Source organism: Hevea brasiliensis, chromosome 11 (genome assembly GCF_030052815.1).
Source record: "Hevea brasiliensis isolate MT/VB/25A 57/8 chromosome 11, ASM3005281v1, whole genome shotgun sequence".
Classification (NCBI taxonomy): Eukaryota; Viridiplantae; Streptophyta; class Magnoliopsida; order Malpighiales; family Euphorbiaceae; genus Hevea; species Hevea brasiliensis.
In genome coordinates, this window is record NC_079503.1 from 73,896,875 (window position 1) to 74,041,053 (window position 144,179).

Consider the following 144,179-nt stretch of genomic DNA (forward strand, 5'->3'; position numbering starts at 1 on the left):
CAAACATTATTTTATAGGTTTATGTATATCTATAGATTAAGATGCATAGAATTCTATTTTTTTCAGTATAAAAAAAATATATTGAATAAAACTATGCAAATACTTAATAAATCATGTTTTTGCATAGTTTTATTCAATATTCTATATATTGAAAAAAATAAAATTTTATCAATTCTTGCTGTTATTTCTTATATCTTTTAAGAATATGAAATTTTCTTCCATTCATCAAACAAATTAATATGAATTTTTTTTTATCATTATTATAATAAAAATGAAGAGAAAGATGATCTCATTGCACCTCTCATGGTTTATTTAGCCACCTTCCAACACAATTGAGATATTCTAATTTGGGTCAAGATTAAAATTTCCCACCTTCCCTACCTTCCCAACTTATTATTATTATTATTTAAAATCTCTAGAAAGAAGAAGTACTTGTAATTTTTTTTTCCTAAAGCCCTCAAACAAGGAAGTTATATTGTCACTTTCACACTAAAAATCATGGTTCTAACATCATCAACCTTGTATAAAAAATTTGATATATATTAATTAAACAAGGATAAATCCTTCCAAACTACCTAAAATTCAACCACTTCTAGTAAATAGTTGACCCAAATATTGTCTTTGTTGGGAGATTGGCACGTCTTCATCTAATTGTGCCACTTCTTCTTCCTTTAATTAAGGCAATTTTGCTGCATTACTCTTTTTTTTTTTTTAATAATTAGTCTCATATATATATATTTTAAATAAGGGGAATGGGAAGTATGAACTTAAACCTCAATCTATCAGATAAGTGATATCCTTTCAGTCACTAGATTAAATTAAAATAGACAGTTTTATATTTTATTAATATAATAATTAACAGTGAAAAAAAATAAAGAAATGAAAATCTAAAATGATGTAAAAGAAAATAATTTTTAAAAACTTTACAATTCTAATATATATATTTGAACCTTAAAAATAACTTTATAAAATAAGCCACTTATCATAAAAAAATTACTTAAAAAATACCAAATGGAATAGTATCTCTTTTATTTTTATTTTTTTTATTAAAATTAATTATCATATTAAATATTAATTTTTTATTTAAATATTTTCAAATTTTAATTACTAAGACTATATATTTGATAGATCCTAATACAATGTAATACAATCAATTTTTTTTTTACTGAATTTTAATATAAAATGTAATTACATTAGTAGTTGCTAGTTATTTTAGTAATTATCAATTATTTTACTTGTTGTTAAATATTAACTATTAGTGATTAATTATTTATATAATAATTTAAAATAAAAGTGCTTGAAAAAAAATAACTATTAAATTAACTGTGAAATATAAAAATAGTAATATCATCTTATTGACTCTGATCAAAATATTCTCTCAACATCTAAAATAATTTTTCATGAATTATTCCCTCAATTTTTAAATATTAATATAAATACTATGCCATCGAATAATATAAATAAAAAAAATAATATTTTAATTAGAGTGAAAATATTAAAAATAAATTACGTAGTTTGACCAATAAAAAAAAACTTTAATTTTGCTAGGAGAGAGTGGTTGATGATGCCACTTGATTATCTAATTCATCTTACTTATTCCAATGACTAAAAAGTATTAATTATGTAATATTATAAACTTTGTACTTTGGAACTCTTTATCATTGCTTTGATTTGGTTTCACTTTAATTTTATTTTTTTCTCACTATATTATCATAACTTTCTCCGTACACTTACAAATATTTTATTAGAAATAATAATTAAAATTAAAAAATTATAAAATATATAACCTATATTGTAATTAATTATATTACATATTTAATTATATTATTTAGTAATATAAAAAAATTTCATATAGTGAAATGATAATTACATAATATAATTTATTATATTTAAAAATATATACAAAAATTGATTTAATTATAATTATCATTGCTATACAAGTGACTACCACATCTATACCACAATTATCTCATCTTATTACCACCTTCACCTTTTTATCACTATCACTATCACTATCACCATTACCACTACTAAGCCATTACCATTACTACTAATTCACTCTTTATCACTACCTAACAATTACTATTGCCCTACCTTATATTGCCATTATCACTATCTAACCATCATTATATCCGCTGCCACCATCATCATTTAGTTATCACTATCACTATCACTATCACTACCACTACTACTCAATTATTAATTATTATAACTATTACTTATTATTAACATTATAAATAAATTAAATAATAAAAATAAAATTATTATTACGTTATATTGCTTATATTTTTATTTTATAATTAAATATAAAAAATAATAATAATTATTATATTACATATAATTTATATTATATTATATTATATTATATCACACTTTATCAAATATATTTTTAAATTACTGAAATATATATTTATTCACTCGCATAATCGGTGAAATCACTTTTCACAATTTTAAAATAAATTTCATTTATACGAGGGAATATAAAAAGTATTAAAATTTTCAGTGACAAACTATAATAATTGGGAATACAATTTAAAAAAAAAAAAATAAAGAAAAGCTAAGTTAGAAGATGATTTACAAGAGTATTCGATAAGGCGCCGGTGGCGCAAAGGGAACACAGCAGCGTAGACTCTGTATTTAGACAATGATATTATTGATACCGTAGTCCTACCACCACCACCAGCAACGAATGTGACCCTCAAAACCCAAAACCCACCTGCTTTTACGCTTCTCCTGTCACTACCTGTCTCCTTTTTCTTCTTCTTGTTAGCCTTCCCATTTCATCTTACCTTGTCTTCTTTCTAATCTAATCTTTAACACACAATGCTTTAAATCTTTGCCCAAGAAAGAACCCGTTCAATTTCTTGTCTCTAAAACCTCTCTTTCTATCTTCTCTCACTCACTCACACCACTAGATATATTTTTTATATATATATATTGAGAGAGAAAAGAGTTTTGCAAATGGGGGTTGATTTGAGGCAAGTTGTTGCTGGTATACTCACTCTCACAATGTTTGTGATGCTAGGGAACATGATCAAAAGAGACCGCTTTGATTCTGTTGTTGAAGTATGTTTTTTTCTTTTCATTTCAATGCCTATTGCTTGCTTTTTCATTTATGTTTCTAAATAGTTTTTTTACTATTTATGGCTTAGATCTTTAAATCCCTTTTGATTTTTACTAGAGTCTAAGATCTGCAGGTCCTTGTTTCATTTAATTGTGTCATTTAGCTGCTCATACTTCACTTTCTCTTTCTTTATCTCAGAATCCATTTTTTTGTTTAATTTACTTGTACATGGTTGTTTAAGATTATTTAAAATCAAGGTTCTATTAATCTCTATTTTTATCATATTAAGTCAATAATGTTTGTTGATTAGGTACTCTGCTGCTGTATTTGGTCTGTATAGCGCTGATTTGTTTCCTTTTTGTTACTTTTTCTGCAGTTGTCTAGGCTAAACTATGCTATGACTTTTGTCCTTCCTTGTTCAGAATATATATATAAATTTTTTTATTTTATCTTTATCCCCAGAACATAAAATAAGCTTAAGTTTTCTTGTTATTTATTGATGCTTTTGAATTGTAAAGGAAAAACTTCCGGGAGGAGCTGTGGATGCTGAATTTGATAGTGGGAAGGTTACAGAACAAGGCCTTGTAACATTTGCGAAGATGGGTAATGGCCCTTGGATGGAGGATGGCCAACAGCTAAAACCATGCTGGACGGAGTCAACTTTTGGTAGGTTAATGGATTGCCTGATAAATTACATAGAATCTTATTGCTTGATAAATTACATAAAATCTTATGTACTATTTATTTATATTAAAATACACACACAGAGAGAATCTTGTGTGTTATTTATTTATATTAAAACACACACGAGTTCATTGTGTGGTGTTTCCTTCCACTACTTATGGATTGTTATTTACTTGGCTAACAGATCAGATAGAGCAGTCCAAAGGGTTTGTCACTTTCTCCTTAACTAATGGACCAGAATATCATATCTTGCAGGTATCCTAAAATTTAGTTCCTTGTCTACATGCTAGTTAACTGAGGTTGTAGAAAAAGAATCCAAAATTTCTTCATGTGTGCTCTTTTGGCAATGGTAGCTTGAATTTATAAAGATGCATAACAGACAGGATTGTTATATTTCTATATCTTCATTGACTGCTGACCATAAAAAAGGGAAAATAAGTTATTGCAAAATCAATCATTCATTTTGATAAGTAGAATCTGAATCTTGGCGTGTCATAATTTAGTTTGTTGGGTGTATGTTATTTATGTATATGTAATGGAGAAACAATGAAACATTTGCATTTGCATTTGCATTATGGATGGAGTATATAATTCTAGGAGATGGTTTAGCTACATTTCTTTCAGTATGAAGATACACTTTTTCTTCCTGTTTCTTCATAACATATACATTTGATCAGCTATTTACTTTTCTTATATTTTCAGTTCTTTTCATGTGTTTTTCCCCATCAATATTCATTTCTCTTCTTTGGTTATTCATTTTCCAGATTGCTGATGCAGTGGTGGTAGCAAGATATGTAGGTGCAACTCTTGTAATCCCTGACATTAGAGGAAACAAGCCAGGTGATGAGAGGTTAGTGTTTTATGTGACTGCCATGATAAGATGCTTCTATCTCTGCTAGAATAATGTTTGGATGGTCACCTCACTTCACCTATTTTCTTATGGGGGAAAAATTTTATAAACACAGCAAATAAACTTTTCTGAGCTGTTATTTTCTGATGTACAAAAAAAAAAAAAAAAAAAAGAAAAAAAATCTGAGTTGCCTCTTGACACTTCATGCCAAAGATCTTCCAGGTTTATTTTCTAAGCTTGATACAGTATACGGTTCTTCTTTTCAAGGCAAGTCCATTTTGGTCTTGCTGACAATCCCTGAGTCCCATTTTTTTTACCACAATTTCTGACAAGTAACCTGGAATTGAGTAATGCACCAGAGAGTTACACTTTCAGTAGAAATTCGATTGTTATGGTTGGAGTATTAAATTAATACAAGATAATTTTTCTGAATACTAATAGAGTTCATAATTTCCAGGAAGTTTGAAGAAGTATATGATGTAGAGAAATTTGTGAAAAGCCTGGATGGGGTGATCAAAGTGGTCAAGGATCTACCTGATGATATATCAATTCGAGATTTTGCTGTTGTCAAGGTACCTAACCGTGTTACAGAAGATCACATTGCAGAATTAGTTGAACCAATCTTTAGAACAAAGGGCAACATAAGGCTGGCAACTTACTTCCCCTCGGTAAATATGAGAAAGACCACACAAAAAAGTAACACTGATTCAATTTCATGTTTAGCCATGTATGGAACTTTACAGTTGCATTCAGAGGTTAATGAAGCAGTCGACTCCATGATTGAGCGGTTAAGAACCTTGAGCCGCAAGTCTGATGGACGGTTTATAGCTGTGGACTTGAGAGTTGCGATATTGGAGAAGAAGAGTTGCCATGGAAGTGGTGCTGGTGGAGCAAAAACTTGTTATGATGCTAAAGAGATCGCCCTGTTTTTAAGAAAGATTGGATTTGACAAGGATACCACAATCTACTTAACTCAGTCAAGATGGGATGACAGCCTTGATGTTCTGAAGGACATATTTCCAAAAACTTATACAAAGGTGAAACATTTTATTCGTTATTATTATTTTAGTCTACCATTTGTGGCATTTGGTTGAGGGGACTGAAATACTTTTTAGGAATGAGAAAAATTTTCAGGTATATGTTGCTTGGGAATGTAAAATTCCTTCATTTGCTATAATGCTAAATTATCAGTTGTCAAATAAAATGACTTTAAATTCAAAATAATCATTCAAGACATAAACTATGACATGAATTATGACATATTCTTATAGGTATCATTTATTTTGCTGAGCTTTTTGATACACAGGAATATTACTTTGGATATCTGTTTTCTTTGCTCCCCAAATTAATTTGCTTCTTAAGCTTTTCCTCTAAGGTTGAGATACTGTTTAAGATTTTGGTTTATCTAAAATTGGCACACAATATTGCTTGGTATTTCTATAATTTCTATTTAAATTTAATTTTTAGTTATAGTAGATTATTGCATATCCTTCAAGTACTTTGATACACAGAGGAATGACTATTATTGTTCTGTCTCTCTGGAAACTATTGCAGGAAAGCATCATGCCTGAAGAAAAAAAAACAAAGTTCCTCGAATCTGAAGATTCAGAGTTTGAAAAGGTTATTGACTTCTACATATGTTCTCAAAGTGATGTCTTTGTACCAGCCATATCTGGCCTATTCTATGCCAATGTAGCTGGTAAGAGAATAGCTTCCGGTAAGACGCAAGTACTTGTTCCGGCCGATATTCCAGGTTCCTCTTCGTCTGTCACCAATCATTTCTCCCCCTATATTTCAAAGAAGAACCACTTGGCCTATTCATGCTTTTGCTAGTAATGTGTGTAAAAAAAGAGGGATTAAAAGCACAGGACACTTTTATTATTTGAAGTCTTCAATGATAGTCTTTACTTCACCTCAGTCAAGCTTTTCTAGTAATCAGATAGATGAGCACATTATGTTATCTTCAATTTGTGTTTCAAAAAACATGAGTTTCTATTTTTAAGCTGATTTTTGAAGGCCATTCTCTGGTAAAGGTAGCTTTGTGGGCTATATATGTATATATATATACACATGAAAGATTGTGTTTAATGTTTTGTAAGACCCAAGATGAGTTTGTTTTAATGGATTATTTCACATGTGAAATCCACTTCAATAAATGTTCGTTCTGATTCATAGGGTGTTCGATTCCCCCCTCGATTCTTCTTAAGAATCAGAATTGAATCCTTAGATTCTTTGATTTTTAGGAATCAGAATTAGAATCAAAGTTTAATTTCAGTTCAGTTTTAAGTAATTTTGGTATAATTTTGGATCTAGTTTCGGATTTACTTGGATTTCATTTTAGTTTCAATTTTAATTTAAGTCTTTATTCTTGCATTTAAAATTACAATATATTTTTTTTAATTTTAAAAGAATAAAAAAGAAATCCTAAATTTCTAACATAAAAACACCAATGAAAATAATAATATTAAAATAAAAATAATAATAGTATAAAAAAATATATTATATACAAAATATAATCACATATAAAGTCTTTATTAAGTATGTTATATTATTTTTTTTATTAATTATATAGCCTTAACTGAGAAGATACATATATAATTAAAAGTTAAAAATATTATATAATTAAAATGTGATTTATTCACGTAACTAAGGATTAAGGATTATAAGGTAGTTTAATGGGTTTGTTATTGAAATTATTAAAGAAATAGAAAAAAAAAGAAGATAAATGTTATATTGATATTATATAATATATGTAAAAATATATATAAAATCGAATTTTTGAATTGGTTTATTTTTGGTATAGTTCTTGATAAATAATCAAAATTAGATTAAGACAATAAATATAGTTTGATTTGGTACCATTAAATTCTTATAATAGTTTTTTAAAAAAAAGTATCTTGTGGTTTTTTTGTTTTAAAACTTATGATTCATTTTGTAATAAAGTGATATCATGATATTTCACACGATTAAATAATGATGATTTTTTTATCTTTTTGCATTAAAAAAATATTGATGTGGAATAGAAAACTATTAATGTGAAAAAGAAAGCCGCTGATATGGAATATAAAATAATGAGAAATTATAAAAAAGTATATGTGATTTCACTTATTTTTCATTTCAAGGTCTATAATTTACTTTGTAATAAAATAGTGTCATGTGATAATACTTTATTAGCAAACTGCTCCATTTTGTTCGACATCGTCAAATTTCACTGATTGGGGGATTAAAATAATATTTTAAATTATTTTTAATAATAAAAAATTACACATCGCCAAGAAGTTCATACAAGAAAGAGACTTTGTTTACTTTGAGCATGGTAATTCTAATTCTAAAAATGAAGGTATATGTGGAATTTTGAATGAAGACTATGACGTCTGAAATCATTATCAATAGGTTTATGAATCTAGAGTTTGCAACTTCACTTTTGGAATTATTAACGTGGTATAAACTTCCGGTTGAGTTATTGAGTTAGTATGAGTTATTAAGCTAGTATTACTGAGAATTTAAATAGAAATAACAGTACTGCCATTAGAGCAGTTAGATTTAATTGGTGCTTTTAACTAGTTAGTCACCTATTCCTTCCTTCTATGTGATGGTTGAAATCTTTTTTTTTTTTACTTTGAGCACAGCTTCCATCAGCATACTGTCTTGAGGAGTTTGTAGCTGAAACTATTCGCCGAGCTCCTTAGTATTGTTGGACACCATGTTATATTCTTATGACCTTGAGATTTGGACATTAGAAAATACTAGAACTGACAAATTGAGTTTTTCAAAGAGAACATTAATAAACTTTTCCATGGTATTTCAAAAGTGAATGATATTAGATTCTGACTGTTTACGAAGTTAAATAATTTACTTGATTTGCTAACGATATAAAATCTCAAGAAATCACTTATTACTAAATAAACTACAGAACTTGAAGTGAAATAAGTAGAACCGCAGAGTACTTATATAAATATATATTAAGTCAACGGATTTCTCTTTCATGTTAGTAGCATTTTGTTTCACATCAACACCTTTTGAAGGAGAGTGGATTGAAAATCATCGTTTGCTAATAGTGTAAAACCTTAAGATACCATTTTATCATAAAGTGCATCACAGACCCTATAATGAAAATGAGTGAAATTAAAGAATAATTTTTTTATAATTTTTTCTTTCTTTTATAATTTCAACACAATTCTATACAATTTTTTGATTTGGTTCAATAGTCTAATTCTAAAAGTCATATTGCTTCTCTAGAATTTTGTTTCCTTTGTTAGATGATATTTGTAGTTCTGTAATGATTTTTTTTAATTAAATGTTGTTGGTTAGTAACTGAAAACTAAAGTATCATAAGTTATAACTAAAAGTATTATAATTATATAATTGTCAAAAGTTACTAACTAAAAGTATTAATAGGTGACTTTTGAAAAGTTCTCTAATCAAACACTTTAAATCAAAAGTTAATTATTTTAAAGTCAAAAGTTTGCTATAATTATTTTTAAATCAGATTTTAGTGTCAAAAGCTACCTATAATCAACTCAAGACTTGATTTCAATCATTCATGAATCATTCAGAAAAGCACTTAGTTTGGTAGGATGTAATTAAACATAATCAAACAAAATTTTAATAGAAAAATAATTTAAAATTCTATATTTAGGGTTTGGTAAAATAAATTAAAAAAAATTAAATTGCTAATTAAAATTTGAACTTAGAAAGTGGTAATTTGAACCATTAATTTAAAACAATTCTCTATATAATTTTCATTCTAATAATCAATTTTAGAGTTTGAGGGTGAAATTGAAATTTAAATCAATTAATATAAGCCAAATTTATCTCACTAGCAAGAATTTAATTAATTGATTAATTGATAAAATTAGTTAATCAATATAGACACTTAGGTTAAAATATCACTTATGGTTCAATTAATCCATTGATGGTTGGTGCTATTATTGTAGTAAAATTTGCTAATTCCACTTCTACTTATCTCTAATCCTTCTGTTCCAAAACATACTCTTTAGGTGTATTCACATTAGTGTCACTTTCCTGCCAATCTAGATAATGTTTCATCTAATGATACAAGTTCACATAAGGTTTGTTTGGCATTGCTATCGAAACTGTTATTGAGAAAATTACTTTTTTAAATATACTAATTAAAGAGTATTAAAAAATAATTAAAATTTAAATTTGATCAGTTTAGTCATAAGAATACGAAAATAATAAAATCGCTTTTTCCAAACTGTTTTTTTCAACGGTATCTAAAATGATGTTCCAAGTGACTCATCTCTTGCTCCTCCTTCATCGCCTACACCAGTCATGCATTTAATAGAAATAGCAACTCCTCCCATTGCCCATCACAAAGATATTTGTTCATCTCAAAATTTTCATCCTATTTACAATTTTTTGAGTGATCACTGTTTTGTACCTTCTTTTATTTCTTTGTTTTCAGACCGTTGGAAAAGCATTGTCTCATGTAGGATGGCATGGTATTACAATTGAGGAAGTGGCTACCCTTCATGCTAATAGTAATCGGAAGTGATTGCAATTATCTCCGGTTAAATTTGTTGTTAGATGTCGTTAGATCTATATGGTCAAAAGTTGGTCCTTATGGACAAATTAATCACCTCACGGCTCAACTTGTTGCAAGAGGCTATACTTAAAACTTTTTGAGCTTGATTGTAGTAACACATTCCCTCCAGTGGCCAAGATTGCTTCTATTCGACTTTTGATCTCTCTAACAACAATCAATTATTGAACACTTCATCAACTTGATATTAAAAATGTTTTACATGGGTAATTAGCTAAAGAGGTGCATATGGAGTAACTTTCAAGGTCTGTTGTTCAGAAGAGTCTGGCTTAATTAGTTGACCATGTCAATCTCTGCATGGTTTAAAATAGTCTTTGGAAGCATGTTTTGAAAGATTGTCATTGCTGCCTACACCTGTCATACCTCCAACAAAAATATCAACTTCTATTGCCCATCATAGAGGTATTCATTCCTCTCACAATTCTTACCTTATTACAATTTTTGGAGTCATCACCGTTCATCACCTCTCTTTTATGCCTTTGTTTCCAAGCTTTCTAATGTTTCCATATCTAAGGCTGTTGGAGAAGCATTGTCTTATCTAGAATAATGTGATGCTATGATCGAGAACATATTTGCCCTTTATGCTAGAAGTAATTGGGAGTTGGTGCAATTACCACAGGGTAAATCTGTTGTTGAATGTTGTTGGATCTCCACGGTCAAAGTTGATCCTGATGGACAAATTAATAGCCTCAAGCGTTAATTTGTTGCAAAAGGCTACACTCAGATGAAAGTAATACATTTTATAGCGATTACTTTTGTAGGGGCAACAAAAGACTCGCTGTTAGATGGATTGCACCTACAGAAGTAATCGCCTATAGATACCAGAGTGCAGTGGCATGTAAAGCATCATAACAAGTCAAGGCTATAAAAGCAATGCATTTTATATGAAAGGAATATAAAGTAATGTTAATTTTGTTGAATTTTATACCACAAGCATCTACAAAAGTAATGCATTTTATATGAAAGGAATATAAAGGTTCTTGAATTTACAGACACTGTTATGATGCCTTACATGCCACTGGTATCTATAGAGTAAACAAGAAGGAAATAGATAACTATACAGCAGCAGATTTCCAACGACTACGCAGATCAATCATAATGACAGCTTTCGTAAATAGCCAAAGACTATTACTGTTGGATGGATTGATTCTCTCATCTTCAAAGTATGGACCAAGTGGCAGAGGGAAAATCCTGGTAGATTAAAGTAGAATCTACTTGTAAATCCATTCATTTGCACGGCCTCCAGACTCATCCATGTCTATAAAAATGCTCACTGCCTGCAACATTGGTTATAAGAAATGGGTTACCATAATACACCCACACAAAACCCATAACTAACTACTAAACTGTGCAATTTGTTTTTGCCATTTAACTCAATTCATATTATGCATTATTTATTATCATAGAAGAAAAATAAAACTGCAGATAGAAGAAAACAATATCAATATATAAGTGTTCTCCAAGCTGAAGGGTAAATTGCACCAACCGTCCCTCAACTATATGGTTATTTCATTTAAGTCACTTATTTTCAATTTGTTAAAATAAAATCCCTCAACTTTAGATTTGTTTCAGAAAACCCTGCAACATATCTTCAGCTGAAATGGAAAGAGGGTGAATCCTATTCCTATGATTTCTTAATTTCCATGGTGGATGAATGGGCCTCATATGGTGCAGAGGAAAAAAAAATATTTCAACATTTTGATTCTTTCTTTCAGGGTATTTATGCTGCCACAATATATGTTCGTTTTCTGGAGGCAATAGTTTTCCAGTCAAAATAACAAGGTAACTACTCATATATAGGCATGTGTTCATCTCCCAATTCAAGATTTTGGTCATTCCTTTCAGTGTTATAGTTGGAACTCTCCTTATTCATTCGTGAGGACAAGAATGATTTCAAGAAGTGGGGAATGTTATAAATATTAATAAGGGTTGTAATTGCATGGTGAAGTGAGTAGAATAAGTAGATGTAGTTGAGATGAGTTGATAGTTGTTATAGGAGTTGTGATAGTTGTTGAAATAGTTGTTATAGTTGGCAGGAATAGTTAGTTAATAGAAGAGATATTGTATAAATAATTGAAGAGTTGTAACAGAGGACTATCCAAGAATATCAATATTAAAATCAATTTTTCTCTCTATTTCTCTCCTCTCTAAGTTCTAATTCTCCCTATCTTTCTTCTTCTCCTATTTCCCTTCCCCTTTCTCCCTCTATCTCTCCCTAATTTCTGTTCTTCTGTGGAATTGAGAACACTGCTTTGTAACACATTGCTAAACTTGTAATGAATATACTTCATTTTAGTTTTACTTTTCACTTAACTTTATACCCTTTAGACTCCAAGGTTTTCCTCCATAACTCTTTAACTTCTTGTACCCCTACCTAGGTTTTGTCTATTTCCAATATGTCAGTGTCATCTACAAAAATCATTCACTAAGGCATGTCCCCTTTGATATACCTTATGCTTTATCAACTCAACCATGACCTAAGGAAAATGGGAAAAGGATAAGGGCTCAATGTTGATTCAAGATCCAATCCAGTTGTGATTTGTATCAACGTTAATCGTCTAAACGCTAGTTACTGCCTATGTAGCACGGAAACGGAAACGCGGACACGGGGAAATGCGGAAACGGACACTGGGAAACGGCATTTTAAAAAATATAGGAAACGAAAACGTGGAGGAAACGCGTAAATATAAAAAATATAGGGATATATTTATAAATAAATAATATATATATATATATATATATATATATATATATATATATATATTTGAAAGTTTTAGTTATAACAAATTTAAATATTAAAATAAAAAAATAATGAAATTAATTAATTAAATTATTTATATATTTATAATTATAAATAATTGAAATAATAAATATATAGAATAATAAAATTAATATTAAAATGCTGAAAATAAAAGGTTGAGAGTTTTAATACAGTGAAAATTGAAAAAAAAAAAGATTAAAAAAAAAATCAAACAGAAGATTCGGGCAAGGAGCACTGGAGCAGAGCCATGAAGAAGGAGCAGCGCCATCAGGGGCAAGGGAGGCTGATTGGCAGAGCAGCATTGGACGGGGAAGGAAGCAGAGACCAGTCACTCCCATCGCCGGCACGCTGCTGCACCACCAGGTACTCCTCCTCCTTCTCCTCTTCTTCTTCTTCTTCTTCTTCTTCTTCTTCTTCTTCTTCTTTTTTCTTTGCCTTCACCTTTCTTCCCGGAGATGTGACTTTTTTTGTTTTTTTTTTTAAAGAAACGCGTGTCCGGCGAAGGAAACGCGTTTTCGATTTCAAGGAATTACGGAAACGGCCCGAAGACGTTTCGTCGCCGTGTCCTAACGTTTCCGGCAAGGAAACGTTTCCGGAACGGGGAAACGCTCCTGCCTCCCGTTTCCATGCAACCTAGGTTACTGCTTCTTCATACATCTCTTTTAACACCTTTACAAATCAAATATTCCTTTTTGTTCCAAAAGCCATCATTGAAAATCTCTCTGGACTCTATCATATCTCTTACAATGAACTTTCAAGTTTGATTTCTAATAAAAATTTATCATTAAGATTTAAGCCAAGAACATTCCCCATGAAGCATTCACCCTTTAGGAAAACTCAGGAAATTAATGGCAAATGTTGTACTATTAGTTCACCTTCCCTATCCGAGGACGCTCTTTCAACTTTGCTAAGCTGTTTCGAATGTGTGAGACAGCTCCCCAACATTTCAATGTGTTTGCCACATCATCAAGCCTTAGTAGATACTCCTCCTCAGTTAGTGGAAAGGATCTCTAAAAAGAGGGGAAATATAAGTCAACAAGAGAAAGAAATTAAGATTGATTAGAGAAGTATAAAACAAACAGCTTCCAAAACTTTGGCAATTGTGTGATCGTAAGTATCCACAGTTTTTTTTTGGTAATGAAGCTCAATAAATGATATTCAATGTCTTATATGGCATTCATGTTGTTTATGAACATCAAAGAAGAGCCAGAATCTAATTGGTCTAAATACTAATTTATTGCAAAAAATAAAGCATCCCCATTCATTCATTTTCAATGAAATTCCCTCCTCTAATCTCAATCCTCTATGCTGAAAGATAAAGCATGAATCAAAGGATTTAAAATAGTCTCTCTCTTTTATCTTTTATTTGCTCTGATCCACAGATCGAGTTACACAATGGGGTAGTGATGTAGTCAAGGAAATCAAGCATTATTATTATTATTATTATTATTATTATTATTATTATTATTATTATTATTATTATTATTATTATTATTATTTAACTTTTCATCCTAAAATTAAGAATTTTTAGGTTTCTATTTGGAATTATAATTACTATTTGATTAGTATTTTCTTGTTTGAGATTCCAAATCCTAGTACTAGTAAGATTACCTATGTCTTCAAGGTATTTTGGTAGAGTTTATATGATTTTGAAAATTTATTTCTCTAGAGAATATGTTTCTCTATCCTTTGTGTTCTTCTTGCTCTACATCAACCACCTTCTACTTTTATGGATAATGGACAAAGACCTAATTGCTAAAAGAAAACAATGCTTTGACCAAATTTACAATTCTTGCTAATTCTTTTCTTTTCTTCATTAATTCAACATGTGAACTTTTAATATCGTATCATTTTTAGCCTGTGCCCAACTGCAGCCAAACTAAACCAGAAAGTGTCTAGCTAATTCCAGGTCTTAATAAATGTTAAAGCCTATAATTAAGTAAAACCAAATAAAGGTCCAGCTAAGATCCAAACCTAATACTTTTTTAGTTCATGATCTAAGACCTCTAGGTCAAATATCATTGTTAATCACTTTCTCACTTGCCTCTATTTCACTTCTATTCTCTTTAGATCATTGACGTCAAGCTCAAAAAATTGTTAGAAAATAATGATTACTACCTCATACTGCATTTTGAGATAGACATTGATAAATAGTACAGTTTCAGACTTGCTGGCAGATAATGCAGCATCTACCCAATTAATCTCTACTGAATTCTTTTCTTTTTTTTTGCGTATAATTGGCTCCGACTGGTACTAAAACTTGAGAAAGCTCTAGAGACGACTCTATTACCACTGACCTAAAGCTCATACTTGAGAAAACCCTAGAGACGACTCTAGTACCACTGACCTAAAGCTCATTGAATGATGCAATCCCATTTAGTTCTAATAGAACCCGAAGGTAAGCGTGGATATCGGATACTGATCCAACCCAACCTCATTTTCTTAGCTTCACCAGCTAAACCATCTCACTTTACCTCGAAATAAACCTTAACACCTAATGAATTGTGATCTGCCAACAAAGCAAAGAGCATTTAAAAACCTCGTATGTTTAACACTAGCAACAAGAGATAATGTTGTATCATTTGCAAGAAGATGTCACTTGGTGATGAAGACATGGAATTCAAGAAAATTAAAAGTCAAATACTCAAGAAGCTTAGGATTATAGTTCAGTTTTAATTTAGGGTTTATTGGGCAAATTATAGAGTATTTTAACAGTTTTGCTTATATGTCTATTGAAATAAATTAGCTTTCTGCCTGTTCATTATTCAAGTAAGGGGTAATTTTGTTGCTTTGCTGGGTCTTTATTTTTATTTTAGAGTCTTGGTTATTGGTTTAGGATGATAGCATTTCTTTTAGTTTTCTTTATAAGTCCAAATCCTTGTGAGCGCGAGGACTAGTTTTGGTGTCCAATGTCTTAAAGGTTTAAGATTAATTTGAGTTGCAAACACCTAGGTTTGCAGTGTTTATCATTAAGTCTTCAGTCAACAAAGTTTCTAACAATTATGTTTCTTCAAAATGTGAGATGCTCAATTCAACCCTAGGTATGCCTATAGGACCTTGAGTGTGAGGCCCAAGGAAGTTAAGGTGTCAACTGTGAAGTCTTAAACCTTAATTTACACTTCACAAATCTTCTCTTCATTTTCCAATCCCATCCTTTTACAAACCCTAACATTCCACTGAATTTCCAACTCATTCTATCATTCAAATAAATCCCAAATTTAGTGCCAACAACAGATATGCAAACTGTCCTATATCACTTGGACAAGCATTGGGTTCATGTCTATTGCAGAAATGGTTACACTAATTTATTCGTAATGCATCTGCTATATTGAAAGAACCATACCCACATACACATGTTTCTTTGAGTTTCTATAATGTGTCCAACACAAATGCATTGAGTTAAAGTGAAGACTCAGAGCAATAGAGGCAAGAAATAAATCTTAAATCAACAATTCCCTAGCCAAAGGCAACTCATTTTGAATTCAAAAGGAACCACCCCTCTTCACTCTTTCCACCCTATAATTCCATTCCCTTCACCTTCAATCCACATACAAAACACCTCTTCCCATTACATTTTGATGTAGAACTGCTACAAAAAGAACTTGATATTTTTAGAAAAGACAGTTTGGGTTTGTCGAACTCAAGAAAATTTGAAAGATGAGAGGCAGCTCTGATTTTCTTTCAGAAAACAAAGAAAAATTAAGCAAACAAGATAAACTACTAGCCACACATTAGCAGGATCTAGGACTCATTCTTATCAAGAAAGCATAACACTTTCCAAGGTTAGAATTGCATCGCACACGTACAACCCAAAAATAAAAGAATAATCTAATGGAATTTTGTAGATAGAAATAATAGGATTCAAGAGAAAAGAGAATAAAATCTAGAGAAACGAGAGAAATCCAGAGAATAATTAGAAAGAAAGGAAAGAAGCCATAGAAGAAGAAATCAGAGAGAAAAGCTATTCATTCCATATCAGAATCAAGATGAGATTACAATGAAAGAATTACAACTAATATAGCACAATAACCACTCTTGTAAACTAACAACCCAACTAACTCTCCCTAGATACCCGCCCCTACAACAGACTTCTAAACAGCTCCAACGGCAAGCTCACAACAGCTACCTCTTCTCATGCACTTCAAGACTGCAATGCACTGTTTCCACTTATTCACTTATTCTCTCCATATAACACGGCATTGTATCAACAAAATACTCCATTCTGAATGCTTTACAAGCATATGTACTTATATAAGCTCAAAATTAATCCGAAAACTAGGACTCGAGTTCCATGTGAAATTTGGAATTCCTGGAAAAAGACTACTCCTTTGTTTGACACTTTGACTTCTATTTTGACCAGGTTATTATTATAGTACTTAAAACAGATAAAATTACAGAATTCTACTGCTGAATATACACTGTTGAATCCTGCAAAGACTAATCCTCTCATAGTTTGCATCATTTTTAGTAGATTTCCAAACTAAAATAAAAATCCAAGCAAATAATTGATCCCGTGGAAGTACTGAACCAAATGGATTCCCATTAACCAAAGTAAACAATTTAACTTAATGCTCCATTAGTTCCATAGAAAACAATAATAAGTTAATAACAAACTTATCACAGTTCTATCTGTGAACCACAAGTATCTAGCGGACGAATCAGCTTACCTGCTCCATGTACCTCCACATGACATTCAAAGCAAGGAGATTTCTTCCCATGAACTCCTACGTTAAGCATTAAGAAGTAAGATCTAAATTACCTGAGAAATACTGAAAAAATAAAGGGGACCAATAGCATGCAACAACAAAGCAATCAAATGCAAGTAAATATTTAAAAGGCCAAATGACCAGAAAAATTTCCCATCTCCAAATATTTCCATGCATTTTCGATTTTAGCCTTATTTTGAGACATTGGTAACAATTTTAACTGGTTAAATGAAATTGAAAAAAATATATATTCTATTGTTGACTCAAATAACAAAGTCATTTTTCAGTTAATTCTCTTCTTCTTTAATATCAAAAAAATATAATCAAAAGTCATCTTTCAAAATGCATGCTTAAGCATAATTAATAAACATACGGAATGTTTCAAGGAAAAAACAAGTCAACAAAAGCTTATAATAGAATAAAATATATTTATAATTAAACAAATCAACAAGAGCTAATCTTCTATTTTTCTCATTTGACATAACCATAACACTACAAAATATTTTAGATCTGTCAGAAAGGTCACTGATACACAAGTAAACAAGTTAGGTGTGTTTATGTCTCTATCCTTAAAACTAAGCAACAGATATAGAGCAAATAGAAGCCAAGAAACATGGCAATTCATCAATTAATTTTAGTCTCAGGAAGAAAAAAAATTATCAATTATTATGTAGATAATTAGTAATAAATAATAATAATAATAATAATGAATTGAAGAAAACAAAAAGGAAGTGGGTGTTCTTTGAGATGGCAGTAGAAACAAATTGTGATGCTAAATCATAAGAATGAAATTGCCAGTGAGGAGGAAATATCCTGAAATAGGAGCAAAAAGCAATTAACAAGTAAAGTTAAATTAAACCTACATGACTAACTGTGCCGATAAAATGCCTATAAATGCTCATTATCATTATCTACTCTGTTAATCAAGAAATAAGCCTAAAAATGGATCTATGGACTATGTTTCTAATCCTAAGGTGAGAATATTGTAAGCCTTGACTTGTGACTTTTTCTATTTGTCAAAAACCAATGCTTCACATGAAAAATCAAAGAGAATAGAAACTAAATCATGCTTACTATATGAAATTTGCGATATGCAGAAATTACATACTCTGCACAAAGAAAGCATACCTTCTTTATTAATTGAACATCATAAGACCTCCCATACTTGTCCCTAATAAGAGTTGCAAGGTCTATTCCACTAAAAGCGGAATCATCAGTACCGACAATTCTTTCAAGATTTTTTCTTAGCATTTCACTATCAACCTGAAAAAAAAAATTGAAAGGTTAGGTTGGTAGCATTTTTCTGTGTGATTATTCAGCCTTTTAGATCTAAAATTTGAATTGTGTAGCTTCAGCAAAGAGAAAAGGAAAGAAAGAAGAAGAAGAAAGGCAAGCAGTAAAAAAAGAGGTCAAATAACTAACTCTGATAATTAATGGACAGTTAAAAAATCACATAGAAATATGATACCTATATACAGTTATATACACATATATTGCATACAAGTGTGCGTGCACGCTCATGCTTAGATAGAAAAATGTCAACAGGCTTTATGTTGATATCTAGTGAAAAATTCCATTACATAAAGGGCAAGAACAAGAACACCTGAAAAAATACATGATGTTAATTGTAATCAATAATCTACTTATTCACTAAAAGACTTCCTTTGAAATAAATCATATACAAGAAAAAAATTAAATTGAATTCCCACACAATCATAATTCCCTTTTTTTTTTTTTTTAAGTTTAAAGAACTGAATTCTTTCACTTATTATATTTCCAACCATGAGAATTGGCAAAAAAGAAATCAGTTGAATTGAATTCTTGCAAATTTCTAGTTTCCAAACAGGCTGTAAAGGAACTATGTGAGAAACTAATTTTATCACCCAAAAGGGCTCAAATTTCTATTACATATTAGGCAAGAACAACAACACCTGAAAATTCCCATATAAAGCTCTGAGAGGATTACTAAGAGAAACTAACAAAATGCAGAAAAAGTCATATTTCACAATCCTACAAGTGGTGGCAAAGCTTAAAACAAAGAAGGGCATTGAAAATATAATAAAAATGTTAAACACACCCCTCCAGCTTCATCTTTGGGTAAATCCTTGTCACTCTCTTCATTTTCAGACTCATCTGGATCATGGGTATCATCCACTGGAATAGAGAAGATAGGCCTACATTTCCTGGTAGTTAGGCGATAACTAGTGGCAACAGATTGAGAATCAGAGAAAACGAATCCTCCAGAACGAGGAACCTTATTAAATCTTGCTCTGAAGAGATGGCCCTGAACTCCAAGTGGTGGATTACAACGGTGACTTGATATAATACTCGTCATTTCTTGGATTATGCAAATAATTTTGGTTTCAGAATCAGTAGATAGAATTTGGAACAAAAAAATTTGCAGAGAAATTAGAATTCCGTTCCCTTTCCTTTCTTTGAAATGAAAGCAAAATATACCCAGAAAAGAAAACCAATTGGATTTGGATAATTCTTTGCAAAAGGATTTAAGAAGAAAAGAAGAAGAAGAAGAAACTGAGAACTGAGAAGCGTTGATGAGTGAAGTAGTTTTGGAATGTGGATAAAAGATACGTGATTGAATTTACTCTTAAAAATACGGACAAATGCATTATGTAAAAGGAAGAAATTCATAAATAAAATGACAAAATAAAGATTAAGACTTTTAAATTAAATTATTTATAGATCATATTTTTTAAATAAAGTTTTTTTTTCATCATTTTATTTAAAAAATAAAAATTAGTTTGGAGCTAATTTTAATATTTAAAATATGTTCAAAATATATTTTTTACTATTTAAAATATAAAAATATTTATTTATATTTATGAAACTATAGTTTTAATTGTGAGGAAAAAATGATTCTCATCTTATTTACAATATATATTTAGTTTTAAAAGAAAATTTACTTTAAACAAATAAATTGATATACATAAAATTTCATTTAAAAAGAAAAATACAGTTAACTTTTTTAATATTAAAATATATTAATTTTTAAATTTAATAAATAAAAAAAATGTCCAAGCTCGATTTAATCCGTAAGATAAATATTCTCTCATTAAGATGCTTATCGGCCACACCTGGGCCAAGCTTGGACAAGGATTAAGCATAACCTAGCTTGAATTATAATTTTTAAGAAAATATATATTTTTAAATTTAAAAATAATTTTAATTGTGTTAGGCAAACCGACTTAAGTTGGTCACCAAAAGTTTTTAAAACTTTCTTTATTATAGTTTGTATCGTGTAATTACTTTCAGAAATTAAAAGCAAATATGAAATACAAAAGTTATAATACAGTATTTTAAAAATTTTTTATTATAATAATTTACTCTGCACACTCCTTTGATTTTTTTTTCCCTATGTTTGATTTATAAATGATCCTCTATAATTAAAATTTCAATATGAATTTTCCTAATTATTGTGGGCTTTAATTATTAATATAATCATTATTAAATATATTTTAAATAATATTAATACAAATGGTTTTTTAATTGTTTATTTTTTTTAATTTTCACTTATAGCAATAATTATCTTTTATTTCAATTTATAATATTAAGGATCAAATTTTTTTAATAATTAGTCTGACTTGCAAGTTTAAGACTAACGGCGTGTTTGAGTTTGTGTTATTTGTTTGTTTCCTGTATCAATTGCTGCGTTTCAATGCCTGCTTTGTGTGAAGGTTTTGATCTTTTGTATATATTTATAGATGTGGGTATCTTCACGAGTCTTTATTAATTATAAAACCATTTATGGTTGACCTTTAATGCGTATCTCGATTTTGTCTCCATCACCCTTTGTTAGGCGTCTTCATCGACTTGCTGATTTATTAGCTTTGGCCTTCAACTTCTTGGTGGTCCGGTTCGACCAACTTCTCCATAGCCATGGTGTTGTACTATTGTTTTGGGTTCTTCCTTAGTCTTGAAGTGAACGCTTAAAGTTGATCTAGGGACGGAGAGAAAGGGGCCTAGATGTGCTTCGCCCCCAAGCCTCAACAATTTCTTTCTTATTTTATGTGTACTTTAACAAAATATAATTTATTTTAGTTGTTGGCCCTCAAGATATTTTTAAAAATTTTTTAATAGGTATATTAAAATTTATTTGTTAGTAATTGATCTCTCTAATTTTTTTTATTAATATATCTAAATATTAGAAAAAATCTTAAATAAATGTAATAAATTTTTATTTTTTTTATTATTTGGTCCTCTTAAATTTTTTATTGGGCCCTTAATAATTTATAACTTTAACTATATATATATATATATATATATATATATATATATATATATATATATATATTGTGATTTAAATTGAAATATTTAAATTACTTGATTTTCACTAAATAAATACAAAAATTTAATTTAAAAATTAATTACTCAAACTTTCAAATCTATAAATTAAAATTTGACCTGTAGTTATTATTTAAAAATTAAAATTTAAGCCAATCTAATAATTTCCTATCACATAATCTAAAATTATATATGATTTTTTAATTTTTTTTTATTTTTCTCTCACTCTCATTCTATAGATAAAATATAATTATTTTTTTAATCTTTCTTCTCATTTAGTTTCTTTAATTTATTTCATTCAAATTAAAAATTATTTTATTTATATTTATACAAGTTGATAAAATTAGTAGTCTCAACTCTTATGCAAATTTTTGATAAATCAATTTTAATATACATTTATTTTTAATTGATATATTTGCATAACTTTTTTATGAATCTCTATTTTTTTTATATCTATTTAATTTTAACAATTATTATTTTTTTAATCTTATACTATTATGCCATATAATCTATCTATTTGGCATTTATATTTATTTTTTTAACTTTTGAATTTATAAATTTTATGAAAGAATTTAATATAATATTTTAATATCGATTGATTTTTATTTTTATAAAAATATATAAGTTATATTGTAATAAATATTTATTGTAGAAATTTTATTATAATTGTTTTGAGTTGATAAAATTTTTTTATAATTTAATATTTTATATTATTTTTATTTTATCATATATTTTATATTTTATTATACATGTGTATTAAAAATAGTCCCTCAAAAAACATTTTCCGGCTCCACCCTTGGTAATCTTGTGGCTTTTTCTTTGTTTGGTGGTTGCAGCCATGTATGCCTGCCTACGATCTTAGTGGCTCTTATGTCTTCCCTGGGATTCGGTTTGACAAGTAGGCAGCAACAGTACGTGGATCCTTCTTCCTTTCGGGTCAATTTGGCGGCACCTAGGGATTCTATGTTGGGCTTGGTCTGTCTTTGTTTTGATGCAGGTTGATGGTTAGAAACCCTTCTTCCCAAGCCATGGTTGCTAGTGCTGGACTTTGGTTCTGTGGGCCTTGGCATTATTGTTTTAAGCTAGGTTGAGTTGTAGGCTATCATAGACTTCTTGCGTATCAAGTTTTTGTTTCATCGGTTAATGAAATCTCTGCTCGAAAAAGAAAATATTAACCAATAAAGCATGCACAAATAGAATTTTATACGGATTAGGATATTAATTATTAAAAAATTACTTTTTTAATAAATCATTATATATATATATATATATATTAAAAATTATAATAATTTTTGAAAATTACTTATAATCACTATATATATATATATATTTTTTTTTTTATATTATTATTTTTAAAAATTATTAAAATAATATATTTTTTTACCTAATTAAAAAATAATTTTAAAATAAATAGATAAATTATAAATAAAATATTTTTATTTGATTTTTAATTTATTTTAAATAAAAATTTTAATTTATAAATTAAATTGAATTATTTATAATTTTTTATTTATAAATATATTTAATCTACTTAAAAGTAAAGTGAAAGCCATAAATTTTAATATGTACATTGCTAAATTGGTAAAGAACTGTCAACCAACGACAAAGAAATTGTTTACTTGATGCGTCAAGAGACATGAGTCCTCGCCTTCCCAAATCCTATATTTCAACCAACAAAAGCTTTTTCTTTCTAAATTCTATATTCCGCCTCATTTCTCCTTTCTCTCCGGAGAGATAATTTCGAAACTTTTTTAATTCTTGTGTTCAATCTTTGTTTGGTCGGCATCTAATCTCCGATAAAGATCATATACTTAGTTTTTCAGAGATCAGGATGGCGAGGAGTAGATCTTCTTCATCGTCGAGCAAATGGAGGTATTGTAATCCTTCGTATTACCTGAAGAGACCGAAACGCTTGGCTTTGCTTTTCATCGCCTTTGTTTGTGCCACTTTGCTCGTGTGGGATCGCCAAACTCTCGTCAGAGAACACGAGGTAACCTTTTTTTTTTTTTGTAAATACTCGTGATCATGCAATGTATTTGTTTATGCCGTGTTTGTTCGGCGATAAATTGGTGGAAAAGGGAGGAAAAGTGAACTATTTGGTTCTAGATTGGCTGCAAACCCTGATGTGTGCCATTATTTTATTTTTATCCTTAGATACGCAAATGCACAAAGGTGTTTTTTTTTAATTAAATTTAAACGGTGATTTATGGAAGACGCAAAGGTTGTTGTTTCATGTTATTATCTTTAGAAAAGATATTAGGCTGTCAGCTTCTATTTAATTTTCTGTAACAGGGTGTGATGAAGGTCAGGTGCTCCGAAATTTAGCTAAAGGTAGCAAAGAAACTTGAAATTGGAACTAATTTTGGGACTTTTTACGTTTTGAGGAACCAATAATGCTAGTGTCTTCAATTTCAAATTTTCTTTTAAAATATATCTTGTGAGGAAAATATTAACTTTGCATTTGGATGCAGGTATTTGAATTCGATAATAATAAGTTCTCTTTGATAGAGTGGGTTCATGTACACGGATAAAATTTGAGTGTGAATTTGAAATACTTAAAAGAAAAAGGCCATTTCAAATCTGTTAAAAATAAGTTCTGAACCACATTTCAAATGCCAAATCATTGAAGTAATTTAAACCAAAATAGTATCCAAATCCCTTATTTCTAATCGTTCCATCTAAACATAGCAATGAAATTTTAGGCAACAAACATTCTTCTTACCTCAGAATTTCAGCCATTGAATTTACATATTTATCTCTTCAAGCTCATTATAATGTCCTGGTCACGTTACACTTTTAAAAGAAAACTCAACTCAACTAAGCCTTTATCCGAGTTGAAAAAAAGACAAAAACAAACCAGGGGTTTTATAATGAAAAAGGATTGCATGCTATGAGGCTTATTGAGCCTTGGCCTTAGCCAACATACAATCCTTGAACTTTTATGCTTTATCTAATTAGATCCTCATTGTCTTATTTCATGCAATTGAATCCCTATCTTTTAGTTACCATTGTGTTTCGCACAAAACTCATATTCTTTACAATCAATGAAAAGTACTATCTAATATGCTACTAGCTAAATGTCCATTAGAGGGAGAGAGATGGCTATGCCAAAAGTTACAAATATTGTGATGAAGAAGTTGATAGTGCACAATGAAATGTTGGTCTATTGTAATTTGTGGTTATGTGAAGTGGAGGTTGTGGTGGTTTTGGCTTTTGATAATATCAAGAATGATTTTTTCTTTGGTTGATTGATTTTGAGTGGGGTTGAAAATATCAAGGTTCTTTAGTTGGATTCAAATATGATGATGGGATTGTCCTTGACAAAAGGTAGTTATAGTTTGGTGAATAATTGTCAAATGCCACCAAGAGTGTAGGTAGGGGAGTTGCCAATGGTTGCCATTTAGTAATGGCTATTTACCAAAAATGATATAATTTTGGTATAGGAGAGAAGGAATGAAAGAAAATGAAAGGGAAGAAAGAAGAAAGAGGAGAGAGGGAACAAGGGAGGAGAAGAAAGAGACAAGAATATGGATGGACCTAGAGGAAAAAGAAGAAGAGGAGGAAAAAAAAGATGATTCAAGTAGTGTTAGTGGAAAATACCCATGAACACATGCACACACATTAGAAAATAGAGGGAGAGAAAAATAAATACAAGAATTTTACATGGTACGGCAAGTGTGCCTCTATTTATGGATAGCTGCATACTTTTTCCACTGCTGAAAGAAGAATATTATAGCCAGTGTTAGATTCAGACGAGTTATTTCTAGGGTCAACATATGAAATATAAATAATACAATACTATTAAAAACATAAAAATGAATATTAATATCTTACGTTTGGACTTGATGAGGTCTAATACGTTAAAAACTATTAAGATTTACATAATTGTTAATGCTATTAAATACATCTCTCTATATACGTTGAAAAATACTTTTATACTTTTGTTTAATTTTAACTTTTACTGAAACATAGGATTTAATAATTAAATTTATGAGGGGTCAATTTAGACAATATACACATGTAACAGTTTTTTTTTAATATTTTTTTATTTATAAAAAGAGGGGTCAATTTACCCTCCCATTTACAGAGCTACATCCACCATTGATCACAAGTTTACAACACTATTGTTAATGACCTAATCCTTGTGAACCGAAGATTCCTAATACAAATAGGATTTACATAATCTTCCATAATAATAAAAAAAGCCAAATACTATCAATGTAGTATTGTGCACTATATTCCTAATACAAATAGTATTTTGCCCTTTGTTGCAAAGCTCCTCCTCTTTGTTGGGGGCCTTTAGTGAATACTAAATTTCCTTCTAATAAATATGAGTTATAACTGAACAAATATGATTTTCTTTTTATACTAGGAATAGGAGAAATCCAAAATTACAATAATAGGCCCTATAGTAGAGATGTTTTAGGCCAAACATATTATACTGTACTCTTACTAGTCTAGTAATGGGCTAGACGATTCGTTGGAGGGTAATTTACACTTGCTAACTTTTAACCTATCACTAATGACCATTACTCTTCCAGCTTTTTTCACAACCAATAGCTTGACTTGGTATATTAGTCAAGTGTTGTTTCAAACGAGTTATTCCTCCAGTTATTTTTCTTCCACAGAAATTGCAACTCATTTCCCCTTTTTTTTCTGTAGGGGTGGCAAAATTCCATCCAATATTATCTCTTGATTTACCAGAAGAACCTCCTATTGTCATTTTCAAAGTCTAGGTAATAGCTGTTTCAAAAATGTTATAGTGTCAAACTCAAAATCCTTTCTATATGGCTATATATATAATAACTAAACTAAGCATTAAACAACTAAGCATTTATTTTAAAATTAGATTTTAAACTTACTATTTAATTTATGAAAATTAATTTCAAGAGATAATTTATTGATTAATTTATTTTTCTTAAATTTTATAACCTAACTACCTAAGTAAAAAATTAGAAAACATATTTATTTTATTTTTGTTAAACAATTACAGTTCAACTTGCTATTTGTTATATGAAATTAATTACAAAAGTTAATTAATTGATTGTTTATTTTTCATGAATTTTATAACCTAATTACCTAAGTAATAAATTACAAAACAAATTTATTTTAATTTTCTAAAAAATTACAGCATATTTTTTTTTGTATTAATGTATGTAATTATACATTAGCTAAAAATGATTTAGGTATTAATTTACGCATAATGAAAATTAATTTCAAAAGTTAACTTATTGAATATTTATTTTTCTTAATTTTTATAACCTAACTAGTAACTACCTAACCTAAGTAATAAATTACAAAACAAATTTATTTTATTTTATTTTATGCAATTATGCATTATCTGAAAATGATTTATGTATTAATTTACACATAAATATATCCATTAAATTTTTTGATATTTTTTCCTAATTATTTATGTATTCACCTAAAAATGATTAGCAATAGTGCTAAGAATTAAAGAAAATAAATAATAACTTACCTTTTAATGCTCTTGAATTCAAAACTTTATAGAGGATTGAAGGCCTTTACTTCAGCAGATTTGATTGTGGATGTGGAGAAAAGAATGAGAGAATGTTGAGTTTGAGAATTGGGAGAAAATATTTGAGACTTGAGAGAAAGTTGAGACTTTGAGAGTTTTTGATAATTTGATAGCAAATGGCTATTGGCTAGTGAAAATAAAGAAGAGAGAGGACAAGAGAGAATAGAATGTTTGCTTTAAATTGATAATTGAATAAGCCAAAGTTACCCATATGCAGATCAGTTTCATTTTTACGTGAAGAGAGGTGAAAGTGGGTGTGAAATAAAGCTGTAAATGCAGAGATGCTAAAGTAACGTTGTTATGTAATGGTCAGTAACGGTAACATAATGGCCGTGGCAGCTACATTTTTTAAAACCCATTATTTATTTGGCGTAATGGTAAAATCAGCTCAAAAATCCTATAAATAACGCCGTTACGTAATGAAATGTCCTTTTTGAATCCATGTCCATAGTAGTCATATTAACTTTATTAAACTATTCGGTAATTCCTTTTGGCTATCACCTTGTTTTAACTAATCTAAATATGTGTTTTAATTTTTTTTTTTTGGTATGGATTGCCATTTCAATTATTGCTCCCATTAGACTTCTTATGTTAGGATATGGATCAAATAATAAATATTCCATTTTGGGTATCGATAAGTTATGAAATACCATTAACTATTTGTATTTTATTTATTTCTCTACGTGTGATTTGTTGAAATATAAACTTTCCCTATTCCTTTCTTTTTATCTTTTTAGGAAGAGTGGGAATGAATTGAATAGATATCTTCATTTTTTATTCATCATTTGAGTTGTTGAGCTAAATTTGGGTTTAGAAGTCTAGTTGTGAGAGCAGAGTTAAATTTGGTAAAACTTGAAGGGAAAGAATAAGGCTCATGAGGAAATTGGTGGCCATTGGCTAGGGTTGTTGTGTCAATAATAATGGAAGCTAAGGCAGGCATGAAGTCCATGACTGATGGTAGACTTCTTGGAGAGAAGAAGATCTTAAAGGTTGATGATGAATGAAGAACTGTGTTAGATTTCTTTTATTCCTTTGGCCATTTGTTAGACCACTTTCTGTTTGCAAGTTAATTGAAATTTATTTTTTTCGAGGTTTGAAGATTATTGTTTATGGATTTTCTTATTTTTGGGTTATTTTTTCTTTTGTTTTTATTAGTTTCAATTTTAGATAATATTTTATTTATTTTTAGGTATACTTGTCAGATTTTGATGTTCATTTAATGGAAGTTTCCATATATGTTCAATTGATTGGAAATTTTACTTCAAATACCTAATTGGATTCAAGAAAAAAATATATGGTCTTAATTGAGCTTTGGCTTAAAATAACGGGCCCCAACAGTAACTTTTCCTAAAGTTCTTGAACTTCAATTTGGTTTTTGGTTTTTCCCAAACTCTCATACTCACAATTTCTTGTACATGTATTCAAAACTTGGAGGACCAAGAAGAAAATTCCCAATAAATCTCTTGTGATACATGTTTAACCACGCTAATTAAACAATAGAATAACTCTTGTAATACTAAAAGAAAAAATTCCTGGCTATTTCTTCAATCTTGACCATGAAAACGAATTTTGCCATATTTCCAATGGAATTCATACCACCAATCAATTGCATCATCTTTGAGTTTTAAAAAACCAAATTTAGCATTTTCCACCTAGTAATCTCTTTATGCTCAAAGTTACTTCTAAATTGACAACCACTTTATGGCATTCTTTTTGTATAAATTACCATCAAAATAGATAATCCATTTAAATTAGGAAATGTGTTATGAACAGACTAACTATGAGCAATATCTTTGGTAAAATTTCAATAATATTCATAGGATACAAAACTTGCCATTAAAAAATTCTTCCTTCATGATCTATGTTGTTGAAAAGGCTGTTTTGAACTTTGTAATATGTTATAAAAGTAGGCCAATCCCTCATCTGATACAATTTGGTGTAAGATGGATGTTCATTAACAAGATTAGTGCACATCTAATCCTTTAACATCCTTAATTTTCTAGGAATAACTTTATGTTCACAAGAGAGTGAACTCAATATTTATTAATTCATCATATACTAATAAAACACATAAACCCTTTCCGTCACTTCATCAATGAAGTGCCTCGTTAACGAGTGCTTATGGATAAATTTTAGACAATTGATGTCTCTCTTAATATGCAAATAGCTAAATATTTATTAAAAAATGATATCTATGTTTCAAAAATGTAATTTTCTTAGATGCTATTCATGTGAATGTTGTGTTTAATGTGCTTATCTATGACAAAATTTAGTCTTAATTTGCAGGTGGAGATTTCCAAGTTGAATGAAGAAGTGAATCAATTAAAAACAACGGTAAGAGATCCCTAATTGAGGACATAACTTTGGATTTTCTTTTGTTCCTTTTAGAATTTTAGTATTTCTTTACTTTTAGTTGTTATTTATAGCATCTGGGAGAATTGTCATTAGGTAATTGAACCATTTGGATGTCCAAATTTAGTAATATTTTGTTTATAGTATCATGGACTTGACTTATATTCAAGTTGAGGAAGTTATAGGTAACATGAACTTGCCTTGTGTTGCATGTTAAGGAAGTTAAAGAGCCAAAAAATCTTTTATATGTAGATGATTGCGACATATATTCTGAATTTGAGGTGTATTCTTGGTTTTGAGGCATGAGTATGTATAAACTCAAAGAAATCCTAAACCTTAAAGTCATTGGAGTCTTACACTCGCATGGAAAACTAAAAAGAATAATGCTTCCTAGATCAACAAGCAAAATAAAATACAAAAGTGAAAATAAAGACTAGAAATCCTTCTAGCGAACCTTTGAATTTGATTGTAAGATGCTAAACCAACAATAAATTTACTGAAATAAGCATATGCTTGTGAGACACATAAAGACCATAGTTATTAAAGGCGCGCCTCAGCACGCCTTAGGCTTAAGGCTCACCAGGCTCAAACCCTAGCGCTTTATGCGCCTAGGTGTGCACCTTTATTCCAGGCACAAGGTTTTAGAAGGGCATGCCTTCTTTATTTCCATCTTTAGCGAGCACTTTCATTGGCAAAAGGACGACTACCACTTAAACTCAAATCAACAAACCCAATTCAAGATATATGCCAAAGAAAAAAAAAAAAGCATCACATTTATTTGACTTTTATAGATTTTTAAAATTTTTTCCTTTTGCGCCTCACTTCGCTTAGGTGTGCGCTTGCACTTTGCACCTTGCGCCTATGCTCTAGGACTCATTGGCGCCTTAGTGCGCCTTGAGTCTTTAATAACTATGATAAAGACTAGAAACTAGACAATAATATTCCAAATCCACATACAATTTAGATAAGTCTTTAAACTTGATCTTTATTGAGCTCTTTACCATCTACACTAGAGGGGGATGGGCTTACTTCTTACCATTTATCTAGATCTAGCATTGGGTGCTAAATATAAATCGCAGAAAGGCATGACATCCTATATTTGAGAAACGGAAGAGACATTAGTTTTGAAGGGAGGATTAATTTCATTAAGTTCACATTTCCATATTTTTTTATTTATTTTACATCTATCTTCTCTATCCATCATATATGGGTGAGGAAAGTAAAAGCTTCAAAGGGAGCTTCTTAGTTTAAAGGAAAAAAAAAGTTTTATGGATTGCATATGTGAATCGAAAATAATGCTAACATGTGTATATTTTTTCTTTTCTCCTTCTCTCTCAGCTAGAAGAATTAAAGAATATTCATGGAGATTCAATTAAATTGATTACCAGTAAATCTAGCAAGCCTTCCCAAAAGGCTATTCCTGATGATCCTATTGTCATTCAGCGAAGGGAGAAAGTAAAAGAAGCTATGATTCATGCATGGAGTTCATATGAAAAGTATGCATGGGGCCATGACGAACTTCAAGTATGTATTTATCCTAAATGATTTAGAATATCATGGAGAATGTGGGTTTCATACGCTGATTCTTGCGTTGTACTTTGTTTGAACATGTAGTTGTAGCATTTGTAGCATTCTTTCAAAATATATGTGCATGAATGATAAATAATCTAATCCAATCCTAATGTAGATCATCTGTTTGGGGTTCATCTTTCTCCTTTTTTCATTGAGATTACTACCTAATTGAAGAAGAAATATAAAACATAAATTCACTCTCATAGAGTGTGAATCTTTAATTTTAGGTTGAAATAGCTTCCATTCCAAATATGGAATGTTTGAATTCTTCATATGTGGGTTATTGGTGAATGATGATTGTGAGGGGATATTACTATTACCTTGAAGTTTAAAATGATCCTTACCTTTTAATCTCATTAATCATAGTAGCATAGAATATCATGGGTGATGTGTTCTCCTAATTTCTATTGAATTTTTTTTTTTCTATCCAAAATATTATGTTAGAAGTAAAGGTGTGCCTGTATTTATCCGACAAGGTTCATGGATTGTTTGATGAAACAAGCTCATAACTTTGCACATTATTTATGATTTGATTGGTACTCGACTTTAGCATTGTATTGGTAGGGAGGATTCACTGATAGGTTCTATGACCAATGTAAGGAACTTATTAGAGACCTTTGTTTCCATTAAAAAAAAAATGTTCCCCTCATATGATGTTATCTCCCTCTCCATAAATCTCTACCTCTCTCTCTCTCTCTCTCTCTCTCTCTCTCCCTCCCTCCCCTCTCTCTCTCTCTCTCTCTCTCTCTCTCTCTTGATCTCAAATCCCAAATCTTTTTTTTTTTGCCCCTTTACTCTTTGTGATGAACATTGTTTAGTTGGTTTAAGACAAAGATAAAATATTTTTTTTTTTCAAAAAATTGTTTAGTAAATTTTATTTTAATCCATTATGGCTTGTCTTCACGTTAGAAAGGTAGTTTATTTTAATATTGTTGTTCTGTTTTGGAACTCATTTACCCTTACAAATAAAAAAGGTTTAGACAAATAGAAAATGCTAAAAGCTTTAAGCACTCTAAATGTCATTATGCTAATATGAAATATATTTTTTTTTATTATTTCTCATTTGTTATTGTGGTGGTTGTTTTAATGATAGTGGAGGTGAACAACTTTTGCATTGACCAAATGTTGATATGCATTCAACACTCCTTATGGGAGGATACTTGTATGCCTGTTCTCTAGATAATATTTGAACATAGCCTTCAATTTTCCTAATTTAGCGTCTAATAATTTGCTTGGGATTGTGAGTTTCTTGGGTTTGGAAATTATGGATATGAATAAAGGTGGACTGAGAATAGGCAATGTCTGAGAATTGAGCATTATCCTATAAAGGTATGCTACGCTAAGTAGTATCATTGAGTTCCTAAATTTAGTTCTGGTTTGAGTTATATTAATAGTCCTAATCAGTATAATAGTCAAATAAAGGAGGGGTTTAGGAATAATTGTAGTTTTGAGTCTATAAATGCACACGCTTTTAAGTCAAATTGTTTATTCCAATCAATATCATTTTATTAGTTGTTGTTTCTTGGTGTCTGTGATGCAATTCTAACCCTAAGTGTGTCTCTATGGAACCTTTGGATGATGCATACTGAATCCAAATGTGAAGCTTGGAGTCTTTATTTTTTCATCTTTACTTTCACTTCATTCAGATCTGAAAGCCTGCAATGATAGTAGATTTTAGCCAACCAAATCATGTCTTTTCCTTCATACATAACATTAAACTTGGAATTGTTTTATAATCTAACAAAAAGGATAGGTGTTTTTTCCTCAATGTTCCACATCAACATTTTGGCTCTCCATTGTCTGATGATGTTATTTTATGTTATGTTAGAAGCTACATAACCAGCATCTTAATTTTATTCATGCTTTTCTTATCAGCCACAGACGAAGAATGGTGTTGATAGCTTTGGTGGTCTTGGGGCAACTCTAATTGACTCTCTTGACACATTATTTATAATGGGTTTGGATGAGCAGTTTCGAAGAGCTAGAGAGTGAGTTTAATCTTCCATTATTTTTGTTGTTGATTTTCATATTTGGATTTTGTTTCCTTGTATCTTTTGACACTAATATTGCATATTTCAATCCTCTCGCGTTGCATGATAACAATTAATTATATGATTGAAAAATAACTTGTACAATTTTGAATCAATTGTTTTGACTTGGAACAAATTTTTTGTTTTGTATTCATAAATAGCAACTTATTGGTGACCAGTATTTTTCCAGTTACCATATATATTTGATAGAAGTGATTTGCTTTACTGCTTTAGTAGAGAGAGAGAGATAGAAATATAAGATTATAGTGTCTTTCAAGGCCTAATACGGTAATATATTGTGCACTCATGTACATAAAAGGGCATTACCCTGTCATGATCACACAGAAGTGTGGGTTCTAGGAAAGGGAACCAGAGACAATCTTATCCTTGATCAATTATGCATGAAATGGATATTCTCGGCCCTCGAGCTTACATACTTTTTATTACTTGCTCTGGATGTCTGCCTTTGTACTAGATAGTTGCTCTTGCACATGCATGCGCATGAAATACATAAGTTGCTAATGAAAGGCCATGCCTTTCTTTTGTTAATGTTTGCAGTGGGGAACCTTTTTGATGTAATTGCCATTCTTTGTAGGTGGGTTGCAAACTCATTGGATTTTAACAAGGATTATGATGCCAGCGTCTTTGAGACAACCATAAGGTTGTGTTAGGTTTAATATGTAGTTTATTTTATTTTATCTAGTAATGATAAACTGTGACATATTTAATGTTGCTTTAGATTAGCGTAGGATGAGCAACTTAAATTTTGCTTATATGGCCTGCCTTTTTAAATTGAAATACAGAGTTGTAGGTGGACTGCTTAGTGCTTACGATCTTTCAGGAGACACAGTTTTCCTGGAAAAGGCCAAAGATATTGCAGATAGATTGTTGCCTGCATGGAATACGAATACTGGGATCCCTTACAACATCATTAACTTGGCACATGGAAATGCACATAACCCTGGATGGACTGGTGTAAGTAGTTGATTTTCTCTTTGCACAAATTGTTGATTCTTCATCTAAGGTATAATGTGTTGTTGAGTTGACTTGGTATAATGTGTTGTTGAGTTGACTTGATACTATCTTCTTGCCAAGTCTTTTCAAATAATTATTTATTTTTGTTTTCAGTTTTTCTTATTTGTTTTTTTCCTCCATCTGCCATAGAGTTCATATAATGTTATTCACCTTTTGCAAATTGTAATCACTTCCCTAGGAATCTGATTGCTTGATGTGATGTTGCTTTTAATTTTTCATATATTGTGTTTGGTTGATAATGAAATATTTATGGAAATGACTTTGGTCCTTATTTGGAAGATAAAAAAATATTTAGGTAAGATTGCTATTGTAATAATTTTGCTTATAACATTTATTATTTGTTCATTGTTGCATATTTAATTTTAACTTATATAGAATTCAACTCAACTTAAAACTTAATCATAAATTAGTTGGGGTTGATTATATTTATCTTTGTCCTCCGATAATTAATTTCAATTTCACTAAAAAAACCTTTAACAATGTTAAGTTTTTAGCAACGATTCACTTTTTAATATCCATCATAATCATTATAAAGTATGCATGTGTGAGTGTGTGTACATAATCATTATAAAGATTAAAGAATGTATGTATGTATGTATGTGTGTGTGTGTGTGTGTGTGTGTGTTGTGTGTGTGTGTGTGTGTATATATATATATATATATATATATATATATATATATATATATATATTCATCATTATATTATTATTTTCTGGGGGTAACTTTAAAATACTGCCCTGTGGTTTCATGATTTGACTCTTAAGGGACAAATTTTTTTCCCCATCAAATCAGTACCTTGAGATTTGCTCTTTTAGTTGGTCACACAGTTCTGTTAAAAATTCAGTTAATTAGTATTAAAAAAATAGGGATAACTTCAAAAAACTATCGTGTGGTTTCACATTTTTACTCTTAAGGAACAATATATATATATATATATATATATATATATATATATATATATATATATATATATATATATTTAAAAAAACATAACTTTGTGATTTTTCTACTTAGTTTTTTCTTTTTCATAATTTTCTCAATCAGCCAATGAGAAAAAAATTCATATTTCTAAGTAGAGGCAAATTATTTTCTTCCAATACTTTTTCTTTGGCTTGTTGGATGTTAAATCAATTTGAAATTTTGACTTCTTGATTTGAGTCAAGATTGTGAAGTTAATTCAATTTGCATATTTTTTAAGGATTAATTGAAATTTTTATTTGTAAAACAAGCATTAACAGTTTAATATTAGAATAATTATTAATTTAATATTAATAATTTCACTTCAGCTTTGATGAAAAAGGAATTTTTGTCCCTTAAGTGCTAAAACACTAAACAACATGATAATTTATTGAAGTTATCCCTATTTAATATAGTGTTATTAAAGGCGTTGACTGAGGCGGGGCGAGGCGAGGTGAGGCGCGCCTCTTTCAAAGTGACGTTTATTTTTCTTTTATTTTTTAGGGTTTATTTTTTCTCTCCTCTTTCTCCTTTCTTCTCTTCTCTTCTCTTCGCTTCTCCTCCTTATCTCTTATTTCTCCTTAGACCCTAAACCCTAATAAAGTGGTGTTAATTAATCTTTCTTTACATTTCATTTCCTTTCTATAACCTTATTATTTTTTGCTTTCTATTTCTCTTATATTTCATATAGTGCAAATAATATATATAATTTTTCTTTTCAATATGCTTTTGTATTTATTAAACTAATTAAAAGTATGATATTTTTATTTTAAAAGTGTATATATATATATATATAGAGAGAGAGAGAGAGAGAGAGAGAGAGAGAGAGAGAGAGAGAGAGAGTATGGCACCTCACTTTAAAAAGACTCTCGCCTAAGGTCATAGGGTATCCTGTCGGCCCTCGCCTTGATAACGCTAATTTAAAATTGATAATGCCATGTGAACATTCTATTGACAGTAAGGGACTAATTAACAGAGCAAACCTCAAGGTACTAACTGACATTCCTTAGGTGTCAAAGAGCAGAATCATATGATTGTTTTATGCAGTTACCCCTATTTTCTAAATTGGTTATATAGCATATTGAAAGTTTAATTGCAAATTCAAAACAATTAATTGTTGAAAAAAAAATGAAAAGTTTTAGCAAAATTTTTATCCATTAGGAATATTTATACTAAGAAATTAATACATATAGAGTTTCTCTTCAACTTAGCTATTATTTTGTGATTACTAAGGTTAGGGCTTTTGTATAACCATTTACTTCACCGTCTTCCTTATTTGCTGTGGTTGACATCCTCTTTATTTCCACCATTTCCTTGTATAATGGACCTAAGTGTTGGTCTAGATGAATAAATGGGAAAGGAAAAGGGAGGGGGATCTATCCCTTGTTTAGAGGTTTAATGAGGTTGGAAAAGGAAGGATAAGGAGGTATTAGTTACCTCTTCAAACCTCACTTAACTTTCCCATCAAAATTGAGGGGATAAGAGTTGTCTCTCTTTTAGTGTCAAAAATATTTTTTAGTAATAATAGTTAAAATTCTTTCCTATTTTTTGAAACTTCCACACCTGAGAAATTATTTAACCTAACATCTATTTTCTTTCCTATTCCATGGATTAAAAACTACCATTCCCTTTCTTGTCCAACTAAAGCTTCCAAACATAGTGCATTTGAAATGTGTGTGTTGTGGAACCCCTATATTGTATAGTTTAACCCCGCTTTGCACGCTTTCCCTTCCATTGCTAAAGTTGCAATACTTTTATTTTATTTCAGTTCTACTTGAGTTGAATCTATTAGACGTAGGGGGATTCACAATATAGTTTTTTGTACATAAAAATTATATCATTGACACTTATTGAGCATAATTGCATTAAGGGATATCATCTTGGATGTGATTTGTCCATTCCTCCATGATCAAAGTGAAAAGATAAGAGTTTAAGGTTGATCTTTGGTGTATGCCACTTGTGGTGAGAAAATCTATTGTATTAAACCAAAAATTGAATTGTGGTAGTATTATATCTAAACCCAACTGCTTGAATACTATGGATTATCCCCTACACATCCTTTAATACTTTGTATATTTGATACATATTCCTTTCTGTTTCAGTTTCAGAACCCACCATAGAACCGCTCTACCTATACTATCTCTAGATTAAGAAACACCATAGGAGGATCTTTCTTTTCTCTTGATGCCTCTCCATCAGTCTTCTATGAGAAAAATTGCCTCCCAATCAACATCTTCTGGCCATAAAACCAGATTGGTTGATTTTGGTTGTCACATCTTAATATCTGTTCCATTGTTCTCTCCTAAGGCTTCACAGTATGACTCATGAGTTTGATATGTTGTCGTTTAAGAAAATTTGATACCTTATTCTTAAATAAAGGCACTACGGTGCCACTTCTCCAAGCCTTGATCATTTCATTTTATATTAGAATTTTATTAAACAATCTAATTAACTGCATTACTCCTACCTTGCGAAGGCACTTCCATACTCCAATATGGATTCAATCAGCCTCACAAGATGATGCAGTTATTCTTAAATTAAATTTAATTATTGATTGATGAATATTTTATTTGGTATTATTAATATGTTTTTAATTCTAAGGCTAGCTTCATATTGTAATGGTAGGGAAATAATGGTTTATACCCTTTGTCATCTTCCAAACTTTTGCGAATGTGAGATTGCCGTCCTTCAGATGGAAAATGACATTCCCCTAGATAGACACTGAAATTCCCTAGAATATAAGATTACTTGGAATCTGATATTTTGTGGAAACCAAACACCTACATTCCACAAAAACAAATGCCAGCTAAACCCTCCCATGAAATAAAACATGTTTATGGCTGGATTTCTGATTTCATATATTTATGTCACTTGAAAAGCATATGTTTGTAATTATATCAGGTTATTGTTTTGGTTGCTTGAGAAAATCAAATCTGGTTAGCTTTATGGTGTTGTTCTTTCTTCAGTTTTAAATGCACTTAATTACTATTATTGGTTTCTTGGGGAATAACTTTTTAAGCCCTGGTAGTTATTCTTTGTCATAATTGTGAAAAGCTATGCGGCATGGGTAATTCCACCAGGCAGAACACACCATATCAGATATATTCTTGGGTGTTCCATAATACCTATTTGATAACCCTAAATGCATCTGAAATTTTGAAATAAAATAATTGACACTTTAATTTTTAGGCATTTCCAATGCTTATCAGATAACATGCATTAGCTGCTCCTTCCAAATGTTATTATCACCTGGTAGGATCTTTGTTGTATGACTTGATTGATGTTTTAGGTCAGCTATCGAATATTAATTAGAAGTTAGCATGTTCATGGACATATTTAATTATTTTGGTTTGTGTCCTTGGTTCTAGGGTGACAGTATTCTTGCAGATTCTGGCACAGAGCAGCTTGAATTTATTGCTCTTTCTCAAAGGAGTGGAGATCCAAAATATCAGCTGAAGGTATCATCCTCTCTTGTGTATTCTTGCATCTGGTGCTTGTCATTATTTTCTTAGAATTGCTCATATGATGTGTGGCATTCTACAAATTTTTTTTTCTTTTTTTTTTTTAAGTGGAGTAAGTAGCTTCTTCAATGGAAACATTAGCGAGTGGTTTTACTCTCTGGAATAAAAGAAACATTTAAAATGGATAATTTCCTTGCAACTAATATTTGGCTTGAGAGTTGATGTTTCAGGCAGAGAAGGTTATAATGGAGCTTAATAAGACCTTTCCTGATGATGGTTTGCTTCCAATCTATATTAATCCTGATAGGGGAACTGGATACTCGACCATAACTTTTGGTGCAATGGGTGACAGGTATTGGCCATTTCAAGATATAGAAATAATTCACATCCTTTGAGTTAATTGTATATAATGGTACCCCCTTGATTAAATGAACTGCAGAAACTAATAAGATTGGTTGTGGTTAATTTGCTAATGCAATTGCAGCTTCTATGAATATTTGCTCAAAGTTTGGATTCAAGGGAACAAAACTTCAGCCGTCAGACATTATAGGTGAGAACATTCATTATTGTGCATACCTTTTTTGTTTTCCCTTATATGTGTGCACTGGTAAAAGTTGTAGGTATATAGGCTCATATTATAACTTCTTGAATGCAACCAAAAAAAAAAAGATCTTGTATTGATTTCTTTGACACATTAAATTGAGTATTTATGTAATATTAAGATTTTCTGGAGGGAAAAAAAAAAAAGTAGATTTCTAAATTTCTTATTTGGGATTTGGATTCAAATCTTATATCAGTTTTAACGTCTTTAAACTTTCACAAATTGCTATTGTTGAAGATGTCATTCTGTCCTTTAAAATTCATACTTACTTATCTCTTCATGAAACTTGTAAATAAGGTGCTCAGAAAGTCTCTCTGAGTAGAACAAGTTTCTGGGTTCAATTTATATTGCCAACAACGATTGCTATGTGAATTGAAGTTAAAAAGATTAAATCTTTGAACATAAAATTTCTTCTTTTTTTTGACCTTGTACTCAACAATTTTTACAGGCCATATATAATATATGGGTGACTAAAACTAGTTAGATTGAGATAAATTATAGGAAAGAAATTTAATGAGTTCAGTGGAGAGATTTTAAGAATTTGAAGTCAGGAGTTTGTGAAATCATCCTTAAAGGTCAAGGGGATGGTGTAATTACTAGTATTTGTTAATTTTTCCAGTTTTCAACTTTACCCACACCTAATATGCAAAATTTAGTAACTTTATTTTATAAAACAGTTAGAAAACACATTAGAAGCTCTTTTTTTATTTTTTTAATACTGATTGGAGTGGTATTTTGAAGTTCTTTCCAGTAATAGTGTTACATTTGGGAGGCAACCTTAAATGTGAGCATGATGTCTTAGGGTAGGTTTGAAGTTTATAGTCTTTTGCATATAAATATATGTCAATTTTAATTTTGTACATATTTGAAATTTGATTTTCTTTCCATCACATCCTAAATATTGAATTGAAAATCCAATCAACGTGTACATTAATTAACTTTAAATTCTCAAATATTTTCCATGAACACCACTCAAAGGTACCGCTTATAGTCATATCTGTAAGTAAAACATACCTAAACATAATTTTTGTTGATTATTTAATTTCCATACATACCCTTAACAAGCAGTAAACCCTAAAACACATTAATCATTATACATTTCACGTGATTTTGCTGTTGTTATATGCTTGAAAATTCTCCTCAAGTAACTGTCCTGGTGCTGTGTACATCATTTTTGGGGGGTTTATGTTGCACTGTGTAGCTGTCATGCACTATGCTGCCACAATTAATAGATAATTTTAGTTATTTACTGGTTTGAATGCTAAGAGGGGGGGGGGGGGGGGGGGGGTGTAAAATCTTCATGAATTTAAATTTTGTTTAAGCTGAATTCATTAATTATTTGTGACAAAAGGAAGAAAAAGGTTACTTTGTGAGCTTTGTGGAGAAGAGAAAAGATCTAGTTACTCTATCCCATGGAATTAGATTGGGATGGCTTAATTAATTTAATTGATCCATTATTTCCTTTCTTAATGACAAAAGTAAAATATGGCAAATGGAGATTTAATGTGCATGCTTACACACGCATGCACACAGAGGATAACATTTCTCTCATGGACTTTATGGAATGGAAATTAAATGCCGTACGCTCACAGAGGATAAGATTTCCCTTGTGGACTTATGGGGGTGCAGGGAAGGGAAGGGTGAGGAAGAGGATATTGCAAAGCAATAAATCATATTATCAGATATGTACTTCCATTTTAACTTGATGATGAAGGAGTGGAAGCGTGGATTAAAGGGCATTAGAACCTTGAATTTCAAAAAAAATTATTTCTAAGGTTACATGCACCATACCAAGTGTCTTATGATCCTAATCAATTTCCAATGCCTAATTGCATACCAAAACACATTTTAGCATGTATTAAAATTTCATTTGCCATTAAAGATTGTGAATTAACATTTAATTCAATTAAGTCCTAATTAAAAGAGGGATTTTTAGGTACTAACCTCTTGATGCACAATTGATGCAAATCCAGGATGTTCTTAGGACCCCAAATGTTATTCCTCTAGTTTGTCCACCACAAGCACACACCAAAGTTGCAATGGCAGCCCCTAGATTGGCTTCTCAAGCCTTGTCTACCAATTTTGAGATGAGTTTTATGCTTTGTGAAGGTTGTATGAATGTATTGAGAGTTAGAAACACTTTTTAATAATTTTAATTCAAGAGGAAATCAAAGTTTTTCCCTTGAATCAATTGAGAAATTGAAGAGGAGAGGAAGAGAGCATGTTGCCGTCCAACATAAAAGAAAAGAGAGGTGGCTGATTTTTCTTTATAATTTTTCTTTATGTACTGAGGTCAAACCCTAACTCCCTTGCCACATGTCATCACAAGATCTCATCTTATTATTATTTGATTTAATTCTATGAAGTCAAGTGTCAAGCTCCATTTAAATCATGATATGTGATCTTCCATCATAGAAAGACAAGTGGCAAGATCATATGGTGCCATGTGTCACTATGTGAAAAGACCAATTTGCCCTTACCTTTTAATTTGAGTTCTCAACCCAAAATTATAATTTCTCCTCTTTAAATCAATTTATATCAAATATAAATTAATTAATTAATTAATCTCTATTAATTAATTTCTCATAATTAAATTCATATTTAATCAAATTAAATATAAATTTAATTTATACTATACATCCAATAATCTAGATTTTGTTTCAAGTCATGCTAGGGACTTTGCAATCTTATTGCAAACCAAACCTCTTTAATTAATTAATTAAATTCTTTAATTAATCAATTAAATCACATTTTAAATGGTGATTAGTTTGTGTAGATGTGTGATTTACTAGGCTCGTTACTTATTTGCAATGAGAAATGATATTAACTCTTAATATCATTAGAACTCTTTTTTACCGTAAATGATTTCTCTAAATCATTTCAGGCATCTCATAAACCATGGTTGACACCTAGCATAGTATGCCATGGCCGCCCAATCCGTAATAAGGAATACCTTAAATGAACCTTTAATCATATGTTACCATGTACTAGAATCTCTCTGTTACAAAATCCCAATTCGAGCTGGAGTCATGGTTAATGTCAAACCCCATTTGCTGTAAACATTATGTTCTCTTTTAATTCCAGTTCTTAATTAATTAGATTTTCTTGTCAGAAACTCTTTTCTAACTAAATCTGTCTGTCTTGACCAGGAATTTGAAACATCAAGAACAATTAAATGAACATAGGATTTTATCCCTATTTACTTAGGGTAACAGATTCCATCTTGATCAACACCTATCTCTATATATAACTAGTAGGAGCCAACATATGCCCATATACCCATACACAGTACAAGTATGAAAGTAGTATCAAACTCAAACCACCTATATACAAGATAATTGTGTTATCTTAGGTCTAAAGATTATATGCACTGATATGATATATGACAATGCATTGACAAGAGTAAACTCCATGTGCTTGTCATAAGCGTCACTGGTTCTGCCTACTTATCATGTATAAGTGTCTATCATATTTGTTATGTGGCATGAGACTCCCCACTCTATCTTATTTATATCTCATATAAATACCTTGGAAATAAACATGATTACAATATTTCTGGATGAGTCATGTTCTTTGTGAAGAATCCTTGATTGTGAACCAATTGATGATACTTTGTGTTAGAAATACTGTCACTCATATTCTTAACAACTTAAGAATAGAATTTCTAACAAAACATCAATGGACCTTTTCTATTACACATAAATATATTATGTAAACGGAAAAGTGAAATTGCCTTTTATTAATAAGATATGTACAAGATACATACAAAATGATATGCTCTAGGGCATACCACTAATAGATGATGCTATATCTCTCCCTTTGTTACTATTATTGTTAAAAGTACTTGTCTTGTTTTAATTTAAATCTGAAGTTTTATATTAGCACTGTGGTTTTTTGGAATGCCTAACATCTAACTTATATGCGGAATATTGGAAGCAGAGAAATGTGGGAGAAATCAATGAAAGGCTTACTAAGCTTGGTTAGGAAAACAACGCCATCATCTTTCACATACATTTGTGAGAAGAGTGGAGATGCACTTGCGGACAAGGTAGCATTTTAGTGTATGGGTTTACCCTGTTATATTTTTCTGATCTCCCTTTTCAAAAAAAAAAAAAAAAAAAAAAGAACTGTGATGCTCTAGGTGATTCTTTCTTTATTTTTTTGCAGATGGATGAATTGGCATGCTTTGCTCCAGGAATGATAGCTTTAGGATCATCTGGTTATGATCCTGCTGACTCTAAAAAATTTCTTTCGCTTGCAGAGGAGGTATTATTATTGTCTCCAAAGCTGAATCTTAAAACTAAATTGTTTCATTTGGCTGTGAATTCGTCTTTATCTCAAGGTTTGTCATGCATAACAGATGTTTAAACTTGGAAAATTTTTTTAGTAATTATTTTTGGGCTTGGAGTAAGAGTTGACAATTTTTTTGACTTGCAAACATCTTGACATGTTCTTTTCAACAAAACCTGTATCTGTTAATTTAGGTCCTTAACTCCTTATTGATTTAGGGTAATAGTGTTTCTTTTAGTTTTTTGTTGGAAGTCCAAATCTTATGAGGATTTGAACTTGTTGTGAAGTCCTTTATCTTAACAATTTTGGATATACCTATGCTTGTAATGCTAATAATTCAGATTTCAATCAACAAAAAATCCTGCAATTTTGCCTTGAGTTGTGCAATACAGCTTTAACCTTGGCTGCAATCATTAAGGAGAAAGGAAGCATAGGTGTGAAGCCTAAACCACCCTTTGTTTTCATTTTTCAAAGTGCCTAACCAAGACTGCAAACAGCCACATAACATTAGTAGTTCTTGTTTAATTCTACTTCTTAAACCTATTCCACTACAAGCCTAATTGTCCGTCTATTCCTACTCATTCTAACCTCCTAATAAATCCTAAATCTAGCCTCAATATGCAGTCGTGCTCCTGCAAGCGTATATTTGTATATGAATTGCAGTGGTCTTATTGCATCATGTATTTTGTGTTGAAACTTTGTGTTATTCTTTTAATTATAAGAACCACAAATTTCTTGAGGAATTACATAAGCATCATTAGGTTGTTGGTTTATCATGCATTGTGACAAAGGAAGAATAATTTTTGAGCCACGCGTTGTGATAAAGGAAGCTTAAGAAGGAAATATTTCTTGCAGTTGTTGCAGTAGCAGCAGTACAGTCTACTGTCTTAGGCACACTTAGGCAACAAGGGCTACTGGTGCAAGGTGCTGGTGCCAAAAAATATACATATTTGTAGAAAGAGATGATTCTCCTTAATTTCAATTAATTTGTACATGGGTATATATATACAATTGATTCCCATAGCTGTATTCTACTAATTAGGAAGAAATTCTAAATAAGAAATCCTAAATAGTAATACAGAATACAGAATATACAGAGAAATAATATAGTGATTGACTTTCCATAACACTCTCCCTCAAGTTGGAGTATAGATGTTAATCATGCCCAACTTGTTATAAATGTAGTCAATCCTAGCTCCATTTAGAGCTTTTGTGAAAATATCTCCTAACGGCTCTCCAATTTTGATGTCTCCTGGTGAGATGATCTGTTGTTGAATCTTTTCACGACCAAAGTGACAATCAATCTCAATATGTTTGGTCCGCTCATGAAACACCGGATTAGAAGCAATATGGAGAGCAGTTTGATTATCACACTGCAATTTCGCAGGCAGAGAGGTCTTAAAACCTGTCTTATCTAGTAATTGAAGTGTCCACATTACCTCACATACTGATTGTGCCACGGCTCTATATTCCGATTCAGCTCTAGATCGAGAAACTATACTCTGCTTCTTGCTTCTCCAAGACACCAAATTTCCTTCAACAAAAACACAATATCCAGTAGTTGATCTCTTGTCAACCTTAGATTCAGCCAAGTCGGCATCTGAAAAATATTCAATATTTAAATGCCCATGATCACCATATAACAAATATCCTCCATTTAGATAACACAAGATTTGTCCCAAGGCTTCCCAATGAGCAACAGTTGGGGAAGACATAAACTGACTTACCACACTAACGGTATAAGCAATGTCAGGACGAGTGACTGTAAGGTAGTTCAATTTTCCTACCAACTCCTGTATCTCTCTGAATCTTCAAACAACTTACTATCCCTTGCTAACAGTTGTAAATTTGGAGTCATTGGTGCACTGCAAGGCTTAGCACCTAATTTTCCTATCTCTGTCAATAGTTCGAGGACATATTTTCTTTGAGACAAGAAAATACCCTTCTTACTTCTCATAACTTCAATACCCAAGAAATACTTTAACAATCCCAAGTTTTTGATCTGAAACTGGGTTTGAAGGAAGGTTTTAAGAGATGAAATACCTGCAGAGTCACTCCCAGTGATAACAATGTCATCCACATAGACTACCAGGATAATTAGACCAGCCTCAAATTGCACATAAAATACTGAGTGATCACACTTACTCTTTTGCATACCAAATTTCAGCACTGCTTCACTGAATCTTTCAAATCAGGCCCTAGGACTTTGTTTCAAGCCATAAAGAGACTTCCGAAGCCTACAAACTTTACTCAACTCTCCCTGAGCAACAAACTCAGGTGGTTGCTTCATATACACCTCCTCCTGAAGATCACCATGAAGAAAAGCATTCTTGATATCCAATTGGTGCAGGGGCCAATCATATGTAGCTGCTAAAGAGATAAATAAACAAATAGAAGTAAGTTTAGCTACAGGAGAAAATATGTCAGAGTAATCAACCTCATATGTCTGAGCATATCCTTTTGCCACAAGACGTGCTTTTAACCTAGCTACAGAACAATTAGGATTTACCTTTACTGTAAATACCCATTTGCAACCAATAGTTTTCTTACCGGTGGGCAAAGGCAACAGTTCCCATATACCATTAGCTAAAGTAACAGTAGGGGAAGTGAGATTAGACTAAAAAGCAAATAGAAGACTAGAATTACTTGTCATGTGATCTGTCGCATCAGAATCAATAACCCATTTGGATGAGGAAGACATAAGGCATGTAGTAGATTTACCCGACTCACTGATCGCAGTGATAGGGGAATGGTAGGCTTTAGAGATGCCTGATACTGGGAAAACTATGCAAAATCCTTTGCAGATATCAAAACAATTTTCTCAGAGGAAGATACTGTAGAATCCTCTACTGCCATATTTGCCATCTGTGATCGCTGATTTTTCCTTTGAAGTTGTGGATAATTATATTTTGTATGGCCAAGCTTGTGGTAATAACAACAAATGACTCCTCTTGAGTCCTGATTAGAACTAGTCTCCTCATTACGCTAATTACCTCTGTTGCCTGTAATTTTTCCTCTACTTCCTCTTCTATTACCCTATTGTCCATTTGGATTACGACTAATAAGAGCACTACTGGCAGGCTATGAAGATTGAGTACTCTCTATACGAAGGACCCGTGTGAACGTTTCATGCAAGAGAAAATCTCAGAACTGGAGAGAATCTGAGATTTAGCAATCTCATACTCTGAAGGAAGGCCTGCAAGAAAACTCATAATAGCCAGTTGCTCTCGTTGGGCTTGCTGAACTTTTACATCAGAACTAAAAGGCAACAATACATTAAGTTCCTCATATACCCATTTAAAATCCATAAAATAAGCCGTGAGAGACTTATCCTCTTTCTCAGCATGGTAGAATGCCTTACAAACATCATAAATACAGGAGATATTTCCTTTACCAGAATACAGAAAATCTAAGTAATCCATCAATTCCTTAACAAATTCACAGTGATTAATTAAACTAATTACCTCACTGTGAATCAAGTTTCGAAGCTGCAAAAACAACCGAGCATCTTCCCTTAGCCAAGTTTGCCGTGTATCATCAGTAGGTGGGTCTTTAGTTAAGTGATCATCCTTATCAATGCTACTCAAATAGACCCTAACAGTCTTACTCCACTCTAGGTAATTCGAACCATTAAGTTTGTGTTCCGTGATCTTAGTCATCACCGAAATCACATCAGAAATAACATTCTTATTGTCTGCCATTTGTTGAGACAAAGAAAACTAACCGAAACGCTAATCCAAAGTGCTTTCAGCCGCAAAATAACCCAAAATCACAAATCAAGCAAATACCGAAATAGGATCTGAGAGCCAAACTTCAGAAGTCCTTTAATAGTGTACTGGATCAGGCAACAGCACACAATGCTGGAATGAGGGGGTTGAGGCAACGCCGTTGATGCTGATCGGAGTCGAAACGGCCGGCGGATGCCTCTCCACGCGCTGGCAAGTGAAGAAACGGCGAGAACTTGAGTTGGGCGCGTAAGCCTCACACGCTTGGATTCCAGCGACCGGATCAAAGGGGACAGCCGGTCAGCGGCCAAGGTCTCTCCTGAGCTGGGTGGTGAGAACAAATAGTCACCCTGGATAGATGACCTGCTCTGATACTATGTAGAAAGAGATGATTCTCCTTAATTTCAATTAATCTGTATATGGGTAAATATATACAATTGATTTCTATAATTGTGTTCGACTAATCAAGAAGAAATCCTAAATAAGAAATCCTATATAAGAATACAGAATACAGAATATATAGAGAAATAATATAGTTATTGACTTTCCATAACAATATTTTTGAAATAAAGTACATAAAGGTTTGTAATACATAATATAGAGAAAGCTAGAAAAAGGCATAATGTGCTAGAAAAAGCAAAAACTTAGTGCATGTCAATTTTAGCTTGGTATTTCAGTCATCAATTATATCCTTAACTATGAGGTGTTATATCAATTGGAGTCATCTCTTGTATTGTCCTCATTTTTGCAACTACAAATTCTCATGAATGCAATGTGATATATGCTAATACTTCCAAAAACGCCCAAAATACACATTGCATTATAAATTATTAGAAAATTGAAAAAAAAAACCTTCGTGCCAAATACTACAAATATTAATAATTGTGATAAATGGTGACATGACATTTTTCTTCTTGTGAAAAATGCTTATGTGGAACATGTACTTTAGGATTGTAGAAAATGCCAATATGCTCATGTCATGTTCATTGAAGGCTAACAAATTAGCAAAGAAGACCAACAAAGGGAGTGGCTATAACTGGCATCAAGAACCCAAAAATTCGAATTTAATTAATTAAGTTGAAAGTGGGGGTGAAACTAACAAGAACACCAAAGTTTTGGATTTTTCAAGTTATTTGGACTTTAAAAAAAAAAAAGGCTTAAATTGGCAAGCTTTGTGTTGTTGCACTAAGTTGTAGGTCCAAAGATTGCTTAAGCTATTTGAATATCCAATGTCTCATATCTATTAAAATTTTCTATAACCGGAAAGTCATTGGATTACATACAAAATATACCTAATTAATTGGTGATGATATAATATGCTTTTGTTGCTCTTTAGTGTGTCATGGAATTTTTATTTATTTGTTTGTATATTTATCTATTTGTTTATTTATTTACAAGCTTTCAAGATTGCTCAATTATTATAATATTATTGGGGAAATAATTTGGTATATAGAAATAGTATACCATAAAACTTTTAGAATTTGCTTGTTAGGTATGCCTTTTGTGCTCAAAGCTCCAAGAATTGATGCTTTAGATGCACCTAGTTGAATGTGATTGGCTTGGGATCTTAGAAGTAGATCAACCTTGGACACAATTCTTACATTATTGACTTTTTCATCTCTTCCAAATACTTATTAGGGTTTATTCCTTAGAGACCTCTTAATAATTGGAATTTGATTTATTTATTTCCCTTTATGCAGCTTGCGTGGACTTGTTACAACTTTTACCAATCAACACCAACAAAATTGGCTGGAGAAAACTATTTTTTCCATCCTGGCCAGGTTAGTTACCTTTATCATCATAATGACTTTTTTTTTTTCATTTTGCGAATAAGAATTTGAAAAGTCAAATTATGAGTCAAGGTGAGGGCTTTTATTGGTTTTCAATTCTCGAGAATGCAAATAGAAATGATATGTTGCAAGAAAGGTCTATAAGTGTTTAACTTCTTTATATTGCAAGTATAGTGAGTCTTACCCTCACTTAGGTTTACAGTGTAAGGTTGTGTGGGTTGCTTGTAGTATGAAAGCAAAAAAGCACAAATCACAAGAAAAGTGCTCACTTGATTGAAGCAAGGCACAAATATTTTAAAATGCTTAGAAAAATAATATGCCATAAAAGATTAGTTCATAGGAATCATATATATAATATTTGAAAAACACTATTCGCTTATAACTATGTAAAAATTAGCTTAATCATTACTAGCTATTGTGAGAAAAGGGGTTTCATTAATTTCTAAAGAGGTTACACACACGCACACACACACGTATATATGTACACACACAGTCATCTCTTATGCTAATTTAGAGTTCTACATTGGATGGGAGTTCTACATTGGTTAGGAATCCTTTTCTAACAAGGATATCCTATAAGGATTGACTGCTATAACACTCCCCCTCAGGTTGGAGTATTGATATTAGTCATGCCCAACTTGTTACAAATGCAGTTAACTCGAGCTCTATGTAGAGCTTTTGTAAACATATCTCCTAATTTCTCTTCAGTTTTGATGTAATGTGTTGAGATGGCCCCTTGTTGAAGTTTTTCATGAACAAAATGGCAATCAATCTCAATATTCTTGTTCATGAAACACAGGGTTAGAAACAATATAGAGAGCAGCTTGATTATCACACCGCAATTGCATCGGCAGAGAGGTGTTAAGGCCAACCTCATCTATAATTGATGTATCCATATTATCTCACACATTGATTGTGCCATAGCTCTGTATTCTGATTTAGCACTTGATTAAGAGACTCGCTCTGCTTCTTACTTCTCTAAGATACCAAATTACTTCCAACAAGACAAAATATCTGGTAGATGACCTTCTATCAGCTTTAGATCCTACCTAGTCTATATCTGAAAAACACTGAACATTTAAATGCCTATGATTACTATATAATAAGCTTCACACTGGAGCTCCCTTCAAATAACACAAGATTTGTTCCAAAATTTTCCATTGAGCAACAGTTGGGGAAGACATAAAATGACTTACCATACTCACTGGATATGCAATATTAGGACGAGTTACTATAAGACAGTCCAATTTACCTGCCAACCTCCTGTACTTTTTTGGATCTTCAAATAAATTACGATCCTCTGCTACAAGTTGCAAATTTGGAGTCATAGGCGGATTGCAAGGCTTAGCACCAAATTTTCCCGTTTCTATCAGTAGATCAAGAACATACTTCTGCTGAGATAAGAAGATACTTTTCTTACTTTTCATAACTTCGATACCCAAAAAAATACTTAAGTAGGCCTAAGTCTTTTGTTTGAAACTGGGTTTGAAGGAAATGTTTAAGGCTATAAAGAGACTTTTAAAGTCTGCAAACTTTACTTAACTCTCCCTAAGCAAAAAATACTGTGGTTGCTCCATATACGTCTCCTCCTCAAGATCACTATGAAGAAAGACATTCTTGATATCTAATTGGTGCAAAGGCCAATTATATGTAGCTGCTAGAGAGATAAACAATCGAACTGAAGCTAGTTTAGCTACAAGAGAAAAAGTATCATAGTAATCAATCCCGTATGTCTGAGCATATCCTTTAGTTACAAGATATGCTTTTAATCTGGCTATAGAACCATCAGAATTCATTTTTACTGTAAAGACCCATTTGCAATCAATAGCTTTCTTACCGGTGGACAAAGACGCTAGTTTCCATGTGTCATTTGTATCTAAGGCCTTCATTTTCTCTTTCATAGCCGCACACTGGCCAGGATAAGAAAATGCCTCAACAATAATTAGGGATGTTGATAGAATTTAAAGAAGTAACAAAACATCGAGAAGGAGAAGACAAATGATCATAGAAACAAAAGAGGAAATAGGGTAGGATCTAGAGTAGGATCATGACCAGTGGTAGTAGCCAGATCTTCTGATGAAGAAGCTAGTGGAGGATTTGAGTCGGAGTACTCCAATCTCCTTGAATAAACATGAATAATAGGAGGTCTGATTGTGATTGGGACAGAAGGAGTAGGAGGAGGATTCTGTTTGACAGTGTATGCTAAAAGATCATCTTCCTCCCCTTGATTCTCATACATAGATGTTTGAGGAAATAATGGAGTAGACTAAAAAAAGTAACATCAATAAAAACAATATAACGATTAAGAGTTGGAGAGAAACATCTTTATCCTTTTTGGAGCCTAGAGTATCAAAGGAAAACACATTTAAGAGACTTTAGATCGAATTTAGAAATTTATGGATGAACATCACGCGCAAAACAAGTACAACAAATAATACGGGGTTCAGCAAAAAACAAAGATTTAGATGGAAACAAAACAACATAAGGAATGTCTCCATCAAGGTTAGAAGATGGCATACGATTAATCAGAAAACATGCTATGGAAACTGCATTAGCCCAAAAATATTTAGGAACCTTCATTTGGAAAAGGGCTCTAACTACTTCAAGAAGATACCAATTTTTCCTTTTGACAACACCATTTTGGGATGGTGCATCAACACAAGATAACTGGTGAAAAATACCATTTTGAGTCATATAGGTCAGAAAGTGCTTAGAAAAATATTCTTTAGTATTATCTCTTCTTAACATGCATACAAAAGTACTAAACTGAGTTTTAATTTCAACACAAAAGGCATTAAAGATAGAAAATAACTTAGAACGATTCTTCATTAAATATAACCGTGTAACATGAGAGTAATCATTCATAAAAGTAATAAAATATCTAAATTCAGGTTTAAAAGTAATAGAACAAGGACTCCAAACATCAGAATGAACTAACTTAAAAGGAGACGAAATCTGTTTATTGACTCTGGGCACAGAAGGTAAACGATGATGCTTAGCAAACTGACATGACTCACATTCTAGTATTGACAAAGACTGAAATTGAGGACATAAGTTCTTCAAAGTAGAGAAGGATGGCCCGATCTACAATGAACTTTAAGAGGAGTTAAGGTATTGGAGCAAGCAAGAGATTGCGGTTCACGTCTATCAAGGATGTAAAGACCACTCGACTCATGCCCTTTACTAATAATATTCTTTGTTGCAAGATCCTAAAACAAACAATGGTCAGAGAAAAAAGAAATAGAACAATTTAAGTTTCGAGTGAGTTTACTAACATAAAGTAAATTAAAGGAGAAGTTAGTAGACATAAGACAGATGACAAAGATATGAACGATGTTGGATTCGTAGTTCCAAAACTCATGACACAAGAAGTAGATCGATGAGTTAAAGTAACTGTGGAAGGGGGTAGTAAAAGACTGAAAATCAAATAAAAGATTAGAATTACTTATCATATGATCTGTAGCACCAGAATCAATGACCCATTTGGACGAGGAGGGCATAAAGCATGTAGTGGATTTACCTGACTCAGTGATAGCAATTGAGGAATTGGTTGGCTTTAGAGATGCTTGATATTGGGAGAACTGTGCAAATTCTTTTACTGACACCGAGACAGTTTTCTCAAAGGAGGAAGAAATTGTAGAATCTTCTGCTTCCGTATTTGCTATCTGAGATCGCTGATTTTTTGTTTGAAGTTTCAAACATTTACATTTTGTATGTCCAGGCTCATGGCAATAATAACAAATGACTCCTCTCGAGTCTTGATTAGAACGACTAACCTCCCCATTACAATGATTATTTTTGTTGGTCACCCTTCCTTTATATCCTCCTTTATTTCCCTGTTGTCTACTCACACTCCGACTAATAAGAGCACCAATAGTGGGTTGTGAAAATTGAGTACCCTTTATACAAAGGACACGTGTGGAGATATCATGCAGAGTGAAAATCTCAGAACTAGAGAGAATTGGAGATTTAACAGTCTCATATTCTGAGGGTAAACTAGCAAGAAAACTTATAACTATTTGCTCATGTTGAGCTTATTGCACCTTTACATCAGGATTAACAGGACATTATACTCATCATAAATACGTTTAAATTCCATAAAATATGCTGTAAGAGTCTTATTCTGTTTCTCAAGTCGAAAAATTCCTTACAAACATCATATATGCAAGAAATATTGCCTTTGCTAGAATATAAAAATTCTAAATATTCCATTAATTCTTTACATACAGTGATTAATAAGACTAATTACCTCACTGTGAACTGAATTCGGAGACTGTAAGAACAAACAGGCATTTTCCTTCAGCCAAGCGGGCTTGGTATCATCATCAGGTGAATCATTTGTGGGATGATCATCGTTATCAATGCTTTGCAATTGAATCCGAACTGTCTTGCTCCATTCCAAGTAATTCAAGCCATTGAGTTTGTGTTCGGTATTTTAGTCATCATTGAAACTACATCAGGAATCATAGACTTAGTCTCACCCTTAGCCATTGTCCTTTAAATATCCACAGTCCATAAGTAACCCTAAATATTCAAAAGATTGCCTCCATTTCTAGTGGCAGAATCCCGTTTAAATAGTAACTTGAAAAGCCAAGTTCTAACGCACCACTAAGAAAAAAGCCCCAAAACCTGACATAGTTGAGGCGACGTTGGAAGAAGAAGTCTGACCATTGGACGTTGTTGGAGAACACCACACATGCTAGTGCGTGGACCTAAGGCACAGAACAATGGACGGCACATGAGAGCCACACGTTGCACATCCAGTCACCGAAGTTTAACTGAAGGCCAATCGGTGGCCAAGATCTCCAACAAGAAGGGCAATGATGCAAACAAGGCACCCTGTATGGGTGACTTAGAGAATAGGGTTGTAAAGCAGATAAATAGGGTCATAAGGCAAAAAATTTAATTTCAAACTAATTGTTTCAATCTTTCATCTTGGCTCTGATACCATGTGAGAAAAGGTGTTTCATTAATTTCTAAAAGGGTTATATATACACACACGCACACACACACACACACACACACACACACACACACACACACACACACATATAGACACACAAACAGTTATCTTTTACACTAATTCGGAGTTCTACATTGGTTAGGAATTCTATATTGATTAGGAATCCTTTTCTAACAAAGATTTTCTTTTATAATAGCTATGTACCTAGACCTTTTTCTTTCAAAATCTAATGGCAATGAAATACCAAAAAGTCGATTAGCTATTTTTTACAAGGATAGTTAACCTATGATTTTGTCTTGCAAATTTTGGTCTCCAACAAGTGTTTCAGTTCATCAAACTATATAATTGGTTTGTTATAAAGAGTTTTGGGTTTAGAAAGTGCCTAGCAATATGGATTGATTGGTGAAGTTGGCATTCCCATCTATCATCAGTAATTGTGAAGATTTCTTTATACTTTTCATGCTCATTGGATATTTTCTTGGTTAGTTCTTGGCTCCATCCATGGCTACAAAAGTATATATGTTAGTTTCTTCATATTATCAGTAAGCCTATGAACTTGAGGAAGAATATTCATAACCATAATTACATAGTTAAGGCATCAATATAATTTCTTCAATTTGTTTGTCGAATGCTTTGTTGCCAATTGCTAGAAACCTAGTCCTTTAAGGTGAAATAGCTCTCAATGAATTTTTTGTTTTTTTGTTTTGGATGCATTTTATGATGAGATCATAAGGATAAATATGGTTTTTTTAGGCATATTGAGCTTTATTTGCTTTGTGAATGAACCCCCTTATCATGTGCAATAAAAATGACCAAGTTATGATAGCCCTTCAAAATTTTTGAAGGCTCAAGATATTTCCCAATATTTTTGGCTAATTCCACTCATGCTCACTCATCTTATTACCAAACTTCTGAATGGTCACTAAATTTCAGTTTTTGTCAACAAATTACTCAACTTTGATGTTGTATCAAGAAGTTCGTTATTGGTAATATTTTTTTGTTATTTTACTAACATTCTCTTGTGATGGGTGATGACTAAGCATGACAATTGAAGCAGCGTGTAGTGCAGATCCTTCGGCGCACGATAAAACTCTTGAAAATAAATAAGATCTAATTACAATACTTAATTCAAAGTTTAAGGATAAATAAAGGAAACTAGTTTTATGAAGAAGAAAACTTTATTAAATTATGAAAAGACTTGTACATAATGAAAATAGGAGTATTTATAATGCTTATAATCCTAAGTTGTTAGGAATAAATTTAAAAGTCCTAATCTAAATAGAAATAATATTTTTGTCCTAAATAAACTAGGAATATAAATTAAAACTAAATAGGAATTAAAGAAACCAAATTATAATAGAAATTCCAGTCTAAATAGGAAGATTTAGTTTGCCCATATAGGTTCCCGTTTTGACACACCCACCTTCCTCGAAAATTTTTTATTTTTAGTTTTTTACGCACTGCATCATTCACCCACCACTCTTTGCAAAAAATTTGATCTCGAATTTTAAAATTTTGAAGAATCAAAAGTACAATTGGAAGATGACACCATATAATCTTCTTCTTATGTAGTGCTAATGAGATTAAAGCGAGCAAGGGTGAATTGAAGAACTCAACATCTTCCTTTGCATCCTTGGAAATATCTGGACAAATAAAATCAATAAAAGCATTAGGAATTAAAGGGTTAGAAAAATCTGCAATTTCTATAAACTCAATGATTTGAGTTTATTCAATTTCTACTATTGTCTCTATGGATTGTTCCTCTTCAATTTCTATTGAAATCTCCATGGTTTGTTGTTTAACTTTCATCGACATCTCTAATTCTTCTTTTTTCTTATGAATTTCAACTTCCTCCTCTATATTCCAGTTCAAGCTCATTATCATCAGTCATAGCAAAAGGCACAATAAACTCTTCAAAGTCAAATTTCTTTGTTTCGAATTGTTCTCTTTGTTCTTACTCCAAATCTTCAACGCCCTTCGATATCTCAATAGGTTTTGCTTCCACTTCATATTCTTTGTTTTTATTGAAATACACAATTCCTTAATAACACTTCCTCTATTTATCATTAGTAACCAATGTCCTTCTAGAACTAAAAAGAAAAGAATCATAATTGACTCTACTGTAGTTAACTCCTCTGGCGTGATTCAAGCTATGGTTTCTCTTCTCAACACCATAAACTCTCAATACAATACTCAATTGCTCTTGAATCTCTTGCAGTTGACTCCTTATATTGTGAATAGATGCAGTTTGTTCTTTGATTGCTAAAAAAATAACGTGCAACCCCTGATCATCATCACGAGGTTGGGTGTCATCACCACCATCGGTATTGGCCATCTTAATAAGGGTAAAATCCTTGTTTTGATATCACCTAGCGCATCGTGTAGCTCCGAAAGGATCGACACATGATCATACTCTTGAAAATAAATATGATCTAATCAAAGACTTTAAAAAACACAATATTTAATTCAAAGTCTAAGGATGGATAAAGCAAACCAATTTTATGAAGAAGAAAATTTCATTAAATAATTCTAAAAGGACTTGTACATAATGAAAATAGGAGTATCTATAATGCTTATAATCTTAAACTAATTAGGAATAAATTTAAAAGCCCTAATCTAAATAGGAATAATATTTTAGAGTCCTAAATAAAGTAGGAATATAAATTAAAACTAAATAGGAATTAAAGACTCCAAATTATAATAGAAATCACAGTCTAAATCGGAAGATTTAGCCTGACCATATAGGTTCCCATTTCAACACTCCCACCTTCCTCGAATTTTTTTATTTTATTTTTACTCACTGTGTCAACAATCCTCTAAGCTATTGAACTATATTAGAAAAGAATGTTTTTGGTTATCATGTAAAAAATATGTTTGGTATTCTACCAAAATCTAGTAGTAATGACATCCTTTAAACATTAACTTGAGTGATTTTAACAAATTGAAGTTTGGTAATCATGTTGAAATCAATGATAAGTTCAATGACTATGAATGAAACAAAACCTTAATCCTCCAACATAAGATCACCACAATGTGTTGTACATGGGTTCAATACAAGTGAGACCTTTTTACTTCTAATAGCTTCCTTTGGCAACTTGAAACTAGATCCATTATCATTTATTACTTCCACAACATTGGCTTCTCCTAGCATACTCTACAAACTCATCAAGCAACTTAAATGTCCTCTCACCAATTTTTCTGATTGATACGCAATTAACTTCGTAGTAGTTAGCCTACTAGATGATGAACCAGGAAATTTATTAATTGCATTTTTGTTTGTCCACCTATTTGACATTGTGATGCCTCATCATTGCATTTGTGTGATTCTTCAAAAGATCATTTGTATAAGTTACTCCGTCAAAATTGGGACTATTTCTTCAGTGGTTGAGAGGCTACAAATTTGGGCCATGTTGCCTGTAGAAAAAGATGATTCTCCTTAATTTCAATTAATCTGTACATGGGTATATATATACAATTGATTCCTATAGTTGTTTTCTATTAATTAGGAAGAAATCCTAAATAAGAAATTCTAAATAGGAATACAGAATACAGAATATACAGAGAAATAATATAGTGATTGACTTTCCATAACACTCCCCCTCAAGTTGGAGCATAGATGTTAATCATGCCCAACTTGTTATAAATGTAGTCAATCCTAGCTCCATTCAGAGCTTTTGTGAAAATATTTCCTAACTGCTCTCCAGTTTTGATGTGTCCTGTTGAGATGATCTGTTATTGAATTTTTTCACGAACAAAGTGACAATCAATCTCAATATGTTTGGTCCGCTCATGAAACACCGGATTAGAAGCAATATGGAGAGCAGCTTGATTATCACACCACAATTTCGCAAGCAGGGAGGTCTTAAAACCTGTCTCATCTAGTAATTGAAGTATCCATATTACCTCACCTACTGATTGTGCCATGGCTCTGTATTCGGATTCAGCACTAGATTAAGAAACTACACTTTGCTTCTTGCTTCTCCAAGACACCAAATTTTCTCTAACAAAAGCGCAATATCCAATAGTTGACCTTCTGTCAACCTTAGATCCAGCCCAGTCGGCATTTGAAAAACATTCAACATTCAAATGCCCATGATTATCATATAACAAACCTCTTCCTGGAGCGCCCTTCAGATGACACAAGATTTGTCCCAAGGCTTCTCAATGAGCAACAGTTGAGGAAGACATAAACTGACTTACCACACTAACGGCATAAGCAATGTCAGGACGAGTGACTGTAAGGTAGTTCAATTTTCCTACCAATCTTCTGTATCTCTCTAGATCTTCAAACAACTCACTATCCCCTGCTAACAGTTTTAAATTTGAAGTCATTGGTGCACTATAAGGCTTAGCACCTAATTTTTCTGTCTCTGTCAATAAATAGAGGACATATTTTCTTTGAGATAAGAAAATATCCTTCTTACTTTTCATAACTTCAATACCCAAGAAATACTTTAACAATCCCAAGTCTTTGGTCTGAAATTGAGTTTGGAGGAAGGTTTTAAGAGATGAAATACCTCCAGAGTCACTTCCAGTGATGACAATGTCATCCACATAGACTACCAGGATAATTAGACCAGCCTCTGATTGCCTATAAAATACTGAGTGATCACACTTACTCTTTTGCATACCAAATTCCTGTACTGCTTCACTGAATCTCCCAAACCAAGCCCTAGGACTTTATTTCAAGCCGTAAAGAGACTTCCGAAGCTTACAAACTTTACCCAACTCCCCCTGAGCAACAAACTCAGGTGGTTGCTCCATATACACCTCCTCTTGAAGATCACCATGAAGGAAAGCATTTTTGATATCCAATTGGTGCAGGGGCCAATCATATGTAGCTGCTAAAGAGATAAACAAGCGAACAAAAGTATGTTTACCTATAGGATAAAGTGTCAGAATAATCAACCCCATATGTTTGAGCATATCCTTTTGCTACAAGGCGTACTTCTAACCTAGCCATAGAATCATCAAGATTTACCTTTACTGTAAATACCCATTTGCAACCAATAGCTTTCTTACCAGTGGGCAAAGGCAACAGTTCCCATGTATCATTAGCATCTAAAGCCTCTATTTCCTCTTTCATAGCAGCACACCATCCAGGATGAGACAGTGCCTCACCAACAGTATTAGGGATAGGAATAGAGTCTAAAGAAGTAACAAAACACCGAGAACAAGAAGACAATTGATTATAAGAAACAAAAGAAGAGATAGGGTAAGTACATGAACGCTTACCTTTATGAAGAGCAATGGATAAGTCTAGATCAGAATCATGATCAGTATGAGGTACATGATCTCCCAATGAAATAGCTGGTGGAGGTTCTGAGTCAGAAATCTCCAATTTCCTGGAATAAATATGAACAACAGAATGTCGAGTAGGTCTAGAGACAGAAGGAACAGGCTGTGGGAGAGGACTAGACATTGGTTGGACAGTATATATTAAGAGATCATCCTCCCCCCTGATTCTCATATACAGATGATTGAGAAAAAAATAGAGTGGACTCAAAAAATGTGACATCTGCAGAAACAAGATAACGAATAAGAGTATGAGAGAAACAGAGGTGCCTTTTTTGTAGCCGGGAGTACCCAAGGAAGACACATTTGAGAGATTTTGGATCCAATTTAGTAACCTGTGGACGAACATTACGCACAAAACAGGTAAAACAAAAAATACGGGGTTCAACAGGGAACAAATATTTTGTAGGAAACAAAGCAGTATAAGAAATATCTCCATTAAGGACAGAAGACGGCATACGATTGATAAAAAAACATGCCGTATAAACTGTATCCGCCCAAAAGTGTTTAGGAACTTTCATTTGAAAAAGAAGAGCACGAGTTATCTCAAGAAGATGCTGTTTTTTTTTTTCGGCCACGCCATTTTGGGATGGGGTATTCACACAGGAAGATTGATGAAGAATGCCATTTTGTGTCATATAAGACTGAAATTGAGCTGAAAAGTATTCTTTGGCATTTTCACTTCTTAATATGCACACAGAAATATTAAATTGAGTTTTGATTTCATTACAAAAGGCACAAAAGATAGAAAATAACTCAGAATGATTCTTCATTAAATATAACCAGGTAACACGAGAGTAATCATCAACAAAAGTAACAAAATAACGAAATCCAGTTTTAGAAGTAACAGAACAAGGACCCCAAACATCAGAATGAACTAACTCAAAAGGGGATGAAGCTCGTTTATTGACTCTAGACACAGAAAGCAAACGATGATGTTTTGCAAACTGACACGACTCACATTCTAGTACTGATAAAGACTGAAACTGAGGACACAGCTTCTTCATGGTAGACAAAGAAGGATGGCTCAATCTACAATGAGCTTCAAGAGGTGTTAAAGTGCTGGAGCAAACAAGCGACCGCGGTGCATGATTTTCCAGAATGTAGAGATCACCTGATTCACGTCCTCTACCAATAATCTGCTTCGTCGTAAGATCCTGAAACAAACACTGGTCAGGAAAAAAGGAAACAGAACAATTTAAAGTGCGATTAAGTTTACTAACAGAAAGTAGATTAAAAGAGAATTTTGATAGACACAAAACAGATGACAAAGAAATTGACGAAGTCGGGTTCGCAGTTCCAGAACCCATGACACAAGAAGTAGATTCATCAGCTAAAGTAATAGTAGAGGAAGTGAGATTAGACTGAAAAACAGATAGAAGACTAGAATTACTTGTCATGTGATCTGTCGCACCAGAATCAATAACCCATTTGGATGAGGAAGACACAAGGCATGTATTGGATTTACCTAACTCAGCGATCGCAGTGACAGAGGAACTGGTAGGCTTTAGAGATGCCTGATACTGGGGAAATTGTGCAAAATCCTCTGCAGATACAAAAATAGTTTTCTCAGAGGAAGATACTGTAGAATCCTCTGCTGCCATATTTGCCATCTATGATCGCTGATTTTTTCTCTGAAGCTGCGGACAATTATATTTTGTATGGCCAGGCTCATGGCAATAATAACAAATGACTCCTCTTGAGTCCTGATTAGAACTAGCCTTTCCATTATGCTGATTACTTCTATTGCCTGTAATTCCTCCTCTACTTCCTCTTCTATTACCTTTTTGTCCATTTGGATTACGGCTAATAAGAGCACTACTGGCAGGCTGTGAAGATTGGGTACTCTCTGTACGAAGGACCCGTGTGAACGTTTTATGCAAAGAGGAAATCTCATAACTGGAGAGAATCTGAGATTTAGCAGTCTCATACTCTGAAGGAAGGCCTGCAAGAAAACTCATAACGGCCAGTTGCTCCCGTTGGACCTGCTGAACTTTCACATCAGGACTAAAAGGCAACAATACATTAAGTTCCTCATATACCCGTTTAAAATCTATAAAATAAGCCGTGAGAGACTTATCCTCTTTCTCAGCACGGTAGAATGCCTTACAAACATCATAAATACGGGAGATATTCCATTTACTAAAATACAGAAAATCTGAGTAATCCATCAATTCCTTAACAAATTCACAGTGATTAATTAAACTAATTATCTCACTGTGAATCGAGTTCCGAAGCTGCAAAAACAACCGAGCATCCTCCCTTAGCCAAGTTTGTCGTGTATCATCCGTAGGTGGATCTTTAGTAAGGTGATCATCCTTATCAATGCTATGCAAATAGACCCTAACAGTCTTACTCCACTCCAGGTAATTTGAACCATTAAGTTTGTGTTCCGTGATTTTACTCATCACAGGAATCACATCATAAATAACATTCTTATTGTTTGTCATTTGTTGAGACAAAGAAAATTAACCGAAACGCTAATCCAAAGTACTTATAGCAGCAAAATAACCCAAAATCACAAATCAAGCAAATACCGAAATAGGATCTGAAAGCCAAACCTTGGAAGTCCTTTAATAGTGTACTGGATCAGGCAACAACACACAGTGGTGGAATGAGGGGGTTAAGGCGACGCCGGCGATGTTGATCGGAATAGAAATGGCCCGTCGGCGGCCAAGGTCTCTCCTGAGCTGGGTGGTGAGAACGAATAGTCACCCTAGATAGATGACTTGCTCTGATACTATGTAGAAAAAGATGATTCTCGTTAATTTTAAATAATCTGTACATGGGTATAAATATACAATTGATTCCTATAATTGTGTTCTACTAATTATGAAGAAATCCTAAATAAGAAATCCTAAATAGGAATACAGAATACAGAATATACAGAGAAATAATATAGTGATTGACTTTCCATAACATTGCCCAATAGTTTCAACCGTCCAATTAAAGCCATCTATGTGGGTGACACTGAATTTAATCCTAGCTTGATAGGAAAATCTGGACAAATTCCAAAAACACCCCAAACATTTGGCAAAATATACACTTGAATTATGTGTTTTTCAAAAAAGGAATTAAATAGTTGAACTTGTTAGTTTTCACTATGCTTTAGTTTTACTGTTAAAGTATCATAGACTTTAGTTTCAGATTTTTTACTTTGAACATCATTTTAGTCATTAGGTTTTCAAATGATACAACCTTCTAATCCCTAAAAGTTTAAAAGGTCAGGGATTTAAAGTTATTTTACTTAAAATTGAAGGGACTAAAGTGTAATGAGAAGACTAAATTGTATATTTCTGTAAACCAAGGACTACTTAATCACTTTTGAAGAAGTGACGATACAAGTGTATATTTACTCAGTGTGGGGGGATATTCTTAATTTTCTAAAAAATCTATCAATGAACTGACATGCCATGGCTCTCTTCTCCTTTTTCAAATGCAGAATTTATGTTGGCTTGTCTTTCTCTACATTATTTTCTAAGTTCAACTGCTACTACAGTTTTCTATGTTGCAGTTGAAGACCACTTCTCTCTCTCTCTCTCTCTCTCTCTCTCTCCTGTATCCTTTGCTAGTTTTGCCGTACATGGCACTCATTCCATTTAAATTGATTTCCACCTCCTCATCTTTGCCTTTATCATCAGCCATATTATCAAAATCAATCAATTTGTGATAATTTTCCTCGCTTTTTTCTTTTCATATATATATATATATATATATATATATATATATATATATATATATATATATATATAGTGGCATCTCATAAAACATACATGTAAAAAAAAATTGTATCATTGTTTTTCCTCAAGTAATTGTACTTCTGGCCATGTTATTCTGTACTACTACCAGTCCCCAGGGCGCCCGCCCGCCCGGTCCGAAAACCCCCTCTCAAAAAAAAAAAAAGAACTTTTTATTTCTCTTGAGGGTAAAAATAATAAAATAAAAAAAGGATACTTAATGGCAAAGCAAGGGAAGCAACATGCAGGAACAATATGATACAATAAGAGCTTTGATCATATATATACACACAGAGAGAGAGAGAGAGAGAGAGAGAATCAGTAACTGGACTTCAATTTTCAGAAAGAAACTTGAGAGGAGACAAGGGGAAAGTCGGATATAACTTTATAGCTTTTAACTAGAGAGAAGAGAGAACTTTAGTGTCTTTGACTTTAGAGAGAGAGAGAAACTGCAGAATGAAAGTGTAAAGTGTGAAAAAAAAATTGTGAGAAAGAGAACAGTGCTGAATGGATGGAGAAAGAAGTGGAAAGCAAAAAAGAGAGTGAAACAGTAAAGATTACAAAAGAATTAGGGTGAAAAAAATGTACAAGTAACTAGCTGATATCAGTGCTGGGACCATTAATGCAGAATCTGTGCCTTAACACTTCCAAACAAGTAGGGGCTTATATAGAGAAAGTGGTTTGCTAAATGTGCTTTGTCAAGCAAATTGTACTAATGGTCATTGAACCCTATATTAATTCACTGTAGTTGTGAAACTTCAACTAGACAATTTGGTCTTTGAGCTCAATTTGTTGCAATTAGGCTAATCTCTCATGATTTTGGTAAGAAACTTACTAGAAATCTGGTTTGGCAATTAATTTGGGACCCGTTTACTAAAGAAGGAATGCAAGTATTTTCAGGAGCCAGAGTTTGTCCTTTGATTTGTTGTGGGACAGCAGTTTTTTTGGCTTCTTTGTTGGCTTCTGTTTCTGGGGTGTTTAGAGGACTTTCATTAAGCATTATGCAATTAGATTGGAGGGCACTGCCTTTTTTGTCTTGCTGGTATGTGAATTTGTTAATGTAGGAGGATACCATATTTTCCATGTGATATTATCTTTCTTACTAAAATTTCCTCATGACTGACAACAATGAATTGTTTCCATTACTAAATACTTATGACCGTTCCACAAATCTCATTTTCAGGACATGAGTGTGGGTACATCATGGAATATACTGAGACCTGAAACAATTGAGTCGCTCTTTTACCTGTGGCGTTTAACTGGCAACAAGACATACCAAGAGTGGGGTTGGAATATATTCCAAGCATTTGAAAAGAACTCACGCATCGAGACTGGATATGTCGGGCTAAAGGATGTAAGCACTCCTCTAATCCATTGAATGATATTAAGTCTGGTTACATTTTTTGTACTTCAGGATAACATTTTCATCAGAGGGCATTCTTCTTTAGAGAATGAATACTTTACCGTTGTCTTTGATTGATCATATTTTGCTTGCTTCTTGTTCTATAATTCCTTTCATGGTGTTGCCGAAGTTATGGTGCTCTTGTGGCCTTTACGTCCTTTTATACTTATAATAGAGACTGACTTAAAAGTGGTTTCTTAGTGGATGAGCTTACAAAAGAATTACGTATGGAAGCAGTGGTAGAGGTAGCTGGTAGCAATTGCTATGGAAAGAGTCTGAGCAATAACCATTCGTTATGGGATCATTATAAGGGGTATTTTGGGTTTTTGTTAAATTGGACTGTTATACAAAATGCAGCAGAGGCAAGGGACTTAGTTTTGTATGTTCACTCAGTATTAGTTTGGGTAAAGTGATTTTCTTAATTATTTCCTATAGCAGCTATGAAGTTATGGTTTATAAAATATCTGGCAAAATGGAGGTGTCTTAATACTTTCAAATCATGTATATGGAGTTTTTGGTAGTTTTTAAGAGTGATAGTTTACTTTTAGCAGCATATATGCCCATAGTTTGTTTTGACGTTGGAGCCATTTGTGTTGAATTTGTTCATAAATAGAAAATATAAGAGCATAACCATGCAAGTAATTGCATTATCAAAGAATGAAATAAAAGTTCATAAAACATCTAAAATACACAAAGACAAAAAATAAAAAGAAAAATAAAAATAAAAACTATGAATAAGGGGAAATGCATAATATTGAAAAAAAAATGTATTTATAAAATTTTAATTCAGAATAGTGGCTAAAGAGCACATCTCAAAATGTACCCTGCATGCACAAATGATTTATTGTTTCACCATGATACAAAGTTAAACATATATGGCACATCAATTCCATAAGTATTCTATAATATAAGCACAAAAAATTGCAAACTTGAATTCACTTACATGATTCATGTGCCACTGAAACTACAAAACTTGGTTTGAAAAGCAAATATACAGCTTTTTGTTCCATGAAAGGATGGCACGCATTCTAAGTCTGAAATGCTGATCCACCTGTTAGAAACATCTTACTGCAACTAACGGGGAATATTCTGTTACATAATATAGTAAAAGGAGAAGGAATGTTAGGAAAGTAGTGTAACTGCTTTTGGAGGGAAATACCTAAAATAGTTCAGGTTTGATAGAGTTAGTTTTGGATGTCTGAATCTGTTAGAGAGCAGTTACTGCTGTGTGTATAAAGGGTCAGCTCATACCTGTATGGATTCATTCAAGATTCAATTCAATAATATACTCTCTTCTCTTCTTTAAACCTCTGTTCTCTTCTCTTCTCATCTCATCTCTTTTCTCTATTCTCTTCTCATCTAATTCTTTTCTCTTCTCATCTCATCTTTCTTCTCTGTTCTGAGTTCCAATCTCTGTTATCAGATCTGATCCATAACATATTCATGGGGCAATCTGCAAGTGTAAGAACAAAATTTACAAACATAATAACATAATGTTAATCATAAAACTGTAAAAGTGATACTTACACTTGATGAAGAGTTTGCAAATTAAAGTTGGAAACAACTGTGGGCAATGCATCAAAACAAAAGATCAAGTATGAAACTAACTTGGAAAAATTTTAGGAAAAGTTTGAGTAATACCACAACAAAAACACCAAATATCCCAAATGGGGATGGGGACAAGATGATAGCAGGAAAATGATTTAGATAATCCTCTGCTAACCTTTAGATGCAAAATGGTATGAAAATATTAATTGTGGGAATACCAAATGTGTCTTCCTTATTAGTTTGGTTCGGTTTTGATAGATTTTATACGCACAGATGTGTATGCTTCTCATAGACTAGGTGGAGATTTGTTGTAGGTTATGGATACGTGACTCCAAATTTGGTTTATGTTTGGAAGATTTGATATAATACCGCAAGGGAATTCTTGATTTGGTAGTAGGAGTCTATAAACTGTTAATATATAGTGGTGGTTTGGGAGTAATTAACTAATTATACAGTATAACTGTGATTTCATGTAAGCATCTTGCATGAATGGCAGTTCAATTAAAAGAAGACTCGTAGATAAATACTGTTACTAAATTTATTTAAAAAATAATTATTTTAAAAATGAAGAGAGAAAAGTGGGTAGCATGTCTTTATTTAATTAGATTCTAATTCAATATAGGCATATTTACATGGAATCACAATGATGTGACATAATTTCTCGTGGGTTGGACACTTGGACCGGTAGTTTATGAAGTGTATGATCAATGGAATTTGAAGTAGTATTAGACTTGAAGATAGAATTTGAGGGAAATAATTGGTAGTAAATTTTTGGGATAAATTTTAACGACTGTCCCTGAACTTATATAGTTGTAACAGTACAGTTCTTTAACTTTAAAATGTAACATAAAACCTCCTAAACTTTTAAATTTTGCATAGTAAAATCCCTCTGACTTTCAATTATTGATTTTTCAGTTAGAAACTGATATAAATAGCTCTAGCATGGCACTTAGTTAACATTTCTCTCTTCTTTTATGCAAATTGTAAAATTATCCTCTTTACGCATGAAAATTTATTCTGTCTATAGAGAGAAAAATGATTCAATTTACACATGGCTTGAGAGAAAAAAAAAATACTGACTAAACTCCATGCTGAAACTGTAGAGGTTAGCGTCTAACTGTAAAACTGGTAATTGGAGGTTAGAGGGATTTTGTTGTGTAAAATTTGAAAGTTGATGAGGTTTTATATTACATTTTTAAGTTGAGAGACTGTAATGTTATAACTAGATAAGTTCAGGGACAGTTGTCAAAATTTATCCTAAATTTTTGTGTAATAAACAATAACGGCCCTAAATTTTCGTTTTCTCCTATTTATTTTGTGGGTTTTGAGCAACAAATCGAATTAATTGAATGAGACAAATACAATGAACTCGCACCATATTAATTGCAGATCTATGTTGTTTTCATCTTACATCTCCCTTCATTTCTATTTTTGGCCTAAAGAGTGCCGTGCTCATAAAAAGTAAACTATTGTTGTTGGCATGTTGGCAAAGGTGGATCGTGCTAATTAACTTATTTGTGTTCTTCTCAGGTCAATACCGGTGTCAAAGACGATATGATGCAAAGCTTTTTCCTTGCAGAGACGCTGAAATATCTGTATCTTCTCTTCTCACCATCTTCAGTCATCTCATTGGACGAGTGGGTTTTTAACACAGAAGCCCATCCTCTCAGAATTGTGACCCGTCAAGACGGAGACACTTCTGGGAATTCGGAGAATAAACAAACTATTAGGACACACAGCAGGAAAGAAGGTCAGTTTACTGAGCATTAGGATTCATTTGCTAATTAATTTTGCGTCTTCGATAATTAGATGAGATTATAGTGAATTGTAAGCTAAATCAATATAAAAAAATAGGTTGAAGGCCTCATGGAATGTTATTTCCGTTAGGAAATAATGTGGTTGAACAAAATTTTCCATTCCAGGCTTGTAGAAATTGTTCTATCCTTGCTGAGAAAGGAATGGCAATGCAGATATTTGTAACATAGAATTTACTTTAATTGCCTACGCTTATTATCGTCTTACATATAGAGTGTTTTTTTTTTTAATTTTTTTTTAAGATTATTTAAACAGCATCTTGATAGTGAAGGAGCACGTGGTATCTAAAAAATAATGTGTGGGTTTTTCTTTATTATTTCCTTTTTTTTTAATAGGAAAAAGTTGAAAAAAATTATACTATTTTTTAACCTTTTAATAATGGCTTAAAACTTAATTGCACTTTTAACTTTTTGTTTAACTTAGCCAGGAAATTTTAAGTTAAACTAAATTTAATTCAAAAATTAAGAAAATTAAAAAAAAAATTAAATTTATTAATTTTTTAGCTTAAATAAAAAAATAATAAATTTAGTCTTAAAATTAAGAAATTAAATTTATTAATTTTTTATTTAAATTAATAAATCAGGATCTTTAACCCATAAATTTTAATTTAATTTAAATTTTTAAGGTAAATTGAAATTTTTTTTTAATTTAAAAGAAAAAATAAAAATAATTAAATTAAGCTGACAATTATTTTTCTTCTTTCTAAAGGTTTTATTTAGGGCTACTTTAAAAAACCATTACCTATAATCACTTCTTACACGGTGCCCATATAATATATGTTGTAAAATGATTTTTATTTTTGGATTAACTTGGCTTTGATTGGGGATCGTTCTTAACATCTTACACAATTTTGTAGGAGACTCCAGCATCGCTGAGAAGAAGCTGATTGATCGTTAATTGGAAAAATTGAAATTCAAATCAGCTGGATTTCTTTTTTTTTTTTTTTTTTTCAAATCAGTTCAGAATTTTATATTTGAATTCAAATAAATTCTGCCCTAATAAAAATTATATATTTTTTAATGATAAAATATGATATTCTATAATTTTTAAATATTCAAAATTATTTAATTAAAATAAAAATTAAATAATTTAAAAACTCAAGATCACAATCCATCTCTCTAAGAAATTCAAACTCAAAATACAATAAAAATTCAATTCAAAAACCCAGAATATGCAATAAAATATGCAAGTGTAGCAATAAACAAGATTGCTCGATCCACAAGAAAATTCATCAATGTCATATAGATCTGTTACCAAGTAAAAGCCACGGGCGAAATCACCAGCCAACACAGCTGTAAAAAGATAGTCCCTTTAAACTAGATTTCTACATAGTGAGTTCATATGAAATGAAGAATGGGAGGTGAGATTTCTACGCTGCGATGGGGATTCAAGTTACTGTGGGTGAGATGGGATTGCAATTGCTGAAGGAGGGTGGTGAGGGGAAGAAGAAGATCAAATTGGGCTTGTGATTTTGGGTAATTAATCTATGTTGGGTATTTTGGATATGAGAGATAAAAAAGATACACACCCTTTAACAAAATTAAAATAATTTAGTTAAAGCATGTTAAATTTTATATTGCACACACACAAATTATTTATAATCGATATGAGATTTTAAAAGACCAACTTAGTTATCCCAAAGCAAATAGACACCCATTGGTATTTTAGGTTATTAATTTTCTTTTTTACATTAATGAAATTAATAAATAATTTTTAACATTTAAAAATATAAAATTTATATTTTACTAATAAAAAATTCAAAATATTATTTTGCTAAAAAATATACTTATTTGAACTTAAATAAAAAATTTTAAATTTATTTAACAATAGGTGAAATTTGGCTTATTGGAACTTCCATGTAAAATTGCGGGACAAAGTCTTTTCCTCTTTTAATTTCAAAGACTAATAAAGAGAACATGAAGTCGCTGCTCCATATCTAATCCAATGTAAAAATTGCTTTAAATATGTGTTGTTTCCGTTTAATAAAAAATTGCTTAAGAAAAGATAATTGTATTATCATTAATAATAAATAAATGAAAAAATTTAGAGGGCATGTCGCTATTTACACTTCTTATTTTTTATCTTTTTTTCCTAATAAATTGTTTTTTAGTCTCTAAATTATGTCATAATTAATATATTTGTTCCTCAATTTTGATTTCGTCACACAAAATGTCTCTGTCCATTAAATCTATTATATCAATGATTTGACGTTGGTAAAAGAGAAAAATTTTAATCCTCAAAGTAAGTAGAACTCTGTTTCCGGTGTATTTTATAGTTACTTAGTTTAAAATAAAATAAAATAAAATTACTTTATTGTGAAAAATAAAGTGATTTAATGAAATTTTATAAAAATTTATTTCATTAAATTTTTATAAAATGATAATTTTTCACGTATGGTAATTAATTGCAAGAAATTTATTAACTTAATAGAAAAATTAAATTTCTTAACGTAAATGAACATATATAATATGTTTTAATAATATTAAAAAATTATTATAAATAAAATTAAATAGATATACTTATTTAGCATTTCACATTTAATATCTATTATTTTAATTAAAATTTAAGTTATTACGAAAAATGTGACAATCTAATATGTTGAAAAAATTTTAATTTTTTCATTAAGTTAATAAATTTTTTGTAATTGACTATTTTATGAAAAAAAAAAGTATCATTTTATGAGATAAATCATACAATTTCATCAAATCACCTTCTTTTCATAACAAAATAATTTTGCTTTCTTTTAAACCAACTATAGAATACACCTTGTTCCTTGCCATCTCAACAAAAGTAGAGAAACCCTAGGTTTATTTTTCGGCTAAGATTTAGGATCACCAACTATTTCGAAAATCCTACCTTTGCAGCATATCCCTATCAACATGCAACATTAATTCTCAGTTCCTTTGTACAGACTCTAACTTTGAATACCCATATCTGAATCTTTCCCATCATTCACTCCCCACTGTTTGATTGTACATCCACAACCATAATTCTGTAGCCGAGGTGGACCTTATTAAACCAGAGCATAACCAACTATAATTGCAACAACAAAAACAAGAATTAGAAGAGAAAACAAGAGAAGAGAAGAGAAGTGAAAAGAAAGCCACATCGGTCAGGTTCAACTCTAAAACGGACCAATTGGGTTCACATCTGTGCTCACTATATTTTTACTTACTTTCTTCACTCTCTTCTTGCTCTTCTTCTTTTTCTTCTTTTATTTGAGAAGAGAAGAAATCCCAAATCAAAGGAAAAGAGGAGAAGAGATCCCAAATTGATTCGATTATGCACTTTAAGATCCAAATCAAAGCCCATTCAATGGTTCATTGGTGAGTCAAAAGTAAAATCCAAAAGGAGATGAGAATTATATCTCTAATCCAATTAAATGCTCATGGATTACTCTCTGGATGCAATGTGCTTCTTTAAGTGAAAACATAACATAGTTATAAATGTTTGATTGTGATATGGTTATTGAAAATTCTTGTAAAATTTGCTAGTAATTTTCTGTTTGGTTACTCTCTCGGTGCAATATGCTGATCCTACATTTTTGGCAAAAGGTTTCTTAAAGAGAAGGGAAGGAAACATGGAGAAGAATAAGAGGGTATTTGGGTCTTTTTCCATTCAATTAATGGAGAATAAATGGAAGTATAGATGAAGGGATCTTAAATTGTGTGGAATAAAAACTCAAGAACAAAATCATTGAATTGTAAAAATAGAGGGGCAAATGTGTTAATTATAGCATAACTCAGGGACTAAAAAGTAATTTACACTTATTTTTAAAAAGATTTAAATGATAATTTTGACATTTACTTAAATTGCATGTTTCCTTGAATAACATGCTCTTTTACTATCTTTCTTTAAAATTTTTAATATATTAATAGTTAAAATCTTCTAAATCTCTTTATTATTTTTTTTTATTAAAAGTTGTTAGAATTAAAAAAAAAATAGACTTGAAAATGAAATTTTGAGAAATGAAAAAAAAATTATCATAAACTTTTATCAAGAAAAAGGGATATATCTTTTTAGTTGCGCTTTATAAACTTTGATGATAAAAAACCCAAACGTTTTCGATTTTTGTTAATTTTAGTTAATTCTATTCGATTTTTATCAATTTTAGCCAATTCTATTTGAAAGGGAGGAAAGACAAAAAGATGTGGGTGGATGGTGGGGGGAGAGAGGTCCTCTCTCTAAAAATAATATATTATTTTTTATTATACTAAGTAATATAAATGTTTCTTTGCTTATCAAAAAAAAAACTTCTCTCTCTCTCTCTGTCTTTCCCTCTTTCTCTCTCTCTCTCTTTAAAAAAATAATAAATTATTTTTTGAAAATATAATTTAAAAATAATAAATTACACTAATAAAATCTTTTTATTAAAGAAAGAAAAGTGTGGGTGGAATGTGAGGGAAAGAGGTCCTTTCTCTTAAAAATAATTCTCTTTTTCTTTATCTTTGTCTCTCTCTGTCTAATACCCCCTACCTGATCTATAATGAAACCAAGCAAAGGAATGTCAAATTCTGTGCACGGAACACCTAAACTTGTATTGGAAAAATTCTCTTTTTTAATGTTTACTTTTTAATTTTTAATCATAAATTTCAAATGGGAAAAACTACAAGAGTTTTCCCTAAACATTTAATATCCACCTGTTAATAATAATATTTATAATTTCCAAGTTCAACAATATTGACAATCAATTCTCATCATATTTGTATTCAACTCATTCCTTAATCATATGCGAATATTAATATATCATATATTCAGACATAAACTTGTAGATATAACAAAATATGTTTATACTTAAATTTACAGTCATCCAAAATAAATTTACATCCTGTGTTTTTAGTACATGGTAAATGGGCATACAAAAATGAGTGACAAAATATATCTAGTGCTGGTAGTGCATCTACCACAAAGTCCAAGTATGAGGTGACTTTGGACTTTCCTGCAGATCTACTATCTCCTCTCCTGTCTGACTATCTACTCCTTACCTTCTATACCTGCGCAAGGAAAAAAAACCTACGCGCTAAGCTTTACAGCTTAGTGGTGCACTCTTAATTAAAAAATAATAATGAAAGCAAAACTTGCATACATACCGTAAAAGATTTAAGAAAATAATATTCAAAAATAAAGAAAACCAAAACATCAAATCTATAACTATTTCCAAATACAAACATACTGAATCGATTAAATGATACATTGATTATATGAAATCTTTAAAGTTCAAGGTTTAATATAATTCTCATTATATTTGTGCACATTTTCTTAATTAAATCACATTTTAAGATTTGTTATGTGCCCACAGTGACCTATGACAGAACTGTATGGACTAGATATGGAACTCTCAGTACTGAACACTCGATGTCTTTGATCGGTTCAACAATGGGCACTCAGTGCCTCTATATAACTGTCAACATAGACTTCCGGTGTCTCTGACCATTCAATAATGGGTACTTAGTGCCTCTATATAACTGTCAACATAGACTCCCGGTACTGAACATTCGGTGTCTCTGACCGGTTCAACAATGGGCACTCGATACCTCTATATAACTGTCAACATAGACTCTCGGTATTGAACACTCGGTGTCTCTGATAAACATTCATTAATCCAGTAACATAATTAATGTAGTACTGCTAATGATGTCCCCTATTAGTATGTCAATCTATCCAAACCTATAATTCACTATTTAGGTTTACCAGGGCTTAATAAGGTAATTATTATTTTCATTTTCACATGATGTAATCAATAATACTTGTATGCACATAAACTTTTGCCATTACCTTATTTTCATATCGCATGCATTTACATTTTATACATTTATGTAAAATTTACACATATGATAACCATTGTCAAATTCCAACAAAAATCAGATTTTATTAATTACTTTGCTCAAGCATTTTAACCTAGTAATTGCAGGAATTAAATTCAATTTTCTTCGTGAGATTTTTAAATATATGTCTTAACTTTAATGTAGTTTTTGAATCACTTAATTTGGATTCAAAGATCAAAGGTTATGGTCAATTAATCAACAGCTATCTTTAAGCAAAAATTTAAATTTCACTAGTTACAGAGCAGGTAATGGATAAATTTTGGAGTCTAGATTTGAATAAGTTAAATTCATATTTTGCCAATTCATTCTTCATGAAAGTTGTTCCTTTATATTTAACTTTCCAACAAAACAAGAATCATCTCATTTGGAGTTTCCTAGGGTAAATTATACCCATTTTACTCCAGACAGTCTAGAATGCACTCCTACCAGATTTCAAATTCTGTGCCCTATCTTCTAGCCAATTTTAAGGTCACTTACACACAATTTTTGGGCAACATTCCTTCATGAAAGTTTTAGCCTTATGTCTTAGCTTTCATTTGCCATAAATTTCATGTCATTTGGAATTATAGAATGTAAATTATAGACCTATGAATCATTGCTGTCATAAATTTCCAGCATAATTCCAACTTAGATATTTTTTTTCATAATTGCAAGATCATATCCAACAATAGTTAGTTCACCAATTTGCATACCAAACAACATCATTTCATACAAAATTCTTATAAATTTTCTCAATTTATCAAAGGCCATACCATATTTAAAAAAAAAAAAAAAAAAAAAAAAGTGAGATTAAGAGTGCACTAACCTTGGTTGTGATCTAGCTGCTACTCCCCTTTCCTTTTAAATCTCCTCTAAATCCTTTAAGGAGTTAGGGTTCTTCAAGCTTGAAACACTAAGTTCTCTTACTCCCTCTTGCTTAGGCCTCTAAAATTGGTTGATTTAGGGCTTTAGGCTTGGTTTCTCTCCTTCAAATTTGAGAGAAAATGGCTATTAAAAGAAAGAAAAAGAAAAGAGAAGGGAGATGGATGAGTGGCCAGCTGGATGGGAGAGGAAGATAAGGTGGATATTTTGGTTTTTACCCATTGGTCCTTAGTGAGGTTTCAACTTCCTATTGGTTGATCATTTTATCATTTCTAATTTTTCCCTTCAATTTTATAATTGATTCAAGTTAGTCCTCCAATCTTTTATTTGCCCCTTAACTTATTGATTAATTCACTTTAGTCCTCTAACTCTTAGTGGCCAACTTCCTAGGTATGAAACGAAGCAAGTGCACCCCCACTTAGTTTGTCATTTATGTGAATATTTTTACTTCTTTTCATTTTTTTGACTTATTAATTCATAATTATATCTTAATTAAGTCTTAATTAAGAGTTTTACAAGGTCCTATAGGAATTGAAATAGTAAACAAACCTTAAATACTGATTTTAGCTACTTTCCAGGGGAGTTACTCATCGCCGGGACTTGTACACATTTAACTGATTTCTAATTATTTCTTTTATTTTCCTTCAACCTTACTTGATCTTTATTAAATTAAATTATGACTCCTTACTTTAATTTAAGAGTGGTTCCAGACATTTCAGCCGTCCGAACAGACGTTAATCACCGAAACAGTAGAATGTACGGAACTACCTAAAGTGAGGGTGTTACACTCTGTCTTTGTGTATTTTTTAAAGAGATGACCTCTCTCCCCCACATTCCACCCACCTCTCTCTCTTTTTCTCTAATAAAATAGTTTGTTAGTATAATTTATTATTTTTAAATTATATTTTAAAAAATGATTTATTATTTTGTTAGAAAAAGAGACAGAGAGAGATAGAGGAATAGAGAGAAAGACAAACAAAAAGAGAAAGAGGTGAGTGGAGGGTGGGGAGAGAGGTCCTCTCTCTAAAAAATAATAAATTATTTTTTATTATACTAAGTAATTTAAATACTTTTTAGAAAGAGGACATCTGTCCCACCCTCCACTCACCTCTCTCTCTCCTTCTATCAAAATAGAATAGGCTAAAATTTACAAAATTGAATAGAACTGGCTAAAATTGACAAAAATAGAAAACGTTTGGCTTTTTTATTATCAAAGTTTATGCCACATCAACCAAAAAAATATGAAATAATATTATTTTTATCATGTTAGCAATAATATCTTAGTCAATCGCTACGTCATCTGCCACATCAACAAACCCAACTAAAATAATACTATTTTTGTCATGTCATTTGCCACATCAGCCTCCCAAATCTTCAATTTTGAAGCTTGGCCAAAATAAATCCTAAACTTTGAAATTGGACCAAAATTAATAAAAATAAAATAAAATTGACCAAAATGAACAATTCACATAAAGGTTTGGCATTTTTTAACAGTTAAGTCTTTCAAAGACTAGTCTAGAGAACACGTGGGAGTTGCTACTCCATATCTAATCTTATATAAAAATTACTTTAAATGTGTTTTGTTGTCATTTAATAGAAATTGATTAAGGAAAGATAAATGTATTATCATTAATAATAAATAAATTAGAAAATTTAGAGAGGGTGGCGCTATTTACACTTCTAATTTTATATCTATGATATTTATTTTTGGGTAAATTATTTGCTTAGTCATTGAATTATGCCATACTTAACATATTTATCTCTTTATTTTTAAAATTTAATAATTTTGTCCCTGAATTTTGATTCCATCACACAAAACATCCTTTTGTTCATTAAATCTGTTAAGTCAATGGTTTAAAGCTAGTAAAAGAGAGAGAAATTTTAATCCTCAGAATACCCTTAAAGCATAACTCTGTTCCTTACCATCTCAACAACAGAGAAGCCCTAAGTTTATTTCTAGGTTAGGACTTAGGAGCATCAACTATTCCATAGATCCTACCTTTGTAACTCATCCCTACCAACATGTAACATCAACTCTCATTTTCCTCTATATAGACTCTAACTCCATGATGTGTGCTGAATGCACCAATTAAAAATACTATACCTAAACTACTTGTATATGGGATAAACAGAGGTCGATCCCATAAGGAATGAGTAAATATAAATAAGAAAACAGATCTTATAGACAAAAATAAACAAAAGGAACTTAAAACAGACAAAATGAACACCTAATCTATCAAACTGAATATGCAAAGTAAAATAAAATTGGGTTTTGATTTGTATTCTCTAAACTACTGAAGCTAAACTAAGAATGCTAGAATATAAACTAAGGCTAATGACACTTATAAATACTCAATACAACCAGATTGCAACAAATTCAATAGAGAGGGTGTATCCACCATGTAACAAGTATCAATAATTGACTAAAGATGTAAATTTATTCAATAGAGTAAATTGGTTATAGAAGTTAATAACTTCCTCATCTTTCCTTACAGATTAGATTAATCAGGAAGTGCTCTATAATTAATCCCTTACCATCACACTCAATCTAAGACTAGAGCAGCTTATAATTAAGTTTAATGGTAGCATTAATCATTAGAAAGATATCCCAATTCAGGGTAACAAACTTATTCAGGATGGTTCATTTAACCTAGATGCTCATCTTTATAATGAAATAAATTATTATTTGTTACTTGTAGTTAGATTATTTAAGCTATAATGTACTCAAATTACCTTAATTTAGCAATATGTTTTCATACATGATTAATTAGTTGGCCACCCCAAATAACCATACATTCAATATTCATAACATAAACCAAAAGATAAGTGATACACAATATAGAATAAATCCAGATTTTATTAAACTTAAATCAAAGTCTCATGGTAACATGTTCCATGGCTTCAACAATATCCCCACTAAATTACAAAACTACTCACACATAATTAAGAACATTAAACATAAACAAATTAACAAAGAAGAGAGAAAAGCATGCTGCCCCTTTCAGAAGTAATTTCAACGTGGATCTGATGTTGATGATGATGCCACACACTCTAAAGGATGTAGATGCATTCCACAAGCTAAAAGAAGAAAAAGACATCACACCAGCAACTAGATTAAGTAGTTGATATCTTTGAATGCTCAAAAGGGGAATTTAGCCACTTTGAGAAGAAAAAAATTGAAAACCTCCAAATTCATATTTTGGACAGTTTTATAGAGAAAAATAGGTTAACTAAGACTTCAGATCTAATTTGGAAGTCTTAGTTGCATTTTGACTTAAAAGTCTCTCAAGAACCCTAGTTAAAATAAGAAAAACAAGTTAAAAACAACTCTCTTTGTACAGATCTATCACTTGCACAACCTTGAGGACTCATGCACCTCTATTTTATTTGTTTTGAGCCTTAAATAAAAAAATTAAACCCACCAATTAAGGCTCTAACTCCTGGTCCCACATAACTAATCATAAAGAGCCCACACGCACTCAACATGTGACCCTTAATGTAATCTGGCGCAATTGCTTTTATTTTCATATATCACCTCAAAATATATTAACTAAGGTCCATCTAAGCCTACAAGGTCAGATTCACACTCTAAATAATGGATCACATGTAAGCTCTATTAAGGCTATCCAAAAAAGCTCAATATGGCTTGATGTCCAAATCTATTTGTTTTTCATCATTAGCCTCCAAATACCATGAATAAGATACCTCTAAGCCCATTTTGTCATTAGCTAGGTCCTTATCAAAATCGCAACTCCTTTTGCCTTAAAATGCTTGATGTGTGTTTTGCTTTTTTTTGTGTTCAATTCTCCTCTTTATGCTTCATAAGCCCTTACTTGCTCTTATGAACACCTAATAACATAAAAATAAGCATTAACAAGCTAATTGAATAAGAAACAATGTCAAAAGACTAAGCATGCAATGTTAAAGTTATGACCTTTTAAGCAACTATCACTCTGAATACCCAAATTTGAATTACTTCCCATCATTCACTCTCCACTGTTTGATCATCCTGTTTTTTTGAAAAACAACTCGGCTGGCTAATAGCTTAGGAAATGTGAGTGTGCCAGATACTAAGTGTATCAACTATGCATTTTTCTGACTTCTCTCAAATGGTTGTGGGAACTTGACTAGACTAAATACAGCTTTGTCAAAATCTCACTTCAAATGAACAATTAAAGTAACAGGAAATTGTATTAATTGTTGGAAATTTAAGTACAAGGCTTGGAAAATAAATGCAAAGCTTGGAAAATAAAAAGACAAATAAAATTAAAGATAAATAGACTACTAGAGTCTGTTGTTGTTGATTGGTTGATTGGTTAGGCTTTGAACTCTGAACAATAGAGCATATTTATAACAGCACCTGACTAATCTTGTGAAGGTTCTGAACCAGTACGTACTCACGTTGCACGTCTAGTCTGTTCTCATAACTCCCCTGAATCTATTCTTTAAATGCTAATAACTTGCCTATGATTTGGTAACTTCTTATGGTTAATTAACTTGTTATAACTCCCTTTAGCTAAAAATTTGATAACTATCAAAAATAATATCTAAATATTTAATTCAGGCCTCATAATTAAATTAATACAATAAAATTAATATGACAAAAAATTAATTTAATTAATCATGGGCCTAAAATAATTAATTAGCTAATTAAATTATTTTTGGTGTAAATAATTGCCCCTCGCACATTGATTGGCTAGTGAAGCTATTCTAATGTGCTCATTTAATTATCCTTAAAAAATTGAACTTCTCCTGTTCCACTGTTACCCAAATAATTTAGTGTAACTTTACCTGTAAGCTACTACTTACTTTGAGAATTTAAACTTAAATAAAATTCAATCTTTATGAGTCCTAATCCTAATAGACTTTTATCAAAAGTTTAATCAATCTTTCACCTTTCCAAAGCAATTAATTACTTCCACTTTTAATTACTTTCTCTTTCCTGCAACTCATCTCTTTCTTCTTCTCATTTTCTCTTAAATCTTCTCAAAGAAAACCCAATATCTTCATTCTTCCTCTACAATCACAAACCCATAAAGCTCAAGTTTTTTTTTCTCCTCTTCCTTTCTTCTCTCTTCGATGCGCTACTACCTTCATTGTGTGATTCCTTGCCATTCAATCACCATCCGCTGACCACTTTACCCATGATTATCATCTTTGCCATCACCTCGTGGATTTGGCAATCATCACCGATGATCTTCTTCATGGAGTATCATCGGCAAGCATTCCTTGGTGTGATTTTACACCATTTGGTTGATACCCATCACATATATGGCACTTCTTCTTCTCCATTTCTAATTTTAAGCTTTCTTTTGAATCAATCTTGGTTATGGTAGCCATTTCTTGATAATATGGATATTAAGTATTGTCTAGGTGTTGTTAATTTTCATGAAATTTGAAGCACTTGAGAAGGATTTGGAAAAAACTATAGGTACCATGAATTTTATTTCTTCAGAGATGAAATTGGTACCTTTATGCTATATTGACTTTCTTTGTGCACTTGGGGCATGTTGGACAACTTAGTTGCATTATGCTTATCTTCAAATTCTATCTGAGGGTTTTCTAACCTCCCAGCTTCCTGGCATCCAGTATTAACCCTTTCTCTATAGTAGCTAGAGATAAGAAATTCTTACTGCACCTATTCATTCTTGTGTTAATTGTTGCCACTGTGCCTTTGTGTTTCCCTGTAGGTTGTATTTGTTGCTTTTCTCTCAAAGATTGCCTTATTTTAGTAGGCCAATTTTCTATTCCTTCCAAATATAGGGGAAGCTCTGTCAACATTTTTCTGACCAAAAACTGTCATTGTTTTTGCAGGTACTGCCTCAAGATTTTCTTCATTTGGTAGCTCTTCAAGTGTGGGATCCTCCTCAGTAGGTTCATCCATGACAGTAAGTGTTCTTACCGTTTTGTAATTTCGTTAGCCACTTCCCCTAGTGTTTCTTTAACTTTTCCCTTACTTTATTTTTGTAGAACTTGGGCATGGCTAATGCTAGCATTGGTCCACTACAACACCTCTGCTGACTTTCCAAGTCCTCCTTTTCCTCTTGGCAAAGTAAATGAGCTGTTAGCCTTGAAGACCTTTAAGGCTATTTCGAAATCAGGGGAAATCAACTCTTGGCTAGGGTACACACCTAGGTGGGCTAAGTGGATTGACAAAATTTCTCCTATATACTCAAGCTTTGACAGAAGGCTGGTATTGAGAAGCTCATCTAATTAACTCGCTTTGCTCCTCCATTCTACCCTGGACTCATCTCAGGTTCTCTTCTATTTTGGTCCTGCACCTACAACTCCTTCATTTAGCCTATGGGACCTATGTCTATCACCCTTAAGAACATCTATATATTGACCAATCTACCAGTGACTAGTGATGATTCACCTAGTTTGATTATGGAACCTGAGCTAAAATATCAAGACAAGGGAAAGTTCATTTCTTACGTTGCCCTAATCTCTACCAGGACAGGTACCACTACTGCTAACTATATTATTTTTATTTGGTGCCTCTTATCTAAGTACCCATTTTGTCCTACATTTGGCCAGCCTTTTGTTGAGTTCCTTCCTTTGGCTCATTTTATAGCCATAGGAGGTGAATGGGACTGGCCCAAATGACTCTCGATGCTCCACTGAGTAAGGTGAATGGGACTTTTTGGGTGGTTCAGTTATGGCTTTTTTCCTATTTCCCCCAGCTATTGAGTTCTCCTCCAGCTCCTTTGATTAAGATTTTTGGGTCTCAAGTCATGTCCTTTATCTGTAATTTGAGTATTGATCAGATGTAATAGTTTTTCCTTAGCCTATCTCCTAGAAGCTATAATGACCTTACACCCTTTGACTATTCAGAGGACTTGCTCTACTACAGCTATCTCAATGGCTAAACCGGAGTGATGCACTATCTAGTGAGACTGCTATCCTCACCTAAGCCTTTTTTACTACTATGAGGGCTTTACACACTGGTGCTACTTTTGGTACTATGCTGGGAATGACTCACCCAAGCTAGAGCTTTACTTGCCTTCTTTCTGGCTTTAACAGTTTGGTTTGATTCAGGGCATCCCATCCCTAGCACCTACCTATAACCCAATCAATGAGATCAGAGCTTTTTTTCCCCAAGACCAGATCACTCTCCATTCTTACAGTGACTCCAGGCACAATGAGACGACTTAGTTGTGTTTGGTACCTTTTCCTGCTTCTATTACTCTTATCTTTCATAGTTGGTGGACCTGTAGGTTCTAGGAGTATGTAAGATCTCAGATTCCACCATGTAACTCTTTTACTTTATTTTTGTTTCTTTTATATGTATTCACTTCTAACTTAATGCCTTTTATACGTGCTTTTCTTGTTCTCGATTTGTCCAAAAATAAAAGGTGGCCCTGTCACTGCTTTCTCCTCCTGCTAAGAAAATAAAGTCCACCGCACTAAAGTCTAAGCCTACAGTTTAGAGCACTCCACCTTCTGCTACTAGACCAAAGAAAGATCCTTCTATATATATTATTCCTAGGTGCTTAGGCTGTACGACTCTAAAGACTAAAGGTCCTAAAACCTCTGCTTTGAGTCTTGTTATGATTCCTACTGCCTCGGACTCTAATTGCACTGATTCCTCTGAGGACACTTCCACCACGGATATCGCTTCTTCTCAGGAGGCCATATCTAGTGATGGTGGAAGGACTACTATACCTGCCCTTGATAAAAGCTATGACATCGAGGTAGTAAAAGAAGAGGAGGCTGATTTTCCAGATGATGTGCAGTTTACTTCTCTTCCTAAGGTTTATGCCTTCACCCTTTATGCATTACTATTTCGTCTCACTATACTAACTTCTCATTTTCATGCAGATACCAAATCCTTAGGTTGTAATGACTTTTGTGAACCCTACCACTGCTTCTACCAAAACACTGACTGATGAGCCTGATGTTGTTGTTGCACCAACTGCTTTTGCATCTCTACCGATCAGTTTTCAGACTATAGTAGATCCCCTATCATCCTTGGATCTTTCATTCTTCACTGATCTTGGTTAACTCTACCAGCTCCCCCTTTAGACCCTCAGCATCAACTGTTAGTACGGCCAATAACAGACTGAGGCTTCTATTTACTTTAGATATTGGTGACCTTTCTAAGGATTAGCAGGGTATGATATTATCTTCTCTTTCTACTTTAGCAGCTTCAAAGCCATCTGGGCAGTTTAGTGACCTCCAAGCCCAGTTGTTTGATTTGTTTCCTGAGCACTTGGATAAGATAAAGATAGTTGAATCTCTAACCAAGGAGATTCAAGAGTTTATGTCTTGGAAGACTAGTCTTCACTTATTAATGGATCAAGCTAACTCTTAGGTGAGCTTGGCTCAAGAGAAGAAAGAGGAGATCACTGCATTAGATTAATGGTTACTTGATCTAGAGGCTAAGATTACCCAAGTAAAGGCCTACAGGGCCTCATTGTTAGATCAGGTTGCAGAGATGCTGGTTGACTATACCCAAAGCATCAGGAAGTTAGATACTGAGGGCAAACTTCTTAAGGTAGCACTTCCTCAGATGGAGCTTCAAATTCAAAGCCGTCCTAGTTGCCTTGATTTCCTTTCTTTTAGTTGTAGCCACTAGTCATCTATTCGAGTAGCTCTCCTATCCCTATTTAAGATTTGATTTAAGATTTTTACTTTTATGAAATGTAGTATAGTATATTTCATGACAATTGTTTGATAGCTTTTATTGAACATTTAGCCATGGATTAGCTCTTTTATTTATATCAGTGGCTGACAGGCTTACCTTTACATAGCTTTTTTAACTATAAATGTGTGAATACATTGAAAATATTGTCGTATGTCTGCTTTATCTATTTTAGTGCTTGCAAGAATCTTCAAAGAAGCCATGGGGTTGGCTAGGTGGGGCTGTAGGTTTTGTCTTAGCTTTCCTCCTCTGGCTACTCCTGCATTTCCCACATAGTGGAAAGTATTTCTTCAGGTACTTGCCATTAATTGCTTTTTTGTGTGGCTCCCCTATAAGGCTAGCCAACCAATATGCATTTTTTCTAAGTATCTGATGCACTCATAAGTTTCCTTCCAAAGTTGGAGACTATTTGCCAAATTTTCTATCCTTAGCACCTACTAGCAGTGCAGTTTTCCATAATAAGTCACCTTCTTGAATGTTCTGCCTTCGAATTCTTTTATTCTAAATTCTCGATTCCTTCTTATTTTGTGCAGCCATATAGTTAAAAGCCTACATGTGAACTTCATCTAATTCTTCTAACTCTATAGCCATTAACTCTCTATATTCTTCCAAACTTAAATTGTTTTGTCTTACCACTCAAAGTGAAGGAATCACTACTTCCATCAGAAGAACAACATCATGCCCATAAGTTAGGGCAAAAGGGCTCAGTTTTGTTGCATCTTTCCTAGAGGTTCATATGCCCATAAGGTCTCTGACAGTATCCAATGGCACTCCCTTGGGTTCTCTTTGATCATCTTTTCTAGGATACCTATCAAGGTTTTGTTGGATGTTTTTGCCTGTCCATTGGCTTGAGCATAATATGGAGTTGAAGTGAGTAGTTTTATACCATAGTCTTTTATAAAGTCTCTCATGTCCTGCCTAGTAAACATAGTCCCCTAGTCAGTTGTGATAGTCTGAGGGATTCCAAACCTGCGTATGATATGTTCTTTGATGAAGTTGATTACATCCCTCTATTCAACTTTCTTCCCAGGTACCACTTCCACCAGCTTGGCGAAGTAATCTGTTGCAATGTTTTAAGATGGGTTGCATTTCCTCTGTTGTCCTTCTTCTGACCACACCATACTTCTAACACTAGTGGCATCCCTTAGCATGGGTTATACAATCTTTTAGGATTTTCAGCCAATGATAGTCATGTCATCTAACAAGCCATCTCATCTTCACACCTACCTGGTGTGCCCCACAAATACCTTCATGCACTTGCTACATCACTCTCAAAGCCTCTAAAGGACTAAGGCACCTAGGCAATAAGCCATCGAAGCCTTTCCGAAACAATTCCCCATCCAGCAATAAATAATCAAGGCTTATATTTTGATGCGGTAAGATACTTTAGCCATAGGATTCTCTAAATACCTTATCAGCAAGGTCCTCCAGTCATCTGTAACAATTAGGTTAGTAGTAAATGAATCAACTAGAATACCTCTTTCCTCGATAGATGAGTGTTTCCTTTTCCAAACCAAAATCATTCTGCGGGTCAATCCCTGAGACATCTTTAAGCCAGTGGCTAACTAGGCCAACTCATCAGCTTCCCAATTGACTTCTTTAAGCACATGCGTGAAAGCCACTTCTCTAAAGTTATTCAGAAGTTGTGCCATTATTATGAAGTACGGAGCAGGGAAAAGCTACTGCACTTGTACTTCCCTGTTAGCTACTTGATGGCCAGTTGTGAATCTCCCATGATATGTACCTCCTTAGCTCCTAACTCTCTGTGAATCACCAAATCGAAAATCAGTGCCTCATATTTAGCTTAATTATTGGTACACTGGAACTCCAGATTGAAAGATATTGTCATCTTGGTTCCTGCAAAGGAGGTGATTACGACTCTAGCATTTGCTGAAGTTTTTGTACTGGAACCATTGAAACAGAGAGTCCACGAAACCTTTCCAGCACGAAAAATATTCAAGCCTCACCCCACTAGTTCTACCATTTTTAGGCATGTATGGTTTGCTAGAAGTCTTTCAGCACTTATCCTTTCATAACATTTTGAGGATAATAGATTAAAGTAAATTTGGACAATGCCAGTAACCATTTCCCAATCCATCCAGTAATTAAAGGCTTGATGGCATACATTTCATTAAGTCAGTTTGAGAAACAACATACACTCTGGACCCAATTAGATAATGTCTCAATCTCGTTTAAGAGAAATACATAGCTAAACAAAGCTTCTCAAAATGAGAGTACTTGATTTCTGTATCTATAAAATTTCGGCTGAAATAGTACACCACCTACTCATGACCTGTTTAGTTATCTTGTGCTAGCAGACAACTGATAAAGTTAGATGCAATGGACAAATAGAGTTTCAATGGATAACCTCCCTTAGGCAGAACCAATATTGGTGGCCTAATGAGATAGCCCTTGATTTTATCGAAGGCCTGTTGGTGTTTCTCCTTCCATTTGAACTCATTTTCTTGCTTGAGTTTTAAAAGATCATAAAATTCTTTTGCTTTTCTTGCAAGGTTAGAGTTGGATCTCCTTAAATAATTTATCTGCCTCAATAGCTATTTCTTGGTCTGACGTTGCTTAGCTTCTTGAATTGATTTAGCTTTGTTTTGATGAATTTCAACTCCTCTCTAATGTACCAAGAATCCCAAAAAGTTCCTAACTTTCACTCCGAATGCACACCTGAGGGGATTGATTTTTAGTTGATGTTGTCTCATCCTCTGAAAGCTCTCCCTTAGGTGCTCCAAGTGGTCATTTGCTTTTCTAGATTTTACCACTATGTCACTGATGTACACCTCTATGAAGTGTCTAAGCATGTTATGAAAAATAACGTTCATAGCTCTCTGGTATGTAGCATTGGCTTTTTTTTAACCCGAAGGGCATGTCTAGCCATTCAAATGTTCTAATGGAACTGAGACATTTGAAGGTAGTCTTGGACACATCCTTCAGTGTGTAAGATTTGATTGTAGCCAGAGAAACCATCAAAGAAGGACACTAGCTCATTCTTAATGACAACATTAACTAACATATATGTTATTGGCATTATGTACATGTCCTTCAGGGTTACGACATTTAGATCCCTAAAATTAATACACACACACACAACTTTCCATTTTTCTTAGCAATTGGTACCATATTAGAAAGCCATTGACTGCACCTAGTTGGTCTGATAAAACTTGCTTTTAACAGTTTCTCAATTTCTTCCTTCACTTTTAGGACGACCTCCCTTAACATCCTTTTGGGTGCCTGTTGGAGTGGCATATAATCTGCCATAATGGGTAATTTGTGCTCAACCAAGCTTCTCTATAAGCCTACCATCTCATCATTATTCCATGTGAAGCAATCCTTATACTCATGCAAAAGTGAAATTATTTTTTGTTTCAAATCACTCCTTAATAAATAATTGATATAAGTTACTTAAGGCTTCTCAATGGACGGTGCTACACTTTAGTCAGTACGTCATCCAGTTTTGTAGGTGTAGGTTCTAAATTCTAAAGTTGTATCTCCTCTGGGCCATCTTCCTTCTGCTTCTATCTTGTCTTGGAGTTGCTGCATCTAAATTCTGGATATGGCAGCTACAGCTACTGCTATTTCTCTTTATGTATATTTGTCACTCATCATAGAGCTCCTTTATAATAAGCTCTATTTGTAAGGCACGATTGCAAGTGTGGTGTCAGTTTCTTTTATTGGATCTCCCATTTTCACCTTCTCTATCCCTTCTTTAGGAACAGTGAGTCTAGGTGTCATGGTAGACTTTGAATAGAAGACATGACTTCCATTAAAGGAGTTATGGGTTGCTGCCCCTGAGCCTTCTAGTGAGGTTTATTCTTTAAAAATTGGATAGGGCTTAAGTCAGCATCATAGTATTGGGCCTCCACTACATCGGAGTGAGCCATAAATGGCTTAGCCTCTGCCCAAATGACTTCTGTATCATTCCCTTTCCAAAATAATAGAAACTGGTGAAGTGATGATGGAACACACCAATTTGCATGTATCCAGTCTCTCCCTAAAAGTGCTTGATAATTTATAATGAAATGAACCACAAAGAAAGTAGTAGTGGAAGACTTACTACCCATAGTTACCCATACTAGAAGGACTCCAAGAGTCTTGAATACCTCCCTTGTGAATGCAAACATGGAGACATCAGTGGTAATGAGGTCCTCCTCCGACTTCCATAGCATCAACAACATTCTAAGCTGCATTATGTTTACTGCTATTGTCAATGAGTACCCTGGAATGGGCTGGCCATTGAGATGGGCTATGATATATAAGGGTTGCAAATGTTTGGTCATTCGCTCCGATGGTTTGTCAATCATAATTTTCTTTGACTCCCTTGGATTAGTGCACTGGATGGTAACCTTACTACATACCTCAGCATCGAAAGGATCTATTGTCCCTTGTGTTTCCTCAGATACCTCTACCATTAGCTTCTGAAAAGCAGCAATTAGAATTAAGCAAGCAACATCACAATTAGTAAGTAAAGCTTTACCTTTTGTTTTTGAGTGAGTACTTTTTCTAAACTCCCCATTGATTCTGAGTCTTCAGTCGCTTTCCTGGTGAACTTGCTATTTTGTAAGGGTTAATCCTTCTATTATTCTTTCTATCTTCTTTCCACTGTCCTTTTGCCTATGGAGCCTTCTCTTCTATTGTTCAAGTTAATGGTTGTCAAAATTTAGGATGGTACACCAATCGTAACTGTTTGCTCAGCTCGACTAAAAGTGGTGCCATGAACCTAGGTTGGCTCCTCTGAAACTTAACTGTAGGTTCCACAAGTGCAATAACTTTAACCTTCCTTAGGAAACAACTGGGATAGTGGCCAGTTTCTCTCTTGGGTTTCCTAGGACTCCTTTCAGGTGGTGTGGTACATCATGCTTGTCTCCTAGTAGCCCCTTAGGAACTTTAGGGAGAGCCCCATAAATTGAAAACCCTCGAGGTGAGCCTATGGATTTCCTAATCACCTTAGTTTAGACCTATAACTTTCTTAATTCATTGATGACTCCTCGAAGATCCACAGTGGTCGTGCTGATAAATGTCATAGAAGGAAAAGGGTCTTCATAAATTAGCATAGAGTCCTTGTTCTCAGGGAATTTCAAGAGCCCTTTATTAATGCGATCCTGGATGACTCCCCTGAGAGCCCAACAATTATTCATGTTATGATTTCAAGAATTGTGATATTTATAGTAGTCTTTCCCTCCCATTTCCTCTTTGGTTGGAAGCTTGTGATTAGAAGGGAGATTAATGAACCTTCTTTTTAGTAAAAAAAATCAAATATCTCCTCAGTCTTGCTGGTGTCGAAGGCATACTGAGGAGTTACAACTGAAGTCATCTGAGTCTTCTTCTGGTGAACCACTTTAGTTGTTGTACCTAGAGTAAGACATACATAGGTACTAGTAGTAACTAAATCAGCCACAATAAGTTCATGATTACTTACTTCCTAATAATATGTACCCATTGTTATCCTCTTTCAGTTCGATTCTTCCATTAGTAACTCTTCGTATTTAGCAACTTTGGTAGCTAATTCGTAGAAGTCCCTAAACTCCATCCCCTGGAACTTCTTCTGAAGCTTGATGTCTAGCCCCCATAGGGCCATTTTGACATATTCAGTTTCAGATAAGAACATCTTGCACATGTTTCTCATCTTCTTGAATCGTGCAATGAAAGCGTCTGTCGACTCTCCACTCCTCTGGGTCATTCTAGAAAGCTCCGCTATGCATACCTTGGGTTTGGCCTGAAAGAATTGAGTATGGAACAACCTCTCTTTTTCCTACAAAAAAAAAATAGATTTTCTTTTGAGAGTTAAATACCAGGTGAAGGCGATTCTAATAAGTGAATTTGGGAATAGCCTCAGTTTGTAACTAATGAAGTTTTCATAATTTGCCAAATTCTCCACATTGTATCGTGAACCTTGCTACATGCTCCAAATTTGACTGCCCATCTTCCCCTAAAAAGACACTAAATTTAAGGATATGATAATCTCTCAGATATGGGTTCTCCTTGTTAATAATGTCAGGATATGGCTTATGGAATTTTTGGTGGCCAATTTGTCTAAGGCATACTGGTGTCAAAGGCATACTAAGGAGTTACAGCTAAAGTCGTCTAAGTCTTCCACTGGTGAACCACTTTAGTTGGTGTACCTAGAGTAAGACATACATAGGTACCAGTAGTAACTAAATCAGCCATAACAAGTTCATGATTACTTACTTCCTGATAATATGTACCCATAGTTATCCTCTTTCAGTTCGATTCTTCCATTAGCAACTCTTCATATTCAACAACTTTGGTAGCTAATTCGTAGAAGTCCCTAAACTCCATCCCTTGGAACTTCTTTTGAAGCTTGATGTCTAGCCCCCACAAGGCCATTTTGACATATTCAGTTTTAGATAGGAACATCTTGCACATGTTCCTCATCTTCTTGAATCATGCAATGAAAGCATCTATCGACTCTCCACTCCTCTGGGTCATTCTAGAAAGCTCGGCTATGCATACCTTGGGTTTGGCCTGAAAGAATTGAGTATGGAACAACCTCTCTTTTTCCTGCTAAGAAAAAATATAGTTTCTTTTGAGAGTTAAATACCAGGTGAAGGCGGTTCCAATAAGTGAATTTGGGAATAGCCTCAATTTGTAACTGATGAAGTTTTCATAATTTGCCAATTCTCCACATTGTATCGTGAACCTTGCTACATGCTCCAAAGTTGACTGCCCATCTTCCCTTAAAAAGACATTAAATTTAAGGATATGATAACCTCTTAGATATGGATTCTCCTTGTTAATAATGTCAGGAATTTTGGGTGGCCAATTTGTCTAAGGCCTAGCCCATACAGCTCTTGAACGGTATCCTTGACTATGTCCATGTTCACCTGTGGTGCGACTGGGACTGGAGCAAAAGGTTACCTGTGGTAAGCACCTATTAGGGCACTGGAGCAGTCTAAGGACCTGCAATTGCCTCTGTATCATAATTGCTCGAATGAGTCACAGGGTTAATGCTTCCGATAATTTACATGGAAGCACTGGTTCTACTATTGGGGTGACTGACTTGCAATGGTGTTTTGGGTTGTCCCGCCACCTGCTCATCTCTCTTATGGGGTGGCTGGTATCTTTCTTCAGTCTGAATTTGGCTTCTCTCGACATTGGCTTGGGGAACTCATTGCAAGGACTGCCCTTCGATTTTCCTGGCACTCTTAGATGCCAAATCAGACTCCTCTGGCCTAAGAACCTAGCCATCAGGAAGTAACATAGAAATTAGAATGTTATAATTTACAGAAATAAATTGTGCATCCAATTAATGAAATTTCTCTACCCACAAATTGATGCCTTTTATCAAAGCATTCGTGATGGTAGATGCCAGGTTTTTCATATAAAAAACATTACAAATTGTTCCACCCCACTCCTGGACTAGTTCAGTAAGCAAGGTAAGTATAACCTCTGTTGCATCTGGAATCTGGACTTCTTCTCCCAGCGATGGTTGCCTTTCAAAGTGTTCTACCATGAGCAAAACTTGTACATTTAAACTAATTACAGTAGGACTTCCCTCTACGTCTTGTGACCCGGTGGTTTCTTTACCTTTGATTTTTGGAGGCATGATGTTGCCTGTGAAAATGATGCCATTGAATGATAAAATAAGACCTATGTACCATTGGGCATGCTAAAAATTATTTGCTTAGGAAACAACTTGGCTAGCTAACAGTTTAGGAAATGTGGGCCTGCTAGATACTGAGTGTATCAGCTATGAACTTTCTGACTTCTATCAAATGGTTATGGGAACCTGACTAGACTGAATGCAATTTCGTCAAAATCTCACTTCAAATAAACAATTAAACTAACAGGAAATTATATTGATTACTAGAAATTTAAGTACAAGGCTTAGAAAATAAATACAAAGCTTGAAAAATAAAAAGATAGATAAAATTAAAGATAAATAGACTACTAGAGTCTATTATTGTTGATTGGTTTATTGGTTAGGCTTTAAGCATTGCACAATAGAGCACATTTATTGTAACACCTAACTAACCTTGTGAAGGTTTTGGAACCAACACTTACTTATGTCGCATGTCCAGTCTGTTCTCGCAGCTCTCCTGCACATGTTCTTTAACTGTTGATAAATTGTCCATGATCTAGTAACTTCCTATGATTAATTAACTCCTTATAAATCCTTTTAGCTAAAAATCTGATAACTACCAAAAATAATATCTAAATATTTAATTCAGGCCTCATAATTAAATTAATACAACAAAATTAATTAAATTAATTTCATAAAAAATTAATTTAATCAATCATGAGCCTAAAATAATTAATGAACTGATTAAATTATTTTTAGTGCAAACACATTCATCTACAACCATACTTCCATAGTCGAGGAGGACCTTATTAAACTAGAGTAGAAGCAACTACAACAACAACAAAAACAAGAATTGGAAGAGAAAATAAGAGAAAAGAAAGCTACATCGGTCAAGTTCAACTCTAAGAAGGACCAGATGGGTTTGATTCACATCTGTGCTCACTACAGTTTCATTTACTTTCTTCACTCTTTTCTCGCTCTCTTTATTTTTCTTCTTTTATTTGAGAAGAGAAGAAATCACAAATTGAAGAAGAAAAGGAGAAGAAATCTCAAATTGATTTGATTATGCACTTCGAGAGCCAAATAGAAGCCCGTTCAGTGGTTTATTGGTGAGTCAAAAGTAAAATCCAAAAGGAGAATAGGATTATATCTCTAATCCAATTAAGTGCTCATGGGTTACTCAATAGATGCAGTGTGCTTCTTGTAGCGAAAACAAAAACATAGTTGTTGATGTTTGATTGCAATGATGGTTATTGAAAATTCTTGTGAAATTTGCTTGTAATATTTTGTTTGGTTACTCTCTCGGTGCAATATGCTAGATACTAATTTTTGGCAAAAGGTTTCTTGAAGTGAGGGAGAGGAGACATGGAGAAAAACAAGAGGGTATTGAGGACTTTTTTCCATTCGATTAATAGAGAATAGATAGAAATATAGACGAAGAGACCTTAAATTATATTAAATAAAAACTCAGAAACAAAACCATTAAATTTTAAAAATAGAAAGGCAAATGTGTTAATTGGAGCATAACTCAAGGACTAAAAAAGTAATTATCCTTATTTTTAAAAAGATTTAAATGATAAAATGGCATTTACTTAAATTGCATGTTTCCTTGAATAAGATGCTCTTTTACTATCTTTCTTTAAATTACGAACTCATTTATTCTTTCTAAAATTTTTAATATATTAATAGATAAAATCTTCTAAATCTCTTTATTTTTTTTTTATTAAATGTAGTCAGAATTAAAAAAAAACTTGAAAATGAAATTTTTTGAAAGAAAAAAATTATCATTAACTTTTATTAAAAAAAAAAGATAATTACGCTTCATATTTATTATTTTTACATTGCATTCACTAAATTATTATTGCATAACTTATTTAGCATTTATATTTAAACTATAGTACTTATTTAATTTAATAGTTCAAAATATTAAACCTCTAACTATCTTAAAAATTAATTAAAATATTTATTTCTTTTTTTTATTTTTTTACTTATTAAAATATAAATACATGAATATAAAAATATATACATTAAAACAATATATTTGATGAATGAAGTCATAAAGGATACGATTTTTTTTTTTTTGGTTAAAATAGTCTTGGTGTATTATTTTAAAATATAAACTTAAATAATTAAATTTTTAGTACAATTTATATTTTAAATGGGTAATCAGAATTGTTGAATTGAAAATAATTATTGACATCACAATATAATACTCTTCATTGTAATTTTTTTAATTAAAAAAAGCAAACCAAATTCTAAACTAAGTGTGCGCATGTATAGGGGCGGAGCCAGAAAAATTTTTATTGAGGGGCCAAACTAAGTATAATATATTAATAAAATTATTACATATATATATATATATATATATATATATATATATATATATATATATAAAACACAAAATATTAAATTATAAGAATTTTTTATCAATTCAAAAAAATTATATCAAAATCTCTACAATAAATATAAGCATTATAAAATTGTGATTTTGGTTATAATATTAAAAAAAATGAAAATCAATTGGCATTAAATATTATATTAAATCTTTATATAAAATTTATTGATTCAAAGTCAAAAAATAAATATAAACCCTAAATAGCTAGATTATATGGCATAATAATATAATATTAAAAAATAATAGTCATTAAATTTAAACAGATAAGAAAAATTAGAGATTAATAAAATAATAAAGTACATATATCATATAAAAATAAATGTATATATAAGTTGATCTATTTAAAATTTACATGAGAGATCACTAATTTTATTTATTTGTATATATGTAAATAAAATAATTTTTCAATTTAAATGAAATAAAGGAAAGAAAGCAAAATGAGAGAACAATAAAAATAAAAAAATAATTATATTTACTCATATAAGCAGAGGAAGAGCAAAAATAAAATAGAAAATAATTTTAATTTGCAAATATTATAGTTTGAATAATTAATTCTTAATTAAAATTTTATAATTATTTAATGACAATAAAAATAATTTAATATTTAAATTTATGTCATAATATATAAATTATAAATTATTAGAGGCCAATAGAGAGGTCATTTTATAAATATTTAGAAAAATTAATACAAAATTTTCAAAAATAATTAATAAAAATATTAAAAGTTATATCTATTAAAATATTTGAGAAAACGTTTGGGGGGGCCCGCCTTTGTATATGTATATATAATTCTAAATAATTAAAAAATAAATGATTAAACTCATCAATCAAAATCTAATCCATAATTTAATTAAAATATAATTAAATCAAATTAAACTTATTTTAAAAAATAATTTAATACGATTTATCTTAAAAAAAATTAATCATATATATAATTTTTATTTATCTTTGCGTGCTAGGAGAGTGTGGATAATTTAAATATTAAATAGAATATATTGTTATATTTGTTTAATGCGAAATATGGTATATGGGGATAATTTTGTTAATTGTATGCAAATAACATTATATTAAATCTATTAAATAATAAATATAGAATGGAAATAAGTCTCCATATATCAAATCTCAATTTTTTTATGATATAATAGGAAAAATATTTATGCAAAACATAAATTAGATTATGAATGAGAATATATGGATTTTTTTTTCCTCCGTAAAATTCATTTTGATAGTAGTTTACTTACTTTTTTTTATGTGAAAATTTCCTATATTTTCAAAAACTAAAATTCACTTGTTTTATGGAAAATATTTTTTTTAAAATATTTTTTACATTTTTTTATTGTTTTGAATACTTGACAAATAGATTAATAAAAAATATTTTATGAATTAAAGATAAAACTAATTTATTTTTATTAAAATATGAAAATACTTATATATGCATCACATAAATACATATTATTAGTTTAATATTTCACTAAAAAAGGAAAAAAAATTTTGATGAAAAATACAAATTATTTTTTCGCAAGGCAAATGAAGCCTAAAACTCTGTTTGTTTTACAGAAAATATAGAAAATAATTTATATATAAAAAATATTTCTAAATAAATATTTTTCATAAAAATATTTTTTATTTTTTTGTTACAATGTTAAACTAATGATATGTATTTATATCATATACGTATAAATATTTTTACATTTTAATAAGATTGTTAGATTTTAAAAAATACAAAATAACTTAGATGCTATTTGCTTTTCGACAAATATTTTCCTAAAAAATACTTTTCGTATTTTGTTACATTTGGGATATTCAGAAAAATGAGTCAATGAAAAATATTTTTCTAGTTAAATGAAAAACTAAGATATTTTTAAGAAAAATAACTTTTTTTTTTAAAGAGGAAATTATTTTTCATTTTCTAGACTCTAATAATCTTATTAAAATGTAAACATTTATATATAAATAATATAAATATATATTAATAATTTAATATTGCACTCAAATAACAAAAAATATTTTTATAGAAAATATATTTTTAGAAAATAATTTAAAAAAAATATTTTCTATATATAAGTTATTTTCCGATAAACAAATAGAGCCTTAGTTTTTCTTTTACTAAGAAAATATTTTTCATTAATCTATTTTCTTGAGTACCTCAAACACTATAAAATATAAAAAATGTTTTAAAAAATTATTTTTCGTGAAACGTGATTATTCTTATTTTGATTTTACCAACTTATTTGAAAAAAAAATGTTTGTTTATCAAAAAAATGTTTTTCAAATAAAAAGTGTTTTTTTAGTAGAAATAAAAAAAAATGTTTTTTAAATTAACATGTACACCCTTAATTAAATAAAATTAAAGTCAGGCCACCAAATTTCAAAACTGGCATTCAATAAAAAGGGATATACTACGTCGTTTTGAAAATTAAAGTTCAATGGAGCAAATTTTAGAATGGAAAAATTACTGTTCAGTCCCTATATTTAATGAAACTAACTACTTGATCCCTATATTTTAAAAAATATATTATTTAGTCCCTATAAAAATTTTCGTTAAACTAGTTCATCCATCGAATTTTTCATTACCTATACTATTCACACCCTCTATTTTAAAGAAACTAAATAGTTGATCCCAATATTTAAAAAAAAAACTACTATTTAGTCTCTTTATTATAATGACACTAATTAGTTGGTTCATGTATTTTGAAAAATATATTCTTAGATAAAAATATAAATTTGTTATATCGAGACTAAATCTTAATTTACATTTTTTTTTCAAATTTCTAATTCTTTGGATGTCATTTTTATATTGTCTCTACTTATAAATAATTTTCCTTAATTGTTTAGAAATTTAAAGAAACTTATTAACTTTTTTGTGTAGACAGTTTACACCATTTTTATTGACAAATGAAAACAAAGAGAGAATATGGGAGAGAAAGGTGCGGGTGTAGAGAAAAAGAAACATGAAGAGAGAAATAAGAAAAGGATAAGAAAGAAATAAAGGAGAGAGTATTAGGGTAGTTTAGGTATAAAAAATAATTATGGAACTAAATAGTTAACAGAGTCAAATTACAGGGACTAACAATATATTTTTCTAAAATATAGGGGGCTAACTAATTAATTTCACTAAAATAGAGGGGCTAAATAGTAGGTTGACCAATATTAACTAATGAAAAATTTAACAGATGGACTAAATAGTTTAATAAAAATTTTTATAGGGACTAAATAGTGTATTTTCAAAATAAGAGACTAAGTAATTAGTTTTGTTAAAATACAGAAACTAAATAGTAATTTTCTCTTTTAGAATTGTCATTCAAACATTAAAAGAAAGAGAATAGACTCTCTAATATATCCCTAAGCTCTTTAACCGTCGTTCTCCCTCACATTGCTTTCGTTCCCAGTTGCCGCTCTCCCTAATTGCGCCATCGCTATTGCAATTTAACTGAGGAGGCAAGGTGCTCTAAATTGGTCTAACTCACTTGTTCACATCTTCGGTGCTACACATTATGGGTAAGGTGAAATTCTTTTCATTTTTTTCATGGATGTTGAAGCCTAGATTCTGATTTTTTTTAGGTTAATTGCTACAAAAAAACTTGAAGTTTGGTAATTTTTATAATTAAACTCTAAAGTTTACATAATTGTCATTTAAACCTTCACGTTTAATTGATGTCTCAAATTAATGTTTTAAATTGACCTAAACTTCAATAAATTATTAGTGTACTTCAATAAATCAGAAATTACTAGTCAAATTATATTCTGCAGATACAATTACTCTGTCCCATTCTAATCAACCTATACATTCAAACCAATATTAGCAAACTTGTTCACTATTACTATACATATATATAACAACATAATACATCCTTCAAATTTTTTTGGTCTTCATCAACACCTCAACTTTGCTTTGCATGTCATTAATCAGTGTATCATTTTGATTGCATTTTTCACTGAGCTGCATTTTTTAATGATTTTGTTACAAATCTCATCCAACTCTAACTTTTTCTGTAAGAGCATTTCTTAGACGAAATAAATGTGTAAGTAGCTTATTCTTCTAGCCATTGCAAGGTATATCAAATCATTGGAAGAAAGATTAATCACTCTCCTCAATCAATTGCTCATTAATATCAGTTATTAATAAACTTATAAAATATAACTCCCAACTAAAATAGTCAAAATAATAGCTATTACAATTACCTACCAAGCACCACATACTAATGGTTTATTAATAGTTGAGTCAATTTGAAACATAAGCACCACATACTAATGGTTTATTGAAAGTCAAGTCAATTTGAGACATTAATCAAATTTGAGAGTTTAATTGACACAAACTTTAGGGTTTAATTGCAAAAATTGACAAACTTCATAATTTGTTTGGCAATTAAACGTCATTTGGGGTTTTTGATGTGGCTTCTTTAGTGATGATATGGTAGCTGATGTGGAATTCCTATCAAGTATACTAACGGTTTATTAATAGTCAGATTAATTTGAGATATCAATCAAACATGAGGGTTTAATTAGTAATTATGTAAATTTTAGGGTTTAATTGCAAAAATTTACAAACTTCAGGGTTTTCATGGCAACTGACCTTTTTTTTAATATCTTCTACAATTTTGCTTTTTTCATTAGATTTTCTGATTACCTTTTAGTTACTTTGCTATGATGTTAGTGAGATTTTAATAAACTCATTAATCAGTTATGCGCAAAAACACCACCTCCTTTAAAAAATTTTAATTCACTATTATTATTGTAAGATGATATTAAAATTAGTAAACTTAATAACAAATTAGAGTTTAATTATATGAAGAAGTTTTGCTATATATTAATCTGATTAAATTTCCTATCTTATTTTCAATAGTAAGATAATTTCATTGCCGATGAATCTGATTAACTATCTGTAGACGATTGTACATACGTTAACATTATGACAATTATGAGTTTTTGCTGAAGCTCTCGTAATGGAGCACTTGATCGATGTTATTGTCTTTCACCTTGTCTTGTTGACCCAGGTATATTTTTCCCCCTTTGCTCCTCTCTTGTTAACTTCCCATTTCTTCTTCATATGAAAATTTTAAAATGTACCAAACTATCATTTTTTATTGAGTTAACTGTGTTAAAGATGCCTTTTTTCATTCCTTTTGTTTTTTTTTGAGTTCGTTTTTCTGATTTGATTTTACTTTATTTTAGTGACATTTATGAAAACACTCATAAAATTAAGTGATCACGTGTGATATTTACCCGACAACTAATAAGTTTTTTTCATTTTCTTCTTTTTATTTTTTTAACATTTTAGTAGTGTTAGGTTTTGATGTGATCATGAGAGCACCAATTTTCAAGGAATTTCTTCAAGGGTTCATTTAAGCACATGTTGGCAAGAGACATAAGATTGACAAACTTGGCATACTCAAGGAGCTTAAATGGGTCATCTTTGTTCAAGTGTGCAAGGTTGGAATCCACAAGTTTGGTATGCTTAAAGAGTTCAAATGGTTCATATTAGTGCAAGTGTGCAAGGATGGTGTTGGTGGTGTTAAATGCTAATAAATTGTCCAACAACTGGTAATAAAGAGTCAAAATATCTTCATTTTCTAAAGGGGATAGAATATCTCATACCTAGCCATGAGATTCTCACCTTCAAACATGAATTAGAGCGAAAAATATCTTTATTTACAAAAGGAACAGAATATCTTACACTTGGCCACGAGAAGCTCACATTCAACTATGGGAAAAGGTCTAGGAGAAGCACGGCAAGCCATGGGAAATCTCTTGGGCCACGTGGCTTCTTGTGAGATGCATTCAGAAGGTTTTGGAGGCCATAAGGCACATGGCCAGCCATGGAAAGTCCTTTGAGGCACATGGTTTCTTGTGAGATGCATTTGAAAGGGTTTTAGAGGCCATGAAACACATGGCTAGCCATAGGAAGTCCCTTGGGCACATGGCCAGCCGTGAGTCACACTAAAAAAACATATGAGGAGCATGAGAGGGTGTAAGATGAGCGTTAAATGTACCCATAGCCATGAGGAGTGTTTAGGCACACCACAAGCCATGGGAAGCTCACCAAAGGCCATGAGACTTGTTGTTTGGTTATTTTTAGTGCTATTATGTGTGTGACTTTTAATATTCCTAAGGTTTTAGGTTATTTTGGCTTTGTAGTAGGAGACACATATAAATAGAATATTTTAGGGCTGTAAACACAACTTTGAGATATTAATCAATTGATTATTGAGAGAGTTTTCTTCTCTATTGGACTTCATTGAACTTCTCTTCTTAACAATTCTATTTAACTTGCAAAAATTAATACCTTGATATTCATAGCTCTTTACCATAGGTTGGTATTGGGTCTTGAATCCTTTATTTTCCTATTTGAATTATTCACTTGGTTCTCTTCTACAAGGTTGATTTTGGTTAAGTGATTTCAAGTAGAAGAATTTGATTGTAAGAGTTCTGGGAATTGATTCAAATATTTTGAGGGTTCTTTGGTAAATCCATTGGGGTTCTCATCATTTTGATATCAGAGCTTTGGGTCTCAAATCAGGTTAGTTATTTTTGTTCTTTTGTTTGTTAATTTCAATTAATTTTGTGTTTGGGTACTATCTTTGAATTCTTGTGTTTGTGTTGTGTTTTCCCTACTCATTAGTTTTCGTTTGGTCTTTTTAATTTTTCTTTGCTCATTTTGCTTCAGTTTTGTTTGTTATTTGGTTAATTCGTGTGAGTCCTTTGAGTTTTTTGTTTGATGATTTTTGTTGTTTGGTATTATTTCTATTGTTGGGAGTTTTTGAATCGATACAATTGATTGTATATTGGTGTTTGACAAAATATCTCTTAGAACCATATCCTTCAGTTTGAGCAATTATTGTGTTGAATTGATTATTCCAGTAATTTTAGTGATATCTCAATTATTTGTTGGTAGTTTTGCATATTTGGTTAAAAAAAAAAGAAAATACAAAAGAGGTTAATTGCTACTAGTATTGTAGGTTTATAACAATAACCCTCTTTCCTTGAGAATTACTAGTAGATAAGTATAAAAAAAAAAGGAGAGTTATGATTGAAAATTATAAAAGTTGGAATACATTTTGAATTTTTACTGGTTGTTTTGAGACATTGCTTGTGTTGGAGATATTATTTTTGTTGGGAATATTTTTTGGCTATAACACCTCTCACCCATCTACAGTGTAGCCGAGCAAGGTGTGCTACATTCGGTGCCGAAATACCATATCCTATCTTGTCATATACAATATTAATTTAATGTCTTTTTAGTTATATTACATCATGTATAATTTTTTTTTTATTCCATTTCATCACATCATTTCTCATGTCAATTATTCATTATTCATGTACCATATCATACCATTACTCATATCTGTTTCCAAATAAATAAACTTACATTTCATGCATATAACATTACTTACAATAATATACAATTATATATACAATCCAAAATTTAGTTACATATCTCAATCTGATTTATTACATACAATAATCAAAATACAAAATCTAACTATACATGAGCCTTACCAAAATGAACTGTTGAGGTGACAATCTACACTGTAGCAGATCTGCTCAAGTCTTGTCTAGACACTACTACTACTGCTGTGGGTCTCCTGCACCTACGCGATGGAAAAACCAACGCGCTAAGCATAACGCTTAGTGGTGCATAAATAAGGAAAAATAACTAAACAATTTAAAATAATTATTTCACGTATAACCTTATAAACAAATATTAATTTTCATGTATTTAAAATCTTTTACATGTTTTCTAGAACTTTGGAAGTAAATAAGCTAATAGGGATCTTTTCTGTGCATATACCTTATCTTCAGTCTTATAAAATTCATATTGATGATTTTCTCCTGTTCTTATTTATATTTAAGACTTATTGCTTTTATCTGTGCCCGACCAACCTAGGACAGACTATAAAGACTGGATACACAGGAGTATACTAGTCAGACATCCATATGTCTACCCAGTATACAACGGTCATATCAGGCACTAGGCCAGTGGGTAGGCATAAAATTGGCACTATGGCCATCCGGCAGGCATAAAAACAAGTAGAATAATCATCTTAGACATATATTATCTGTCAATGATTATCCCTATGGGCAGTACTGCAATATGTAGTCCCTAATTGGTATACCAATCGATCCATGCTATATAAATGAGTCTATGCATACTTTGGGCAGAATAATATTATTAAATATTTATAATTTCATTAATTCATGTTATTTTTATGCTTAACAATTTATTCTAATTTATTTCATCTCATATGCCTAATTATTTTATGGACTTTTCTTTAGGTCCAGATTTGGTGCACAGCTTTTACATAGCAAATTGACCAGGATGTGCCCACTGTTTTGCCACACTCCCCTCATAGAATTTGTTCCTCCATGTTTTGTCTTTGTTTTCCTTTTTGAATCATATTAATTGGAGTTTTATAACTCAAGTTATGGTTAAATAACCATAACTGGCTCACTATCTCTTTCTGGGTCCAGAATTAGGCAGATTCTAGAGTCTATCTTTGTCTAATTAATTGGACATGTTATAGTTATTTTTAGGCCTAATATTCTTCATAAAAGTTATTACCCTATGTCTTATGGTCCCTTTGAAATTTTAAATACAATTTTCCAAATTTTTCAGAATTAGTTATGGCCAAATCACTGGCCTGGACTCAGGTACCCTATGTCCTCAAGGTCCAGATTCAGGTCAGTAACTTTGACTTCTATTTTAGGGTTCTTATGTTCATAGTTTGAAGACCATGTCTGAAACAAAGTTGGAGCCCTGTTTCTTAGAGTTCCAGATCAGTATGGCTCATCCCAATTAGAGTTTCCTAGTGGGAGATATGACTTAAAGTCTGTTCTGGGGTCAAGTGTAATTTGGTCAAACTCTAGGTTTTGATGTGCTAAATTTTTCTAACCATTTGACCTAGTTCCTTTGGGTTCTGGGTTTTGGTCAAAAGACCAACATTGTAGACCTATGTCTTATAAAAATTTTTCCATTGGTTTCATTGCATTTGGATTTTTATAGACCAAGTTATTACCATTTTTCCAAAACTGGTCGGTTAGTCTATGTCCAGGAAATTCTTGGCAGAATTGATTATGGTCAGTTTGGTGACCTAATTTGGGTCAGTAATTTCATTTGGTTAGAGGCATTTCTGGGCTTATTGTTCTCAATAAAAGTTGTAGTTCTATGTCTAATCTTTCCAATGGTATAAAATTCAGGTCATTTGGACCTGTCTAGAGGGAGTTGTGGTTCATTTGGTCATTTTTCTAGGTTTAGTGTTTGGATATCCGGATTGGGACAATAAATTGACTAAGATTTTGATAGAATTTGGGCAGGGTTTCTTCATAAAAAATAGGGTATTTTGAGTCTAGTTTCACCTCTAATTGGCCTTACACCAATTGGAGTCACACAACTTCAGTTATAACTCAAACAACACACTGGACTCATAGGTTTGAATTTCCTGCATAAAAGAAGCACTCCCAATATTTCATCCTCCTTACTCCCAACTACAATTTATTATTTATAACACTTCAAATGATCAACAAACAGTCTTAACAAGATCAATCTCAAGCCATAACACCAAGGTACCAAAATTAATTCAAATCCTAACTCAAAATTTCTCAACTCATCCCTAATTCATGCATATCACATGAACTACCATCTCCAATCCATTCACACATCCCAAATACCGTCATCAAATCAATTTAATTCAATTTAAACCATCAACATCTTCACTTCCTTAGGGCTGCCGAATTCCATGGTGTTCATACCCATAGGTTTTATTTCAATCTGCTTACAATTTCTTACTCAATTAAAGTCCCTAATGTGGAAATAAAGAGAGAGATGCATAAATAAGCACTAACCTTGTGTAAGCAGAATTTTTTCTTTGCTAATCTTCAATTTTTCTTCACTTTCTTTCTTTTTCTAGGCTGCCAAACACTTCTTCAAGGGGTGGGTTCAAGTTTTTGTGAAGGTGGCTAGGGCTTTTGGTATGAGAGAATGGAGAATTTCAAGCTAGCAAGCTTGAAAATTTTTATGGGGGGGTCACCTATGGAAGTCGGCTGTTTGAGGAAGGAGGAGAGCAGATTGTTTTTCTTATTTTTGTCTCAATTTAATGATATTTATGATAATTTCCCATTAGTTAGGATTTTAATTTTTTTCATTTATGACATCATGCTTATGTCATAAATGTGATTTTTATTTCATTTCCTTTTCTTTTCTTTTTTACTTTTTTTTAATTTAATTTTCATCACTTTTTATTCATATTTTATGTCATATAATTTATTTACTCAATTGGACAAGTTAGTCAAAAATATCTCTGAAGACGAAATGACCAAAATGCCCTCCGTTTTGCTTAAGGAGCCAAAACTGTCTGTACTGATCTTAAAAATTCTCCTAACCTTTTCTTGACATTTTAATGCTACCTAGGGCATCATAACTCTTCTCTGGCATCCAAGAAATTATTTCACGGGATTCCCCTCGGGTTTAGGCCTACTAGCTGTCTTCACCGCTACTTCCCGTTAGGTCACCCATTGCTAGGGCACCGGCTCATTTAACTTCATTGTATTTCATTTCTTTTATTTTTTCTTAATTTTTCTTAGTCTTTTTTCAGTCAATTTATGCCTCCTCACTCTAGTTTGAGTGTAGTTCTAGACATTCTAGCTGTCTGAACAGACGTTAGTCGTCAGAACAATGGAATGTACGGACTACCTAAAGTGAGGGTGTTATACTTGCTATCTTTTTTGTTGAGAGTCTTCATTGATATATTTTCTGGAATTTCATTCCTAATTTGGAGTCTTTCATTTGTTGATTCTAGTATCATATTTTATATTTTCTTTGTGAAATCATTTTGTCTGTCTTGTTCTTGGATATCTTTTGTGTTGAGCCTTGTGAGTTGGTTGTCTTGTTTGAGGTTGATTAGTTCATCAAAGAGCTAAAAGAGGCAAAAAAGAGTGGTAAAAGACTTGAGTGTTAAGACATAGGAGGAAAAAAAGTCTTATTGTGTGAAACATGAGGGGAGTGACATCCTTGAGTGTAAACACATGAAGGAGTGTTGTGAGATATATTTTTTAACATTTTATTTGCAAGTTGTGTAAACATGTCTCATAGAAGTAGTGAAAAAGATTAAAATTTTGACAAAGTGAACAAGATGCTTGGTAATTTTATGGAGAAGTTGGAGCAAAGGGCGAGACCTAATAATATGATGTTTGGGATAGACAATAGGAGGTTAGATGGAAGAGAAAATATGGGAGAGAATAGGAGAGAAGATAATAGGAGAGAAAATGGAAGAGTTGATGAAAAAGATAGAAAGGTAATGAGTTTCAAAAAGGACAATAGCTTCCATACTAGGTGTCTCTTATTCAAGACAAGGATTGTAGTATGGTCATTGATGAAGTAGATACAATATTACTAGAACTTTGTTGGTTGAGAAATTAGGACTATCTATTTTGAAGCACCTAAGACTATATAAGTTATCATGGTTTAATGAGTGTGAAAAAGTTTGGGTTATAAAACAAGTGTTAGTTTCATTTTTTATTGGGAGGTATAAGGATAAGGTTCTTTGTGCTGTTATTCTGATACAAACTTCTCATTTATGGCTTGGTCGTACTTGGCAATTAGACAGGAGAGTCACTCATGATAAACATAAGAATAAGTATTCTTTTGAGTGGGATGGTAGAAATGTTACTTTAGCACCATTATCTCATGTTCAAATATATGAGGATCAAATGAGAACTAAAAAAGCAATTAAAAAGGAAAGTGAAAATAAAGAGAAAAATGAAAGAGTGGTCGAACATGAGTGTAAAAGGAAAAATATAGAAAGAAATGAGAAAAATGAGATTGAATAAAAGAAAATGAGTGAAATTGCAAAAGGAGAGTGCTCAGGGTAAAAGGAGAGCCAATAGAAAAAAAAAAGTGAAAACAAAAATGTTGAAATTGAGATAAAAGAGAAAAAAAAAAAGGAAAAGCAAGAGGAAAATGTTGAAAAGAAACATGAAAGTCAAGGGAGAAGATGAAAATGAAGTTTCTAAAATTGAGAGAATTGAAGAGAGTGAAGAAAAACTAGTGAAAGAGTTTAAAAAGAAAGAAACTGAAAGAAATAAGGAGAAAGTAGAAAGAGTTTTTTATGAGAAAAATTCTAACCTTGACATTTCTTTATTTAGTGTTGTTGCTTCTATTTTGCAGAAATTTAAAAGTTTTTTTTCCATGTAATGAATCAAGTGATTCACCACCCATTGGAAAAGAAAAATTAGTAGTTAATGTCATTCAAGATAATCAAGAAAAAAAGCCTTTGGAAGTTGAAACGTTATCTAATGGAGGGAGTACTCTTAATCATATTCTTGAAGCTATACTATTAGAATTTGAGTATGTAGAAAATATTTATACAAATAATGATGATTTTGTTGGACTGTTTGTCAAGTTTGAGAAAAGTGAATTTTAGGAGAATTATATTCGTGATCGATTCTTGAATAAAGAAAATAGAATTTTTGTGCCTAAATGTTCCATGCATGATTTGCTTGTGCATTTTGATAACAAAGTAAAAAATAATACAAATACGCATGGACACTTGAGAAATTTGAATTCTAAGTTGAAGAATTATTTGTGCATGGAAAAAGACATTTTTGTGCATGATGTAAGCAGTACATATGCATTGCCTAATTATTATAGGAAATTTATGGAAGAAGAGGTTGAAAAACATGATGAATCTAATGAGGGTTCTGGGGAATTGATTCAAATATTTGAGGGGTTCCTTTGCAAGTCCATTAGGGTTCTCATCATTTTAGTATCAGAGCTTTGGGTCTCTAATCAGATTGGTTATCCTTGTTTTTTTATTTGTTAATTTCAATTAATTTTGCATTTGGTATTAATTTCTTTTGTGTTAGATTTGTTGTCTTTTGGAATTCCTTATTTGTGTTGCATTTTGATCGTCTTTCTCTATCCATTAGTTTGCGTTTTGGTCTTTTAAATTTCTTTGCATATTTTGCTTCAGTTTCATTTGTTATTTTGTTAATTTGTGTGAGTCCTTTTGAGCTTATTGTTTGCTGATTTCCATTATTGGGTATTATTTCTATTGTTGGGGGAGTTTTTGAATTAAGACAATTGATTGCATATTGATGTTTGATGAGATATCTCTTAGAACCATATTCTTTGGTTTGAGCAATTATTGTATTGAATTGATTGTTTGAACAATTTCAATGATATCTCAATTATTTTATTTGGTACTTTTGCATATTTGGTCTTGAATAATTTGTTTTCCTATTTGAATTATTCACTTGATTCTCTACCACAAGGTTGGTTTTAGGTTAAGTGATTTCAAGTAGAAGAATCTGATTGTAAGGTTTATGGGGAATTGATTTAAATATTTTGGGGGTTCCTTGGCAAGTCCATTGCAGTTCTTATCAGGTTTTATTTATGGCCACTTTAAAAAACAATTACCTATAGTCGCTTCTTATAAAGTGCCCTTAAAACTAGATTTCTACACATTTATAAAGTGCCCTTAAATATGCCATAATTAACATATTTGTCTCTCTGTTTTTAAAATTTAACAGTTTCGTCCCTAAATTTTGATTTTGTCACACAAGGCGTCCTTTCGTCCATTAAATCTGTTAAGTCAAGGGTTTGAAGCTGGTAAAAAGAGGGAAAAAAAATTTTAATCCTTAAAATACCCTAAAAGCTGAACTTTGTTCCTTAAGCAGAGAAACTTGAGATTTATTTCTAGGTTAGGACTTAGGACCATCAACTATTCTAGAAATCGCAACTCATCCCTACCAACATGCAACATCAATTCTCATTTTCCTTTGTACAGACTCTAACTCTGAATACCCAAATTTGAATCACTTCCCATCATTCGCTCTCCATTATTTGATCATCCATCCAAAGCCATACTTCTGTTGTTGAGGAGGACCTTATTAAATGAAAGTAGAAGCAACTACAATAAAAATAATAAAAACAAGAATTATATGACAAAATAAGAGAAGATAAGAGAAAAGAAAGCTGCATTGGTCAAGTTCAACTCTAAGAAGGAAAATAAGGGTTCGGTTCACATCTGCGCTCACTATAGTTTTATTTACTTTCGTTATTCTTTTCTCGCTCTCTTTTTTTTTTTCTTCCTTTATTTGAGAAGAGAAGAAATCCCAAATCAAAGGAGAAGAGAAGAAGAAATTGCAAATTGATTTGATTATGCACTAGGAGAGCCAAATCGAAGCCCATTCAATGGTTTATTGGTGAGTCAAAAGTAAAATTCAAAAGGAGAAGAGGATTATATCTCTAATCCAATTAAATGCTCATGGGTTACTCTTTGAATGTAGTGTGCTTCTTGTTGTGAAAATAGAACATAATTGTGGATGTTTGATTGCGATGATGGTTATTGAAAATTCTTATGAAATTTGTTTGTAATTTTCTGTTTGGTTACTCTCTCGATGTAATATGTTGGATCCTATATTTTTGGCAAAAGGTTTCTTGAAGAGAGGGGGAGGAGACAAGGAGAAGAATGAAAGGTTATTTCGATATTTTTCCATTCAACTAATGAAGAATAGATGGAAATATAGACACAGTGACCTTTAATCGTATGGAATAAAAATTTAGGAACAAAACCATTGAATTTTAAAAATAGAGGCAAATGTGTTAATTATAGCATAAGTTAGGGACTAAAAAAATAATTTACTCTTATTTTGCAAAAGATTTAAATGATAAAATTGACATTTACTTAAATTGCATGTTCCCTTGAATAACATGCTCTTTTACTATCTTTCTTTAAATTATAAATTCTTATATTCTTTCCAAAATTTTTAATATATTAATAGATAAAATCTTCTAAATCTCTTTATGTTTTTTTTCTTAAAAGTTGTTAGAATTAAAAGAAAAAAAAAAAGACTTGAAAATGAAATTTTTAGAAAGACAAAAAATTATCATAAACTTTTATTAAGAAAAAGAGATATATCTTTTTAATTGCCCTTCATATTTATTATTTTTACATTGCATTCACATAATTATTATTGCATAACTTATTTAGCATTTATATTTAAACTATAATACTTATTTAATTTAATAGTTCAAAATATTTAAACTCTAATTATCTTAAAAAATAATTAAAATATTTGTTTCTCTTTTTTTTAATTTTTTTTGCTTATCAAAATATAAATACATGCATATAAAAATATATACATTAAAACTAAATATTTGATGAATCTTAGTCTATTATTTTAAAATATAAACTTAACATAATTAATTTTTTTAGTATAATTTATATTTTAAATAGGTAATCAATATTGTTTAATTGAAAATAATTATTGACATCACAGTATAATACTTTTTATTGTAATTTTTTTAATAAAAAGCAAATCTAATTCTAAAATAAGTATATATATATATATATATATATATATATATATATATATATTTTATATAATTAAAAAATAAATGATTCATCAGTCAAAATCTAATCTATAATTTAATTAAAATATAATTAAATTAAATTAAACTTATTTTCAAAAATAATTTAATACCATTTATCTTAAAAAAAAATCATATATATAATTTTTATTTATCTTTGCATGTTAGGAGAGTGTGGATAATTTAAATATTAAATAGAATATATTGTTATAATGGTTTAATGCTAAATATGGTATATAGGGATAATTTTGTTAATTGTATGCAAATAACATTATATTAAATCTATTAAATAATAAATATAGAATGGAAATAAGTCTCCATATATCAACTCTCAATTTTTTTATGATATGGTAGGAAAAATATTTATGCAAAACATAAATTAGATTATGGATGAGAATATATGGATTCTTTTTTCCTCCATAAAATTCATTTTGATAGTAATTTACTTACTGTTTTTTTATGCGAAATTTTACTATATTTTAAAAATTAAACTCCACTTGTTTTACGGATATATTTTTTAGTGTTTTGAATACTTAAAAAATAGATTAATAAAAAATATTTGATGAATTAAAGATAAAATTAACTTATTTTTATTAAAATATGAAAATATTTACATATTAATCATATAAATATATATTATTAATTGAATATTTTATTAAAAAAATAAAAAGTTTTTTTTATAAAAAATATAAATTATTTTCTCGCAAAATAAATGAAATTTAAAATTCTGTTTGTTTAAAAAAAGTAAGTTGTATATGGAAAATATTTCTAAAATTATATTTTTGTGAAAATATTTTTAATTATTTGGATATGATATTAAACTAATGGTATGCGTGATATCATATATGCATAAATATTTTTATATTTTAATAATATTATTACAATTTAGAAAATAAAAAAATAACTTAGGTTTCATTTATTTTATGGAATATATTTTTTAAAAAAATATTTTTTGTATTTTCTTATATTAGGATATTCAAAAAAATGAGTTAATAAAAAATATATTTCTGGTAAAAAAATTAAGATATTTTTAAAAAGAATAATTTTCTCTTTTTAAAATGAAAATTACTTTTATTTATAAATTTTGATAATTTTATTAAAATATAAATTTTTATATATGTATTATATAAGTATATATTATTAATTTAACATTGCAATTAAATGATGAAAAATATTTTTATTAAAATATATTTTTAAAAAACCTTTTTTTATAAAAAATATTATATATATAAATTATTTTTTAATAAACAAAAAAATTAATTTTTTTTATTAAAAAAATATTTTTTATTAATTTATTTTATTAAAGGTATCAAATATTATAAAATATAAAAAAAATATTGATCATAAAATAAATGAAGTGATTATCCTTAGCCACCTTATTTGAAAAAAATATTTGTTTATCTAAAAGATGTTTTTTAAATAAAAGGTGTGTTTTAAGTAGAAATAAAAAAAAGTTTTTAAAATTAGCAAGTACCCTTAATTAAATAAAATTAAAATCAGGCCACCAAATTTCGGAACTGTCATTCAACGAGGAGAGATATACTACGTCGTTTTGAAACTTAGAACTCAACCAAGCAAGCTTTAAGATTGTCATTCAAACAGCGAAATAGAGAGAAGAGACTCTCAGATCTATACCGTCGTTCTCGTTTGTATCACTGTGGTTCCCAGTTGCCGCTCTCCCTGATTATCGCCGCCGCCGTCGCTATTGTAATTTAAATGAGGAGGCAAGGGACTCTAAATTAGTCTAACTCACTTGTTCACATCGCCGGCGCTGTTCATTGTGGTTGGGTGAAATTCTTTTCATTTTGGATGAATGTTGAAGCCTTAGATTCTTTTTTTTTTTTTTCAATATTTTCTATAATCTTGCTTTTCATTAGATTTTCTGATTACCTTTTAGTTACTTTGCGCTGATGTTAGTAAGATTTTAATAAACTCGTTAATCTGCTATGCACAAAAACACCACCTCTTTTGAAAACTTTTAATTCATTGATGTTACTGTAAGATGATATTAAAATTAGTAAGCCTAATAACAAATTAGAGTTTAATTATATTAAAAAGTTTTGGTATATATTAATCTGATTAATTTTACTATCCTATTTTCAGCAGTAGGATAATTTCATTGCCACTGAATCTGGTTAAGTATCTGTAGCAGATTGTGCATATTGTAACGTTATGACAATTACGAGTTTGTGCCGAAGCTCTTGTAATGGAGCACTTGATCGATGTTACCGTCTTTCTCCTTGTCTTGCTGACCCTGGTACATTTTCTCCCCCTTTGCTCCTCTCTTTTTGACTTTCCATTTGTTCTTAATAGGAAATTTAAGACATAAATAAATGAAATGTTGACTATCTTCTTTTATTGAGTTAACTGTGTTAATGATGCCTCTTCCGTTCCTTTTGTTTTTTTTAGAGTTTGTGATTCTGATTAATTTTACTTTATTTTACCTTTAGCAAGGAGATCTTCATTGGGGTTGAAGTTGGCATTGGTGATGCTGCATCTGATATATGTAGGAGTTCTTTTTCTTTTCGATAACGATTTGATAGAGAAAACAAAACAAGACCCTTGGTAAGTTTTATCTCTTAATGCAATACCTGTTGCCTTCTCTATACAAGTTTTAAATCATGTTTTAGGAATAAGATTGCAAATTTGATTATCGAAGTTACCTGCAAATTTGAGACATTATGTGAAGTTCTGTTGTTTCAGTTTGAGCGAATGAGAAATGGATTGAATTATAACAATGAAATTCAAATTGGGTAGTTTAGTTGTGGTCGTGAGTTAAGATGTAATATTTTGGTTCTTTGAATGCAGTGTTAAAATTGATTGCAGAATGAAGAACTTGTGACTTGTGATTTGTCTAGCCAAATACATATTATTATATGGTCTAAGAGCTCAAGAGAATTAAAGAAATAAAGTACTGAGTATTTGATAATTTAGAATGGCAGTTTTAGTTGGGAATTGAATAGGCAAGTTTAATGTCTTGTAAATTAATGATGTTACTGGAATTGGATAGTATGATTTAGAACATACATCAAGCACTCATTTTGCTTAATTAACTTCAAATCACTCCCAATCTGCCTTTCCCAAAGTGCCTGACTTTAGGAAAGGGGAAAAATACAGATCACTTGTGCTGCAATTCCACAACATAAATTTGTGAACATTTTGTAGGGTATATAACTCTCTTACAAGTTAGCAAGGCCTTTTGAGATGTTTAAGTATGCCTTTGTCATATCAATGTTCTCACCCTGACACTCATTTCCTAAAGTTTTGAATTTTGGGGAAAAGACTGAAAGAAAAAGAACAAATCTATATGAACTTATCTATTACCTGTTATCATTTGAGAACAAATACACTAAAAAATATCTGTTTACATTTGCAAATAAGGTAGTGATAAGTTGATATTTATTTTCTAGCTTAAAAATATTGTCCGCATGAAGGAAGTGATGAATTTATCATAGAAGTTAAAGAGGTGTTACTCTATGCTTTTCTCTTTCATTCCATTTTTGAAATTTGTTAATATTAATTGGTGTGCTTTTTCATTTGCACTGTAAATGTGCTATTATAATATGTCCTAACTGATCAAATTATAACTTTCTCCTCTTGTTTGGTTTGTTCATTCACAGGTACATTGCCTTATATTTGTTGTTGTTTGTTGCAACATTGGTTCAATATTTTGTCACGTCTGGTTCTTCTCCTGGGTAAATGTCAATGCAGTTACTTCTCATGATCAAATATGCTTTGTGCCTATAGCGCATAAAGTTATTTCATATATTTTCCAATTTGTGTAATGTTATTGCTTTCTCCCTTTTTCTCCTTTTTCTTCCTTGTAGTTATGTCCTGGATGCAATGAGGATTCTAAATGAGAAAAATGCTGCAGTTTCAAGAGCATCAATGACTTCAAAGTAAGCTCTAAGCTTGAACTTAAATTTTAGTAGGCCGATCATTGAGATTGACTTGCATTTAGGTTGATGTTACTAACTGTTAATTTTTATAATGTTTAAGCAAAGACAGCCTGTTTCAAGTAAAAATGGAAGCGTAATTGTCACTGTGGATGGGAGCCAGTCAGGAAGGAATCCTCCACGAAGTAATGTAACATCTTGGATGAAGCTTGTTCTGGACATGTATCCTCCTGGAACATCTATTAGGTATGTGAACACTTAAGAGTTTCTTTGTTAAACCTCTTGATGATGCCTCCTTAAAGAGTTTAAGCACTTAATAATCATGCATATCTGTATAATATTTTGAGCAATGTGTGAATAGTAGTGCTAGTTAAATTCAAGAATGCTTTCATTGTGGGGTGTTGGTCTTTTACATGATGAGCTAGAGGGTTGCCATTTGGTATGGAATTTTTATTCAGTCCAAAAGTGCCATCATGTCTTTTTGGTAATTGCATGGATTACAAATCCATTTAGAAAATAGTTTAAAAAAAGTAGAGGGTTATGTAATATGTAGTGTAAAAAGATGTTTGGGGTACTTCAAAACAATAATTTTTTGGTAACCAGCTATATTTATTGCCTCAAATCTAGACGTTTACATGGTGCAGAAGAGTGCAGTAGTTTTTGAAAAGGGAAGATAATAAAGTCATTGGGGTTACTTATAAATAGGTGTGTTGTAGAGATTTTTGTTTCAGTTATTTTCTTTGGTCTGTGTAGGATATGACATATCAGTTACCGTATTGGCAGCATAACTACTTCATTTTTTTTTTTTTTTGTGACATTTAGATGCATCTTCTGCTGCTATATTGTTATTATGTTAAAGTTGTGAGATTTTAGGATTTTTTTTTTTAATCTGTGGCTAGTCACTATGCAATATTGTACTAACAGAACTTAATACTCAACAAAATGATAGTAAATGAATACACATGGAGATGGCTTATGTTGTAATGCTAGTGAATTCTTTTCAATGTAATTTCTCTTGACATGTACAATGGGGGAAAGAAAAATGAAGATGTTTAACGTTTCCTGGAGAAATAATATGGCTATGTTGTTTTGTCCTTTGCAGAACTTTGACATGTACCTACTGCAATGTTGAACAGGTATTGATTCTCACTTCTATGTTCAAACTTTGTAAGATATTTATGGTTGCCTGAATATAAATCTCTTTTTATCCTCTAAACTACTTACTTCTGCAACAATAGGCATTTGTTTCCCTTTAACTAAAAGCTGACATTTTCATATATAGTGTTGGTTGTCATGTCTTATTTTATTGTGATTGAGTCTCCTAATATATCGTCTTAAAATTTTATAAAATAATGTCATGGAAGTCTGATTGCTTGTGGAATTACTGTTGATGGGCATATTATAATAGCACATGATCGTCATGATTGTCAATCTAAACCTTGACCAACTCCTAATTTCACTTAAATGTATGTCTCTATGTCAAATGCCTCTCTTACAATGAAAATGCAAACACACACAATGCCCAGGAAAGTGTGGACATTCAAATGTAACTAATTTTTCACTAATGATTGGTTGCATGAGAAGAATTAACTACTTGCATTACACTATTGAGGGAGAAATATAGGTATTATTTGGTGATGTGTTGGTTGAGTCACTGCCCAATTGGTGTGTTGTGTTGGGTGAGTCACTGCCTGATTGGTGTAGTTGTGGAGAAATTTAGCAACTTGATTTTTCACTTTCAGACATTCTAGTTTTCCTGCTATATGGGCTAAAGAAAATGAGGTAGATGATAACAAACTCAAGAAATTTTAGAAGTATGGTATAGATGCCATCTTGGGTTTAATGGGGATATTATACTATACTTTCTAGTCCTTCTGGAACCTTATTTATATGTCTATTGAAATAACTTAGCTGCGGGCCATATTTTAGGCCTTGGGTTTTTTTTTTTTTTTTTTTTTTTTTTTTTTTTTTTTGCATATTCTAGCTTTGGTGGAATATGTTGCCTGCATTACTTTAGGATTATTTTAATTTTGGAATCTTAATTTAAGTCCTAATTGATTTAGCATGACAGTATTCTTCAGTTTTCTTTTGAGAATTAGGGAACTGTAAGATTTGAGACAAGTTACAACTTCTCAAAATCAATTAAAGATAATAAATAGATGTGTAGAAAAAAAGCATAATATATATTGTAGTAAAGATATTTTATTATGATTAGAGTGGTAAACATGTAAAGAATAACAAATACATGATGTTTATAAACTAGAGAATAAAGATCTAGTTCTCTCTAACTCTGTATATCTATAATATAACAATATGAGCTAAATTATGGAATCTAGATACTAAATACTGTTGTAACCATGCATGTGCTGGACACTTTGCGTAAAACTTTATCAAACAATTAAGAATAGTAGTAAAAGAAAAGATATTGGGTTAAATTAAAATAATGACTGCAATATTAAAAGTGACAGTGTGAAATGAACTAACACACATCTAATAGAGAGAGAGATATAGAGAGAGAGGTGTAGGATGAGGGGAGAGGAAAAGATTGTTAGGTTGAAATAAATACCTTTGGAGTGTACTAGAAGTCTACTGACAACTTGGGGAATAATGGAATAAAAGTAGAACATGCAGATGAATGCATGACTGAAAGGGTTGCTTGGTTTGGTTTACCTACTGTTTAGGAATGTGTATTTCTTTCTTTCCAATCTTAGTTTAGATTGCTCAGGGGAGGGTTTAGGGGCTCTTTGCATGTGACATTTGATGTGGAGCATTTCGGAATTTCACCCCTTACACATGCCCCAGGGCGTGTGCCAGAATGCCCTCACACACCCCAGGCTGCGTGGCAAGCATCTGTGAATAATGGGCAACGGTCTGCCAGTCACACACCCTAGGGTGTGTGACAGACAGAAACACATACCCATGGAACGAAAGTCAGGTTCAAGTTCAACAGCCCCAAAACACGTTAATTACATCTCCAAGTGGGTCTCCAGCAGTCCTAACATGATCCTACTTATTTTGGGAGAGTTTTAGTTGCCAAAATTAGCATATTTTATTTTCTTATTTCAATTAGGATTAGTTAATTAAGTTTTCTACTTTATAGGATTTAATATTTCCTATTTAATCTAGGATTCCTAGTGTACTTTTAGTTTATATAAATTTCCTAGAAACTACTTTCTAGTAGAAAGTAGATTTATTTTCCTATTAAGTTTAGGAGATCTTCTGAGGATTTAACCCAAAATCGTTTAGAGTGGAGAAAGCGAATCCATATAGCCGACCCTAAATTTGGGATAAAGGCTTAGTTGAGTTGAGTTGTAAGTTTAGGAGATCAAAATTCTATAAATACCTAGATATTTCTTATGTATTTTAGAGTTTGAGCTTTGAATTAATAAAGTCTTGCGAATAAATTTCTCTCAATTTTTACTTGTGTGTGAGTGTGTTATTTATTTGTGAGTTTCACACTGCATCAACATTGAAGTTAAAATTTGAATTTTAAACCTGTTGGAAAGGACGGGAAACTAATTGCTTTGCTTGATTCAATGCCAATTCACTAGAGTGGGCCTTGATTCTTGTATATTTTAATTTGGCCTATTGATTCAAATTGCCAGTGTGGGGAATCAACTCAAATTGTACAAGTCAAATAGAAAATGTACTATTCTAACAACGTTGATCCAAATCCTTAGAGGATCAGGACTGGATTTGGAATCCAACATCTTAAAGGTTTAGTATTAATTTTGATTCTATAAATATTTTTGTTTGTAATTCTTACAATTTAGTTTTTAGTCAATAGAAATTTCCTGCAAATGTTGCTGTTGGATTGTGAGATGCAATAGGTGTGATGCCTATGGTGCCTGGGTTTGAAGCCTAAGGATTATGGAATTTTACATGTCAATCCTAAACCTTTATTTACCTGTTACTGGTACTGTTCACAGTGCCTTAACTGCACAGCAAACATGCCCTATAATATGTTTTCCTTTTGTTATTTTGCTGCCTAGCTACTCTTGGTTATAAATTCTGATTGTTTACCTACTCTAATTTTCTACTAATTCAAGCTTTCTAATAAACTCAAAATCTAGCCTAAGTTACCAGCTTTTACAAGCTGTCTTATGTCAAAAATTGGAAGTCACAATCGAAGTGGCTGATTATCCAAACATATTTTCTTATTGCTTCTCTCATGGTGTTTATGTTATCTTCAATATAGCTTTTGATTGTTATTCATATTTCTTTCGATATTTCAGCCTCTGCGAGCAAAGCATTGCCATGATTGTGACAAATGTGTTCTTCAATTTGATCATCATTGCGTATGGCTTGGGACATGCATTGGCCAGGGAAATCATTGTCGATTTTGGTGAGTTAGTATCTTGATATCCTTGATGGAGCTTTGAAGGTGTACACAAAATGGTAGCTTCCTTCAAGTCATATTTATCTCTAATCTTGTTTTTACCTAAAAATTATTTTCCATTTGCTGTTCTATATTTAATGAAGTCTATGTATTCAACTTAATTTGCAATTGTTGGTCATCATTGATCTAGATTAATAGTTGATGTAGTAGATGTTCTTCCCCATAGGCATAGTGTAAGTCCTTGTTTTGACTCAAGCTTATCTTAGAGTTAGAGGAGACCTATATGCAAGTATCATGCTATCCATTTTAGTAATAGGAAACTTAATAAGTAACTTATTATTTTTCTAGGGTTGTTTATCAATTTATCTTATTTTATTTTTATTTTATTTATATATAAGGTTATAATCTTTTTAGGCGTGTTAGGTTTTTGGTTGTGAGAATCTTGTCTGATGTTAGTTAGGTTTTTTTCCAGTGTCCTGTCCATCACTGTTACCCTTAGTGACATGGGTTTAAAAAAATAAAATAAAATCTTCATCACAACCACCATCACTATCACTGGCCACCAAAAGGCCCCATTTGCTGTTACCACTTGTTGGAATCACATTGGAATGGGGAAGATACCAGAGCTTCATGCATCTCTTTCATTGCACTTTAACTCCCCTTCAAATCAAAACCACTGTCTTCCAACTTAAAATCTTTTGATCTAGCATCGTGTGGCACCCATTCTTCAGATATCTGGTTTCCATCACTGAAATCTCTTTAAAATCTCTTTAGACCATCGTAGCTGGGGTAGCCAGTAGCTAATTTCTCCTTTCCTGTTGTACACATCCCTTAACAATTTCTGTGAATGCTGTTTTTTTGAAGTGCATGGTTACTATAACTTAAAATAGTTATATTTATATGAATGCTAGTTGTAAATACTATTTCCAAGTTTGATATTAACCTTATGTTACTAGCATTCCATGTTTATATGACACAGAGAAAGACACAAATAATTGGATTTAATCCCAACCATTTGTGTTGGAGAGACTGTTTATATATGCTTTTACCATAAACTTAATGTTGTACGTTCGATGTCTTCATATTAGTGATGTGTGATTTCAACCTCAGGTGGTACCTTTGCGAAGAAACGGCATTATGCCTATGGACTGGCATCTTGTATATTGCATACCTGAAAACTAACATTACAAGGGCTTGGTATGATATCCTTTAGACGTACTTTTTTTTTTTTTCAGATGTCTTTCAAGGATTTTTTAATTTCAAATGTAATGTGAAGATTCTTTGGTACTGCACTAACATCTCCAAAGAAAATGAAAAGTGCTAGGAGAGTGGAGCGCAGAGAGAAGAGGAGGAGAAAGGAAAGGAGAGAGAGAGAGAGAAGAGAGGGGGGGGGGGGGGGGGGGGTGGTGGGTGGAATGAGACAAGTGGAAGAAAACAGTTCTGAGCTGCAACGTTGCTGGTTCCAGTGTTGTTATGACGATATTCTTGGGTCAACTTCTAGTTCTCTTGTAAGTTACATTGGATTGATTTTAAAATGATGTTATCATTGGCAGGTGGAAGGATGCAATCATGATACTATTGTTGGTTGCTTTATCAATTTTGTTGATCTTTCTTCTCCTCCTCTTGCTTTTCCATAGGTATTTATTGTTGTTTATTGACTAATTTGTTTCCAGAACATTATTTCTTGTGTTATTTTCTGGAGAAGCTTAAAATCATGACATACTAATAAGATATTGTAGATGCATTAAAAATTTATGTAATGTCTATTGTGTGCACATGGACTAATTATGAACTAGTGGCAAGATGAGCTCAGAGTGGGGCCTATTAATAGTGAACAAATATCTCTGAACCTTTCCTAATAGGCTTGAATGCAATCTGTATGTCCCCTTGGATTCATCACCTGCCATTTGCAAACAATTCCCTTACTCTTCCTCCTATAACTCTCCAACTCTTTCCTTCTCATTCGGTGTTATCTGTATGCAACTCTGCCTCTTGCCTCTACTTGACACAAAGAAAAACCCTTATCTATAAGAACCAAATGGCCTAATCATGTTGTATTTCACAAGGTTTATTAGTTTTTATGAATGTTGAAATATTTATCACGAATAAGCTGAATATAGAAAAGTCTTTCATTTATGTAACTTATTCGAGAAAAGTTTACTATCTCCTTCCTTGAGTATAGAGTTTCGTTTGCGTTGCCACTAGTATTCAAATTACAGAATCTTATTGTTTTTATGCAGCTATCTTATTTTGACAAATCAGACTACCTATGAACTTGTAAGGCGTAGGCGCATTCCATATTTAAGGTCTGTTAGCGCTTTTATGCTCTTCTGTAACTTTATATTCAGCATATTGCTTAACCTGGTTATTGACTTGTTTAAAGATTCAAAAAGTCAAAATTTATTATTGGATGTGAGTCCATAGAAAGACACAAGTTAAAATTTATTATCATTTTACCTATAACTTTCTTGTTGCTTACGAAGCAAGAATAAAGTAGTATGGTGAAAGAATAAAGGAAGTAAATATATTCTTTTGAACCTTCACTTGAATTTATGGACAATTTGCTAACTAGAAGGTATATATATATATCATTTTTTCATACATAATATTACTAAGCATGGTTTTGTGGTCACTGAATTGAAAATGGCAGTGCTACATGTCAATGAGAACTAAGTAGTTTACCTTTGTCAATTAATTCATTTGTTATTAGTTCACTATCTGCTGATGTGCAGGGGAATTCCTGAGCGGGTGCATCCATTCAGTAAAGGAGTTTGCAGGAATTTATACGAGTTCTGCTGTGCTCAAAGCAACACATACAACCTGGAAAGTTTACCAACAGCCTCAGAAATTGAAGAAAACTCACGACCATACACGTGCTCAGATTTTTTAACATGCCGGTGCTGCTGAGATTCTGCTAACAAGTTCTTTCACCATAAAAGTTATTGTGAACTCCATGCACACATTGCTGTACATCCATTTGTTGCAGAAGATTAAGTTGGAGTTGTTTTCAAGATGTTGATTTTATGCTTCTGTTGGATACATCTAAGAATTCTGTAATGGCTTGGTATGCGAAAATATGTGAAATATTTTTCACATTCGAATTCGTGTTGATTTTCGATGATTTCAAGTTCAATTGAGTGCAATCAAATCTTGCTTTATGTTTAAAATGCAGCATCTTGGCTATTTCAATTCATGTGTAGTAAATAGTGTCATTATCTTGAGTGCATACTGGTAGACAAAGGTATAAGAGTGCATACTGGTAGACAAGGGTAAAAGAGAGAGAGAAGAAAGCTAGGATAGAGAGGGGGGGGAGGGGGTGCGAGGGAGATAAAGGTAAAGGGGTCTGTTATCTAGTCTTGTTCGAATGTAATAGTATTCAATTTGTGAGTCGACTCCTTAAAAAAATTTATTTGTAAAAATATTTATATTACTTATTATATTTTATTATATTATAAATATTTTTTTATTTCAATTGTGAATGTTTTAAAAATAATTTGTGGTTTAAGACTATGATATAATTAATATATAAAATGTATTTATAAAATATAGTTATTTATAATTTAAATTTAAATTTTTTATAAAAATTAATTTATTTTTTTGAGAGTTAATTAAAATGATATATTTTAAATTTCACAACTCTAAATAAAAAACTTACCATAGTTATAAATGAGTTAGGTATTTGCAAATATATTTAGTTGATTTGCTAATTTTTTAAACTAGTTAAATTTGAATTTATTGATAATCAATTTGAGTCAACACGAAAAAAAAAAAAAAACTTTTTAAATCAATTTGAGCTCAACACGAAGAATAAAACTTTTATTCTTAAAAGAAAAAAAAAATTCAATATATGAAATTCGCTAAATTTGGTGGTTTTCATTTGACCCCAAAAACAACCAATAAACGATGCTCACAAACGCTGGGTGGGCTTGAGAGAGAGAGAGAGAGAGAGAGAGTGTGTTACCAGGTTCTGCCTCCTACCCATGACAAATCATTTATTAGTTTAGCATCTCTTGTTCTCTCTCCCAAGAACCCTGAAATTTCTATACCCATTGAATGAAATTGTTTCTTTGTCCAAGGAATTTTGAAATTTGAAGAGCAACATACAGCCATTGAAAATCCTATTAACCTTTTTGTTTCCTTGTTTTTAATGCAAACGTCATATCGTTTTCTCTCTCGCCTTTACCATTGCCGCCCCCATAAGCACACTTCCTCCGTTTCTTCTTCCATTTTATGGAACAAGGACTTGATCTTCTTATTAACCCAACACAATAACAATGAAAATCCCAACACTAACACTGGTTTAGAAGGCAATTTTGCCAAGCAAGTTTTTAGTTTTAGTTCCTTTACTCAGTCTCGTTGTTTTTTCACTTCTAACTCTTCTAACAAATTCTTATTCTTGGGTTTGGTTTCTTTTGATAATCAGAGTTATCATCACTACTCAACTCGTCGTAGTAAGTTTCTTTTTGCTTTTCCTTCAAATGGGAATTCATTATTTTTACTAATTATGTCTCTGATATTAATGCAGATTTTTTCACGAGGGCTAAACAAGTAAAGAAGATCGAAATCAATGATCAACATAGGTTATGTATTTTATTTTATTTTTCATTACTTTTCTGCACTTGTTGTTTCTGGGTAATTTGGGGGAAAATTGGGTTCTTACATTTCAAGTCATGTACATATTGTATGATAATATTTTCTAAAATTAAAATGGATTAATTGTTGAAATTCAGGAATATATCAGTCTTGGTTGAAACTAAATGTCTCTGTTGGAAGAGCATCCTTGTAGAATGGCAAGTCATGTGATTGATTGTGTTATAAATATGAAAGCGAGAATGGAACACTATCTCTAGAAAAATAATGAGAAATGATGCATTTGTATTTAATTTAGTTTCTCAATGGTGGATGAGGTCTTGGTTACGCAGTTAAAAAATCAAATGCACTAGTTTAAAGTCTTTTTTTTACAGAGTGATCAGATATTAATCAAATAATTGGAGCATAATGCAGTGCAAATATTTGGTCGAGACCACGTAGGTAGTTAACACCTTCAACTTTTTTGGTTAAGAGAGTTTTGTCTCAGTGATTGAATAGGTAGGCTTATGCTGGACTACCAATGACGTAGGGATAGGATAGCTTGTTGCTTGGCATTTTCGATGTTGTCATCAACAATCCATTAGATGTAACTGTACTTGCAATTTTGATTTGTCAATATGTTGAAAGAAACCTTAAAAGGCCATTCTAACATTTGCGAGGCAAAAGTTTACATCTCAGCATGCACATGCTTATGGTCTATATTAAATTGAGCATTGTATAATTATATTTCACTTTTTGCACTGAGCCTTATATTGGAAATTGTTTCCCTATAATGCCTACCTCAACTATACTTTTTTTTCACTTGGTCAATCTTTGAATGCTTTGGCAGTCAAAGAGCAGTCAAAACTGCATTGTGGTGCAACTTCCTTGTTTTCTCTCTCAAGTTTGGGGTCTGGTTAGCAAGCTCTAGTCATGTAATGTTGGCTGAAGTTGTGCATTCAGTTGCAGATTTTGCAAACCAGGTACCTTTTGCTAATGCTGTTGGTCACATGCTAGACTGAATATCTTGGTTTTGCTTTCATAATTTAAGTTTATATTTAATTTACTGATTACTGAATGCAGAGAAACTAATTCATGTTTAACATCGTAGGTTCTCCTTGCATATGGTTTGAGTAGCTCAAAGCGTGCACCAGATGCTCTTCATCCGTGAGTTATCAGTCTTTGTCATTTATGATATCTTCATTGCATTCTCTTCTTCATTTTTTTTTTTAATCTTTTTTCTTAGTTCCAACTATCGGCTAGGGCATTTTACCAAAATTGTGTAAATATATATAAAAAAAAAATTACTTTTCTGTTTATTGGGGAAACAATTTCCCAAACCATGGTGAAAATAGCCATGTAAGCAAAGAGAAGTACAACACCAACACTGAAAATAGAAGTATTTTATGCCAATTTTTATAAAAGCGGTAAGTTGATAAATGGGCAAAAAAAAACAGAGGTGCAGAGAATTTCTGCATGCAGCATATTACCATAATAAAACTATCGGTACAGGGGAGAATCAAACATGGTGTGTGTAAGTGGCCAAACCCATATTGACTGCATAAACAGCGGTATTCTTTGGTTCCCTCCCATCCCACAACGCTCCATCTGTATCCCAAATAGTTAATTTATTAGGGAAAAGAAAATAAGACTCTTGAAAAATAATTTGCAAACAATTTATTTTGTAAATGGGAAGATTAAATAATATAAAATGTAAGTTATAATATTTAATATTTTTTGTATATATATCATAATGTATTTAATAATATTAGGTAATATAATATTATTATATAAAAGGTAGTAATTTGTTAGATGTATATATACATATATTCTATGTTCGTAAAATAGTTTAAATAAATATTAAAAATTTATATGTATTTTAGTATGATATTAAACTGATGTTGATCTTGGTATCTGTAGCTTGAGAATCAAAAGAAATTTGTATAGAAAATAATATTTGAAAAATTAATTAAATATAGTTTTTAAAAAAAGTTAAAATGTAAAATACCATTAACTTCCGTGAACAAAATCCAAAATTAAAATTTTTGTAAACAAAAAAACCGACTAATATTGATGAGATATTTAATTGAATTAATAATAATAATAAATTATTTTAGGTTAAAAAGAAAATTATTATAATAATTTAATTAAAAATTAAATTAATTAATTACATAGTATTTTTTTATTCAATTAAATTTAATTGTTTGTAAATTAATAATTAATTAAATTTCATTGTTTATAAATTTAAAAACTGAATAATTTTGTTGAGATATTTAATTGAACTATTTTATTATGATATATATATATATATATATATATATATATATATATATATATATATATATATATATGAATGTTAATTTAATTATTTATATTAAATTTTAATGTTATTTTAGTTAATTTATTAATAAATAAAAATATTTATTGATTTAACATTTATTTTTGGAGAATATTAAAAAATTATTACTTCTTTCATTAGGTAATAATTTTATGAAAATTTGTATATTATAATTAATCTAATTACTAACTTATATATAATTAAAATAATATATATATATATATATATATATTAAGCCTTTTAGAAAATACAAGCACAAATAAAAGCGGCATGCTGCCGGTTAACACAACACAACACACACACACACACACACACATATGTTATGCAGAGTTAAATAATTAAAACACATTGTATTTATATGAAAACACTTATAACTATATTGTAATTGATGATGATAATAAAAATAAAGTAAAAATAAATGCTCTTAAATTAATATATAAAAGTTAAAAAAGGAAAAAAAAATTAAATAAGAGTGACTAATTTTGTTGAATTTTGGGTTAACTATTTTTTTAGTTTACTTTGGTAGAATCTCTGGTTTTATTTTTAAGAACATATTTCCTCCTTTTTTTCATTAAATGTAAAATTAATTAAAAACAACTATATAAACTTTTTCAGTATTACAAATATTGTTAGAGTATATAAAAATTTTATTAAATACTTATTTTATTAGAATTTTGTTGAAATTTAATTGTTATTTTTAAAATGTAAAATCCTTTAAATGTCTTTTAATTTTTTTATTTTTATTTTTATCAACTCATTCATGATTTATTTTGTATTGTAATTTTTTTTGGTACAATTGGGTCTAATTGGCTTGAGATTTAACAGCCCTGGAGACTACTCCAGTACTACTAAGATAAAGGTATTGGTTGTATTGTAATTTTTTATCATATATAATCTTATTATATAACATTAATAATATAGTTATTTTGGTTTAGATAAATTTATATTTAAATAAAGAGATTTAATTTCATAGCTCTAATTTTTGAATATAGGGTGAATGTGGTGGCCTTTTTTTGTGATTCATTACTTTGAAAATATCCAAAATGGATGATTGAGAGTTTAAATAAAAAAACAAAAATATTTAATACAATGATTACAATATAAGTTGATCAAATATGTTCCCAACTTTAAAATACATTAACTTAAATATGAATCAATCAGTGGAGCATATATCATTAATTTTTCTTTGAAAGCATGCGAACATGGCAAAGGCATAGCGTGTCATATTGGCTAGTGAATTAATATTTTAAGACGCTATGCTTATACTAGTATATATATATTTTTTTACTTCCAAATTATGAGATAAGCATTGGATGTGCAAATTAATAATATAATATTATTTTTATATTTAAAAATATATTATTTAGATTAAAATATGAGATGAATTTTTGTGTGAGAATGAGAATATCTCGACCCTTAGATTTGCCCACATGTTTATATATATATATACACACACACACAAACACGCGCGCGCGCTTACCTCCTGCTGCAGGCATGCTGGATAATAAAAAAAGGGTAAAACTGTAATTTTACTGTTCCTTAGGAACAGTAAAAAACTTGTGTGTTTTAGTAATATATTATAATGAATGGATGAAAATACTACTTAAAAATTAAAATGACAAAAATAGATTGAAATGATGACTCTAATGCTTTTAATCCCACTTATAATTTATAACATGTTATGTTTTATCCAAAAGAAGAAAAATTTAAGATACATATCAAAAAATAAATATGTAAGAAAATAGTATGTCAATTCATTTCTTTAATTTTAAAAATCACATTAAAAAAATAAAATAAAAAATAATATTATATAAGATATTTGACACAACTTAAATTTTGAGCAAGTAAAATTCTGACTATCTTACAATTTACATTAGCTAATAATTATTACTTAAATTTTAAGAAAACTATCTACTTATTAATCCTATATTGACAAAAAAATTTTAATGGAAGTTATTGGTTGTAGATAAAAAAATATTAATTATTTATTTTAATGATAAAAATTGAAATTAAAATTGAAATTAATTATATAGTATTTTTTAATGATAAAAATTGAAATTAATTATATAGTATTTTTTCCAATTAAATTTTATTAATTACATTACATATTAAAAATATTAATGTTTTATATATAAAAATCTAATAAATACATCTAGTATATTTTAATAATATGATTTAATAAATTTCATTAATTACCTATTTATAATTGTTTGTGCTCTATTTTTTTTTTTTTAATTTAATTATGTATGTGAAAGCAAATAAGGACTAAGGGAAACATACTGACATCGTTAAAATGGGTATTTATGGCAGTGACTCCCTTGGAAATTGAGGGAAGAATCTCTGCTTTGCACTGACTTCACTTAACTGATGCTGATGGGATGGCTCAAGCTATACCGACATTATCAGTGTCGGTATGCATGAATTTATTGAGCTGGATGGGGATCGTTTTGCAAAAGGTATTTTCTCACTCCATTACCGACAATGTGAATGGCGGTATGTGTTACAGTCATCTATACTGTCGGTTTTGTGTTGATCTATTCCACCGTGTCACCATTCACCCTGGTTTGGGAAATTGTTTCCCCAACACACACAAATTTTTTTTTTTGCACAATTTTGGTAAAATGCCCTCATAGCTATCAGTGTACATTTGCATGCACTATTCATTAGGCAAATTTTGTTATTGTGAAAATTTTATTTAGACCTAATTAATCCTTGATTTGTGCCATCTTCCTGTTTTTGCTTTCTTTACATGTACATATGATGAAACTTTTTATTGAGAGCTAAGGGTGTTCAATATTCAGTGCAAACTGACAAGCCAAACTAGACTAAACTGAATTAGGCAGTTTATTTTAGTTTGGCTCTTATGAAAAAACATTTTGATTTGAAAATCTTAGGAAAAATGCTTCACAGTTCAGTTTCAGTTATACGTGTGTGTGTGTGTGTGTGTGTGTGTGAGAGAGAGAGAGAGAGAGAGAGAGAGAGAGTGAGGAGAATTTGTTATTTGATCTTCCTTGTTTCTTGATAAATATAGATTAAATTTTGCAACTTCATTAGCATTTAAATTATGGAATTGTGTTGATTTTCTACATTAATATATATTACTCTGGATTATATTTTTATGTTTGAACTTGAAATACAAATGTTTTTAGTTAGTATTTATTATTTTAATCATAATTATTAGGTAAATAATGACTTAAATTGGATTGGAATTTATCAACATATTCAATGTTTTAGTACAAACCGTTTCAAAAACTGAACCAAACTTTTTAATTTAGTTTTATAGCTAAAACAGTTCAGTTTCAGTTTGAAAATTTCACAAACTCTAATTGTCAGTTCGTTTCAGATTCCCATAAACTATCCTAAACCGTACCATGAACACTGCTATTGAGAGCAGTTGCAGTTACTTAGCTTTTCTAACCCATTTCAATATTACATGGTTTTGAAAAGTGAACCGGTTTAACCGGGAACGGGACCTTGATCTGGTCCAATTCAGCTACAACCCTCCTTTTGATAAACTCAGCTTGAACCGGGATGAACTGGCGAACTAGTTAACCTGGCTGGGTTTAAACCAGTTGGTCATGTCACTCGATAAAAAAAAAATTGAAGAAAATGTAGATGTTGGGACTTTAACCTGGTTTGAAGAGATAACCTTTGTTGCGCTATACCACTTCAGCTAAAGCTGAACTTTGTGATTTTATTACCTCAATATACATATGCATATTACATTCAATATTAGCATAAAATAATTAACAATTACTAACTTGTAACAATTGTTAAAAAAAATGTTTCTCTATTTGACTAACTTCTAATTAATGGTACTAATAATTTATATTATTAGTGTGTTAACATGATTTCTTTTTTTATTTTAAATTTTCTTTATTTATTATTCTATAAAATTTAAATATATTGAAATTAATTTTTATTGATATGAATAAATTTATTATTATAAAAATTTTATTCTAAATATTTTTCTATTATAAAATTTTATAATTTTAAATTTTAGTTGAAATTTAAAATTATTTTAAAAATTATTTACACATTAAAATTTAAGTAAATTTATTTTAATTATTATAATAATGCATTATTGCCATTAATATTTTAATGAAATTAATAATTTATAATATATTTAATATTACATCAGTTAAATCCTGGTCCAATCCTGATTGAACCTGACCGGCCGGGTTTAGAAACCTTGATTACATATTCTCTGGGATAAATAACAAACTTTTATGATATTATTATTTAGGATTTATGAATATGCTAAAATAATTTAGTTTATGTTGCACAGCTATGGCTATTCAAAGGAAAGGTTTGTTTGGTCCTTGATATCTGCTGTTGGAATATTTTGTCTTGGTTCTGGAGCTACAATTGTTCATGGAGTTCAGAACTTGTGGACTTCACATGTAAGTGACCTGGTGAATTCCCAATGAAAATTTTGTTAGCAAAACTCCTAATGATTTACTGAGTTTTATTCATTTTCTTTTCATGATTCTCATCAATTGCCTTGTTAAATGCATTAAGGTTTATTGACTGCAATGTTTTCTTCAGCCCCCTGCAAACATTCAATATGCAGCTCTAGTGATTGGTGGTTCATTTATCATTGAAGGTACGGATCACGTCTCTTATTCATTAATTAAGGCTAATGAATCCCTAGCTTCTGATGTAATTTGGACTTCATCTTTTTCTCTGTCCTTTAGGTGCTTCTCTTCTAGTTGCCATACAAGCTGTGAAGAAAGGTGCAGCGGCAGAGGGAATGAAAGTGAGAGACTATGTTTGGCGTGGTCATGATCCCACATCTGTTGCAGTCATGACAGAGGCAATTTATCATTCCCTTTTTCTCCTTTGGTTTGTGAAATTATTGATAATTGTCTTTTGGGAATTTTAATATGGCTGATTCATGGTCTGTAATTCAAGGCACCCTACATTGGAGAAGAGTCTGTTATAAACTTAGCTATCAATTTTGTGTAAAAGTCTATTCTTGACGAAGCTGAGAATTGCATCTAACCTTTTTCAGATTAGGAAGAGAAGAAAATCGAGTGAGAAGGGATCACAACTGTAATCTTGAATGATGTTGTATATTTCCATTCCACAACTTCCTAACAATATATTCTTCTCTAAATTTAGTTGTATTAGCAAAAGTTTTAGGCTTTTGAACTCTTGCTTAAAATAATTATCATAAGCATAGCACTAGAATAAGCTGTTTAGTTGTTTTTCCATTCTCTTGTTGCAAAGGCTAAAGATTGAAAAATGTATTCAGATTTTTCAGTTCAAAAGTAACGTTACCATCATTTCTGATATCTCATATCCTTGGTTGTTTGACTAATTGGATTATAGAGTTAGGTTTGCATAATAATAGTTTGAAATTAGATCCTCTAGAAGATGATTTCATAGTAATAGTTTTTTAGGTTGCATTTGGTGCAAGCGACAAGACAACATGGGATAAGATAGGACAAGACAAGACAAATAGTTTTCCTGTCATGTGTTCAGTATATGTAGGACAAGACACATTAATTATATTTAGTAATAAATGAAATAATGAATATATAGTAAATAAGAAAATTTTCAAAAAGAAAAGTCAATTCTTTTCAATTTTAAAAATAAATATTAACTTTATCTAAAAAAATTATCCCTATACCATTGATAGCAATATACTCCTGTGTAGCTTCATTTTTTTTTTTTTAATTTTTCATCTTAAGAATATTTATGTAAGATTGCATCTTAGATTGTGCATCAAATTAGCGGCATTAATTAGAGAACACCTTTTTATTTTATTTTCATTTTAATTTTCTTTCCTTGCTGTGTTGCCTCTGTCTCCCTTTTTTCCCTTAAACGTAACTATAACTATTTTGCGTTTTTTAGGATTGTTGACATGGGAAAAGGGAAGATACTTATTGTTAAAATTGTTTATATAGATATACGATCAACTTACACATGTTTAAGCTACACTATTTTTATAGAGTCCCAAAATTTTCTTTGTGATTACTATTTCTACAAATTGACTATTGGATTTATTGTTCTATCTGTATACCTCTTGCATGCGAATTTGAAGCAATCAGATATGAACAATTGTTTCATATATGATGTCACAGTTTGGCTTTGACTTATATTTAAGAAAATCTTCAGTTTTTATAACTATTTAGATGACAAATATTTAATTATCTGATTGCCTTGAAATTTGACATTCGTGATCAGCATTACAAAGACAATAACTCCAATGTTCAATCTGCAAAAAATATGAATCAAAAAACAAGTTACGAAACTCTGTAAACAAACTGCTGAAGTTACATGTTTAAGTTGATATATATATATATATATATATATATATAGTGGTTACTGCAATTATAGCTAGTTGGTGTTTGTTGCCATTAATGCCATGCGTATGGTTTCATTTCTCTCTTAATAAATGATCTGAAATTTGCAGGATGGCGCTGCAGTAACTGGACTTGCTATTGCTGCTGCATCTCTGGTTGCAGTAAATACGACGGGGAATGCAATTTATGATCCTATAGGTTCAATTATTGTCGGAAACATTCTTGGGATGGTATACAATTTATTTTACTTGTCATTATTTAAATAGTTGAAATTTATATGTGACAGAACATTTTAGTACTGTCCGCAAATACTTAACTCTACTAAACAATGCTTTAAACCCTAAGCTTGTGTTTGGTAAGGGGATAAAATTTTGAGGTACTTCTAACACCTTTGGAAACCCCCTTTTGAATCTTGTTTTGTAAAATATTGTTGGTGGGTTGTTGGGGTGGGGGTGGGTGGGTTTAAGGAGTGTATGTGTGCATGTTAGTTGCCACTTCCACCTTCCTATGAATGCGTTACATATGGATTTTATCTTTGCATATCCTCACATCCATTTTAGTTCTCTCTAATTTTTGCGATGCAATATTGGAATGTGTCGTTTCTTCACTACCCAACACTCGTTTTTTTTTCCATTTGTGATTTTCATTTGCTTTTAGTGTCTTTTGTATGATAATGATATATGTGATGTTCTAATTACATATGTTGATTGGGCTGGGCATTTCAAATTTAGGTCATTCAAGTATCTGTTGTCTTTAGATTTGGTTCCATATGTACTAATCCAACCCTAGTGTATTGTGTATTGAGTTAGATCAACCTGTGGATTGAATATGTCTCTCTTCTTACTCTCGGTTATCATTATTTCTACTATTATCACCACCAAAAGCCATTAATTTTTTAAAATATAAAAGGTCTTAGGATCCTTGTAAAAATAAGGTGGCCAAGAAACAAGATAAATAAATAAAATAAAATAGAATTCCTGTAACCCTATAACTAGTGATGAGGTTTTGAAGTTTGAACATCAAGACATACTAAGTTTGAAGAGCATAGTGGTGGCTATATAATTTGACAATGAAGTGCCGGATTTTCCATTTTCATTTTGCTTCATTCCCACCGCACCCCTAAATGGGTTTCCTTCTTATTTTAGTTGTTAATTCTAGTAAGTTTGTTATAATGATGAAAATGTGAAATTGAACATGATGCAGCGTGAAGCTCAAAGAAAACACACACTCACACACAAAGTGAAAATTGAGAGAAAATTCTCTACAGAATTTTTATTGCTGAAAATCTCTGAATGAAATGCATGTAAATAAGGGGTATTTTTAGAGTTTTTAGAATCCTAAACCTAATAGGAATATGAAACTATTAGTTAGAAATTTTAGCTAAACCTAAATACAGTAGGAAATTATAAATAAAATAGGAATTAACCTAATCTTAGATAGAATAAGAAAACATAAATCAGTAATCCAACTAATGATTGGAAAACTTTTAGGACCTATTTTGTAGTGAGGAAAAGGGAGAGGAAAATGGTAGGGGAAGGGAAAAAAATTACAGTTCTCTTGTTTTGTTGGAAGGAAAAAGGAAGAAGGAAAAAACTTGAAAAGTACAATTCCCCTGTTTTGTAAGAAGGAAAAGGGGAAAGGAAAAAAAAATTATGAGGATTTGTGTGGAAAATGCTTAAAGAGTATTTTGAGTCATTTTGTTTTTTGTTAAAATTGTGGGGAAAACGGAACAATTTTTTTTTTCTGATTTTTCTCTATCCCCCTTTTTCCTCCCAATAGTTTTTTTTTTTTTTCATATAATTTTATTTATTTAATGCGAACATAATAGTAAATATAAAAAAATTCTCTCCTTGTCTTTTCATGAAAATATGAAAAATAAATAAATCACTTCTTTTTCTTTCCTTTTCCTATAAAAAAGATTTGTATGGAAAATAATAATTTCCCTTTCCATAGGAATTATACTTTTCCTTATAATTCCACTCACTTTTCTTTCTACAAAACAAGGCCTTAGACTAATTCTAAACTAATTCCACAGCTATCCCTCGATAAATAGGAAGTCCAAAGTGAATTATGATTGATGGAGATAAATTTGGACCAAGCTAGACTCCTTCATGTTGCTGGACAGTGGCTCACATGCCCTGGGCATGTGAATGGGCCTTGGTACATGCCTAGGGCGTGCGCTTCGCTGGTTTGAAGAAACATGCCCCGCATTATACTCTTTCACTTGAAAATAAAATTTGACCTTGAGTTAGAATTCTTCCATACCATTTTCCCCCACTTGGAATAACTCTTCCTTGTATTTTGAAGTGTTGAAGAATCATAACTTTATTGTAAAAGTGTACCATATCTCTTCCTTGAATGGTATCAACAATATTGATTGAATTGAAAACTTCATGTTGTCCTTTGTGTCCATAGTAGCATCTAGACAAATAAAATCAACCAAAACAATAGGAATTAAAGGGTAAGAAAAATTTTTGGTCTCCATCATCTCCATGACTTGTTTTTCTGTAGGTTCCAATATTGTCCCCATAATTTGTTTTTCGTCAACTTCTATTGGAGTATGTAGGAGGTTATATTTTCCCTTTGACACATTCCTCAAGCTCTTAATATTCAATTATAGTAAAAGGAAATTCAATTAAAGTTTTTAATTCAAATTCCTCAAACTTAGGCTCCTCCACTTCAAGTTGCATTTTTGAATCCTGAAGTTCCTTTTGTTCTTTACATTCTTGTTTTTCAATTGCATAGGGCTTTGGTTGGACCTCTTGTTGACAACATTATTTCTGTTTGAGTAAAATCTGCTCGTAATTTAGAGGCAAAAAAAAATTCTTATTTCAGCAAGTACTTCATCATAAACCATGTACGAATTGACCATTTCCCTTGTCGCTTCTATATTGTAGCCGTTCCCACCAAGTTGAAGCACTACGTTTCAACTGACAAGCTACCAATTGGATTCGTTTTTCAGGTGCTATGTTGATATAGTCGAAGAATCTTTCCACTTTCCTGATCCAATCTAAGAATTCTTCTATGACGAGATTCCCATAAAAATTAGGAAAATCAATTTTCAATTGATAATATGTGACTCGTTTCCTATCACCATCATAGTTTTGATGTCTATTGAACTGGATTGGTTCATAGTCATCCTCCTCCAAATCTTCATTGTTGACATATTACCTGCATGCAGAAAGAGGTCTGTTGATAGGGTCACCAAAAGCTAACTTTACCCTTGCCTTCTATCATCATCCTATCCTTGTTTGTACTACTTCTCAAAACATCAAGACGATCTATAATAACTTTGAAGGATCTCTCGATGCACTTGAATATGAGATCCATCTGTTCCTCTAGACGTCGCTCCCATCGTTGCAACATGTTGTCCCTATAGTCAAGGATTTTAGTTCCCTGATTAAGAACCACTATTGTCACTATCTCCATCAAGGTTAGCGATTGGGGTGATTTTTCCTGCTCTGATACCACCTAACGCAGTGTGAAACTCAAAGAAAACGCAATCACACAGTGAAAATTGAGAGAAAATTCTTTGCAGGATTTTTATTGCTGAAAATCTCTAACTGAAATACATGTAAATAAGGGATATTTATAGAGTTTTTAGAACCCTAAACCTAATAGGAATAATTAGAAAGTTTAGCTAAACCTAAATACAAGAGGAAGATATAAATAAAATAGGAATTAACCTTATCCTAGATAGAATGTGAAAACATAAATAAATACTCCTAGTGATAATAGGAAGAACTTTAAACTAATTCCACAGCTGTCCCTTGATAAAATAGGAAGTCCAAAGTGAATTAGGGCTGATGGAGATAAATTTGGACCAAAATGGACTCCTTCATGTTGCTGGACAGTGGCTCACATGCCCTGAGCATGTGAATGGGCCCTGGTACATGCTGAGGGAATGTACTTCGCTGGTTTGAAGAAACATGCCCTGCATAACATTTATGTTGTTGCAGACTTTTGTTTTTATTTTGATGACTCAATACTATGTTGAGTTCACAGCAGAAGGAAGCTTAAGAAGAGTTATTTTGTTATTACTATGCAAATCTAATTAAATCATCTATAGGTGGCTATATTTCTCATCCAGAGGAATCGACATGCTTTGATTGGTAGAGCGATGGATGACCATGACATGGAGAAGGTTCTTCGTTTTTTGAAAAATGACCCGGTATAATGGTTAGCCTATTTTGCTTCAATAATTTGGTTGTTTTCCATTCATACTTTGGAAGTTTGACGTGTTTCTCTTTCACTGTAGGTTGTAGATTCTTTATATGATTGCAAAAGTGAGGTTATTGGACCTGGATTCTTTAGATTTAAAGCAGAAATAGGTATTCTCATGCTGTGTCTTTGCTGTTTCATCTGAGTGTAAGCTTCTGAATGTTGATGTCTATATGCTGTCAGTTTAACCAATTATTGCTGAAGGTGTTATTTATACGTTAAAGAGATGATAACATATACATATATATATATATATATATATATATATATATATATATATATATATATATATATATATATATATATATTTATATATATGTTATCATCTCTTTAACTTATAAATATTATCTTGAATGTAATTGAGCAGTGGGCTGTAATGAAAATTGTTACATTTACAGCTGAGAATGGAACACAAAACTTATCCTATCATTGGCATCATTGCAATATTCTTTTATAAGGGCTTTGCTGGGATATCAATATGATTTGATGTGGCTGTTTATATGAACAGACTTTAACGGAGTGGTGGTCGTGCAGAATTATCTAAGTAGGACTGGACGTGCAGAGTGGGCCAGACAGGTTAACTTATGGTCTATTTTTCATCATAAAGAATCTCTCTCAGGAATAATCATTTCTTTTACTTGCTTTGGTAGCTTAGGAAGTACCTTACAATCTGCCATCCCTATAGTAAGCAATTCCCTTCGTGAAAGTGAAACTTGAAGCTTAAATGTTTCTTTTATAATGCATTTCTTCAGATTGAATGCATATTATTGTTGTTTTTTTTTCTATTGTTATCAGTTCATGGAGAACAGTTTTTGATTCACTCTACCACTTTTTACCTTAAAGTATTCATGTAACACCTGATAAAAATCTCCAGCAACATAATTGAAGTGAGCTAGTCAATCTGTCAATGCAGCCTACAATTTTGAATCCAGTTAATGAAGGAAAACTGGATTTAATGATTGTTTTGATTTATATCTTCATTAAGAAATTCAAATTTTTCTTCATGTGCTGTGTAGTTTCATGAAGCTGCAAAGGAGAAGGATGATAGGGCGTTGCTCAAGATCATGTCAAACTATGGTATTTTGCACTCTTATGACTTTGGGATTTTCCCTGAGTTAGACTTGCAGCTGTTTCAATAACTGGCTTTCTTTGCAGGTGAGGAAGTAGTTACTGCTTTAGGAAGTGAGGTTGATAGGCTTGAAAAGGAGATCCAGGAACTTGTTCCTGGTATTCGGCATGTTGATATAGAAGCTCACAATCCAACATGACAAACCCCATGATTTTAATGTTCATACATCAGTATCTTCTTGTCTTTCTATATTATATACTGCTTCGATGAATATCATGCATGGCAGATTATAGGCTTTTTGGATATTTGTGCTATCTACCATGCAAATTTTTATAGTGAGACCCCAAATCTGTTAAGATATTGCTAGCTCTCCTGTAATTGGTATATTATAAGAATATGTCACCTTTGATATTGTCTGGATTCTGAAAGGAAGTGTGATTCGTTTGAGCAAATTGGCTGGAATTTGATACACGAAGTTGAGCTGCCTTTGGTTTTTCATGAAATGAATTATTTTGTTAGAAGTTGCATATATTGTTTAAGTAGGATTTTTTTTTTTCCACTTAATGGTGGCTATTTTAGTTTCAGTGGATGGTAATCACAGTGATAACATATAATTATTCATGTATCTAGACCCGGCCATTGGGCTGGTTTTAATTCAAATCACTCCAGAACCTTTGGTTCATGATTCTCCAAAAGGATGAACCTGAATCGGTCTTTAAAGGTTTCGATTCCAGTTCTAGTTTGATTTTGTTCGATTCAAATACAAGTCTGTTTTTTTATTTAAATTTTTTTTAAATTAAAAAAAAATCCAGTTTGGCTCGAAACTAAACTAGACTGTTCTTTTTTAATTTTAATTTGGTTCATTTATGGTTTGAGTCAAAAATGGGTTTGATCAGTTCCGATTCTGAACCAACCCATGTTTGGGTCTACATTTATCAATCATTGGTTGTGTCACTAGATATGGGCATCATGAATATGCCTAGAGCACAAATGGAGCGTGTGTTGAATATGCAGCTTCCTAGGAGCTCCTGCCTGCTTGCACTTGTTTTCTAGGTTACTGGAATTCTTTTGGATGCAGGGTTGACAATATCATAATTGTAGAATGAGGCAAACAAACAATTAAAGTGCTGATTCTTGATTTGTTATGATAATCTTATAAATGGGCTACTTAGTTGTGGCATAGATTTTATTCCTACTGCCTTTCTTTGTTGATAGGATTCCTTCTAACGTCAAGAAGAGAGGCAGTACCCAATTAGAAGGAATCCTCATAAGAAGGTTACCCTGAGAACGATACATCTAATACCATGTGGCGAAAAGTAGGATGTGAAAGCCTACCGTCTTCAAAAATGGATTGCACCATTATAAAATATATGGGACAAAAATTATGTTGTCCTTTTATTCAACTAATTATTTAATTCTTTTGTTTTAAAAAATATATTAATTAATTTTTATATTTTTATTTCGTTTGTTTTTAATTCCTCTGTTTAGCTTAAATTTAGTTTCTTATTATTTGAAAGGAATAAATAATTTAAAACATGTGGTTATAAATAATTACAAACTCTTTCTCGCCAATAGACCAGGGCTTGTGTTAATCATCATACGTTTGTAAAATTGTATTCCATTTATACTTCCCTATCTCAGCAACAAGGTTTCATCATCATGCAAAAGTTCAACAATAGCAGAGTGGAATGAAGATTATGAGATGTTGATGGAATCAGAAATCAATAGAAGCTTTCTTGAACAGAAGAAATCCATGATCATATGGTTCTCTAGACAAATCAACACGGTTTGATCAAGCTTCATGCCTAGATTTTTTAAATTGAGTTCTAATACACTATAATTTGGCTGCACCTGATTATCTTCCTTGTGGATATCTCCATAGAAGTACTCCAGTTTATTTTGAAATAGAGAGAAAGGAATTCAACGTAGTTCTCTTTTGACAACACAAAAAATACAACTGAAGAAAATATGTCATACATACTGTTAGACTTGGCCACGATCTGAGTTGGTCCTGAAACTATTGGCTCAAGAGCTCAACCGGACCAAAACTGTGTTGAGAAAGGGTCAGTCTCACTCCCTTTTTGAACCGTGAACCAAATCGGATAAAAACTTAACAGTTCGATCAAATTTGAAAAAAAAAATTTTGCTTTTAAAAAATTAACTATTGCATTACCTCAACCGTCTCGACCCAGATTGAATGGGAACCAAACTTGATCCAAAATCACAACTGTCCTCAAACCAAATTGGAACTGTGGGGGATCAGCCCTCTGCAGTCCAATTCAGGGCCTTCCCTTCCACGGAACGGAACCAGCCTCTGACTGGGTCTACATATCGTTGTGTTACAAAGAAGCAGGCTGTGTTATCTGAAATCTCCTCGCTCTACAAGCTGCCAAATGAAGCATTGTAACCTACCTCCGAGCTACATATTCAGTAACCTGGAAGAAACCATATATATATATATATATATATATATATATATATCTTGCTGGTTGAGCTCTATGGAGATTATAATTTAGCAGAAATTTAAATTTATGAGTTGCTATTCTGAATTGGCAGAGAAGCACATCCATCTTCAATGGCCTGAGAGCTCAAAATTTTTCTAAGAGAGCGATATTGCAGTCGTACATTCTCACCACTTCCAATAATTTTAAGCAAGTACCTGTAAGAAACACCAATCATCAATAAAATTTTGGAAGTAACATACTCGCTAATTAAAACTATATCTTGATCCTCAGTGACAGTCACTTTTCCAAATGCTGCATTGTCACTCATACATCCATTGATAACTCAATTAAAGTAATAAGACCACAGCTAAAATTCACCACATACAAATCCCCCCATTATTGGAAGGTGGGTTTGGTTTCGTTAACAAAAGAACACAAGAAGCACAATTTTCCCTTGTGGTTTGTCCATTTTTATATCCCTTCACTCCTAATGAGATAGCTTATCTAGTCCAATAGGGCAAGAATAATGAAATTTATATTTTAAAAAATATACAATTGTTATAACAAGCACGCAAATTTAAGGCACACACATAAATTGTACAATTACACAGTATTGAAAAGAGAAAAAGAATAACATAGGATTTAACGCGGTTCAACCGTAAGATTTACGTTCACAGGCAAGAAAAGAAAAAAAGTTCCACTATGATGAAAGAGCAAGATACAATCAATCAAAACTCTCAAACCCTAACCCTAGTGTATTTCCCAAATATCTCACAACTCTACCGCAAAGGGTAGAATATCACCCCGTGCCCTCCGCTACCACCACAGATCTCACTTTTTATTCTAGTCGGATCGCAACGCAAAATTTTTTGGGTCGAGTCATAATTCGGGTCCATAAAAAATATATCCAAAATTCAAGCCACAAAAGTAACAATTCTTCCCCTTAGCTTGAATTCCCTTTATCATCAACAAAATAACCACAAAACACTCTTCTTGCCATATGCCCTCGCAAGGGCATTACTGAGCACTACAAACACCAACCAAGTCTAGGCAATGCCTAAACTTGCTGACTGGGACTCCCTTGGTCATCATATCTGCTAGATTATCATGTGTTGAGACTTTTTGCACAACTATAGTCTCCTAAGATACAATGTTCTGAATGAAGTGATATATGACATCAATGTGCTTAGTTCGCTCATGATACATCTGATTCTTTGTAAGATGTATTGTACTCTGGCTATCACAAAATACTATTGCCTTATTCTGTATCAACCCAAGATCACCCACCAAACCTTGTAACCATAAAACTTCCTTTACTGCCTCTACTAAGGCCATATATTCAGCCTATGTGATAGATAAAGCAACTGTAGCTTGCAATGTTGCCTTCCAACTGATAGCACAAATAACCTGTCAAAGATCTCCTCTTGTCTAAGTACCCTGCAAAATCTGAATCCACATAGCCAACAACTGAATCACTCATTTTGGCCTTGTCAAATGTCAGACCAATATCTGTAGTACCCCTAAAATACCTCAAAATCCATTTCACTGCCTGCTAATGCTCTTTCTCAGGACACACCATGTATCTACTCACACTACTAACTACATGTGAAATGTCAGGTTGGGTGCATACCATAGCATACATGATGCTACCAACAGCACTCGAATAGGGAACACTAGACATGTTCTCTATCTCCTCATCTGTTTTGGGTGACATGTCTGTAGATAACTTGAAATGGGCAGCAAACAGAACAGTCACAGGCTTAGCATTATTCATATTGAAACGCTTAAGCACTTTCTCAACATAGGCCTGTTGAGACAAGAAAAGCTTTCCAACACTTCTATCCCTGGTAATTTCCATTCCCAATATCTTCTTTCCAGCACCCAAATCCTTTATCTCAAATTCATCACTCAACTGCTTTTTCAGAATGTTAATTTGTGACATGCATTTAGCAGCAATAAGCATGTCATCCACATACAATAACAAATAAACAAAAGAATCATCTTAAAGCTTCTTATGATACACACAACTGTCATATGAACTATGATTAAAGCCATTATGAACCATAAATGTATCAAATCTTTTGTACCACTGCCTAGGAGACTGTGTCAGACCATATAAAGATTTCTTAAGCAAGCAAACAAGGTTTTCCATACCTGGAATGAGAAATCCCTCAAGCCGACTCATATAAATTTGCTCCTCTAACTCACCATGCAAAAATGCTGTCTTCACATCTAGTTGCTCAAGCTCTAGATCATGAGGAGCAACCATAGCAAGTAAGACTCTAATAGAACTGTGCTTTACAACTGAAGAAAACACTTCATTAAATTCAATCCCCTCCCTCTGAGTAAGGCCTTTTGCTACCAACCGTGCCTTATATCGAGGTGCTTCAACCCCTGGAGTGCCTTCCTTTTTCTTGAACACCCATTTCCAACCTACAACTTTTTGTCCCTTAGGCAATGTTACAAGCTCCCAAGTCTGATTCTTATGAAGAGATTCAATTTCTTCACTCATAGCACCGACCCACTGATCTGCATCTGAACAAGAAATAGCTTCTCTATAATTACTGGGTTCATGCACTTCAACTGTTTCAGCAACTAACAAGGCAAATGCTACTAGATCTGCATATGCATATCTCTATGGTGGTCTAATCTGTCTTCTCTCTCTACCAGTTGTAATGCTATACGGTTCCTGTTACTGTTGTTCAGGTGCATTCTCTTGTTGATCAGGATCTTGCACCTCATCCTCTGAATCACTGGACTGAACTGCTGAAGTGTCAATATCAAGCTTCACCTGTTCTCTGACACCGTGATCTAATTCTATTATTGACTTCTCCCTTTGACTATCTAATGAATAAAACTCATTAAATGTCACATCCCTGCTGATAATTAATCCTGGAGACTTTGGATCATTGCACCACAACCTGTAGCCTTTCACTCTAGATGCATACCCTAGAAATATGCATTTTCTTGCCCTCGGCTCAAGTTTACCATCTCTCACATGAGCATAAGCAGGGAAACCAAATACTCTCAGCTGAGAGTAATCAACAGGTGACCGGGACCAAATCTCAAAAGGAGTTTTGCACTCAATAGCTATAGATGGAGATCTATTAACCAAAAAACAAGCTGTATTAATTACTTCAGCCCAGAAATCCTTTCCCAATCCTGAATGTGAGAGCATGCTTCGTGCTTTGTCACAAAGAGTTCTGTTTATGCATTCTGCAATACCATTCTGTTGTGGTGTCCTTGTACAAGTGTGATGTCTCACTATACCTTTATTGCTGCAGAATGCATCGAACTCACGATTGCAAAATTCCAACCCGTTATTAGTTCTAAGACGCTTGACCTTCTTTTCTGTCTGCTTCTCAATCTTCGTCTTCCACTTTTCAAAGGTTGAAAATGCCTAATCTTTTATTTTTAGAAAATACATCCACACCATTCGAGAGTAATCATCAATCAAAGTCATAAAGTACCTGGCACCGATCTTGGAAGGAATTCTGTTAGGACCCCATAGATCTGAGTGGATATAATCCACCGTTCCTCTGGTCTTGCGCATTGCTTTTTTGTCGAACTTCACTCTAGTCTGTTTGCCAAACACACAGTGTTCACAAAAGTCCATAGATTCTGTTTTATGCCCGTCTAATAAATCCCGCTTTCTTAACATAGATAATCCTCTTTCATTCATATGACCAAGACGCATATGCCACAATTGAGTCTGATTCTGATTATTGCTTCTGGATGCTACTGCAGCTTCTCCTGAAACTGTACTGCCTTGAAGAAAATATAATCCTGAAACCAAACTACTCTTCATGAGTACCATAAAGCCTTTGCACACTTTGAGAACTCCATTCTCTGCATGGTGTCTGAATTCATGAGAGTCAAGTGTCCCAAGAGAAATCAGGTTCCTCTTTAGTCCTGGAACATGCCAACACTCTATAGTTCTAACCACGCCATCAAACATCCTCAATCTAATGTTACCAGTTCCTTCAACAGATAATGCATGATCTGTTTGTACGTGAAAAACACCTTGCCACTCATCTGTTTGTAAGTGACAAACCAGTTCTATGTAGAAACATGTTATAAGTAGCACCAGTATCAAGAATCTAGAAATTTTGTCCATGATCTGAACTCACGGATAAAATTTTTCCAACACTGACATCACCATAAAAATCAATAAAACTATCAACCACATTTGTGGAACTTTCTGTTTGCTTTTCCTTTTTATTTTTTTAACTTAGGACAGTCTCTCCTATAGTGACCTTACTCCCTGCACTCAAAATAGTTGGCCTTTTTCATTCTTGACTTAGATCTAGTCTTAGATTTCTTCCTGCTGGAAGAATCCTCCCTTGAATGTGTTCTTCCCCTACTCACCAAACCTTCCCCCTCAAATCTTTCTCTATTATCTGGAAATTTCTTTTTCAACTCCTTCAATTTTAGAGAATTACTAACATCGTCTAGTGAAATACTGTCTTTCCCATACAACAAAGTATCAACAAAAGTTTCATAGGAGGGTGGCAAAGAACATAACACAATAAGGGCCTGATCCTCACTATCAATCTCAATATCAGTATTCTTCAGGTCCGTAATTATTGAATTGAATTCATCCAGATGTTCTTTAATGGGTGTACCTTCGCTCATTCTCAGATTATAAAGTCTTTTCTTCAGATACAGGCGGTTGGTCAACAATTTGGTAGAGTATAACTCCTCTAATTTCTTCCATGCCGTAGATGTTGAGCTTTCACCAACAATCTCGCATAGGATATTATCAGTTACGCTCATAAAAATCGCACTCAAGGCTTTCTCCTTTAGATCATCCTTCTCCGCCTCTTTTATATCTTCTGAAAAGTTATCCTCGATTACCTTCCATAGACCTTATAGGATCAAGGAAGATTTAATTTTAATCTTCCACAGATTGAAACTCGATCCACCATCAAACTTCTCTATCTCATACTTCGTTGAAGACGATGCCATCTGTAAACCCTAGGTTTTGCGCATAAAGCTCAAATACCAGTTTGTTATAACAAGCACGCAAATCTAAGGCACACACTCAAATCGCACAATCACACAGTATTAAAAAGAGAAGAAGAATAACACAAGATTTAACATGGTTCAACCGTAAGGTCTACATCCATGGGCAAGACAAGAGAAAAAGTTTCACTATGATGAAAAGAGCAAGATACAATCAATCAGAATTCTCAAACCCTAACCTAAGTGTGTTTTTTGAATATCTCACAATTCCACTACAAAGGGTAGAATATTACAATATTTTATACTAGTCCATACCATGGAGGTGTGCCATCCGCTACCACCACAGATCTCACTTTTTATCTCAATCGGATCGCAATGCGAAAACTTTTAGATTAAGTCACAATTCAGGTCCATGAAAAATATATACAAAATTCAAGCCACAAAAATAATGTTAACCCCGTGTAGCTCAAAATGAGCATTGATTTTGATGATAACAAAACTCAACTAGAATCTATCTAACTTAATTTCAAGTAATGTGTAGATTCTTTCTCTTATTCATGAAGAATCTTTGAGGGTACATCTAAGGAGAAGGGCACTCAAAGGCATCTTAAGATGAATCGAAGTTGAGAAAGAACAAGATTATAAAAGCTAAGACTCGAAGTAAAGGTATGAAAGTCATAAAGTTAGGAATTGAGTCTTAAAACTTGTGTAAAAAGAATAAATGAAAGTTTTAGTCAATTGAAGCTCAAAATTAATTTTTCTTTCAATTACTTTATAAAATTTTCTCTCATCATGACCTTAGATATTGCTATTGGAATATATATTTCTCTTAAGGTCTAAATTAGATTTTTAAAGATTACAATTTGAAACAGACATCTGGTAAATTAGTTTGCTAACTTGTTTGCTAAAATATTAGTTTGCTAACTTGTTTGCTAAAATATTAGTTTGCTAACTAGTTCACTACTGTTGCCAAAAATTTCATTAGTTTGCTAAGTGATCCGAGTTGCTTTACTTCGTACAAAAAGACAAAATAATGGCTATTTTGCCTAGAACAGAGTGTATAATATTCCAAAAAGGTTTCAAACAGTCTAAAATGATTTGGAACTATAAATACACATTCTTTACTTCATTTTACACTTAATGAAAGCTTATAATTGCACTCCAATATTGATTTTTCATTTATTGCTTTCATTCAAGAGCTTTAAAGTGTTTGAGCTACCATTGGCAAATCAACTCATATCTTCTTTATAGTTTGATTTGTATTGAGTGAGAGAGTGAGTGTTAAAACATTAAATTACATTTAAGAGAGGTTGTACAAGTACCTATTAAAGCTTGTGAGTGT

The 144,179-nt window shown here is 31.7% G+C and overlaps 5 protein-coding genes across 13 annotated transcripts; 4 read left to right on the plus strand and 1 right to left on the minus strand.

Annotated features, from left to right (window-relative positions):
• The first annotated feature begins 2,609 nt into the window (after positions 1–2,609).
• On the plus strand, positions 2,610–6,768 carry LOC110664088 (protein MANNAN SYNTHESIS-RELATED 2). The gene is made up of 6 exons (XM_021823618.2): positions 2,610–3,066; positions 3,583–3,730; positions 3,933–4,003; positions 4,513–4,598; positions 5,056–5,635; positions 6,153–6,768. The coding sequence occupies exons 1-6, from the start codon at positions 2,962–2,964 to the stop codon at positions 6,429–6,431; spliced, it is 1,269 nt and encodes a 422-aa protein (XP_021679310.2). The 5' UTR covers positions 2,610–2,961; the 3' UTR covers positions 6,432–6,768.
• A 4,259-nt stretch (positions 6,769–11,027) lies between these two features.
• Positions 11,028–20,236, minus strand: LOC110652676 (uncharacterized). Of its 2 annotated transcripts, XM_058130156.1 has the most exons (5): positions 19,709–20,231; positions 18,760–18,894; positions 17,593–17,649; positions 13,801–13,935; positions 11,028–11,441 (listed from the first exon to the last, which is right to left on the minus strand). In XM_058130156.1, exons 1-5 carry the CDS (start codon positions 19,964–19,966, stop codon positions 11,376–11,378), a joined length of 651 nt encoding a protein of 216 aa, XP_057986139.1. In that variant the 5' UTR covers positions 19,967–20,231; the 3' UTR covers positions 11,028–11,375. The 2 variants fall into 2 exon arrangements, with proteins under 2 accessions (XP_057986139.1, XP_057986140.1); XM_058130157.1 differs by lacking the exon at positions 13,801–13,935 and having other exon boundaries at positions 19,709–20,236.
• A 3,255-nt stretch (positions 20,237–23,491) lies between these two features.
• LOC110664091 (mannosyl-oligosaccharide 1,2-alpha-mannosidase MNS1) lies at positions 23,492–68,247 on the plus strand. The gene is made up of 14 exons (XM_021823622.2): positions 23,492–23,920; positions 29,756–29,803; positions 31,160–31,345; positions 33,269–33,381; positions 34,019–34,084; positions 34,227–34,398; positions 38,783–38,872; positions 39,106–39,227; positions 39,360–39,425; positions 43,416–43,524; positions 43,644–43,742; positions 49,192–49,272; positions 64,460–64,630; positions 67,757–68,247. Exons 1-14 carry the CDS (start codon positions 23,762–23,764, stop codon positions 67,994–67,996), a joined length of 1,722 nt encoding a protein of 573 aa, XP_021679314.2. The 5' UTR covers positions 23,492–23,761; the 3' UTR covers positions 67,997–68,247.
• A 41,964-nt stretch (positions 68,248–110,211) lies between these two features.
• LOC110661097 (protein S-acyltransferase 10) lies at positions 110,212–120,087 on the plus strand. Of its 8 annotated transcripts, none has more exons than XM_021819641.2 (12): positions 110,212–110,473; positions 110,838–110,942; positions 111,136–111,250; positions 112,306–112,380; positions 112,513–112,584; positions 112,690–112,827; positions 113,684–113,717; positions 116,817–116,926; positions 118,031–118,117; positions 118,474–118,557; positions 119,161–119,226; positions 119,653–120,087. In XM_021819641.2, the coding sequence occupies exons 2-12, from the start codon at positions 110,858–110,860 to the stop codon at positions 119,825–119,827; spliced, it is 1,041 nt and encodes a 346-aa protein (XP_021675333.2). In that variant the 5' UTR covers positions 110,212–110,473; positions 110,838–110,857; the 3' UTR covers positions 119,828–120,087. The 8 variants fall into 8 exon arrangements, with proteins under 8 accessions (XP_021675333.2, XP_057986141.1, XP_021675334.2 ...); XM_058130158.1 differs by having other exon boundaries at positions 110,212–110,468; positions 110,837–110,942; XM_021819642.2 differs by having other exon boundaries at positions 110,212–110,465.
• A 711-nt stretch (positions 120,088–120,798) lies between these two features.
• On the plus strand, positions 120,799–135,880 carry LOC110661099 (metal tolerance protein C4). The gene is made up of 13 exons (XM_058130159.1): positions 120,799–121,371; positions 121,446–121,500; positions 122,340–122,472; positions 122,601–122,656; positions 128,116–128,230; positions 128,376–128,433; positions 128,525–128,643; positions 130,249–130,368; positions 134,208–134,309; positions 134,397–134,469; positions 134,868–134,935; positions 135,376–135,436; positions 135,515–135,880. Exons 1-13 carry the CDS (start codon positions 121,068–121,070, stop codon positions 135,625–135,627), a joined length of 1,377 nt encoding a protein of 458 aa, XP_057986142.1. The 5' UTR covers positions 120,799–121,067; the 3' UTR covers positions 135,628–135,880.
• Positions 135,881–144,179: the final 8,299 nt, after the last annotated feature.

What these genes read in the sequence shown, in the direction of transcription:
- LOC110661099 (XM_058130159.1), top strand. Translation starts at nt 121,068, where the DNA reads ATGCAAACGTCATATCGTTTTCTCTCTCGCCTTTACCATTGCCGCCCC. An exon ending in GAAATCAATGATCAACATAG is followed by an intron (nt 121,501 to 122,339) that starts GTTATGTATTTT and finishes ATGCTTTGGCAG; the next exon opens with TCAAAGAGCAGTCAAAACTG. An exon ending in TAGATTTAAAGCAGAAATAG is followed by an intron (nt 134,470 to 134,867) that starts GTATTCTCATGC and finishes TTATATGAACAG; the next exon opens with ACTTTAACGGAGTGGTGGTC.
- LOC110652676 (XM_058130156.1), bottom strand. Translation starts at nt 19,966, where the DNA reads ATGACGAGTATTATATCAAGTCACCGTTGTAATCCACCACTTGGAGTT. An exon ending in ATGTTCAATTAATAAAGAAG is followed by an intron (nt 17,650 to 18,759) that starts GTATGCTTTCTT and finishes TGCTTAACGTAG; the next exon opens with GAGTTCATGGGAAGAAATCT. An exon ending in TGTGGAGGTACATGGAGCAG is followed by an intron (nt 13,936 to 17,592) that starts GTAAGCTGATTC and finishes CCCTCTTTTTAG; the next exon opens with AGATCCTTTCCACTAACTGA.
- LOC110664091 (XM_021823622.2), top strand. Translation starts at nt 23,762, where the DNA reads ATGGCGAGGAGTAGATCTTCTTCATCGTCGAGCAAATGGAGGTATTGT. An exon ending in GGGGCCATGACGAACTTCAA is followed by an intron (nt 31,346 to 33,268) that starts GTATGTATTTAT and finishes TTTTCTTATCAG; the next exon opens with CCACAGACGAAGAATGGTGT. An exon ending in GATATGTCGGGCTAAAGGAT is followed by an intron (nt 64,631 to 67,756) that starts GTAAGCACTCCT and finishes TGTTCTTCTCAG; the next exon opens with GTCAATACCGGTGTCAAAGA.
- LOC110664088 (XM_021823618.2), top strand. Translation starts at nt 2,962, where the DNA reads ATGGGGGTTGATTTGAGGCAAGTTGTTGCTGGTATACTCACTCTCACA. An exon ending in GCTTTGATTCTGTTGTTGAA is followed by an intron (nt 3,067 to 3,582) that starts GTATGTTTTTTT and finishes TGAATTGTAAAG; the next exon opens with GAAAAACTTCCGGGAGGAGC. An exon ending in CAGAATATCATATCTTGCAG is followed by an intron (nt 4,004 to 4,512) that starts GTATCCTAAAAT and finishes TTCATTTTCCAG; the next exon opens with ATTGCTGATGCAGTGGTGGT.
- LOC110661097 (XM_021819641.2), top strand. Translation starts at nt 110,858, where the DNA reads ATGACAATTACGAGTTTGTGCCGAAGCTCTTGTAATGGAGCACTTGAT. An exon ending in ACTAACATTACAAGGGCTTG is followed by an intron (nt 118,118 to 118,473) that starts GTATGATATCCT and finishes TATCATTGGCAG; the next exon opens with GTGGAAGGATGCAATCATGA. An exon ending in AGGCGCATTCCATATTTAAG is followed by an intron (nt 119,227 to 119,652) that starts GTCTGTTAGCGC and finishes GCTGATGTGCAG; the next exon opens with GGGAATTCCTGAGCGGGTGC.